The sequence below is a fragment of the Clinocottus analis genome, unplaced genomic scaffold (genome assembly GCF_023055335.1).
Source record: "Clinocottus analis isolate CAN_PGR_092001 unplaced genomic scaffold, fCliAna1.0.p SCAF_11, whole genome shotgun sequence".
Taxonomy (NCBI): Eukaryota; Metazoa; Chordata; class Actinopteri; order Perciformes; family Cottidae; genus Clinocottus; species Clinocottus analis.
The window spans coordinates 3117981-3258694 of record NW_027175832.1 but is presented as its reverse complement, the minus strand read 5'-3'; the positions used below and the strand labels follow the sequence as shown (position 1 = coordinate 3258694).

The 140714-nt window shown below is 41.9% G+C and overlaps 10 protein-coding genes across 15 annotated transcripts in view; 4 read left to right on the top strand and 6 right to left on the bottom strand.

Moving 5' to 3' along the window:
• angptl4 (angiopoietin-like 4) overlaps positions 1–6599 on the top strand; it is a 6830-nt gene extending 231 nt beyond the window's left edge. The window contains exons 1-7 of the mRNA XM_068569273.1: positions 1–424; positions 1202–1312; positions 1437–1524; positions 3768–3881; positions 4015–4110; positions 4839–5123; positions 5237–6599. The exon at positions 1–424 is cut by the window's left edge and continues 231 nt beyond it. Of these exons, the coding sequence (XP_068425374.1) occupies positions 1–424; positions 1202–1312; positions 1437–1524; positions 3768–3881; positions 4015–4110; positions 4839–5123; positions 5237–5421 (1303 nt within the window). The 3' untranslated portion in view covers positions 5422–6599. The remainder of the gene's footprint in view (positions 425–1201; positions 1313–1436; positions 1525–3767; positions 3882–4014; positions 4111–4838; positions 5124–5236) is intronic.
• Positions 6600–8193: 1594 nt separating this feature from the next.
• On the bottom strand, positions 8194–18903 carry LOC137782120 (dipeptidyl peptidase 9-like). 2 transcript variants are annotated; one of them, XM_068571237.1, is made up of 21 exons: positions 18771–18903; positions 17453–17543; positions 17090–17328; positions 16752–16864; positions 16291–16464; positions 15781–15952; positions 15394–15504; positions 15139–15267; positions 14986–15047; positions 14793–14893; positions 14122–14299; positions 13831–13990; positions 13638–13717; positions 13163–13315; positions 12443–12578; positions 11324–11469; positions 11083–11229; positions 10819–10971; positions 10215–10357; positions 9444–9555; positions 8194–9326 (listed from the first exon to the last, which is right to left on the bottom strand). In XM_068571237.1, exons 2-21 carry the CDS (start codon positions 17506–17508, stop codon positions 9234–9236), a joined length of 2658 nt encoding a protein of 885 aa, XP_068427338.1. In that variant the 5' UTR covers positions 17509–17543; positions 18771–18903; the 3' UTR covers positions 8194–9233. The 2 variants fall into 2 exon arrangements, with proteins under 2 accessions (XP_068427338.1, XP_068427339.1); XM_068571238.1 differs by having other exon boundaries at positions 15781–15949.
• Positions 18904–19460: 557 nt separating this feature from the next.
• rps15 (ribosomal protein S15) lies at positions 19461–21466 on the bottom strand. The gene is made up of 4 exons (XM_068570988.1): positions 21412–21466; positions 20953–21038; positions 20410–20644; positions 19461–19620 (listed from the first exon to the last, which is right to left on the bottom strand). Exons 1-4 carry the CDS (start codon positions 21412–21414, stop codon positions 19507–19509), a joined length of 438 nt encoding a protein of 145 aa, XP_068427089.1. The 5' UTR covers positions 21415–21466; the 3' UTR covers positions 19461–19506.
• A 1360-nt stretch (positions 21467–22826) lies between these two features.
• Positions 22827–28788, bottom strand: cnn2 (calponin 2). Its single transcript, XM_068571627.1, has 7 exons — positions 28608–28788; positions 26173–26294; positions 25981–26047; positions 25498–25635; positions 25269–25385; positions 24286–24432; positions 22827–24111 (listed from the first exon to the last, which is right to left on the bottom strand). The coding sequence occupies exons 1-7, from the start codon at positions 28659–28661 to the stop codon at positions 23806–23808; spliced, it is 951 nt and encodes a 316-aa protein (XP_068427728.1). The 5' UTR covers positions 28662–28788; the 3' UTR covers positions 22827–23805.
• Positions 28789–33380: 4592 nt separating this feature from the next.
• crsp7 (cofactor required for Sp1 transcriptional activation, subunit 7) lies at positions 33381–36635 on the bottom strand. The gene is made up of 3 exons (XM_068571205.1): positions 36333–36635; positions 35304–35378; positions 33381–35214 (listed from the first exon to the last, which is right to left on the bottom strand). The coding sequence occupies exons 1-3, from the start codon at positions 36402–36404 to the stop codon at positions 33514–33516; spliced, it is 1848 nt and encodes a 615-aa protein (XP_068427306.1). The 5' UTR covers positions 36405–36635; the 3' UTR covers positions 33381–33513.
• Positions 36636–42690: 6055 nt separating this feature from the next.
• Positions 42691–58823, bottom strand: crtc1a (CREB regulated transcription coactivator 1a). Of its 2 annotated transcripts, XM_068570954.1 has the most exons (15): positions 58679–58823; positions 56459–56575; positions 54211–54336; positions 53035–53096; positions 51931–52025; positions 51103–51188; positions 50975–51015; positions 50354–50541; positions 50017–50162; positions 49659–49751; positions 48422–48520; positions 46912–47016; positions 44345–44428; positions 44033–44213; positions 42691–42939 (listed from the first exon to the last, which is right to left on the bottom strand). In XM_068570954.1, the coding sequence occupies exons 1-15, from the start codon at positions 58802–58804 to the stop codon at positions 42734–42736; spliced, it is 1755 nt and encodes a 584-aa protein (XP_068427055.1). In that variant the 5' UTR covers positions 58805–58823; the 3' UTR covers positions 42691–42733. The 2 variants fall into 2 exon arrangements, with proteins under 2 accessions (XP_068427055.1, XP_068427056.1); XM_068570955.1 differs by lacking the exon at positions 46912–47016.
• Positions 58824–66853: 8030 nt separating this feature from the next.
• gdf15 (Growth differentiation factor-15) lies at positions 66854–68553 on the bottom strand. The gene is made up of 2 exons (XM_068571591.1): positions 68202–68553; positions 66854–67656 (listed from the first exon to the last, which is right to left on the bottom strand). Exons 1-2 carry the CDS (start codon positions 68551–68553, stop codon positions 66854–66856), a joined length of 1155 nt encoding a protein of 384 aa, XP_068427692.1.
• A 3578-nt stretch (positions 68554–72131) lies between these two features.
• mast3a (microtubule associated serine/threonine kinase 3a) lies at positions 72132–98772 on the top strand. 3 transcript variants are annotated; one of them, XM_068566604.1, is made up of 28 exons: positions 72132–72241; positions 73640–73671; positions 79222–79310; positions 79704–79776; positions 81896–81916; positions 82143–82221; positions 84259–84416; positions 85970–86045; positions 86308–86517; positions 87384–87485; positions 87932–88064; positions 88641–88726; positions 88967–89052; positions 89408–89616; positions 89792–89930; positions 90142–90274; positions 90369–90534; positions 90700–90801; positions 91499–91621; positions 91848–91960; positions 92084–92280; positions 92915–93036; positions 93162–93350; positions 93654–93877; positions 94221–94343; positions 94524–94660; positions 95125–95309; positions 95411–98772. In XM_068566604.1, the coding sequence occupies exons 1-28, from the start codon at positions 72200–72202 to the stop codon at positions 96271–96273; spliced, it is 4212 nt and encodes a 1403-aa protein (XP_068422705.1). In that variant the 5' UTR covers positions 72132–72199; the 3' UTR covers positions 96274–98772. The 3 variants fall into 3 exon arrangements, with proteins under 3 accessions (XP_068422705.1, XP_068422697.1, XP_068422713.1); XM_068566596.1 differs by lacking the exons at positions 72132–72241; positions 73640–73671 and adding an exon at positions 76049–76523; XM_068566612.1 differs by lacking the exons at positions 72132–72241; positions 73640–73671 and adding an exon at positions 76050–76523 and having other exon boundaries at positions 92084–92265.
• Positions 98773–99656: 884 nt separating this feature from the next.
• pik3r2 (phosphoinositide-3-kinase, regulatory subunit 2 (beta)) lies at positions 99657–131326 on the top strand. Of its 2 annotated transcripts, none has more exons than XM_068566633.1 (16): positions 99657–99878; positions 106271–107169; positions 116558–116650; positions 117817–117891; positions 118531–118683; positions 119867–120077; positions 120261–120346; positions 120563–120665; positions 120854–120952; positions 121099–121279; positions 121457–121576; positions 122161–122303; positions 122425–122601; positions 122777–122848; positions 122989–123159; positions 124127–131326. In XM_068566633.1, exons 2-16 carry the CDS (start codon positions 106851–106853, stop codon positions 124332–124334), a joined length of 2211 nt encoding a protein of 736 aa, XP_068422734.1. In that variant the 5' UTR covers positions 99657–99878; positions 106271–106850; the 3' UTR covers positions 124335–131326. The 2 variants fall into 2 exon arrangements, with proteins under 2 accessions (XP_068422734.1, XP_068422726.1); XM_068566625.1 differs by lacking the exon at positions 99657–99878 and adding an exon at positions 104514–104622.
• A 1433-nt stretch (positions 131327–132759) lies between these two features.
• Positions 132760–135922, top strand: ifi30a (IFI30 lysosomal thiol reductase a). The gene is made up of 7 exons (XM_068570958.1): positions 132760–132992; positions 134095–134283; positions 134465–134539; positions 134730–134816; positions 134952–135104; positions 135508–135576; positions 135711–135922. The coding sequence occupies exons 1-7, from the start codon at positions 132864–132866 to the stop codon at positions 135777–135779; spliced, it is 771 nt and encodes a 256-aa protein (XP_068427059.1). The 5' UTR covers positions 132760–132863; the 3' UTR covers positions 135780–135922.
• Positions 135923–140714: the final 4792 nt, after the last annotated feature.

Below are 140714 nucleotides of genomic sequence, written 5' to 3'. Positions count from 1 at the left end.
GGAGAAGCGGGTACAGTACGCGGCGTGGGATGACGTGAATGTCATCGCGCACGGCCTGCTGCAGCTGGGCCAGGGGCTGAAGGAGCACGTGGACAAAACCAAAGTCCAGATGAGGGACATTTCCACCAAGCTGAAAGTCTTCAACCGCACGGTGACCGAGCTGGGGAAGGAAAGCCAGAAGCTGCGCGTGGAGGGGGAGGCCCTGAAGGCTCGAGCGCACGGCCTGGAGGACCGAGAGGGCCAACTGCTCAATGTCACAGCCGAGCTGCGGGAGAAGGCGGAGGAGATGCAGCACGAGAGGAGGACGGCGAGCGAGAGGATGAGCCGGCTGGAGGAGAGGGTGGACAGCATGCTGCAGGGAGGCGCGCCGCTGCCTGACACCGACGCGGGGGCCAAGAACAACAGTGACGCGCGCAACATTCAGGTGAGGACGCGAGTTTCTGGTTGATGGTTTTTTGATTGTTTAAATAAAGGGAGTTAAATGAGTGAGTTTGGGAAGAACATATATGTCTAAATGAAGCTCACCACTGTATGCAAGACGTCATGATCATACTCATACGTTCAATAGAAGCCTCACAAAGTACAAACTGTAGTTTTACTGCAGCAGATGGTTAACGGGACTCAAGTTATTGGATGTACAGTGCACATGGACCGTTGGACCTTTGTGGGAGCTCAAAGGCACTGAATCAAAATGCACAAAGGGCACGCAGCAGGTTAAGGGAGAGCGTGCAGTACGTGCAGGGACACGCAAAGGCGACCAGACAAAGAGATCTGCACGCATCAGCTGTAAGAATGTGTGGATAATTCTTCCCAGCTGGAACATTTTTACAACCTGTAGATCATTTGGGCCATATGGCACAGTGGAGAGGCGGTTAGTTGCGCATTCTTTTCATGTCCTGTTTTACAATACAGTGTGTGAGCTTGGGAGGCGTTACGAGCGTTACGTAACACATATCACGCCACAGACGCGTGAAAAGAACAAGTGTTTGTCTTCGAGGAGTGGAAATGTGCCGATAGGGTTTATGCCTCGGAGGGGTTTTCAATGGATCCCTGCAAGTGGCCGGTTTGTTCTGTTAATTGTGGTGATGCCATCCAAAGTTCCGCGGCCATACTTTACGCACAGGCACCGTGTTGAATCAAGTTGTTAAAATGCTTTAAAAAAAAGTGGTTCCTTTACATTTATTTCATTTTTTTCTGTCAGCTGATGCTGGAGGCTCAGAACAAACGCATTGACGACCTGATGGAGCGGATCAGACTCCAGCAGGATAAGCTCGACAAGCAGAACGTGCGCATCCGGACCCTGCAGAGTCAGGTGAGGAGGAGGCCCTGCTGCGAAACGACGACGTGCAAACTCACGCATCTACATTGCGCATGAGCTTTTTCACATGTTTGTCAAATTTTCTGCAATCTCATATCTTTTTTTTTCCCATCTTCAGGTGCAGCAGTCACGACAGAGGACGTCCGCGCGGAGCAGCAACACTGACGCGCAACGGGGTGCAGCCGAGCAACAAGACTCGCCAGTCGGTAAGTAAAGCCAGAAAGTGGCACAAATCCCCTCCTGACACTGTCCTAAGTCGACTGTACACAATCTGACGCCAAATGTGGCTGGCCATCTGTTTAGTAAGGCTATACAAAGAAGCTCAAATCACTAGCAATTAAAATCAAGGAATCTAATCATTTTGGGACAAGCTTCCCTGCTCAGCGTGACGCCAAAATATGGTGAACCTTTTTGTAGAAGCTGTTCCTATAGCCTGTGAAATGTTACCATTAGCACAATTACATTTGTAAAAAAAAAGTAGACATCTTACTTTTCACAACTATAAACTATAATATCCATCTTTATTGCTGTTTTTTTCCAATCACAGGGACATAAATAATGAAAGAAAAACACATAAGAAAGGGACATAGTCAGAATGAGACCCAGTTTGGTCAATGCCCCTCACACTGTGGCTCACAGTGATTGTTACAGGCAGTAAATGATGCCCTGTGCAGCTGCTGCTTCCATCTGAACGTGTCTGCAGACATAATGGATGCTTTCATCCAGACTTCACTGGACTGGACACACACCAACAGGAAAGAATTTAAACACACGTTCAGCTTTCTCACCCGCCTCACATCAGTCTCACTGAAAGTCAGTTTAAATAAAACAGGAATGTATCCAAATGGAAATGGCACATAAAAAATGAATACAGATAAATTATGGAATAAATTACAGAACACAGTCAACCGCTCCGTTTCTGATGGCCAGAGATGAAAAGTAGGTGAAAGGTGAACGTGGCGGAGGTGGGATTTAAGAGCAATCACAATAACACCTCAGAGAACTGACATCAGCAGGATTTGAGGATTGAGGAAAAGACACAAGTTTCTCTGGCAATGTTTCAACTGGGGGAAAGTTTACTTGTCACTGAGTGTTCAGTCAGGTCTCACAGTTTAACAGGATTACTCACAGCGTTGGTTTCTGTGGTGTGGAGCGCCGCATGGAGGGGGGAGGAGGGGGGGACCTGGACACGATGAGGGGCGGCTTTGTACAAATCCAGCATGCAATGTTCCTCAGATTACTGTCCATGTGCATGAGCCAAGAGAAAAAGGAGGGAAAACAAGGGGAAATGGGAAACGGCGGTCTATATTTATCTGTGAACTTTCTACAGATATCCTGTACTGACTTGAAGGCTCTCGGCTCCGCCCCCTTTTAAGACGATTTTTGAGTCAAACAAACATTTGTATAACCCTCAAGAATGAGCAACCTTTCCCCTAGATCTGTCAGGGAGTCAGACATCCCTCCTCCTCCTCTTCACTCATCATCTGCTTTCCTCCCCCACCACGACACAGTCCCCCACCTCCATCTCCACCTTCTCTTACATTGTAATGACTAAGAAGTGTGCCATAGTTTGGAAAGGCCCCTGACCCTGAGGCAGACCACAACCAGCCCCCAAGAACCCCCATACCTCTCAGGAAAAGGACTCTATTAATGTTTAAATCTTTTAAATCGCATCAGAAGATGATGCCATCCATCTTACTGGCGAGATGCTCTCGGTCCTGTGCTCTGGAGTCCCCCTGCTTTGTGTTACGGCCTTCTCCGATGTCCCTAAACCCCCCTCACCAGCCCTCTGATCACTCCCCGTGCATGCAGCGGCCACGCGGCGCCCATGCACTCCTGCGTCACCGACTGGCTGCTGTGCATGCGAGAGAGGTGTGACGAGCCGGGGAGGAGGGGGCTCGGCGACGGGGAGGAGGGGGGTTGAGGAATGTGGATGGGAGTCGTGTGTGCCGCTCAATAGCCCGTGGAAGGCAAGGCAGGCCGTAAAGAGGGAAGTCTGCTTGGGAACTGGGAGAAAGGTCATATTTAGATCCAAGACACTCAGTTCTCACCCTGTCCCGCTTGTTAAGGCGGAGTCAAGGGCTCTATAAAGTACACATTTATATCTCCAGACATCCAGATAAACTCGGTTGTTCAGTATTTGTAAGCACTCTGCTCTCGGAATGTGGAAAAACGTGTCGCTGAGATGTTCCTGAAGTGTTCATGACCTACTTATGAATGCAGGAAAGAGTAAACAAGTTCACTTGGGATTTGGCAGCGGCCCAGCAAACTTTCAAGGATCATTTTACACGCAACAGAGTTCAGGGGAGGAAAGATGGAGTGAAACACGTGTTAAGTGTGTCGTGTAAATAGCATCGCCAGCCGTGTGGTGACACGGCGGTCACGGCGACACTTTACGGAGCTGGTTGTCTAAACATGGTTTTTCCCTTTCTTCTTCTTCTTCTTCTAGAGATGGCATCCGACTGTCATGAGCTGTTCCTGAGAGGAGAGAGCAGCAGTGGGGTCTACACCATCCAGCCGATCAATGCAGAGCCCTTTAAAGTGTTCTGTGAAATGACAGCTGGTAAGTGGAGTGAAAACCTTTCCACATTTTGCCCTTTGTGTCTTTCTCAGTGCAGATTAGCCAACCGCTGCTGAGCACTTAGACAATCAGTGAGCACTTTTTCTAATCATTCTGTTTCTGTCTTTCCTTCCAGATGGCGGATGGACAGTGATCCAAAGTCGCCAAGATGGCTCAGTGGACTTTGACCAGTTATGGCATGCCTACGAAAACGGCTTTGGCAGCTTGAATGGTAAATGCTCTTTTGACTTTGATCTCACTCTCACTAACTAAACAGGTGCTAACTGGCCGAGCCAGAGGTCAGATTAGTTCACACGGCATTACTGTCTTTTACAACCACTGCATCAGAGGGCAGGATCCGTCGCCCTGAAAGCAACTTATCGCTGATGAGCTTAACCCGAGAAAAACTGTGGAACCAATGTTGGCTCCAACCTCCTTTTCCCTGTTTTTGAGTCGTTTGAGGAAACCCAAATTAATTCCTATACTTGTTTATTGTATGTATTTGTTCAGCAAAGTCTTGGGACAAAAATGTACATCTGCAAACAAAAAACCCTTTTACAAAGTTCTATGAAATATTTTGATCGTAACTATGAACATTCAGCATGATATGAGCCAGATTCCCCAAAAATGCGTCCTGGAGCGGTCAATGAGACACCTTTTTGGAAAGATTACGACCTAAAGAATCAGAATCTCTCACAAAAATCACAATAAAACAAAGTATTGGTCTGTTAGGAAGGAGTTGCAGTCAAAAAAACTGTGAAAACTACGTATTTTATGCCAAAAGATTGTCTTAATGGGGCATGCTGGGCCTTACAATTGGCGCGTGAGAATTTCCACGCACAGTTTCCAAATGGTTGAACTGGATCAAAAGCCAAACAGAAGTCAACACAGTATCTATGAGTCACGGCCTCCACTCTGGGTACATTTCTCACCATTTCCCTTCGTTGCTTTCTCCTCCAGGAGAGTTCTGGTTGGGATTAGAGAAGATCCACTCCATTGCTAAAGACGGCGGCTACATCCTCAACATCCAGCTGTCTGACTGGAGCGGTGATCTCGCGTCTGTCCGCCTCCCCTTCCAGCTGGGCGGAGAAGAAACCAAGTACTCTCTAAAAATTCAGAAGACAGACACTTCCAGCCCTCTGGAGAGCTCCCTGGTGACCGACGCCGCCGCGGGCCTGCCCTTCTCCACCCATGACCAAGACAACGACCAGAAAAATGACACCAACTGCGCCAAGCACCTCTCTGGTAAGTAGCAAATGATAAATCACAAGCAGAAATGCATTTGTTAGTCTACTTTCCAGTTTCTATTTTTGGACCGGGCACCCAACATAACGTCGTCCTTTTGTCTTGTCGTCCAGGCGGCTGGTGGTTCAGTAACTGCGGTCGCTCCAACCTAAACGGGCGATACTTCCAGAGCCCTCCTCCAAAGCAGCGGGACCAAAGGAAGCAGAGCATCTTCTGGAAGACCTGGAGGGGCCGCTACTACCCTCTGAAGTCCAGCCGGATGATGATCGCCCCCGCTGTGATCGCAAACAAGTCATAAACAGATAGAGACAGGAAGAAAAAGTCGAGACAAAGACGAGGGAGGGAAAGACGTACATTTTTTGGACTATTCTTTCTTTTCTCGGTGCTTGGTTGATGAGTTAAAGGTTTCCATTTTGTCTCCCCGCGAGGAAGACCTCACACCAGAGCCACGGCCCCTCAGAATAGAAGCTAAAAGGACTCACATTTAACGAGTTCCAGGTTTCCGCTGCTCTATTCTTCCCCCTCTGTTCCTCCCCCTCCTCCTCCTCCTCTCTGCACCTACAGCCACCGATGAAAAAAAAAAGAAGGAACAAATGAAAACCTTCAGTGGAAAGTTTTTCATATGTTGTACCATTGCAGTTGATCCCATCTGTCGGCACGCAGCAGAAGGGGGCCCCTCAGTCAGGAGAGAATCGCAGGGCGAGTCCCGGCCCATCCGCCGCGCTCCAAGCCACAAAAGATCTCCAACAAGTAGAGACGCATCACCTGACACGTGGAGTCAACTGTGTATGTGGGCTGCTCGAGGGTTTGGTTGTGGTTTTGGAGCAAGTGAACCGCACTGACGGCTCCGAACTGATTAAGAACGGCTGGTTAAAGTATGCGTGGAGGAGTGAAATGAAAAACCCAATGGTGCGGACCAAGTTATGACTTTTCCACATGGAACGATGAGATTCATGTTCAAAAGCATGACGTAAAGTTATGAATCACTGTAAACTAGGATCGCAAAGCAGAAACTGTGTTTGAATTGGTGTTGGTGAGGCGATGAAAAGCATTCCAACCTTTCCTACGATGTATTTTCTGTCTGCAATTTTAAATCAAGTTAAGCATATTCTTCACCAGCTTCAATTTTTTGGTGGAGATTTTGATGTTGAGTCACATTGACTTCAATAGGAGAGGCACGGTTTGTACAGAGTGTATGAAGGATTGTTATCTGTCTTTTCAGAAATATAACTGTTACTGATTTATTGTAGCATTATCTGTTGTGTTTGTGACTTGAAGGATCGTTATTGTAGATGTTCCCTTTTCTTATTTAAATGCTAAAGAATCAATATGTATATACACAAAAATATATATATATATATTTCTGGTGCTACCTGTTTGTAATTTATATTGTCTTTGTTGTGTTTGCCAGATGTAAAATTGTTTTTTAAGAGACTTTAACCATGGTTGGGGCCATAGTGAGCCAATAAAATTGATTTAAACGATTATTGCTTTGTGTCCGTCTCTTCTGTTTGACTTTCACAGCTTCGACAAGTTTGCAACAAATACAACTTGTGGTGGTTAAATCAGCATCAAACAGTCCGATGACAACATAACTAACACAGAAATTCACAAAAGTATCACAGAAGCAAATACTGGTTTAACCTTTTGGAAACTATGCGTGAAAATCCTCCTGCTCCCATTTTAAGTCCCAGCATGCCCCATTCAGACATGAAATAAGTATTTTTTTCTATTTTTGAACCGAACGACACCGTTTTTGGACTAATCTCCTTCCTAACAGGCCAAGTCTTTGTTGTATTGTGATTTATGTTGCAGATTCTGATTTTTTTAGGCCCTAATCTTTCCAAAAAAGTGTCTTATTGATGCTCCAGGAGACATTTTTAGGGAATCTAGCTCATATCGTGCTGGATGTTCATAGTTATGATCAAAATATCTTTTAAAAGTGTTTTTTTTTGCAGATATACATTTTTTTCCCAAGACTTTGCTAAACAAATACATACAATAAACACAAGTATTGGAATTAATTTGGGGTACAATGACTCAAACACAGAGAAAAAGAGGTCTGGAGACAAAATTGGTTCCACAGTTTGGTACACTTAAGTGTCACCATACGATTTTTTTGATACTGCATGAATCCTGAAAAAAACAATATTTCATTTGTTATTAATAGTTTACGTGCAGAAATCTGGATTGTGAGACTTTCTTTGGACACACAAGCCTTTCATGGAGCCACACGTGGCAGATCGCTAGTATCTCTTTAGCAGATTAGTTACATAACGTGGAGACAAACTTCAGGAGCTTCAAGGTGTCAGCTTCGATTTTTTTCAGTGTCCCACTTTCTGACTCCTTGTTGGGCTTACTGCTAAAGTGCTTCATCCCTCCTGATCCGCCTCGCTCAGGATCAACCTCTGTAACACCTGATCTGACGGAGCGTGCTCTGACCCGACCTCTCCCTGCGGCACATCGGTGAAAGTCAATGCCTGGCTGCCACAGTATGTGGGAATTTAAAACGTTGGGACGGCACGTGTTACTTGCAGAGAAGTATATCTATATCTATATATATATCTATATATCTATATACACACACACTACAGCATAGCAGTTTAGTATCCCATATTCTCCCCATCTGAAAGCAATACTCTCACATTGTGGACAACACGCTCATTCAATTTCTCAACGGTTCATACGAAGGCTGAGCATCAGGCCCTTTGTGTGAGGTGATTCATCTGAACTCAGATCAACATTAGGCATTCCTCACGATGAGAAGCACCCTATTTATAAAAAAGGTAACCATGGCAACAAAGCAAGGCGACAGGAGCGCCTCGAGCATCTGCAGCTTCACTTGGTGCGGCGCGCTTAGGGAGCCCTTGTTGTTGCAGCACCGGTGCATCTCCAGGCGCTGCTGATGTGAATAAGAAGACAAAAAGGTGAGCGACATCATTGTGGTTTGAGAGGACGATCAGTAGGAGAAAACACAAGCATGCACAACATGAAACTAAGTTAAAACAATCACGTGACATGGATCATTCGGAGTTACACTCGAATAGGAACACAGTCGTGAAGGAGAACGTGTGATTGATTGATACATTTATTCATCATGTACAAATTTTATTCCGGTGGTACAAAGCTGTTGTAAGACTCCAGCGCTCACCCTCCTGTTGTCTTTATTGCAGTAAAAAAAGGAAATACCAGCATGATCAAGGGTCATGAGGTACTTTGGCAAATATAAATTATGTGTTAAGAAGGCAAGCAGACATCTCAAGAAATGTAATGTGAGGGGAAAGAACGGAGCAAAAATATCAATGAGCGGCCAGCTCATGTGAGCACTTATTAAAAAAAAAAATAAAAAAAAAAAAAGAATAAAAATCCATAAAATATTTTATTTTAAACACACTTAAAACAAGTGGACAGCAGAATAATCTCAGTGTTCTTTCTTTCTTCATTGTTACACAAACTGCGAGACCCCCCAGATCAGTATGGATATTGCAATTCTTTGTGTGCTTGAGTGTGTATGTATTTTACATATGTATAGTGTGTGAGCTCATGTCTGCGAATATGCGCGTCAATTCCATTTCGTTTCTGTGAACTGTAATCCCATCTCTTCCACTAACTCAAGTGAATAAAACAATTAGAGCAGGGGGGAGAGGAGGGGGGGCACGATAACATTTGGCAAAAACCCATCACGGGTCACAGAGGTGAGGATGCGGGTGAGCGATGAGTCAATGTGACACAGCCTGCTAATGTTTCTCCTTGTCTTTGTTCAGCTTTCAGGGTGAGACACCAAATATCTGTGCTCGTAACCCATACCCCGGACTGTACAGAGGGAGGGGGGGGGGGCATGGAGAAGACAGAGCAAACAAGCAAGTAACAACATGAGACAGAACGAGCAAAAGAAGGAAGTGTAATGGAAAGGTCGTGCGACTCCTTTATAGGAGAGAGTGGGTTGTGGCTGCAAGAGCGTCTGACGCTCGCTCGATGATGGCGTGAACGGTCGGAGACTCGGGTTTTGGGTGGAGAGGTGAGGGAGAGTAAAGATGGCCGGTGAGCTGGAGGCGTAAAAGGAGGACACAGAGGGGAAACTAGACTTCACTGCTCCCCTGTCGTCTCATTTCAGAGGTATTGTTGTAGAAAGTGCAGCAGCATTATCTCGTAGTGCTCTCCAGACTCAGGGCAGCGAATACTGTGTCGCTCGTTGGGGTAAACCTGAAACATTTAAATAAGGCAACTAAATTACAGACTGATACGTGATACATGTATGTATCCTGGCATTTATAGTATTAACAGTTGTTATGTGGGTGGAATAAGGCTTGTGGTGCTAACCTGAAGCTGATAGGGCTTCCCAGCACGGATTATCTGCGACACTAGGAAATTGGTGTGGAAAAAGTGCACGTTCTCATCTAGAAATCCATGAAGAATCAGCAAACGGTTGGGTCTGGAATGACAAAGAATACACGGTTACATTACGATGGGCTTCCATCCAATGGTAAGACAACCATTAAACACATGTTGTGCAGTAGAGAAAGACTCCTCCTCCCTTTGGGATTTAAAAAAAAAAGAAGGAAAAGCCTTCACAGATTTATTGAAGTTAATATAGTAAAGGTGAAAGACTGCAGCTGCAAGCCACTCCAGCATCACGGAGCAGAGCTCCAACATGCGGTATGTCGGGCCCTCGGGGGACATTAGTTCCTAAAACTGAGGCCTTCTACATTTGTATAACTGCGGTCATGAAGAGAGTGAAGATGTCCTTTTTAATTAGCAAGGCAAAAAAAACAAATCACCAACATGTTTATACCTGAACAAATACTAGCGTCACAGCATGGACATGATTGCATTAAAGCACTGCTACTGCTTCCAGTTCAAATCGTCAAGGTTCATAAATCATATTTTAGGTCAAGGACCAAAATGACTCCAACGCAAATATTTGGTGAAAGAATGGCTTCTCCACATGTGAGACAGAATGCTCCAATCATTAATTATGTGTCAGGGTCTTTCAAAGGATTTGAAGCTCGACTTGACAGGGAATCATGCACAAATATCTATGCAGTTACACGCAGCATGGTTAAATTGCAAGTTTCAAGTACGAGTACTGACTCGCTGGGCAGCTTGTCCACATGCAGCGCCACGGAGCCTTCCTCGTAGCCCTGCTGGTTGTTCTCAGGCACATCCATGTAGCGCTCTGTGTAGCCGGTGTCGTACGCCATCCACACCGTCACCGGCGCACCTGCAATAGCCAACTGGCAGGGAAACACGATGCAGTCAGATGGAAAAGCAGAAAGACTCTAGAGGGCCACTCACAAGAGGAAGGTGGTTGATTAGATTCACTGAATCATTCTATAGTACGTGCTGTGGGCCTTTTTTTTGTTTTTGGCACAGTTGGATATACATTCAGCCAAAAGAAACATTGGTATATTAAACGTTCAATCCCTGTAGCTCATGTAATTATATATGAATCTACTTAGTGAATAAAGGCTATTTGCAAGAGATTGTGCAACACAGACACCATGTGGATGTAAGCTGCAACTACATCACAAGTTCAACTGAAGCATTCTACTTCAGGAATTTGGCAATGAAGTCCATTTAAAGTGCATGCCATAGTGATAAAAGCTATCCCTATCAGCGAATGCTCACTGAGAGAAAATGTGCGAGTGTTTGGTTTAAGGATAAAAGGGCTGAAGGACAAAAAAAGTGTCCTCACCTTGAAGATATTGGGTCGCTGAATGAGGCCCATGAGAGAGAGGAAACCACCGTAGGACCAGCCGTGAATGGCGACGCGGCTCAGGTCCACAAATTTAAACTTCTCCGCTACGTACTGCAGCCCCTCCACCTGGTCTTCGATCTCCACCTGACCCTGAAGAGACAAGTGTTGAATTGAGTTACTTAGCAATTGTGCATGTTTTATGTCATTGCATCATGTTAAATTAAAGTTGTTTTCTTTGACTGAATAGATTTAATACTTTACCATTTTGTTTTTCAGTGCTCCTTCAAATTCAAGGCCCCTCTGACAGGAACCCCTCCCATCAATGACGACCACAGCGTAGCCCAGTGACGCAAGCGTGTTCAGACGGAGGTACTTCATCCCCTTGAAGGAGTTGTTCACCAGCTGCACCTGAAAACATACACACACAATTGTTTTAAATGTTTTTCTTTAATGTTTTTATCTCCATTGTAACACAACTAATAAACTGAATACATCCACGGACCTGTGGGCCTCCATACACAAAGAGAACCGTCGGGTGTTTCCTGCCAGGAAGCAGGTTATGAGGCTTGTACACCATCCCGTGAAGCTGGAAGCCCGACTTCCCTGGAAAGTCAAAAATCTCAGGTGGATTGTAATCGCCCGGGCAACCTGGAAGACATATTAACACACGTGTTCATTAGGTTAGCGTGTTCCCAAACTATCGGGGATCAACGCCTCGTGGAACTTTAAAGGAGGGAGATAAAAAAAGTCTGGCTGGACTATGGGAGACCTATGAAAGCCCATTTCTGCCACAACAAAATAAATAAATGTCAGAATTATGAAAAAAGCCATTTCCACCAAAAATTTGTTGTCATAATTATTCCTTTTTTTGGTCATAATTACTACTTATTTTTTGTTGTCATAATTATGACATTTTTTTGTGGCGGAAATGGGCTTCTATAGAGAGCAAAACAGTATCAGAATTTGAATGTCAGGTGTAAAGGTAAAACATCCTCCACCAACCTCAGATACATCACCCCCCCCCCCACCTCTCACCCCTCTCCAACGCGAATGACTCAAATTAACCACATAAAGTGACTAAACTTACTCGAGTAAAGCGGTGTGAATGTAGCAGCAGATGTAAACAGGATGAAACAAAAACATATCAATTGTTGCTCGTCGTGTGACAGAACACAGAATAAAGGTTGGCAGTTACTCTTTGACCCCTACACTTCCACCAAAGCAGAAAAACTTGGAAAAAACAATGACAAAGCACAACCTTCTCCCTCCTGGTACTTTTAATGAATCCTAAACGACAATCAACTCTGACTCAAATCGCTCTTAATGACTAAAGTGTTTGAGCACCACATTATTGAATTTCTGTCAGGGTTGTCTGGAGGACGCGGCTGTGGATCGAACCGACTGTCCTTGATTTAATGAAAGCCAGACCTCACCGTCCCCCTACAGTCTCAGCTCCATTGATTGTTTCAAAAATAAAAGCACAGATAGTTGGAACCTTCAAACTTGGCCAGACTGCTGTCAAATAAGACTTTAGCAAGCCTGACAATGTAAATACAAACTCTGCAGGTTGAAAACATCAGGGAACTACTGCATGGCGGTTGTTACATCACATCCTGTTTACCTGGCGATTCCATCATGCTGGCCCAGAAATCAGGTACCATGTGTAGTGGGTCACCTTCTGAGCTGGTCAGTTTGTAGACGTGGACACATGGAGGCGTACTCACATTACTGTAGTGGCTGACAAAAAAGTCAAAGTTCTGCAGAATAAAAGAAGAGAGGAAAAAAAAGCCCAAATTAAAAAAAAATAAAGAATTGTGTTAAAAAAGCAACGGAGGGACGAGGAAGAGTTAAAAGCCCAACATGAGCTACCGGCATTGTACAATACTGCTGACAGCCAGACAACATTTAGGCCATGTAGTGCAGCTTATCCAAACAATCCCTGGCTTTGACAGCTTTCCTCAGGTTTCAAAAGGTGCTTTAACTTCTTAAATCTCCTATTTGTAGCATTCACACTGAATCACAATTTGCCCAAGTTTTGTTACCCCTTTAGTCACATTGTGATTTAGTTTTATTCTAGGTCATGATGTATAACTTACAATACATTGAACTACATCTTTTACAATGACAATCTGCTTTATGTTTTAAACCACACTGTGGGAATAACATTTCCTTTACTAAAGCATTTACGTTATAAAATACATACCCCAGACTGTACTGAGAGCAATATCTCAACAACGTTGTGAGCTCTTATGAATATGGATAAATAAACAACTGGATGAATGGACTAATGAAATGTGCATGTATGTATTTGGATGAGCAGGGAAACTAATCCATGGTTTACCTGACTAACAGAGCAGCTGTGAGAGAAGCCAGGCTTGGTTAGTCTGACCACATCGCCAGGTGAGTCATAGCTGACCACGTACAGGTGGTGCTCCAGAGGAGTGTCTCTGGTGCCCTGGAAGTACACCAACTTTGATGCCTCATTCACCCAAATCTAAAAGGAGAAACATTAAGAGACACTGAAAAGACAATAGCAAAGAGGCAGAAGCACAATACTGAAAGGTACTATAAAGAGATGAAGGAGCAACTGACACTTATATTAACGGAATTCTGTGTTACTCGTGTTCACAAGATCACAAGAGTTTGAACGGATTTAACAGTGTTTGAGGGTGTTCCTATTCACACTTAATGACTAATGTAGTATTTTTGGAACCGATTTAGAACAATGCAGCCGCACAATGATCCTCCATCTGCAGCAGATGTAAACAACCTCTAATTACATCTTATCATTATTTTTCAGACAGACTTTGTCTAACCTTGGAACCATGTCTTGCCAACACTTCCCATTCTCCACTGGTCAACGTGACCTCCTCCTTGATTGCACATTTGAAGTCTCCTGGAGAGAACAGATAACAGAATCAACATCCTCTCTGACACACCGAACACTGACATAAACAACTAATATTTCAAAGGAAAGATGAGATGAAAGAGCATTTGCTATTCTTTTACCGTCCATCTGTTGGTAGTCCTCCGTCCAACAATGGCCGCCTGGTTGTAACAGGGATGTGATTTTATACAGATGGCTGAAACCTGTTTTTGACTCGTTCACCCAAATGAAAGTAAACTCATCTTCTGCCGTTTGAATAAAAGGATAGAATATATCATGAACCTGCACAAAAGAGAAGACTAGTCAGTTACTGAATCCTTAAAGCATTCACAACCACAACAATTAGCTCATTAGAAACATGACAGACATTAGATCTCGGGTAACAAAAGAGTGTACCATGTGGAAAGACCTACATTAATCCATACGTCTGTAGTCTCTTCATGGATTATGTATGGCTGTGTATTACTGGGCACTGCCCCCAGATTCTCCTGCCGCTCAGCTGGGTCATCTGTGACTGGGATGAAGAGGGCCGGAGGCAGCAGGACCAGCTGTAGTTTTCTCTGACTGCGGTCCAGTAGCACTGCCCAGCCACTAGGGGGACACAGAGCAAGCAAAAGATTATGTGACACAAAATCATAAACATAAGCACTTTGTCCAGTTAAGATTCGGTTCATACAGAAAGCAGAAAATGTTTTAAAAAAACACAATGAAATCTTGAAGTCAGACAAAATTGGACTGATTTTTTTGCATTTTGCCTCAACTTTGAGCAACCATGTTTATTATGAAAATCAGAAACATTTCGGACACTTATGTATTACGAATATTGAACAATTTCTTCCGCAGAGGGAAACGGTTCACTCTAGGTTATGAACTGAAGAGTAGCTCTATGAGATTGAAAATACACAAAATAAATGTTTGTGAGTGTTTCAATTAGCTATTCTTAAACATTCAGGGCACCCAAACATATATCATCGTGTTCACATGTCCCAATTAATGTTGCAATATTAATCCCAATAGCAGTATATATGTTGGTGGCTTATTTTGAGAATCACAGCATCATCGAGTCTTTATTAGCAACACTCACTATTTTCCGTCACTCGTCCATCCGACTCTAGCGATGTATTCTGTCCCAGGAAACAAAGAGGTGAAGGGGACGACCAGCTCTTTATCTTGTGTGCTCACAATCTGTAGGTGCAACCATAAACACACGTTAGGAACGCCTAACTATCATTTTTAGAGAAGCAAAAAGAGACAAAGACAGGTAGTGGAAGACTCACTCTTCCTTGCTGGTCTGTCTTGATCTCTGCCAGTTTGAGGGTAGCCTGGGGATTTTTGCTACCTGTAAGTAAGGAAGTCAAAATCAATGTTCACATATAACTGCTCCAAGTCTTTGCATGTGCACAGTGTAGGCAGCACTGGGCTACACTGACCTGTACGGGGATATCTGTATGCGTCTGCTTTTCGTTCCTCCAGTGCTGGAGATGGAACATGAATGATCTCTACTTCCGTCTCATCCACCTCTTCATACAGCAGGTACACTGTTTTACCACCGTTAGGATCTGACAGGGCGGGAAAAATCCTTAATTTGAAGTGTATACAGAAAATAGTGTGTGCAAACTCAAAATTAACACATTTTTACAGATGGAGGTAAAACTACACGGTTAAAATAAATCTGCCTTATATACCTTCCACTGCCGAGGGACTCCACCAGTAACCAGTGAAACGGTCAAACTCTTCTTGGATGACAAATGTTGCTACACCTGCAGACTTGGGGTCCTCCTTTACATTATCCACACCTGGAACAAAAAGGAAATGAATTAGGGGGAAAAAGCTTACATCCATGTAGTGCTATTGATATAGAGAGATAGAGACAGAGATGTATAGATAGAATAAGTAATAACTCAATGTAATTTTCTTTACATGTAGTATGAGATAATATCTAAAATACAGGAAAATCAAAATTGTCTTGTATCAAAACAATCGTTACTTTAATTCACAGCGCTATTGTAATTTAAAGAGTTTTTTTAAGCATTTACAGCTACTTATTGCATGACATTTTATTGCAGTCAGACCTTTGTGGCAGTAAGTGAGTCTCCTCTCTTCGCCAGTCTTAATGTGGGCTATCCACAGGTCGTTATTGTTGATGAAGGCTATGAAATCAGGGTCTCCAGGGCAGATCTTGGGGTCCATGCGGGTCCCTGAGCACTGGGTCTTGAGCTCCACAGGCTTTACAGAAGCAGACTGCTAAAAGCAACATACACAATCTTAGTCCAAGGCAAACAGAAGATGTGAGACCTGTGTGATGCAAGGATAGTCTACATGAAAAGGTACACTAAACAAGTGTAAGTAGTAACTCATTTAAAGTAGCCTGTCAAACAGGAAGGAACAAACACAATGCAAAAGGGGGTCAAATTTAATGATGCACTTAAAACAATCATTAAACATGCAGCTTAAAGTGGACGACAGCTTCACTACGGAATATTGTACTCGTGGATTTTTATTTTGCTCTGAATTAAACTCTGTCCTGAGTATCTAATAATTCCAAATTAAATTAAAAAGACAAAAAACAGCAGTGTACTCACTATGAAGCCATTGCTGCCTCCGTCCTGACAGTAGAAGAGGCTATTGCTGGCCTGAAAGAGGAACAGCCCAGTCTGGGCATGATAGTCATAGGAGGTGATACCAAAGGCTCCGAGACGTTTACGCTCTCTCAGCAACTCCTCCTCTCGAGAGTAAGCCCCCTGGTGCGGTGTGGCCTGAAAGAGCAGAAGATCAAATGTAAGCAGATACAAGTTAAACAGGTCTATACATGTATGTGTGTTTAAACAGCAGCATGCACACTGTGTATCACTGACCCATCAACACAGCACAGAGCCAGCATTCCTAACATAGTTTATACCATGGGTGCTTAATCTTCTGAGTTTTAGAACTTATCTCAGGTTTCTAAAAACAGTGATTTTACCACACCTTCACAGACTGCTTATCTCAAAGTTGTGCCATTTGCTACTGGCACTGCACCAACGAGAAGAGAAGGGGAATTCACCTGAAAATGATCCAGCATCTGTTTCCATGACAACACCAAGAGGGCCTCTTTTCGGATCTTCTTGGGGATTTCTGAATAGAGTAATGAGTTCTCTCTGCTTCCATAAGGCATTCCTATTAAGTACAGAGAAAAGAAAAAAAAGGCAATTTGAACAACTGGTGTGAACTTAAAAAAGGAAAAACTTGACACTGATTGTTTTAATATCGAGGAGGCCATCATATTCCACTATGTAGAGCAGAAAGACATGAATGGGGTCTGGTGAAAATAGCACAAAGGAGTGACATACAGGCTTATAAATTGATGCAGAGTGCCCCATCATCCAGCATCAACCAGCTTACCGAGGTAGTACAAGCGGTGGGAGTGGGGTCCATTCTCATCCTTCTTCTGCACAAACTGGAAATCATGGGGAGCCTTGTTGGCGATCATGCCAGAGTACTTCCTGCTACAGTGGATAATGTCACGGAGGCCCTCCCAAGAGTGTTTCTCCACAAAGAACTGAGATGGGACATCCTCCATCTCCACCACCTCTGTACTGTCCGAAAGGCCGTCCACAGCCGTCATGCTCACTGTCACACAGCTGGATGTTGACATTAGAAAACAATAGTGAGAGGTGCAAGAATTCAGACACACCTGAATTCCTTCAATGGAATTGGTTAAACATCAAAGCAGTTAAAGGAGATAACATGAACCTTATACTGTACCTTTTCCAGATACCCTCTTTATTGTCACAAAGTTTTACCTTCTTGACTCTAGGCATTCACCAGTCAACACACCTCACTCCAATATCGTAACCTATGAACAAAGTACAGTATTAGGATAATTCAAAATAGGAAACGAACCGAGTAAACAGGGGTACAGACTTATTATAACAGCAGGAAGATTAATTTCTTTCTCATTTCTTGACTGATAAGACATTCCTGGCTGAGGGGCAGTTTTGCTGTTTCTTTCTGGCACAGTGTCCCTGAAGGACAAGAGGAAAAACATCAATTGCTCATGTAGACTTTTAAGAATATTGACTCAGAAGCAATTCCTGTTAAATCTCTCATGTGTTGTGTGGATACATCTTTGACTCCACTGCGGATGAAGTACAGGGAATACCCCACATTCCTTCTTTTATCCTTCCATGTTGGGTAAAGGATGAGTATGAGGAAAACAGCAGTTTGGAAAACCAGAGAACAAAGAGAACATACTTTCTTATATTAGTGTTAGGAGTGTTAGTTGTGGGAGATTAAGATGCTGTGCTGAGGAATCTTGAGTCTTGAGTCACTTCAGCGAAAACCAGCATCACAGGTTAAACTGTCACCTGCTACCTACTCGGGGTATCTGTATGAGGAGAGGGATGATGAGTGTATAATGGAGATTAACCAAAATGTTCAGTAGATCTAACTGTGTGTCTGTACAAGAAGAGTGCACTGACTTAGTCTGCTCAAATCATCCGCTGTGCAGTAAACGTAACCAATGTGTTTCTTTGTAAAATATGTTCAATGGAAAGAATTACGCTACAACTCGAAACATAACGATACATTGAAAGGGTCCATTTTGTCTCTGCGGGTTACTCAGTAGTCGATAGCGATTATATTTTATGAGTGAGTAAGAAGTCGGGTGGAATAGTTAAATACAGCATTGTTAATGTGAACAGTTAACGCTAGCTAACTGTCTTACAATAGAGCTTTGTTCTCTGGTTTCAACGAGCTACTCAGTCAGGACAACACCGGTATATTAATGTGTTCACATTTTGAACTGTACTAACAGCGCATATCGTTGGCAGTGGATGGCGAACCCCCAGCTTGTTGGGAAATGGCAGTTATCGAACTATGTCTGCTTAAAACGTTCACGTAAGCTACATTTTGACATGACAGAGCTCTTCTGTCAGTTTCGCTCTGGAAGCTAACCCCCGTTAGCTCGCTACCTAGCTGGAAGCTCGCGAGCCGCTAAACTAACGGCTGCTGGTTTCCTGTAAAAACAGACGTTTAGTCGCTCGTCCTAACAGAATAAGATGTAATTAGATAGACTACTTACCAATCTGGCCACTGTTTCTATAATCAGGTTCTGGATTTCATTAGCTTGGTGACAATAAACAGATTGAGCAAGAGGTTGAATCCATGGCCCAGAGCGGCCACACACAAAATGTAGCTGAGATACAGGCGGAACCTTCGCCCGATGGAGTTCACTCCGGTCCTCTTTCAGGGGCGCACCGGAGAGGCGTCAATAGTCAGAGCTGCAGCACTGTTAAGACATTTATTTTTACTTTCCTACCTACTATTTTTGATGGTGCATAAACTGTCACCGTTGGTGTATATATACATACAGACATGACATTAATACACCACTCAGATTCAACGTTGAGCTCACCTAGAACAAAAAGGTTAAAACACAAGGTACCAAACCAGTCATTAGACTTATCAGTATTTTCAAAGCAACCCAATGTGAATAGCTACTGGTGTGGCTCTGTACCACTTGAGTTTTAACCCAGTTCATTTTGAAAGTTGATTTTCTGTAATCACTCCGCGTTAAAAGTCACATTTACTGAAATATTCTCGTCATCTATTATCAATCAGTAGATTTACATTACAGGCCCAGTCTGTGTTTTCATCGGTTATCTTGAAGCCTCCCATATTGTTCATTAAGACAAACTTCAAGATTATACCCCATAATCAAGCAATTTCTTTATTTTTTAAATCATATGCAAAAGAAAGAAAAGCAGACAAGTTCTGTGGAGCAACCCGTTTTTTATTTATACAAATAATACAGCCATCTACTTCAGAGGAATGAACCGAGAAGAGTGTGTAGCTCCAATACCAGGGCGACCGTGCTTGACTGGCTTGTAAGTGATGGAGAACTCGCCCAAGTAGTGGCCGCACATCTCAGGCTATGGAGAAGAGAAATAGATTAGAAACAAGATATCTTTTGGTGCACTTAAAGCATATACAGTGCTATAGTAGTTGCCATAATCATAATCTCAGGTCAGACAAGATTTCAAGAAAAATATACTTAAAAAATAATAATAAAACAATTCTTTAAACTACAAGCTTTTATTGGTGCATTTGACAGGAGGAGCTATGGGTCAGAGTAGAAGCGCTAGAAGAAATGTCAGTTGTCACTACCAATGCTTTATGAACACTAGGACTCTTCTTGTACTAATGTGGTTGGTCATAAAATGTTGAACAGTCACACACAAAAAAGGTATTGCCAAAGATTATCTTCGAGTTAAATCAACTTTAGTTGTGCATTAATGATGCCAAAAAAACCAATGCCTGTATAAGATGCCTAAAATGCCCAATGTGTCCAATTTCATCTTTACAATCGGTTATTCATCAATTAAGATGGTTCTGTATGTATAATGGAACCGTTGGATTCCATTATACATGGCCTGTATACATGCTCGGCCGGTCAACCTTAAGCATTCTTATTCTGACATTAACTAATGGTGGAAATGAACAAAACAACAATAACAAACTGCTTTAAAATGAGACCAACTGCAAGCATTGGTGTTTTGAGTTGTGTCCACACAAATAACACAACTCATTAGAATTCATGCTGATTATGGTCTAAAAATCGCCACCAATGTCAACTTTTGTTGGAACCACAAGTGCTATTTCATCAGACGAAGGTGCCCGAAGGTGGTAAGCTACCAACTACTTGACCAATAGCATCTCACCTTGATTTCAACCTGGTTGAAAGTCTTGCCGTTGTACACTCCAACCATGGACCCGACCATCTCAGGCAGGATGACCATGTCCCTCAGATGAGTCTTCACAACCTCTGGTTTCTCCATGGGGGGAGCCTCTTTCTTGGCCTTGCGCAGGCGCTTCAGGAGGGATTGCTGCTTGCGGCGCAGGCCACGGTTCAGCCTCCTCCTCTGGCGAGCACAGTACAGCTGCATCAGCTGCTCACTACACAGGGGAACAGGACAGTGATGTAGATCAGGCCTTTGGTCATCTCGGGGAAGCGTTGTAGGAATGTGTTTCCTGTTTTACGTGTAATGTCTAGTTAGCTCCGGCAAGCAGTTAGCTTTATGCACATCATCTGAATGTGATGGAGTGAACATTTCTCAATACCATTTTAGGGGCAGTGTGGGACGTTATCACTGGGTGGCAACGTCACACTGAAGTCATTTTACATGCACATTTAACTTGTGAGAAGTTCTTTGGCAGACTACCACGGAGCTGTAACTGCTCCAGATCAGCAGGGTTTCACTTACTAGGACATGTCCAGAAGCTGGTCCAGGTCCACACCTCTGAAGGTGAACTTCCTGAAGGTACGCTTCTTCTTGATCTCGGTATCTGCCTAAAAGAGACAACATCCCACTAAGTATACAGCTCGCAGTCACACCAACAGACCCAGAATTCAATGTGACCTATTAACATAGATGAAAGCGCGTATTAAGCCTCGCTCGGACCGACAGTGATATGATAATTATAAGATATTTTGTGACTGCAATGGACGAAGAACCACCAGGTTAGCTTAGCCACAGCTCAGGCTAATACAGTGCCTCTAAGCACACATTTATCCGTCACTCTGAGCAACCATTTTGACATAATTGGCCATCAAACGCGTGTAACTTTCGGATGAAATAGCCAGCCATCCCCATTAGTTATTTTAGAGTTCAGATGCACTTAGATTGTATTTGGGAAAGCTTCACAATCGGGTATACACCTACCATCTTGCCTGAAGTTCCGGGAGAAAAGAACGTTCAGAACTCTCGTTGAGCCTGATATCGCGCGATTTCAGGCAAACATCCGGCGGTGTTCTCCGGCGGTAGTCCGCACTGTGAACTGCAGGTGGTGCTGTTTCACAATAACTCCCGTTTTTGTACAGTGTCAAGTTTCGTACCGACGTGTCCCTTTTGTGTCATCTTCTCGAGTAATGTAGCTGCCTAGCGTTGCCTCTACAAATCAAGAGGAAGCAGGAAAACAAATGCAGACATCAGAATCGAAAGTGTTTATTGTCGAGTACGTTTCACATACAAGGAATTTGTCTGGGTGAATGGTGCATAACAATGAACACATTGCAATACTGTAAGACATTTAAAAATACAAATAAAATATTGTAAACAACAAAAACTGTATGTTAAAATAAGTATATTATTAAAGTGGTGTGATGTGCAAGAGTGTGTAACTGTAAGACATTGTCTCAGGGATGTAAATGTCATGGGGTTTATTTCTTTATTGATGAATGCAACTGCAGACAGGAAGAAACTGTTCTTTTGGCGTGAGTCGTGAACCTCAACCTCCTGCCAGAGGGAAGCGTCTTGAAGAGTTTGTGTCCAGAGTGAGAGAGGTCGGCTGCAAATTTGACACAGTTTATTTGAAATGATGAAATACATTTAACTCAGTATTTGTTTTCAATTGTTGGATCCTAAAGAATGTAAATACTCCTTTCAGCACTAACTAATTAGTATACATTAATTCACATAATATGACCTTACTTACATATTTCCATATTGAGACACCACATTTCAGATATACTTTGTAATTACACATTTCTCCAATGTCTTTATCAGTACTTACACTGCAGATTCCTTTTTGACTTTTTGAAAAATTAATGGGGCCTTAACACTGATTTTGTATCTTCACTTGCACTGTTATGAGTATTTTTTAAATAGTTGCAGCTATTATAGGAGTAAATCTTTCAATATTTTACCCTTAGCGGATTCATCCCTGCAACTTCTACTTGAGCGAGATTCAACCAGTGGAGCTAAAAGGTGGAATATTGTTCCAGTAATTGTTCCAATATCAAGATACATATCTCAAAACCTGCACACTTAAAACTAAAACAATGTGTGGGGTTGGATACCAGGGAGTTTTTTTCTCTACTTTAAAGAAACGCTTCAGTAACATACCTCGTCAGTTTTGATAATATTAGTGCACAGTAATGTATTGCAGCAATCTTGAGACTGCACTAAGAGGTAGAGTTTCATAACCCTTCCAGTTTGTACTACATGAAGTTTGTGTACCTTTTTCAGCTAAACTACGACTGACTGCAGCGAGCGAGTGAATGAAGCTCATCCTTTGTGCTTAAACATGACATCAGTTTGTTTACAAATCAAATCAACACATGATATGAATACACATCTTTATTACACCGTATTCACAACAACTCTCAATTCAAACATTTTTTTTCCACTGGCTGGAAAATTCCAGAGGAAAAAAAAAATAGTCCAATAGCAAATGTTATTCAGAGTCAAGGTACAAAACAAATCCCATTCAAATCCCCCAAAAAGCATAAATAATCATCTAAAATGATCACAATTGGTTTGCATGTCAACCAATATGGAAGACTTATTCACTGACAAAAGAGAATCCAGTATTCTTGCTTGGAATGTTCTAAACTTCCTTTGTGTTATTTTAACCCCTCCCCCACCATCTTTATTCCAAAGGAAACAAGCTTTACTCCAGTTGGACTGGTTATACAAACAGAGGAAATATTTCCTGTTACAAAAAAAAAGAAGAAATGAGTGAAATGAATGAAAAGACTATATATAAAAAAAATGATTTGTTCCCTCATCTGTCTGAACAACCGAAAGTGCTCACTATACTGTATGTAAATGACAAATACTGAGGGGATGAAGAAGATACTGAAGTAACAAAACATGTTTACATTATCATTCACAGGAATTATGTTGTGTATACAAATACAACACAAGCATGGGTGTTTTGATCAAAACAGGGTGTACGTTAACACTTTTGTTTCTGTTGCTCTTCCTAAATCCTCGGCATCTCCCTTTCTGCAACTAATAAGTCAGCAAAATAAAATAAAAAAACACAGACAAATGAAGGATAGTAGGGCTTTGGCACATTTATAAGAATCCTGGAATATAAAAACTAGCCAAGCCAAAAAAATATTGGCTTTTGTGGTCACTTTAAATACAAAAACCTCACAGAAATACAGTTTTATCATGATATGTGTAGCATGGTTCTGCACAATTTCAAACTAAAAAAAAAAAGGATATGACAAACAAAAAAAAAAGTGCAACATCCTGTGAGCCTTGAGAGTTTCCTTCTGCAGAACATGTCTCCTTTAGACAGACGGCTCTTTCCCTTCCTCCTTACGTCTAGTAATCTGTCCCATCTTCTTGGCACACCTGCTCTTCTTCATGGTAACCTTGGTAGCCCTCATCTTGGAAATCTGGGATATAATCACAGGCGACGGCTGCCCCGTTTTGATCCTCTGCATTCTCTCCAGCTTGAGGACAGTACTTGGCGTCGTAGATCTGCCGACCCAGGCCAAAGTTCTGGCCGCTCTGGTTGGCTCCCTGGCTGTAGCCCATCTGTAGAGACATGGTGCTGTTGTCACACTTGTCTGTGCCCAGCTTCTGGTCGTAAATGGCACGTCTTGTCCCTGGAGCGGTCATCCCAGCCTATGGTAGAGACGGGGGGGAGGGGGTGGGACACAGAAAATAAGGACCACAACTACATTTATATACATTCCCCCCCCATAAAAGTCCTTAAACAACTCCAACAAGAGCCGATTTCAGAGCTTTCACAGTCATAGAATTGTGACTTCATGAGGAGTTGGCAATAGGTTGCCGCACCTGGCTCGCCCCCTTGTTGGTTCCCATCTGCAGGCTGATGGTGGTGTTGTCCATGGGGGGCTGGATTTGAACTTTGGGGTCATACAAGTGCCTCCTGGTGCCGTATGCATTCATACCTGCCTGACTGGCGCACTTGTTGGTCCCCATCTTAAAAAAAGAGACAGAAAACGCCACAATATATAGTTGTAAAGATTTGATAGCAAAAGTTCTCCTCAATCCACTTGTACAATAACAGCGGTAAAATCTTCCATAACAGGAACTCACGAAAGAGAGTTCAACTTGGTAAACGTAACATTTTAGGTTTCAGGCAGCCGTCGGGTATGACGACGCCAGACTCAAATGTGGTATTGCGAGTTTTCCCTCACCGACTAGGTCGCCCTCGTGGCGACACAATAACAAAAACAGAGTTGGAACAATGAGCGGCATTTATTCTGAAGTACGCCACACGTGACGGGAGCTCATGACAGGTTTCAAATGGTTTCGACACATGCGGCAGTCGGGGCGGGGAAAGAAAATACATTCTTTGAAGCATCGCTATTCTCTCTTGAACGATCGTGACTCAACGTTATGATGTCTGCGACAATTGTGTGACGCCAGGCTGTCCCGTTCCTTACCGCTGCCCCTGAACGCAACAAACATGAGTAGTCGCTGGGCTACATAGTAGCAGAGTTCTGGTACGGCTGAGCATTAGCAGCTGAATGTGGTTTCAATATGATCGGCACCACCCGGATTAAAGGCGTTTTTGTCTCCCGCCAAATTTGGCAAAGGGCGAAGCAAACCATGAAGGGCATTGCATAACAGTCACTGCCACGGACTGGAAATGAAAGCCAATTGTCTGTTTGGCATTGCAAATAAATGAGAAGTGGTTTAAATAAAGAGGAATGCGATAGGTTGGTTTCAGATCTAAAGCGGAACGGCTGCCAACTCTTACATTTTAAACGCTGCTGCTCAGACAGGAATCTTTAAAAAACAAAACACCATACCTGTAGGCCGATTACGCACTGCCCAGCCTTCATCATCTTCTCGTCAAACAGCCTCTCCTGCTTGTCAGAGTACTTCACTCCGATGTCCACCTGTGACTGGCAGCCCCGGGTCTTGGCCTGAGAGAAAAAAAAAAAAGGTGTAAATGGTTGAGAAACGGTGGATAAAACAAATCGGTCACCATAATAATTCAGTGACAGTCACTCCCGTCACTATAGTCAGAGGACTCACCATGCTGGCGAGTGCGAGCAGCGCCGTCTGGACCTGCGTCATGTTGCCGTTCTCAAAGAGGTCGTTGGCTTCGAAGAGGTCGTGGGGCTTCAGGCCGAACTCCGTGGTGGCCCTGCAGAAGTTCGTCAGGTTCTCCAGCTAGAAACAGCGATCAATAACGATGCGTGTGCAGGGTTTAGAATAACGGAGGTGTGATTAGATGCGCGTGCACGTTTCCTCATTCAACAAAAAGCAGTCCGGTGGCTGTAAAAGGACAAGTCTCAAATGACGGCAGTGTGTTTACTGTGACCGGCTGCACCTCAGTAAAGAAAGACGAGTTTCGCAAGCGGCTCTAAGTGGCGGCTGTAAAAGGCAAACGAAGCTGCTGCTGTCAACAAACAAAGTATCACCATGACCGAGCACGGTTCAGTGTCCGGACGGCCTAAACACTCGGAGCGCAGGGACAAAACAAAAATAAGTTTGCTGTGTCATCTAATAACTCACCTGATGCCAGTTCAGCGTCGACTGGTTGATCTTTTTCACAGAGCCGGGGGCCAGATGGTTGATGAGACTGCGAGGAGAAAAAAAAAAAATACATTTAAAAAAAAGAAAAACGCTCTCATTTACCATCCAAACCACTGGACATAATAATTATAATAAAACAACTGCGTTAACAGACATCGGAACTCTGCTTACTTGCACAGAATGACTCCACTCTTCAGGCCTTTCTGGAAGTCCGGGCCGATGGAAGCGCCCGTGAGTTCTTCGATCCAGACCCTCAGCTCCTCCTCTTTCTGAAGGTCATACTTCTGTGCGATCTTGTTGGACAGAGAAGGTCAAAGGTCACATGTGGTCCATGAGCAGCAATATTAGCCAGCAGGAAAGAGAGCGAGAATAAATCTTTAGGATTCAAAAGTCATTGAGATAGATATTGTACATCTTTAGGATGTATAAGTTATTGATAAGCACAACATGTTAATATTGTATCCTCTAAAGTTCATTTTGACTGCGTGTGTTCAGGTTCATCCATGAATTTTACTTGGCTTCAGTGCAGAATGCGACACGGGGGTTTTGTCTTTTGTAGCTCTCATGAATAAAAAGGTGACGACCCAAAAACACGGATATCCTGTTTGGTAAGCTGCTGAAGTCACCACTGATAACACAGGAAGGCAGGAGGGAGGGGAGCGTTTCAAGGGGCTTAACGTGGCACCAGTGATTGATTTTCTTGTGAAGGGCATCACTGTTGAGGTGTTAAGATTTATTTGAGCAACAAGCCACACTAGCGCTGAAAGAAGCCAGTCAGGAAGCCCTGCATGTTCACATGAAACAGTTAAGTGCGTTGTGTGAAACTGGAAAAAATAATAATATGAGTGACTGAACTCTGTAGAAATTTCATTCTCCTCCAGTAAAGGAGAAAAGGTGTTGACTGAGCTCTGTGCAAACCCACAATCAGCAAACACTCCGTCTTTGTCCCTGAGGCCAAGAGAAGCAGAGCCAGAGTTTAACCCACAATATAGGAGCTGGCTGCACTCTCGGCACACAGCTGGTTGTACTCTTGAGGAATGTCTGCCTTCTAATTACATTTTCCGTCAGCCAATTAGTATCACAGAGAGATATATATAGTCATATATAGTCACAGCAAACTGTAGTCCAGCTATTTTAATTAGCCGCAAAGAGTCATGCTGAACACAATCAATTTACCCTACAGTTGTTGGACAAGAGCTGAATGAAGCAACAAGGGGAGAGAAAAGTGTTGGTCCAGTGAATGAATGGACAAAGATTATTGCAAATGGTGAACTTTTAGTTTTCTGCCTCACATTTCACAGAGCATAAATAAAAATATAAATAAGAGTCATGACCCCTCGAAGAAGAAGAATCAGAAGAAGATTTCCTGTGTCTGTTATCAGAAGGGAGATGGTGAGATGATAACTTGATTGCCGTTTCCTGTCATCGGTGATGTAACCGCTCCGTGAAATGAGGCAAACAACCTCCTGAGCCTCACTTAACTTTTGCTCGAAACTACTGCAGAAAACTAGTTAGTTGACCATTTGCAATAATCAAAGTATTCATTCATTGGACCGACACGTCTCTCCTCTCATTGCTCCACTCAGCTCTCTTGTCCAACAACTGTGGAAAAAAAAATTAATCTATCAAAGATCAGCTTGATTTTTATGAATGGGCAAGACCATGATGCTTCAGACAGCAGTCAGTCCCCATGTCCATTACTTGTAGGCCTAAATACAAAGAACAATGCGCGCATTAAGGAGTAACGGCACAGTATTAGAGGGAAAGGCCCCATGGTTATACAGCAGCTCGGTGCGAGACACAACAACGTGGTGAGGAAAGTAATCTGCAGCATCAGCTCTGGTATGTTAAGTGGATCCGGGTGCACAAGCTGGACCAAATAAACGAGGTGCTTCCTCATCAAGGCCGCACTCAAATTGGGACACATTACGCGAGTGGGGTCATGCTGGAGTCAACACAAGGACTTATTCTCCACAAAAGAAAAGCCTCCCTGCACTGGCGTGATCCAGCGAAGTAGCACGACACTTACCACACACACACGCACGCACGCACAAAAAAGCGGGGTCTCTGTTCCTGCAGTTATAAATCAGCAATGCAAAATGACACAGGAAAGCGTGAATCATCAGGATGGATGACAGCCAGAGCTAATAGATCACTGCGGGTCACAGCGACGGGCAACGAGGTGCACGACAATGAGAAAACGCTGGAAACGAAACGGGGATAACATTTTTGCCACAACGACGCTTCTTCGCCAAGTGAGACAACGCCCATAGTGCGTTTTTAACTTTTTCTGCTGCAAAAGAAGAAAAAAACGGAAATATTCTACTTCAAGACGTGAAACTCGGGAGGAATATACACTTTGTAAAGTGTCCACGCTGGTTTCAAACAAGTTTTGTTAATTTATTTTTTTTAAAACAGTTTATCACGTAAAACACTTTTAAATCTCGTCAGATTCATTTTTTTACCCAAATACTTATAAATACTTGACATTGGCACGCATATCAAAATGGAGGCCAGGTGACTCCGACGCACTATGAATGGATGATGGGAAGAGAAGTTCAGTGCAACTTTTTAGAAAATGATAAAAGAAGAATATTTACGCCTACCTTGTTTTTGATTTCCGCTGATAATCCGAAGGAAGGACCTTTGTTAAAAGACATTGTTAACGAGTTGAGAGTTTTCTATGCAAGTAAAACAAATAGACAGCTATACTTGAAGATAAACACGGTACTGAATAATCTCCGTGTTTCTCTGCCAATGAAACCTTGAAGCGGACTAAATACTAACTTTCTCTTTACAGCCGCCAATTACAGCGGTCCCACGGTTTTTATCAAAGAGCGTCGACTCAAGAGTCAAGATAGTTCCCTGCTGCTGGTTTACAAGAGGAACGCCTACAGGAGTATGAGTGAAGGACCTCGGTATATATTGATTAAACTGTCTTAAACTGGCATGAAACAGCAACATAAGGCTTCGTGCAATTTGGATAGTATTACATTACTCAACTGGCTGTTGGAAAAATATACAAACTTAAATCACGTATTATATATTTTAGTATATTTGATTGAATCTCTTAATGTGTGTCTTGTGTCAATTTTATTGTTTGTTTTTTTTGTTTTTTTTTTTAGCAACTAATCATTTTCACTTTAAAAGTATATCGTAGCAAATGCTTTAAAACAGATTGACCTTCGTGTTGGTAAATAAAATTAAGTTGTAGGAGTAGAACATTACAAATATAAACATGAATTAAAAAGTAATGTTTGTTTTTTAATCTCTGTCTTACACTAATGCATGCCCATGCCATGCAAACAAAGGATGTGCAATGAAGATGAAGCAGGATGTGCCACAACCACAACTTCACTACACATTAATTCACAGTATAAACGTGTACATTATATTTTTATCAATCCCGGAAGTACACACACAAGAGTCCTCTCGCTTCTCCTGTAAACTCTTTGATTGTACGCTTGGTTAATCGATCCTAGACTCCACCTTTCCCCTTCTCTTCCTTAGATCGCGATTGACATCAAAAACTCCTTATATGGAAGGAAACTTCCCAAATTCCTGAATGGTGGGAGTGATCCACTGGTCCCTCCCCGCATACCAGACGTGGAGCGGACTAGACACATTGTCGCACATTTTTGAGTCACTGTTGAAAAGGGAAAAAAGTTTATTAGCTACTGGGGTGACGTAATGTCGGTGCTATGGGGGTTTTTAGATAACAGACAGCTTCTCTTCTCACGCTAGGATTTTATAAATCTGCTTTAGAGTAATGTCTGCTCACAGCTCACTCGGCAGTATTTGCTTCTTTCTTTACATATTAATGGCGCAGTGACTTAACTAGTCTGAGAGTTGAGTTGTTTTTTTCAAATCACACGGTCTTTTTCTTTCTCTTCTTTCAGTTCCACAAAGAAGCGGCCAGTCTGCACAAGTCTACTTTTTCCTGTAATTAAAAAAGAAAATGGAACAGCAATTTAAAATGAATTTCCTGGTACAATAATTTACTGTTAAACTTGCTCCAGGTGGAAACACGTTTTTCTTTGGGAATAAAGTGTTAAAAAAAAGATGTAATTATCACTACAGCCTGAATGCAACCAAGACGTCTATTACAGTGGATTACTAAATTATAGATTGTAGCTGGAGAAAACATAATACACATCACGTATTAAAAAAAGAAAGAGTTCCACCAACATGGTTTTTCTTTTAAAAAGGAGGCCGACTCACTGACACATACCAAGATGTTTTTTTCAGAGCAGCCATAATCTAGTTATGGACAACAGGCCCATTGAGAGAGACAGTGACTACTGGTTAGTGAGGAACATTAAATTGGCAAATGATGCAGCTGGTTACCTTAAAATTGACATTGGCTCCAACTCTGGTTCCATAGTGCCTTCAGTTACATTCCTGACTTAATTAATTGTTTATTGTTGTATTAATGTTAGGTTTGTAGAGCTTCTGATCGAGAGGTTTCATGCTGAAAATGAACCTGAAAGTGTGTCCTCCATACCAAAGCAAAACATATGTTGATTAATAATTTGACAGAAAATTAATGAGCACATTCTTTGATAATACATATTTTCATGCATTTTTCAAGCAAAACAAAATAATTAGAACAGAGTTCTTCAAACTTGAGATTCTGATACTTTCCTTTGTCATGGATAACAGTTAAATTATTATCTCTGGGTTTTGTATTGTTCAGATCCCCCCAAAAAGGCAAGTTGAAAAGATCCTAGAGCTCTTCTTTAAAATCTTATCAGCACATTAATACATCATGAAAATAAGCCCCAACTAATCATGACCTAATTTAGATTTCTTGGAATTGCACAACCTGACGTAATGTTGCCTACCTTTCATTAGCTTCAAGACGGGATGCATCATTTTGGAAACTAATAATGACGAGTGGCCAGGTGTCTGCCCTCAGTCTTATTACAGCTGTGATTCTACCTGTGGCAGGTGATTACATCATATAGGTGAGCATGCAACTGATTCAGACTATGAGAGTGATCACACCAAGAGGGGGGCAGCCAGTTACTCATCCTGATATATGTGATAAGATTACATCAGCGTTCTGAGTCACAGTGGTGACATAGTACCCCTGTCAGACGTATAAAGACCATTTTCAATCTCTGGCTAATGGCAGGAGGCACCTTTTTTAAACACAGGAAAGCATTCCTTTACTGCTGGTGTTGACAATCCCTGGCTACCACCGATAGAGGACAAAATAAATATTTTGGCTTATTCTTTTATTTAAAAATAGAGGGACATATTTGTGGGCCTTGAAAAAAACGAGAAGTGATCAATAAATTCCCACTGAATTGAAGTTACTCAAACCATCCCACAGTGATGCAGACACAAGTGACAAATGGACCATGTGCACCCCCACATGGATGAACCGTGCAATTACAGCATAATGCAATTTTAACAGTGAAGTTCAAAACAAAAGGCAGACGTATACAGAGCTCAGACTGACCATTCGGTTTTAATGGGGCAACATGTTCCAAGGTTGTTGAACACAATGGCACCGCAAAAGACCCACGAGTCAGTCGACCGAGCTGAAGATTTAGATCATTTTATTTTCAAACAATGGAGAGATGTTAAACACTGAACAAATAAAGATGCCCCAGTCAAAACTCCAGAAAACAGATTCTTAATCAACCAGTTGTAGCACTTTTCCTTTATTGCCAGCTGCGTTGTTGTGCAGTTTCTCATTATCTGCAGCTTCACCCTCTCTGGATCAGTGTGTACAAAAAGTAACAGAAACGGTGCATATACCAGCGTCATATTGATCCTGCGACCAGCAATTCTCGCAACTCCACGGACAGGCGTGATTTATGCGGAATCAAATCCAGAATTACCATTTAGCAAGGCACATTGGTAGGGATGAATGACTGAAAGAATGAAAAGACAGAGGCTGCGCAGAAGCCAATCTTAATTTACGTCATGTGAGAAAAATTGGTAGTGACCGATGATTATAAAGGGAAATCAAAAGTAAGTATTAGTTTGTACATGGAAAATGCCAAAAATATCTAATGCACACAGCTTTCTCTCGCTCCCCATTTTATGTTTGCTGTATTGGAAACGGGATGCAAAAAGAAATACTCCTCAAAACAGCATTCTAAATGTTTTCTAAACTCTAGAACAGCTGCAAAAACATTAAATGTGTCTTAAACTCTGAATAAACTGTGGGCACATGGATTGTGGGAGCATCAGTCACAACTCACATTTGAAATTCAGTCAGTGATAAAATGACCAACAAGTTGTCAACTTATGAACAGAGGAAGAACAACAACTTATTGACATAAGGTGTCAATCCCGTACATTCACAAAGGCCGTTTAACTCACAAAAATATTGTGATAAAAATCCAAAAAGGCAAACGATATCTAAAAAGGAAACAACGCAAGTGCCAAAATTCAAATATCTCCTTGATTTAGTCTCTGAATGCAATTAGCGATCAGCGGCATCTGATTTGACATGACCGAATATCTTAAGCTTGGGGAAAAATTTGTGTTGCAATTTTGGATTAATTAATTTTTAAAGAAACACCGCCCTATGATTAAACCACTTTGAACCAAATCATTTTTCTGAATACATTTATTTTAGAGAGCTGAGATGGGCATACAGGAGCTGTGTGTTGAGACGGAGAGAAAGAGCGTTGAGTATGGAATGTTAATGACCAAATGCATTGGCCAGTCTTAGAGAAAGACCATGCAAAAACATTTGTATGCCCTTTAACATTGAAGATTAGACCGACAGGAAAAAATAAAACAAATCTACTGGTTTCTGAACGTCTGTTTGGATGAATGTTCCATAAATGAACTGCTCAAAATAAATAGATGTATACATAAGAAATTTATAATTTACTCTTTATATCTGACATAAAGCTTCATGTACGTGCCCAATATGATCCAGTATGTCATACGCTGGACATGTTCGGCTCTACCTGTGCTAGATGAACTCTATCAACACCTTACTGGGCACCAACATGGCGGTATGGACAGGACAGCTAAACCCCAGCCTTTCCTCAAATGCAACCCTAGAATGCAATTCTTTATAAGAAACTAGACAAGTTTTTTTTTAAAAAGGAAACAAAAGAAAAGAAAACTGTATCATCCCAGTGAGACTGAAATAGAGGTACGATTCAGAACATCTGAAGTTCAAATCATAACACCATTTCCGGTTGTTTGAGATAATTCTGTCCTCTCTTGCTTGCCTTCAGTGTTCGGATCAGCACACCGCTACTAGGGCCTCATCATTCCTGTGGCTTTCAGTTTGAAAAATAAAACAGAAACAGCCCTTGGTATTACTAACTTAACTACTCTTTAAATCTTGACTTTTTTTATATTCCAAAATGTAATTAGATTATCACAGAAAGAGGCGGAGGCATGGGGGAAAGAGTTTAGTAGACCTGGCTTTTGCCAAACTCACAGTGGGCAAACAAAATCACAAAGTATCTTGTGTCTCTTTCGGGAGACAAAGAAAAGGAGTGGAGAAAGACAGCAACCTTCCCATGCCCCTCAGTCTAGGCAAACATATGGCAGGATGTTTAATTTGCTTTCATCCCCATGCGGGTCCAATGATATGCACTCTGTCCAATCATACCAGGTGCCCTCGGTGTCAAGACAACCATTTACCCCCGGCCAGTGATGTGTGTGAATCCTGTCTAGGTCCCCGTCAGTCACCTCCCGACTCAAACCCGGTAATTCCTCTACTGAATTGTCCGTCTGCAGAACATGTCTCTTCCGTGAGTCCTTGATGTCCTGTTCTTCCCTTTTCAGATACTCCGACATGAAAAAGTGTGCACTCGGTGCCCGGACCCCAGAAGAGGTGAGCACATTACTCTGAAGGTTCAAGTAGGACTGGATGATTTCATTTCTGGACAGTTCCTTCCAGTTTGTTTGATGGAAAGGGTTAGGTCCGGAACCTGGGGCTTGGGTCGGGGCTAGAACTGGGGTTGGGGTCGGAGCAGCGGGCTGTTGTACAGTGCTTTCAGTTCTCTGCCTCGACTCAACAAGGACAGGAGTAGAGACTTCCTCTGTTTGAGAAGACTCTCGATGTATCAGAGGTTTGATCTGACCTGTCACAGGATCAAATGTTAATCTGCGTTCTTTTAACCGTACAGGTTTGGTCGTGTCCTCTATTTTCTGGCCATCTAGGTTGACAGAGTAGTCTCTTGACCTGTACTTCCTCCTTTTATGCTCCGAGTTGGGAACCGTTGACCCGTCCGTGTCATCAGACACAGGCATGGCCCCGTCAGGTGTTGGTCTATGTAGTTCTGAGTTGTGTTGTGGATAAGATGGGGAAAGGGAAACTGATGGGGATTCCAGTGAGGAAGATATGTCTTGCGGTGAACAATGAGAGGGGACTTCTGACGAACTGGTCCAGTGCATTGAAGACCTATGAGACGCATTTGGCAATTTGTCTGCAGATGATGCTTGGGCTGGGGAGGATACCGGCTGGGACAAAGACAAGGGAGAGTCCATAGAAGAAGGGCTTGGGATAGGTGTTCCTTTTGGTGCATATGCTGAAGAGCGCTTGTTCACTATTTCCTGCTTCATGCTCCTTGGACTGGAAGTGAGTCCACGGGGACTTTTGGCTTGATAATACCCCCCTCCACCTCCTTCATCCAATCTGGTCTGTTGCTGCATCACAGCAACTTTAATCATAGAGGAAGTGCTAGGTAGTTTGGCCACTCCAGGCGAGCTAGGACGAGGCTTGACAGCATTAACCGGAATTCTGTTGATTTTATCGTTGTCAAGGTGCTCAATCCGAGTCCTGTCAGGAGACGAGACGACTTGCTGGTCTGGCGGGGCATCAGGACTGCCTGCAATCCCATTGGTGGGTGGTGGGGAAACAGAGACATCAAACGAAGACATCTTGGAGATTTTTTCTGGTAAGTGCACTCCACTGTCCCTGTGCTCCGCTCGTCGTTTGCGGCTGCTGGATTTTTCAGCTTTTGGAGAGTATTTGTTGTGAACATCGTTTCTGTTCTTGACTTCAGGGACACCCTTCCCAGACACAGAAATGTCAGGAGGAGAGGCATCTGTTCTGCAGGGATGTGAACTGCCATTGGTAGAGCCAGGAGCACTGGCAGCCACAGCTGGCCCAGGTTCAATCAGGTTTTGCCATGTCCTTAAGAGTTTCTTTGCACGCTTCGCAAGAACTTCATTCTTGGTCTTCTTCCTTATATCATTGATCAATTTTCCCAGTCGAGTTTCCTACATGAATAAATGCTTGAGAATTAAAAACAGATGAAGCAATAAAATTCAACATGAAGTACAAGTTAACATATAATCAACTGTCTTACCTCAAGTGCTTCTTTGGTGATAGGACACTTTTCAAGACCAGAAATTACCTCCATTACAGCCACCATATTGCATATCTGCAGAGAGGACCAACACATATTTTGTATCACTTCATCTGCACAGTTAGTGGTAGCCTAATATCACCATTAACAGTTACTGATAAATATATTAAAATGTTATTCACAGTCCTGATGAAGTCAACGCAAATGAGAGATACTCACATGATGAACCAAGTCTCATGTATTAATGTCATGGCTAGAAACGCAATTGATCCGAGCCTGCAACGCGTGTGAGTTTGGGTGCAAGTTAGCTTAGGAGACATTAGCTTGTCTGAATGCCTCAAATCGACGTTGAAAAGTAACGATGACAAAGTGTCAACTCCAAAAAACTCTATCATTGCAAACATTTAAACAAAAGTGAGCAAAAACTTGAAGCAAAAAGCGATAAACTTTAATTAGTGCTAGTTTCTTATTCTGTCAAAAAGTCAACCAGCGGTTCAGTGTCGGCAGATTTGTGTTAGCTAATGTGTCCACCGCTAGCATCAGGGCTAACGGAAGGAAGGGTCTGACTCGTTCCTAAAGCCTAACATGGCTATTTGAGCTAAGAGCTGCTCAGCTACCTCCCATAGCTCAGGGAAAATAAAGTAATGGCGTGAGATGGTCTACAACCAAACCACGACCCAAGAGAAGGACAGAAGAATTCTGACTCAACGGTGAGACACACGTTTAGATTGTATTCTTTCAAACCTCTCAAGTAGCTTTAGCCCCACGACTAGCAGCTAACGTGCTACATGCGCCAACTTTGTGTCTGACCGAGCTTCTGCTAAGTTAGCCTGCAAGCTGTCAAACCGTGAGCTCAGCAGCTCTCCACCTTCCGCAGTCACTTCGACGGGTCAGTGCCAACCCGAACGTGTAAATAACGCGTTTCCTAAAACAGTGAAACAGTTAAATGACAGCTAACTCTTGACATGTCTTGTGTGGTTCAGGTAAACAAGCTAACGTTAGCGTTCCTAGCCGGCTAGCTTCACTTACATTGCTGTGGCTGTCGACGGCCCGCAGCAGCCGGTCCCTCATCTGCTGCGGGGTAGCCGAGCCCGTTGTCATTGCCCGTTCGGTGCGATCCGGAGGATGGAGGGAGGAATCCTCCGAAATGAAAACCCGGTGACAATGTCGACTCAGAAGCCGCTGCGGTTACACGCCAGGCGGCCGAGCGGCATACTCTTCTGTCGCCTGTGAGGTGGACGGCTCGGGGTTGCTCACATGGAAACGTGCGCTCAGTGTTGCCCGTTGGCTGCTGCCTGCTGGGCGCTCTAGCAACTCACTACCAAGTGCTGGATCTCTCAACGGCCTCCTGCTGCATGCCGGGATACGGTGTGTGCGCTTTGACGTCTGCACGTAACCAAGTAAACATAACTGCCGTTCACCTCCACTTCGGGGTGATGCCCACTGATGTGTTAAGGGCGTACTCCACGGCTAAAGACCAGCTGATCCGCTATTATATACATTACTATTTCATATGTCGTTGGTATGAAGCAGGCTATGGAAAAAAAGGAAAATGCAATGGAAAAGTCCATCAGACATTTTCAAATGAGTCATTTAGTCAGACAAAGAGTCCATAAACCAAGGTGTTCATTGTACGATGGTACAAAAAGCATGGAAAAACAGGAAATCCTCATATTTTAAAAGCTGGGTCCACATACTGTTTGACATGTTAATACATTACTTACACACAATCCTAAATCATGAAGTTGGTGTTGGTTGAAGTTGGTTGAAGTAATTAACTTAATGAAATGTAATGTCATTGAATGGATGAGAAGACTAAGCCTTTCAGGTCTGAGCTGAACAACAGACACAAAGAATAATAAACTGGTAAGCCATATGTCAAACTCAAGAGAAATAGCAATGCTCAGATCACACTTTTGTCAATCATCAATCACTTCGAGGCCCACATGTTTCCCTCTACTGCAGAGGACTGAACCATGTCCCAATCTATCGATCAGGTTTAACCAAAGTGTTCCAAACACACAGCGTGTAAAATGTCTTTGCTATTATACATACATATTATATGATTTTGGAAATTTACTGAAGGTCACTTTTGTGGCAGATTTTCAAATTATTGTGTGATCTGGATGTTGTTGTTTTTTTCCCCCACAACGTGCAAGTTTTGTATGCTTTATTAATATTGATGACTTCATATTGCAGCATTCCACCAGCAGAGGGAGTCATCCAGTTTCCAAAAGAGGGTAAAACAACTGATAGAGAAGACGCTGCATCACTTGAGCCATTTCAGGGCATCAACAATAGTGAAGCCCGACAACTTGGTCTTTAAATTTGAGTCACTGAACTGCTGATTCTTAGTGGGGCATCAGTCAGTTTTAGTTGCTGTGCTTTCAGATATTTCTTGCAAGGTTTTCAAGTGTCCTAGGAAGAATACATTTGTCATATTATTGGCTGAGGTAAAAGTCATTGGCTGTGTGAGTATTGCCAATAAAGCAAAAAGGGGAAAGTCATAATAGGATTTGTCTGTTCTAATAGATATGGCATTAAAAACCTCATGAATCTTTGTGTAGAAAAGACAGAATTCTTATTTCCAGTCATTTTGGTTATTATTCTTTTATCATACCCATCCCACATACAAAATGTTCAATGTCAACTCAGTAAAATTGTTAGAGTGGACAGAGTGGGAGAGGCAGAGCAAAAGCTGGGCGGGAAGCTGTGGAGTGGGTGTGAAAGTCTGAGTTATGCCAATTATGGGGGCTGTAATCTTCATCATCTTCATCATGTAAATACTGTTTTAGTTTGTTGTTGTCTATTGTGTTTTTGTACTCCACCTAATGACAAAATTACCATTAAAGAAACATCTTTGCTTAGTCAGATATATTTATTTAATTTAATTTACAAATAATAATGCAAAGATACAAAGACAGAAGCCTTCACACAAGAAAAATACATCAGGTACAGTTCAAACAGAAGCTTAATTCATCTTTTATATAGCACACATTTACAGCCAACTTGGATTCTTGTGGTCCGATTTGACAGTTTAAATAGAAAACATACAATTTGAAGAACAAGGTTTGAACCACGTAATTTTTAAAGGGTTAGGTCAAAAAAGTACCAACTTGCCAAGCTGTGCTGCAGAATGCTAGATTTTGCATATTCTATGAGCATAATAATGTTTCCTGTTGCTGCGAGCGTATAGGAGCGTAGTGCACCCCTTCACGGCAGTAAAATGCATGTGCAGTGTTTGGAATAGTATCACTGTTCTCAGAAACAAAAAACATTGTATAACAATTTAGCTGCCATTGTATGAGGCTTGAACCAGCAGCGGGCCGTCCTCAAAACGCACACAAAGGATTCATAGTGGGGAACCCAGTGAGTGACTGTGCACTACTATTACTTTGTTTCATCTTCCTGATTTAGTTTGTGTTCATATTGTGTCACAAAGTCAATCTATATACATCTATATATGCATATAGATGTATATAGATACAGCCTGACTGTACAGTATTTTTATCTGATATTTTATTTCTTACTCTGTCGTTTATCCAACAATATGTATATAGTAATATTCACTACAAAATAGTGTTTGACAGCAGGTTAATAAAACAAAGCAAAACTAAATACTTAATTTAAAGCAAAATACACTATGTCAGGGTATTTTCTGAGATATTTTGGAATTCAGGATATGTCAGTCGCATCGCTTTAAGTTATGCTGAAAGAATTTCTGTAATAATGTTCAATGTAAACAATGCATTGATACGTTCATTGTTTATATATGAAATAACTCGTACCCAACTACAATATTTTGAAAAACAATAGTAGTATTCTCTCATTTATGGCTGTTTCGTACTTTGGCTTTCTGGGTCAACTGTTGATTAATACTAAAAGAGAGAAGAGTTGCAGTGCTAATGACAGATTTACTGTAAAACTAAATTGAACAAAATCCAAATAAAACCTACTCTGTTTAAAAAAAAAACTTTTGATGGCATGTAACTGCTCATAGTAAGTAGAAGTGGAATTTCTGAGAAATAAAAGTCTGTAAAATGCTTTCAGGGCCTTGAAATGCTTGAACAAAGAAAATAATATTAATTCACATGACTTCAAAACTTAAAATATAACTTATTATTTTGGGCATAGTATTGAAATTACATTGCCGATTCAGTTTAAAAAGCAAAATAAGTTTGCTATTCTACACTGCAAGTTGTTTATATGTAGTCTGTTATTCCATGTACAGTCTTCAATGAACATTTCTTTATGGAGAGTAAAACAAACATTGCTCTCTTGTAAACTCTTGTCTCTGTAAACACTGGTGTATTACCAATGGATGCCTGAACGTTGATGCAAAAAATAAAGGTGGCAGTACCAGGCGACACATCAGAGCTATCTACATGAGCACAAAAAAAAGCAAACAGAAAATGGACCTATAGATTTCAGTCTATAAAGTCTGAGGTCCAGCATAGGATATCGAGCCACGATGACATATTGCAGCGCAGTATTTCTCAGTGCATTTTCTCACTTTGACATCATATCACATAAAGCACAAAAAACATTAGTCCTACCATACAGCAATATACAAAGCTAGTCTAGATTTACCATGACATAATACAACTCTGTTGGTGTTGCACAGAAAAAAAGCACATACAGTATATTGCAGTGTAAAACATAGTACCAAACAAAAGCTCCTACATGTGCATAAAAGGCTGATTACCATATTTCTGATGCTTTTAGGCTTCACTTAGCAGATACATTAGCCTCCACATGACGCTGAATTAAGATAGAACAAAGGACAACATTACCAAACAAGAAAAAACAAAACACCATAACAAACAAAGTCGATTCCACCCTTGAAATAAAATGCAACCCAAGCTGTAAACGGGAAAAGGTGTAGTTATTCATGCTGTCATAACATTATTAAAAAGGGGGAGGAGGAAAGAAAAGATCAGAAATGTGATTCTTCTTTAAAAAATAAAAAAAAAAAGGGGGGGGGGGGTATTTAAGATTTGTTAACTGCTGTTCTTTAATGTACATTTACATTATGTGCGGATAATGGTGGGTTATGCTGGCACTAGAGGACCTTGACACAAATAACATAAATAGTGTTGCAGCTGCAGAATGAATTACCTTTTTTCATAGTGTGGAATATTCATGAAAATCAACATAGATTGGGCTTTTTTAGAAATAATTACCTGGAACAATATTGTGATAAAATGCAAATTTCAAATATACTCTTCTGAGAAATAACACTATACTGCACTTTCATAAATATTTTAATAATACACTTTTCATTTGCAAATCAGTAATTAATTACATGTGTTTTAGATCTATTTTCTCAAACCTGCCATCAATAATAGCAGAAGCAGCAACGTGATTGACACATGTCTTCCAAAATACAAATGTTTTTGTCCAAAATCCAGGAAAACTGCAACAGTAGACCGCTAACAAAATACTTACTGATTAAGTGAAAACTCCAATTTTAAATCTGTATGTTCAAAAATAACTATTAATAATTAATAACCTTTTTTTTATTTTTACAAGAAGGCAAGTTTAATCAAAGACAGGGCAAACAGGTCCAGTGCACATAACAGTCACAAAGGGGCGGGGGGGATATAAACTCTCATAAATCAGTGTTTTAAATGAATACATAAAGTGCAATATGAGAAATGAGACATTTATGATCAATTCACAAACACAGAGGTTTTTTTTTTTTAAAGCGCAAATGCTTAAAACCATTTAAATGCAGAGCCAACGGCCGGAGAGACATGGAACAGATGGTTAAAGGGCAACACAAGCATGACGAGGAAACAGATATTCAGTGTCAGTGTAGTTCCTAGAAAACAAACAAAAAAAAGGTCATATAAAAAATAGTATGCCACATCAAAAAAAAAAAAACAAGTGAAAAATATTTGGTCCTACAGTACATAAAGGCTAGATATAAGAGGCAATGAGGATGACACGATGGCAACAACACGGCTGTATAGATGTGACCTAAATACATTCTCATTGCATCAACAATGCTGTTCTAGTACAGAGGCAGTTCAATTGTCTGGAAAAATATATATATCTCAACTACACTGAGGTCACATCTTTGGGAGTAATCTAGGAGAGCTTCTACTGTATGACACATGCACTGAGCATTTTTCTCTACACCGTACGAGTCTGAAAGAAAAATGTAAAGAGTTTCAAAAAGTATCAAAAGAAATAAAACATGGCACCTTCACTGTGCATTCTGTAATAAATCGTGCACATTGGCTTCCTTTTGAAATAGTTCCTTTTATCTTTTTTTCATTTTACAGTCCTAAACCAATCGCTGTAGTTTTGCATAGATACCATGACGCAAAATCTAATCACATTCTGTACATGTAAAATATCAAACAAAACAAGCATGTAAACGTCTATTTCATAACCAAGAACTCATTAATCATTTGAGATTTTGACTGATGCATGGAAGATGAGACGGTCGTGACGATGGATGGAGTAATGGATAAAGATCAGTGCACCTCAAAAATACAATGCAACTGTGAATTATGTAGGCCAAACCACTTATAAAACAGTAACAATGACTTGACAATTTTTTTTCTTCTTCTCATTTACATATTAGTCATCTTTGCATGAAAACCAAAATGTCAAGCTATTAAGGCAAAACAAGTATGCACAGTGATTTGTGATTTCATGCATAACCGATGGCTGCTATTTACTATGATCAAAATCAAAACTCTCCTGAAAAAGAACTCGGTGGCAAAATAGTGACTTCATCGTCGCTCAAAACTTTAGAGGAAATTTGGGTAAAATCCAACCGGGCCTGAAATTGACGTCTATGACAAACTACACGGGGATTAGCACTGAACTGATACCCAAACTGAAAGTACTGCTGAGAGCTATCAGCTCGGCACAAAGGGAGGTTACACTTGTGTTTCTTCTGAGTCGTGGAGCTACTCAGCGTTAACAGGTGGAGGATACTGTAGATCTTTAAGGGGTTTGCTCTGCAGACGTGGTTTAGTCAGTCATTGATGGAGAGAACATTGGACCGGCTTCCCTCTGCCCTTCATGATATTTCCATCAAGCTCCCTCCAATGAAAACTAAACATCGAAATAAATCAAAAAAAATTCAAAGTGTCATTCGTAGTGACACGACCATGAAGATCATTCATTCCATATCTTGTCATCAGTCGTAAAACCACCTTTCCGGTTTTTCAAGGTCTCATTTGAATGCACGATGTTTCTTTCGGGGTTTGATTGAGTTTAGTCGGCGTGAAATCGATGCTCTGCCCAGACGAGGTCTCGACCAGCGCACTCCGGAAAAAGCTGCTCCTCTTGGTTCTTATCCTCTCAGATGCAAAGTCCCTCTCCTCCCTCTCTCCCCCCCCCCCCCCGCCCCCTCCCCTCTCCCTCAGTGCAGCAACATTCACACACCTGGGCATGAGGTGGTCCGGTGGTTAGAGCCGGTCGAGGCGGAACGCGTCCTCTGTGGCGGGGTCAGCAAGGACCATGTCCGGATCATTTAGCATGTGAAGGCCGTCCAGCGTCAGCGGGTCTATTTTAAGATCGTCCAGCGGGAACTGGGAGTCCACGTCGAAGCTGATATCTGTGGACAACGAGCCGGTCAGGTCCTTGGGCAGGCCGGGGGGAGACTCCCCACTCACTGAGCAGAGGAAAGACAATTAAAAGAATTATCATTATTGTCATAGTCATCTCTTTTAGGGATTGTCAGGGGTAGAGGGAAGATATGATTGGCAGCAAGAAGAGACTGAATGTTTTGTATTGTCTGTGAGAGCCATGACATCTTAATTATACATTTTCATTAACAACAGGCTGCGGATTTTCACAAACAACTGAAAGGAAACATCCGGTTACATAAGGTTTGTATAGGTTCATTATTAATAGCTTTATAATGTGTTGTATACTAGTATTTGTGTGTTGACTGAAAGCTCTGTCAGGACGGTGCATGCACATTCCTATAAACTGGAAACTTAGCAGTTAGAAGCAAGCTGGTGAAGTGTGGGGTTTGTCGGTATCACTGCTATTTAGAGATAACCTGCAAATATATTACTCCCCATTGCAGAAAAGGCAGATTAACAACAATGGCAGACAATTTAAAGCCAGTTTATCGGGTATAACGGTACAATCACATGTATTTGTAAGTCCTGAAATAAATCAGTGTGAGATAAACTGTCCACTATAATAACCTTTTGGATACCGTGCGTGAAAATCCTCCCGTGCCAATTTTAAGTCTCAGCATGCCCCACTCAGACAATCTTTTGGCATAAAATACGTAATATTTCCATTTCTGAACCGAACGACACAGGTTTTTGACTGAAACTCCTTCCTAACAGGCCAAGGCTTTGTTTTATTGTGATTTTTGTTGCAGATTTTGATTCTTTAGGTCCTAATCTGTCCAAAAAGGTGTCTTATTGACCGCTCAAAGAGGCATTTTTGGGGAATCTGGCTCATATCAAGCTGGATGTTTATAGTTACGACCAAAGTATTTTTTAAAAGTGATTTCTTTTTCCCCCCCAAGACTTTGCTGAACAAATACATGCAATTAACACAAGTATTGTAATCAATTTGGGGTTCCTACGACGACTCAAACACAGGTTTTGTTTTCCACAGTTTTCTACGGGTTAAAATATAAAAGCGAATATGAAAAACAAGCGCTATTCTAGTTTGTTTTTTTAACACAACTAAACCACTTGCTGTAAGACTTAAGTGAGCGACATCGAACGTGGAGGCGGCACCTGTGAGAATGATGTTGGGGATGTTGCCATGGCTACTGTAGCTCAGCTGCTGCTGGTCCTGAAGGTTGCAATGGCCACCGGTCAAACCCATCATGAGCGCCTGGGAGTAGTTGAGGGTGGAGGTCTGATTGTACAGGCTGTCGGAGCTGATGGGGGTTTCCATCATGTTGAACTGCTCCAACTGGCAAATCACAACATGAAGAAATATCATCGCCGTCGCCGCTGCACATGTAAAACGCTCCAGAGCAAGAGCAGGCCGAGAGAAGAACTAAACAATTTAGGCGTTTCCTGACGCATACGGAGAGTCTGTACCTGTTGTGAGAGAGCACTGGCCTGAATGGACGGGAGCTGCTGGTCGTAGAAGTCTGCAAACACGCTGCCCAGTATGGAGTTGTGCTGCAACAACAAACACAGCAAATCCGTTTATTTAAATACAAAAAAAATAATAATAATCTCCCAGCAGTGTGGAGCATCAACTATGAACATACGTCATCCAGGCTGCAGGAGTTATACACTTAACATGAAATGTGGAATATGAAGAAGACACAGTCAAAGCAGCAACATTGCTGGAACAACAAAGATCACCTCACAGCATCTGGAAATTGAATTCTTTAAGTTGAGCAACTTGAGTTTACCGATTCACAGCCTTCCGCTCGTGTACGATGTCATATTTGTGTGTATTTTGTAGAGAGGAAAAAGCTGTTTGAAAACGGCTTGAACGTAAAATGATGGCGCAGAAGAAGCAGTTCACAGTCATGTAGTGAACACATAATTCAACTGCTTGCTTTTAAATGAGGGGTTAAGTAAGAGACAGACACCAAACAGGTGAAAACCCCACTGAGGAGTTTGAAGCCAGCTGTTTCAATAATAAATGCAAACTAAATCGGTCCCTGCAATATTTGCAAACCATGCAATATTTACAGAGTTTGCTGTGATATCTGCAGGCATCCGCTATCACAAGACGTAAGGCATGAATATTTCATAAAGAGAGCTACTTACAAGACAAGTGTCACGTTGACAGTATTTTCTCTCAACATTTAAATATCATATGAATATTATTGAAAACCTGCAAAAGAACCATTTTTTTTGCCGGGTACTAACTGACTAAATTAACAAATAAGAAAACAAATAAATAAGGAAGGGACTTGTGTGAATAATAACCATTCTATACCACCATCCCAAAGGTCAGTGAACACTAACAACGGACCACAAATGTCAAAAAAAATCTGTCTGACTTTGAAAAGGCAACTCTTTCTTTCCTTTGCTGCCTGCTAGCCTTGGTGTTTGAATTAATAAAATCCAAACGGAGAGAAAAGATAATCCCCTTTGTGACTTTATTCTGCATTCACTGACTCATCCAGCGCAAGCTAATTCTCTCCAAGTTCCTCATTTGAATGTCCTCATTGAACCGGCGACAGAAATTCTCCTATTTCATCGTGGCCTCCTAATGTATAAGTAATTGGATCATATTCTCAGCCCGTGCTCCTCCTAGTTCAAAACCAAATTATCTGTGTGTTGCTGCAGATGTCCCCACAGGGCAGAGCGGGATAATAGAGCATGCAGCCTGTCAGCTGTGGTTTAGCCCGTGGATAACCTCCGCACTGTGAGCCAGCTACTTTAGCTTCGGTCAGAACTGAACCGGGTAAGCAAACAACACGACAAAAACATGGAAAAACAAATGCACACTCAAACAAACTCACTTTTCTTTTCTTTTTTCCCGGCATCTCAAACACACACAAAGTCACACAAATGCTAATTTAAAATGCTAGCTGACTCTTTGGTTGAGCACTGAATCTAAATCCCTCCATGATAGATGTGTTAACGTGTAAGTCAAGGTTTTTTTTAAAGGAATATTTTCCAAACACTTCAGCAGTCAATGAGTTACAATGCCTTAAATTCTTATACTGAGCCTGACACAGATTAACAACCCTGATACATGTTTACCTTGGGTGTTGTTTAGTTTATCTTAAAGCACCGCCCTGCAAGCAAGGTTCAGTTTGTAGAGATTCAACCACAACAATGAGTAGCTTCTCCTAAAAAAAACGCTTCAAAAAGGGGTCGGATTACCATCTCCCCTCTCGTACTACCTTAAATCCCCATGCTGATACAAAAAAAAACACCAAAATAAACACAAAGATCTGATGAACATAAAAAACAACAACTCCGGTATGAGTCTTATATAGCGAGACTGGGGAGGAAACAGTGGAGATGCGACGCAAATACCACAAAAGCAGCAGAGAAGGAAGGTCGGGGACACAACTACAGAACAACACATCAATGACACCGAGTGCTTAAAGAGACTGGGGGGTCAGATCTGGGCAAAACAGGGACTACCTGATGTCATGAGAACATTTGTGTAATCATAGTCATGACATTCGAAAAAAAAAAATTAGAAAATGATGATGTATTATGTTTCTATTCTTTTTCTCATCTCCAAGAATGTTTCCTGGCATACTCAGCAAATGTAAAGCTTCACGTCCTTTCCCTCGTAGTGTAACTAATAACAATAATTATGTTGTCGTGTATGCTGTGAGACCTCCACTTTAAAAAACAACAACCTGTGTGTGAAAAGGTTGCTGGACCCTCTCGTTCGCTAGATTCTTTCATCTTCTTTTGCCTTCCATATTTATAGAAGAAAAGTAACATGCGAATCAATAAATTGCCTGTTTTGATTTGCTCGAGTACTTAAAATGAACTTTTTCTTTGCCCAGATCTGCTAATGTCAACACAATACAAGCAGCTGTAGGAGAGGTGTGGGGGGGGGATGAGGGGCAGCCACAGAGTCCTGTTTGGCAACGATAACCACAGGACTACGATGCAGGGGGACGGTGACGTTTATACAGAGCGAGCCAGCAGCTCACGGGTTCGCGCGCCCTTACTTGAGGCGAACCTCCAGGTGAGAAGCCTTGATTGGAGACGGGGGAGGTTGGAGACTGATTGGCAGAGGATCCGACCCTACTGCGGTACTGCTGAAGGGACGACGCCTGATACAAGAGGATACGGTGGGAGTTATTCACAGTGGCGTCTCTGTGTGTGTGTGTGTGTGTGTGTGTGTCAATGTCCTCATGCTGGATGTGGAGCTTTTGCTTGTACTCCTGTAGGTTATCCAGTTTTCCTTTTACCAGCCTGACCTGAGGACTCACTGATATACTGATTCGCTATTTTTAATGGTTTTAAGCCCAGCATACTGGAACCCAATGCTGACAGTAATGACCACTATGTACCACATGTCACGTCAATGCATTAATAATACTGAAAAAAAAATCTGGGAGGCACACAAAAAGCTATAGGGGATTAATTAGGAGAGGAAAAATGTTGCCAGCAATCCGAGTTTACAAGTGAAGATTGTCTCACTGGAGGATCAGAGAGAACCGACTCTGTTTTGTTCTGTTTGTCTGCTCTGTTTAATCTATTTATCCAACAAAAATCAAAAGAAGAATATTTGCACATACTGGAAAAGGAAAACGATTTATATTCTGATCACAATATCAACGTGACTTAAGACACACACAACCATAACTGTGAAAAGAAAAAAGAGAAAGTTACAATCACAGCAAATAACAGATAAACTATCGACGAGAGGTGCACCAAACAAGATTAATAATCTCTAATCACTCAAAAGCCAATAGGAGTTCAGATCTCCACACATTCCTAATAAAATAATAGTTAGATAAGATATACAAATATTGGCAGTGTGAGATAGAGAAGTGATAAAGCCATTCAAGGCCCATCGATGCGGATATAAACTAATGCAATTATCGTTTATGGAGCAGACCGGTTTGAACTCTCATGAAACCGAAAGAAACATCCGATATCTTGCTGTGACGGGTTTTGCTTCGGACCTCAAATCTACAGCTTAGAAATGGTGTCGAACATCTAAAGCCGCCTCTAAAAAAAACACCAAGTGGTGCATAATTCAGGCTGAAGAGTTTAGTATTTGTGGTAAAAAAAAAAAAGAAAAAAGAACAGAAACTTCGATCTAAGCTGGTGTCTCGCTGCGTGTCCTCACAATGTTTCACTTGAACCCCGCGCGGCAATAAGTGAGACCAAGAGAGCGTCGGCCACTTCATTATTTCTGCAGTAATCCAAACACATTCCCACTGCGGCAGCAGAAGAAGAGCAACAAGAGCCAAGATCTGAAGGACGCGCAGTGCCTTGCAAAAGCATTTTTGATTCCTTGATGTTTTGCCCATTTTGTTGTGCTTTTACTGAATCAATTTGTACTTTTGACTTGTGCAAACAAATGCAACATGAAGGAAATATATACTTTCCATGATAAATGCATATCTCACAACAAAATGTGCACACTGTCAAGGAGCCTGGATACATTGACGGGTCAGCGTGTCGATGCCAGCCGAAGACACGGTGTCGGGAAAGGAAGCCGCTCACCGTGTTCATGTCCATGGTCATGTTGGCTTGTGAGGACGTCTGGTTGTCTGACGTGGAGCAGGAGTTCATGGAGGACTGCAGCTGGACCAGACCGGTCTGCTGCGAAATAAAGAGCCAGGTTACAGAGACGGACATCGTGGGGGGTCGTCAAGTATGACTTTAGAGCTTTAATATTGGCTCATCAAAAATTAAGTACGTCCCTGTCTGCTTTGAGAGTGTGTTGGCACACATTTAACACAAATTATCAACATATAAATGTCTACAGGCTGCATTCTTATGTATACTATGACCTTACAGGGGTGTTCTACTTTCAAATCTTTCACTAATCATATGTGTATTCTTACTGATGTAATCAGTAAACCGTCAACATCCTGATATCCTGTTTGACTCCATTACATTCACAAATAGATCCTCTTGTTTACATTACATTTTTTTGAAAGCTCAAATATTGATAACTATCAAGAGAACACAACATTGCTCAGAATAAAACATGATAGAAGCTTCTTGCTTTAACTCCTGACCAAATCCTGTTTTGAATCATTATTTTATTATTCATGAACTGCTGCTACTGTACTTCAGAGCAAATCTTCATCAAAGGTTTTTGTTCAGGAAGAGTTGATCCGAGGACAGTTAAGAGTTTCCTCGGTGCAAATTGATGGATTTTAAAAGCTACATCTTTAAAATGAGGGGATTTATTTTTTGCTTCTACTTTTTACATCAATGTTTTTTGGAGCTCTGCATGTAGTGCAGTCAGCGAGAGAGAGACTGCAACACTGCAGTGTGCCATCGGCCCTCAGTCTGCATACGCAGATATCAGTTTATAGAGTTTATTATGTCTGCTAAGATCCAACCACGCCTCAACAATAACCTCTCAACTAGACACAAGACACAAGCCTTTGCCCTGCTTGCAATAAAATAGTTATTTTTTTTACTATTCCGACAAAATAACTCATTAGCAGTGAGACTGTTTTTTTCTCCACATCTGGATGCTATGGATGCAACTATTGAAAGCTATTATTGAAAGAGGGGATGATTTTTTTTGCACTTAAAACATTGCTTTTGTATCGTATATGTAAACTGTGTGTTGCATTAAACCGCAGGGATTCAAATTCCACAATGCATACATGCGTGCAATTAGATGCAACGACTGCATGTCATCGACAGTGAAGTTTAACTGAATAGTTGAGAGTCTAAGAATGAAGAAACTGGCTGACTCGAGCGCTGCAGAGAAACTCACTTGCTGGCTCTGGTGGTTCTGGGACGACGGCTGCTGGTTGAAGAAGGCGTACTGGGACAGCTGCTGCTCAAGGTCCATGGCGTTAATGGCCGCCTGGGGGAGCACAGCAACATACAAGACATTTCCCTACTTCTTAAGCTCAAATCCTCTCTTTAAAATCAATGATTTGATCTATACTTTAGCATTTTTTTTTTACACCACAAACTGAACCTCATAACCCTGACACACAAAAAACAATCAATGTGACTGTGAATTGCCGGGAGCTGTCTGAACTAAAACGGTGTCAACAATCCATTAAACGCGCATGATTGTTTTTCTTAGGAGAGCCGAGGTCGCGGCGCAGAGCGCTCGGCCGTACCTGAGAGAGCGTGAGAGGCGGAGATGTTGGGGAGAGCTGCAGGTTCTGATGCTGGTGGGAGTCTCCCGCATTCAGGATGAGAGGAACCATGTCGTCCTGCCCGGGCTGCATTTCCATGGTTACTGTGGGCTGAGAGGTGTTCACTCCTACCCAGTACACAGAAGAAGAAAAGACATTTTTTCAAAAGCACACACAGAGTCGTAAAGAAATTGGCACCGGAGTGTGGTTAACGTTCAAACAAAAAGACATCGACGTCTTGCAGATATCTTTGGAGAAAGGAAAAAAAAGTTGCGTCTAAACGTGAGCAGACCGCCGGCGGCGGCGGCGGCGGCGTTACCTTGCGTGTTCGCCAGACTCTGTGTGCTGTTGGAGGAACTGAACGAGGCGCCCACTGCATCATCTGCGTCGAGCGGAGTGGGCAGCGGAGGAGGAAACTGGATGTTGGTGAGGTCGGGGAGAGAACCGCCGGTGTTGTGAACCGCCGGCTTTAGCGAAGCGTTCAGCTGGTCCGGAGACGGGAATATGCTGCGGGAAAACAAAGAACTGGTTGGTGAAGACGAGCCTGATGCACCCGGCTGGCACAAAGGAACGTAAACACTAAGCATCGTATTACTAAGCAACACTTGGAAATGTTTTCCAATACTAACAACTCCAGAGATATTTGGATATCTCTGTGCCAGCGGTGCTTTTTGCAAATGCTTTGTCCCCAAGCTCTTATTGCCTGGGCCGAGTGAATTTAAAATGATGTTTAATTACAGTCACATGGCTTCTATTAAAAGCTATTTTCTATTCATCGCTTTGCGTTTATCGGATGTGAGTAAATGTGCACTCAAGTTAAAGCGGCCTTTATGTACTTGAATACCATTTTACGCTTCATCATCCAAGATTAGGATTTAATCATCAGGATTTAACATTTCCTCACACCACTTCCATACCGGGAAAACAGTAAAATACTCACTGGATCCCAGGAACTTCGCAGGGATCGGACCTTGAAATATTCTACAGACAAAAAAGAAATGTCGCATTGGGATGAACACAAACGAACGCCAATAGAGGGAAAACATGACGTGCACGTAGAAGCGTCACCTTTTTGCACTCCCAGTTCTGGTTTTGTCCATCTTCATCGGTCTCTTGTTTGATCGCTTCAGCCCCTGGTACGGTGAGCAGGAGAACTGTCGGGATGGAAAAAACAACCACGGAAAATCGCTTTAGTCTCCTGGGTTTACAGATGTCGAGACGGTTCGAGCTTATAATAATCGCAGCCCACATGTCCTTGGTTAATATGATCCAAGATAAAAGCACAAAGAAGAATCGAAGGGAGAAAAAAAATGAAGAGACAAGAACGTTACATTTGGAGAGCGAAAAGATAATATTAATTAAAATAAATAAATACTGAATGGTAGTAATGGGCTCAACCAAAACATGTCTCCGAGGAGATTTATACAAAGTCAATCAAATTGTTTCTGAAATTGAAATAATCATTCATTCCCAGATAAATTATTCAGACGCTGCCACCTCCTTTGCCTCCTCTGCTTTCAAAGCCACATTCAGACCCTGTCATCACAAACAGTCGTACACTCAACTGAACCGCCGAGAGAAAGCAGAAAAATACCACAATAAATAAACAGGCTGAGGACCAAACAGCCCCACCCACCAGCAGATCCTGCAGCGCATGAGAGGAAAAGACCTGAGCGGCCTGGTGGAGAGCTTTTTAGAAGCAGACCTGATTACAGCCTCGCTTCTGACAATCAATACGTTTTAACTGCATTGAGCTTAGTAATACAGTGTTAAATGTATCCCAGCCGACTGGTCAACATTTCAGCGACGTCACGTCGCTGAGCATCTACGTCCACATCCAGACGTCCTGGAAGGATTCATTGACAACTTGAACATGTAAACGGAGACAAAGCGTACCTCGTTTGGGCTGGACCTCCTGTGATCCTCCAGTGAAAGAGGCCTGCTGGGCAGGAGTTAAAGTGCTCTGGTGCAGAGCTGAGTCAGAGTTTGTCCTGCAGCACAAGAATACAAAAAAAATCAAAAGGGAAAAGAAAAAAAAATCACAAAGCATTGTATAGTCGACTCTAAGAACAAAATAGTGTCTGTCGCGCAGCAGAGAAACTATTCATGACTCTGATAGAGACATGAATAGCACATAGAAACGATCTTTTGAGTTCAAGCTTTAAAGAAGGTAGAACATAGAGCTGCAAAATATAGTCCACTAATCAATTTAATATTAGTAAACCATCACCAACTGCTTCTTTGATGTTTTAAGCCCCTCAAATATGCAGATTTTTCACAAATTTTTAAAACGACAATTAAAGCGACCGAACATGATGCAGATTGAGGTTAAAGATGATCAGTAGATTACTTGATAGATTTTAGATTTGTGTAGGAAAGAAATTAAAAAAAACTCGCCTCAATAATCAACACAAAGTAAACAAACAAGCAAATATAAAAGCAAATATGCGGTAAACATCAATCAAGCAGAAACATAATAAATGATGAAAATAATTGTAAACCGCAGCTCTCACATGAACCCACAATTATCGACACGTGTCATGCCGGCCGATTTTGAAGCTCATGTGGTGTGTGATGTGCAGCGGTCACAAGAAAATCACTTATATTTGAATGTGATCCTGTATGTTATCTTATAATGGTTTATGACAGCTGTTTGTCCATGATAACAATCTATCATGTTATGCAACATGATAGGGTTATATCATTATGTTTCCAGTTTGTCTTGTAATGATCTGACCTTGCATCTTCTACCATCCAGGAAATAATACAATGCAAAATAGTGCAAAGTAGTGTGGTTCAATTCAGAATCATTACATTTACATAAGATCAGAATTAGTGGTAAACACTGAGATTTAAGTTTTTCCTTATCCAATGCGAGGGTTAAAGACAGAAGATGTTGTTCACATTGTAAAAACACACAAGACACTATTGTGATATTTGGCTATATGAATAAAATTGAATTGAAAAGGGCTGGTGCTTCATCCCTGGAGGCGGTCCTACCTCCTCCAGCTGGTCTCAGGTGGTGGTGACAGATATACTGAACCGTATGGACAGCTGTCAATGTGGGAGCGCAGGTTAAGAAAATACAGCCGGACACTGGAGGTCTTGGCACGTTCAACGCATTCACACAAGCAGATGAATTCAAGAAGCGCATCGCTGGTGATGTGTCCAATAAACCAGCAGTACGCGATGCGAGTGAGGCGTAATGAGCAGTGAGCTTAACGTCACGCTCTGATATTTGTCGAGGCTTAATCTATAATTCTGACCGGCTCATGCTGCTCATTACGACCGCTGTCATCATTTGGCTTTAATTCATTTGAAGCTGAAGTTGTTTACAGGCGTGCCAAAAAAAAAAAAATAATTCAATAATTCTGCAGCCATATAAAGATCTGTATCATCCATGAGCAACTTTTAGGTTTTATACGTTTTCATAATCTCTAATGAAACATTTCATATCAGCCCAGTGAGCCGATACAGAAACAAGGAGCACCTGCTCAGTGACGTCATTTTACATAATTAATCCACAGACAAAATGAAAATATTTAGATTATTTTTCCGATATCAAGATTTGATTTGTCAATATGTGAATTATCAATATTTGACAAATTTAATTACATTGAATTTAATTTCCTTAATAGACACTGCACAGTTCTTTGCATTCTATTGTGTGTGTGTGTGTGTATATATATATATATATATATATGTATGTATATATATATTTTTTATTTTTATTTTTGTATATATCTTTCATCCCTGTTCTTATATTTTATTTTATGTGTTTAGTTTATTTGGTGTCTGTAAAGTGTTGGACGCTACTCTGACAACAAATTTCCCCTTGGGGATTAATAAAGTATCTATCTATCTATCTATCTATCCATCTATCCGGATATTTATATGATTTTGTTACCTCGTTCTGCAGCTATGAGACTGAAGCCTGCACATTTCCACACAGCTGTTTTCACTTGTGTTGCCTGATTGGACCTCTTCTACCGACTGAGTGTGTTTACGGCTCCTTGATTTCAGGTCAGGACGACTTACAACTCTGTTATTTTTTTTACTGAGAGAAAGAGTGACATCCAAAGTGTGTTCAACCAGAATAAAGAGAACAGTCTAATCTCTGTCGACCCCTCAGAGGCTCCATGAACGGCACAATAAACGGACGGCGTTAAAGGATATCTGGCGGCCGTGCTTGTCCACAGAGAGGGGTTTCTGGTGGGGCGATGTGATGCGGCTCCGGTCCCGGTACACTCTGTCCACCAGCCCGTGGTGTCGCGTCGGCCTGTTTGTGTCCAGCCCTGAATTCTGACAAACAAAGAAAGAAGAAAAAATGACCGAACGGCGTTACATTCCTGTGCCAAGTCACTTTTTTATATAGTGTGTGAGCAGGAGTGGACTAACCAGAGGGGAAACCGGGGAAATCCCCAGTCTATCTTTCTACAATATAGTTCAAACTAATTCTACCCTCTGACTCCAGTGTCTTTATTGTGTGGTCTTTCTCTGCTGACATTCCTTACGGCTCTGTAGTTATAATACAACCATCTGATACCAACCCAGAGTCACGCAGATTCATCTACAAACGATACCTACCTGGGAGTGTTGCAATAGCAGGATCATGTGTCCATCCAGGCAGATTGATGGCGCCAAATGTTATTAAAAAAACATTGATGATGTGATTTCTTTGTAATTGTCCAAGATAATGTTAAGTGTATGGGTCCAAGTAAGCCACTGACTCCCGGGCCACTTTTTTCTCCCAGTCCGCTCGTGTGTGTGTGTGTGCGCGTGTAGACGATCTCCGTAAAATAAACCTGTGATTCTGAGCGGCCGAAAGTCAGTGGAGACAGAAAATTTGGAAAATGCAGATACAACCCCCAAATGTCATTCTATTCACATGAGGAATAATTGCATAGGACATCATTCACCAGCTGATTCATGGAGGAAATGAGCCTTGATGGGGACACAATAGTGCCAACTCCCACCATCTTTGTCTGTACTCAAGTATTTCCTCCACTTGAGTTGCTGGTTGTCAATGTGAGGGTCAGATTTACTTTTATGTCTATAAGTCCCCATAGAATAGTACCGAGCTCATATATGTTATGCCATCAACTTCTACGTAGTCGTTTGCATCTTTCTACACATTTTTCTAAGGATGGCACTGGAAACATGAAGATATAGGACAAAGGTTTTCTGGGGCGCTGCAGTACTACATCAGCTTTTCTGTCGAAGTTCAGAAATTCCATATCTGGGCGTTAAGCTTCAATATCTTCGGATGCCTCGAGCAAGAGATTGTTGTTCCAGTGCATTTTGCGAGGAAAAAAAAGAAGAGAAATGGAGCAGCTCTTCTCTTACAGACTTTACAGGGTGTCCAAAATCACACAGAACAATACAAATTCAAGTTATGTTTGGTTATCAGCCTGGAAATAATGTGTGGGACGCGAGTTTATTGATTCAAACTGGCTCAACCACGGTTTCCACAATTAGGGTTGGACATATGTGGAAATTATGCAGCGACACTGTACCAAGGATTTAATGAGGAAAAGCAGTTTGCAGATTTTTTTTTTTTCCCAGATGAAATAAGATCATTCTTGTCATTTATTACATGCAACCTTGAAATTCTTATTTCTTTCATTTTTAGAATATTCATGATTACGCAATTTCGGAAATTTCCCACACAGATTTTTGAAAATGTGAATTTGCCATTTTAACTTTATAACCTTATTATTTCACTTTACAAACTTAACACAAATATATTTTGGAAACAGTTCCTTTTGTCTTCGAAACTGCTACAACAACTAAAATTTGTATTAACTTCACAGCTATGTTTGTTTATATTAGAGACAATGAAGACAAGCAAAAACCTCTGGCTCCTTCCACAGAAAATATTTACTTTTGGTGTTAAAAAACACAATTTATATCATAAATATTAAGACCAGCATTATGCATGATGATAACTTGTGGAAGCAAGATATTTATGGTTGAATTATCTTTCTCAAGACTTCATTTAGAGACCATATTTATTCAAAATAAATGCACTATTATTTTGGCCTAGAGCTCTATTGTAGAACAAACACATAGTGTATATTTACTCTGTCTTCTGCTATATATTCTTAACAATGTGCTCTTGTTGCATACATATGTCAACATGTGGAGTATTTAACCCCGGAAACAAGGAGCTCATCAACCAGCTGTTTAAAAAAGCAAATGTAAACATTTTTATAGAGCCGCCTCGGGTTCAATAGATAGAGCAGGATATTACTTAGCTGCTGACGCGGGCAAAATGGATATTTATTTATATGAAACAGCTGTGGATGATTACTGTAAAACAAATCCTGGTTCAAATGAAATATTCATTTGACAACATTCAATGCAAATACTCTGCATCTACAAAATTGAGGGGAAAAACAAGCAAACGCAGATAATCCCTCACCTGAAAAGACATGTCCATAGTGCTGCTTCCAATCTGATTGACATTTGGCAAAGATCCTCCATAGTACTGACCGCGGTTCGGTCCCAGCTGCAAGTACTGAGTTTTCTGAAACTGCAGCTGGAAGAAGAGCAACAACAACGGGTAAGACGAGAGAGAGAGAGAGAGAGAGAGAGAGAGAGAGAGAGAGAGAGAGAGAGAGAGAGAGAGAGAGAGAGAGAGAGAGAGAGAGAGAGAGAGGCCACCGGGTGAACTTTACAAAAGGAATAGATGGCTGTTTCTCAATCAGAAAAACAACAGGTTATTAATAATGACATTTATACACCTGTATGGTAATCCATCCTCAATCGCATGTCTTATAATTATGTGATATTGTTTGACAGACGGAAGAACTGAACCCCCCCCCCCTCCCCTCCATGCCTATTGATGTTGTCTGTTTTCCTAAACATCTCCTGGCAAAGTTTGATGCAGGCTGCTACATTCACAGCAGTGCAATGCAAATCTAATACATTTTACATGTGAGAATCTTGAGGCGGAAGCAAAGCTCGTCAGAGGTAATTCAACGTGGACTGAACTCGCACATGGCAGAATTTCCAAAGGAAATTCAACATTGACAACATTGTTCTTATCCTGAAGCGACCTCCAGTCCTATTTCCCATTTGAGGACCCATAACCGGTCGATTATGTTTTTCTCATGCTCACTGTTGTCAGGGCCAGAAATCAAATAATAATGCAATGACTATACGCCTGCATCACCGGCGTCGTTGATAAGCTTTGGCCACATGCGAGCCGACTCTGAGGACAAATGATTACTTCTTGTAACATTTCACGATCAGGAAGAGGACAATCCAAAAACCTTTTACCCACAGCGGGACAGGAGCACAGAGAAGAGAGACAGGGAGGAGATGAAAGGGAGAAGCAGGGCACAGTGTGAACAGGATGAAACTCTAAACCACAGGCCCACTTCCCACGGGTCTAACTTTGGTTCAAACAAGAGCTTTTATTTATTTTTGTAATGAAAATAAAAATCTACATGAGCTAAATATGACTAACTAATAACTTGCAATTTCGCTAATGTATAAGCCTTTGTAGTCGGATATCTGTGCATGTGTGTATGTGTGTGTGTGTGTGTGTGTGTGTGGGGAGGGGGGGGGGGTAAAGCTTCATTTTGACTTGCACTAGTAGGAAAAGCACAGGTGTTACTGATAACATGAACATGCTGGCAGGCACAACACCAGGACCCCGAACACTGGAGAAGCTAAATGGAACTCAGCCATCAATAATTTCATTATTTGCACCTGTGCTTTTCCAAATATGACATGCCAAATGGCTTCTGTGAGGAAAGACCCAGTGGAAAAGGTTTATTAGTACATTTGCAGTTTTTACTAATAATAAATAATCCCTGTAGCAGCAATATGTCACAGGATGACAACAATATTGTGCTGCACGGTCTTCTTCTAGGTCCAACAAGCAAACTGCAGTAGCTTCATGTTTGCTGTGTCGTTATAATCTGTCCACCCATCATGCTTTCCACCCAGCAGCCTGAATCCCTTCCTCCCGAAGGATTTATTTTGGAGGCCTGTACTGTATGTGGCTTAAAATTCGACATAATCTGCTAGCTTCACGTTTGGTGTAAATGTCTATCGTCACGTTGCAGTGCACACAGGCCTGAAGACCTGTCAGACAAGTTTACAAACCCACGGTGCGGACACACTTCGGCGTGCATGCTACCACCCCTCGCGCGAGTATTCCACGTTACAAAATAGATGTATGACAGGGAGGGACATTTTTTTTAATATAAATATAGTAATCCCCTTTTCCCTGAAAGCACGAAACGAGGAGAAAATCGTCGCTGCAGTTGGACGCGCGCTGTCAAATACGCATGCACGCCCCTCTTGCTTTCCACTTGCGTGGGACAACAACAAAAAAAAAAATCGAATAACTTTTTCGGAAGAGGGACCCTGCCATTCATATGTGCATCGCAGGAACCGTCGCCTCCTGCCAGCTCGGTTGGTGGGCAGTTTGTGGGAGGAAAAAAGGGGGCTACAGCTGGCAGGAAGCGTCGTTTGTTATTGTTTACCTCCGCTGCCCGGGCTGCGTGCGGCTCCGCGCTACAAATGCACATTTGACAGCTCGATGAAAACAAACGAAGAAGAAGAAGGAGAAGAAGAAGAAGAAGGTGGGGAGACAGAATAAAAAAAAAACAAGACGCGGCGTCGTTACCCTCGCTGCCCGAGTAATGCTGAGGTCTTTCATCACTTCCTCAAACGCCGCCGTCTCCTCCGCCTGCTTCTGGTTATGCAAAGCGATTTTCTCGCTGAATTTCCGCGGATTGTTCGAAGTCGCCATGTTTCGCTCTTCTGCTCCGTTTTCCTTCAATGGTCAGCGTCAAGAGGCACGCAGTGACGACGCGCCACTTCCGGGTAGAGAGGTTTCGATAAGGAAAACAAAACAGCGCGGGGTGGAAACGCGATTTATAGTTGTGTTTATGTTTTTACGACCCGACAGAGAGGGAGAAACAGTCACTGTCAGACTATTAGAGTGTGTTAGGGCTAAAATACTGCTGCTTTGTCTTGGTTTTGTTTTGGTCTTCCCCAACCCTCAACTCAAATCACCCCAAATTGATATCGCAACTTTGACATAAACACTGTGCTTCACAGATTAAAACAACATACACAAAAAAGACAATAGATACAATGTTGAAAACTACAACATTACAAGTAAGAAAAATTAAATGACAAAACTAAGGCGATACAATATTGCTCGGAATTAAAAGCCATATATTTATATTTTTTAAATTGACTTCCTTGTAAGAGACAGCTTGTCATAGAGACAGTGTTTTCCTAGTTTAGTTGCATAAAATCAGAAGGTACTCTCCCCAGTAGGCCTGTCCTTCTTTTAGGGGTTAAATATACGTGTTGCTTGCTCATGAGCAACCTTCACAACACTTAACAGAAAAACAGTAGATGCAGATATTGATAAAATATTAAACTATCGAGGCCATTCAACGCTCCACCACATCAGTTGTCTGTTGGCTGTGTTATTATTTAGTCAACTAATAGCTGATAGCATTTATTTTTTTTGCCAGACTAAAACTGAACAATTACATCTTTTTTTTATTTTTTTTGGCGACATGGCATTCTTTTATTTTGAAGGCCAAATCGTCTACTTCCTTGTATCTGCTCGGTTGTCTCTGGCCGACTTGACGCAGCCGCCTCGGCTTTGCGTGGTCACGTCTCTGCGCGGGGGTGGAGTGGAGGCGCTCTGCACATCTGGACTGCGGAACAACCGCAAATTTCACTTTTTAACACACATTTGTTATCATAATAACAATAACAATCACTATTATTATTATCATTCGTTTTATATTTAAAGCATTATTGGTGTAGTTTTTCAGTAGAATGTATTTTTAGGCACTGAGGTGTGTTGGTGTCACCAGGTGGAACATGCTGACCAACTTTTTCCCACCTAAAGGAGGTTGTGAGGAACTTGGGGAAGTGTTTAACCTAAATTCAGCTTTTCTGGCCTTTATATTTTTAGAAAATAATTTACCTTCCCTTGTCATTGTTGGCCTGAATGTTTGTGACATTATGTCTCAGGCCAGAAAGTGGCACTGTCTGCCTTGTATGTGCACCACTGAACATCAAACATGTCACAACATTGTGTCCCATGCTTTCCAGGTGAATATCCAAAGGTGAATGGACAAATGAACTCTTAGATGACTGAGAAAGAAGTATTTCAGTCACATATTTGTTTCCCCCAAATCAATTACACGATAAATCAATTGGGAGAAAAATACCTTTGTGTTTTCGCTCTTGTTTCCTCACTGCAGCGTGTCAGCCATGAAATCAGCTGTGTTCACGACAGAAAGAGGCTGAAGGCCTTTATGTAAAATACATGTGGTATATGATAATATAAAAAGTTCAGTAAAAACAAACACACACACAATCAACATGCCGAGAGTCCAAACGGCACACCTACAGGGATTGTTTCTTTTTTTGTTGTTGTCCTTACAGGCCCTGGAGGCACAGTGGAGCTGTTTCACCTGCCGTCCAGGAGATGTGGGATGTGGTTGTAAGGTAACCATGGCACCATGGGAAAAGGAAGCGACTACATGGCAGGTGGAGGGAAGGAGTCTGAGCACAACCTACTATTGCTGGAAAAGCCTTCGGGGGAGCCGGAGCCTTGAAGTGGAGCCGGTGCGTGAGGCCCTGTCCAAATGAGGAAACCCACTTCATGCAGGTGTCCTCCACCAGATAGTGTTAATGTTTATCTGATATGCAAACATCCTGCGCTAACATTAGCGGCAACGCCGAGGCTTGAGCGAGTGAGCAGCAGAGAGGGAAACTTTCACTTCGCTTTTATCAGATAAACCTGTTGCCCTGAAAGTTTTCCCTCTTGGTTCTTTATTTTTCTTTTTGCACCGCCTAACCTTTTGGAAACCGTGCGCGAAAATTGAACCGAACGACGCAATTGTTTTGACTGAAAGTCCTTCCTAACAGGCCAATGCTTTGTTTTATTGTGATGTTTGTTCGTCATCACAGGAACCCCAAATTAATTCCAATACTTGTGTTTATTGTATGTATTTGTTCAGCAAAGTCTTGGGAAAAAAATGTATATCTGCAAAAAAAGAAATTTTGATTGTAACTATGAACATCCAGCAAGATATGAGCCAGATTTCCTCAAAATAGCTCCTAGAGTGATCAATAAGACATGTTTTTGGAAAGAGTAGGACCTAAAGAATCTGAATCTGCAACAATAATCATAATAAAACAAAGTCTTGTCCTGTAACGACGGAGTTTCAGTCAAAAAACTGTGTCGTTCGGTCCAGAAATGGAAATATTACGTATTTTATGCCAAAAGATTGTCTGAATGGGGCATGCTGGGACTTAAAATTGGCGCGGGAGGATTTTCTCGCAAGGTTTCCAAAAGGTTAAGTAGTGAGAGATGCTGCTTCAACAAGATTGACACTCACATCACCTAACCTAACGTGTGACTTTTGCTAGCCAACAGTGAGAAAACAGCGTTTCAAATTCAACCATTAGCTCATCAACGTGGAACATATGTGATGTGAATAATATTCCAAAAGTGTTGTGCATGTAGCCGGTGAGAGAAACAGCAGGGGGAAGTAATGTACCAGTTGTGTTCAATGTCTGTGTGCCAGCAGCTTGATAGCACATTGCAGTTTCACTTCTTAAAGCTACATAATGGTTTTTCATATCGTTTATTAATGGAGCTGGATTACCAGATGAGACGCTACTTTCAACTTTGGAAGCACTAAAGCTTGTTTTGATCACTGTGTGTTTATTGTTTATCGGGATAATTTACATTTAACATTGTGTGAAATGAAAAATGAACTAATCTAAACATCTATATATTGCAAAAGAGAGAATCAAAGGCATCCCATATCACTGATACATTTGTTGGTGCTGTCTTCAAGAACCTCTTCACTTCTTAAAATCTTTTGTTTGGTCGTTTCAGAACGTTGACATTTATTAATATCTACATTTTAACGTATCTCCACTCTTCTTATTGATTTATCAAATTTAGTTTATTCTTCAGTATAATATTTAACAATATAGTTGACGATATATATATACACAGTCCTAATGTTAGCAAACATCGTCTTTATCTAAAACAAGTAAAAGGAGAAAAATCTCCTTTGTGTGTGTGTGTGTCTGTGTGTGTGATACACTATGACACACACGAGGATGAATATCATTCTTTGAAAAAGCAACTCTATTTTTTGGGAAACTGTGAGACTTTTCAACCAGAGAAAGAGAAATAAATACAGTTTTAGTTCATCGTCAATTATGTGATAATCATCATTGTTGTCATGCAGGAAACTTATCTCTTGAGTCATACGGTTTAATATAATCAAAATCCAGCTCCTGTCAGCAGCTGTCTATTTTCAGGAAGCGCTTTTACAGGAAATCTTCTGGTTTTGGCACTTTCGTTGTTCATTTCCACGATTTAAAAATAGGGAACTTCACTGTCGCAAGTGTGAAGTGTTAAAGACACACCACACGACTTCACTGTTAACGCAGCGCTCGACGCACAACGTTGAAGCCTTAAATGGTAGGTTCACTGTTTTTATTGACCTCCACTTGAACAGAAAAATGTTTGATTTGGCTGAAAGTGCATGTTGTTTTACAGCATTTCCTGGAGTGTATTGTGAAATTAATCCTCTTTTTATTTAATTATTTTTTGAAAAAAACCCAAAAACATTGAAATAATTCATCAAGAAATGTATAGTTTCAAATTACTACGAATAATAGTTTGAGCAATGCCACTCAGTTTATTCTCAGTTTAATCGTTAACTTTCATACTTCATACTAATATATATATATATATTCTATTTTCTTTTTTATTTTGGGTATATCTTCCATCCCTGCTCTTCTTTTATTTTCTTTCATTACTCATCTTGTGTGTTTAGTTTATTCCATTGACGTTGATGTCTGTAAATGTGGGACGCTACTTTGACAAAAGAACTTCCCCTTGGGGATTAATAAAGTACATATCTGTCTATGTATCTTGCAGATAATGGTCGTCAATAACTCCTGCATCCCTGGCAATGACACCTCCACATGTCCGGACCCCAGCAGCTCCCCTACAGGTCTGGCTGTCGGACTGACATTTTTCTTTTTACTGCTGCTGATCGCAGCCGGCGTGACCGTGTACAAATGCCACGGTAAAATGAGGAGCATGTTGCGGTTTGGAAATAAAAGGAGCAGCCACAAAAAGCAGGACGATGCAGAGACGCCGCCACAAGATTCCCATCACTACATCACGATGATCCGAGAACAGTCGACAGGCCCGAACCCGATTTATGAAAACCTGACAACTCGAACGACCAGGCCTGCAGTGAAGAAGTAAGCTGCGCTTGAAGTATTTTCATATTTAAAGTCCAAAAAATGTTTAACAGGTTTGATCTTTGGGTCTTTGGGTACTTAGAAAAGCGCTGTATACGATTTAAATATCATTATCAGTATTGTGAGGATCAGGTTACAACTTTTTTTAGAAGAAATGTTGAGGCGGAAATTACATTAATGAAACCGCTGTTTGTCCAACAAGAGAGACAGATGAAGAAATGTCGCACTTGTGGTTTACATTTCCCCATTTTGCACAATCACGCTGTCACATATGTACACAGTCGTTTTCCCTGTTGTTTCATATGATTTAGAGTCAATTAATCAAACGTGCCAGCTGATGACTCAGAGTGGGAGTTTTTTTTTCTTTCTCTGAGCAAGAATGGAAACTGGGGAAAGTAATCCACACAGTTTACATAATATTTGCCTTGTGTCACAATGTTTTTTTTTTACATCAGGAAAAAGTCCTGCGTGATCCGCTACACCTAATTGTTTCTCTCCAGGTTGCCTAGTGAAACTGAAGAGGATGTGTACTTGCAGTGTGATTCACCAGATGATGCAATATACAGCAACGATCCAGAATGCAACCTCTCCATCCTCTCACACTACCAAGAAGAAGACCTGTATATTGTGCCGGATTCATAGGACACGACTCTGATCATTGATAATGCAACAAATTTACATTTTTTACAAGGAAAAAAGGGGCTGCTGCCTTTTAATAGAGCTGAAACAAACAAAAAATACTGTAGAAAATGTCAGTAGCATATGGAAATAATACAGATTATTGTTGTATCTTATTGTTTAAGTGTAACGTTATAGGAATAATTTGTATAAACTGTTTTGTATGTTCTGCTTACGGTGATCTTTTATTGCTCCTGTTTTTTTGTTGTTGTTATATTGGACACACAGCAAAGCAAATCACCACATTTTGACTAGTAAGTATTTAAGTAAATATTTTTTTTTAAATATGGGTTGATTGTTTGATGGCTTTTCTCTTGATATGTCTGTAATTATAGGTTTACACTTGTGTGGTGAATCATGCATGTATCCTGCTCTCCTTTTTTCTATCAGCTATATTACATTTGCCCTGATGAATACTTTAGCTGCATAGACAATTCATATTTAAATAAATTATCAGGTAAATATATAAATACATCTGTAAAAACTAATTAGGGGTGTATGTGAATATGAAATGCTGCGCATGAATGCATGTCAAAGTGTTTTTTTGTACATTTATGATATATGTAGCGTTCGTTATGTTTCATAGAAAAGCAACATATGTTCTTCATGTGGCCAACATATTTCCCTAAGAACATTTTATTCATCAGCTTCAAAAGTTGTAGGAATCCAGCTGCATCACTGCTATAGGTTTACATTATTTAATTAAATTAATGTTGTTGATCACACAAATTATATAAATGTATTAGAATTACAGAATAGTTATGGACTATTTGCGAGGATGGTATTAAAAACACAAGATTATAAAACACAAATAACACAATATTTAGAACATTTTAAGTTCAGCATGTTCATTGAAGAGGCTTTAACTAATAGCGTATGTTTGGTGTGTCTATAGGTTTTAGAGTTTTGTGAGATTAGAGAAAAATCACTTAAAATCCCTTCCAGTAATATAATATAAATGCAAACAACATGTACATTGAACAAATCCACATTGATATATAAATATATACATACTATGTGCCAAAAAACAAATTTTCCATATGTGGTGCTTGCATACAAACATATTTAAAAAGGTCACCATCATGACTCGTCTGCACCACTTTATGTTTTTGAGAGCAGACGCGACGAGAGGATGTGAAAACTGTTACTGTCTCTTTCCTTAAAGCGATCTTGAGGAGGAAGAGAGATAAAGATTTGAGAGGTTGTGCCTCTCTAAACAGGTAAAGACCAGAGACTGACGGGGACGTCTAGAGGCCAGGACATTTCTTTCGTTCATATTTTCTATTTTTGTTACCCCCCCCCCCTATCATTTCGGAATTAATCCAAGCAATAGTTTTCCGGTAAGGCTACGTGTGGATTAAAACCAAAGAGAAAGCCAAATGAGGTGGCTAATGAGTTCATGCTGTCACACACAGAAGGTCCTTGATAAATACTGCCCCTAATTCTTTTATACTTGTATACTTTGGGTGGCACTGAAACTCGGGACCTTTCAGAATCGAAGATTGAGGACTTTTATATCCACCCACAGTTGTGTAATAACTAAGGATGTCATCCCCTGAAACAAATAGCGACAGGATTAAAACAAAGAGGTGAGTGAGCCGTTTCTCGGCACAGGTCTAAATTTACCATCAGAAAAGTGTAACTGCAGCTCGTATTTGTGTCTGCGGCTCTGATTAATCACCTATTCATCTGTCTGCCTATTTATTCAGTCGACCAGGGTCACTCAATACGCCCCACTCTTTCATGCGTCTGCTTTATTAATTGTAAAACAACTCGCTCATATTTAAGTGACCTTTACCCAACTTATAATTAAACTATAAGCATCCTGAGGAGCTCGCCGCTAATTTCTGTTCACTTGAGTTCACTGGCTCACGAACACGCTTCTCATCACGGCGCTGTTTACTAACAACACTTTGAGCTGCACTTAAGAGCTGCTTTCTCTAATGGGAATTTGTTTTTCTTGTTTCTTATCGTAGGATATCGCACATAATCATTTGTTCTTTTGCGAATAACTTATCTCAACAGCACTTGAAAGTAAATATTACAACAAAAAGCTTTGATAATCTGTCATGAAAATTGCATTTACAGTATCGTCATTGATATGTAATCTGAGCAGTCTGGAGTTTACACAACATGCAGCTTTTTTCCTGTTTTCCCTTTTCAAATTAAAGCAATGATTTGTTCCTCGACTGGTCAAGGCCACGGCGAACAAAACTTCAAGGCCCTTAATGGGAGATAGAAGTCAGCGTATCTTTACAGGCGGATTTCTGTTCACACCGGGACCTTTGTAACCTGCAGTGGTTGATAGCGTGTCTTTGAATAGATGACAAGTATGAGAAGGTATCATGCTCATGTGTTTATTATGAAAAGTACAAGTTCATATATTCAAGTGCATCAGTTTAGTGTGAATAAATCAACAGTATTTATGTTTTCATATCATCATTGAAATGTACAAGACAGCAAATTAAATATTAAAACCACATGCCTCATAAAACACTACAGTGCTTGAAATAATGGCAATGACAATACAAATTAAATAGGACTAAAATATGCTGTAACATCAAACAACGATAAAACACAAATATAAATTTAGGTCCATAAATAAAACTTGAAATAAATAAAAACTATGTGCGAACAGATCTACCGCTTGATCCACAATGCACAAAATAAAACAGTGGCTTTGTGGCGCAGTAACACCTTTTTCTTCCAAATAAAGTGGATTTTGATTGAGTTAACCAGTGAAAAACAACAACTATGCAGCTGTGAAACAATCAGCATGTAACATGCGTGTTTAGTGGCTACGCTCCTACAACGGTTTAACTTTAAAAAAAAAAAAAGGCACAGTTCCTCAGGCACAGTGACATTTACTGACAATCAAGTCATCGAAAGGAGTCAGCGTCAACTTTCCCCGACTGTCGTAGTGCATCAGGACCATGGGCTCGTAGGCCGCCGGCACACAGCAGGGCCGAGGCGACTCTCCTTTGGTGATCTGATGCAGCCGAGACTTCACCTGCGTGTGCATGCTGGCCGGCTTGTAGTTGTGGGGGCAGGTGCCGTCGCAGAAGTGCATCGTGTACTCGGTCGGCGCCACCACCCAATCCGCCCAGCCGATGTCCTTGAAGGACACGGTGACCGACTTGCGGCAGCACCACCCTTGTTCGCTGCAGACGTCCTCCTTGTTAGAGCGAGGCAGCCTCGTCTTCCCCGCCGGTTTGGCCGCCGCGAGGCCTAATTCCAGGGAAATGGTCGGGCTCGCCTTGAGGGTGTCTTTCACACCCACAACGATCCCCACATCCACCACCAGCGCCTCTCCGACGTCAGTCCTCAACCACATCGCCACCTCGGGGCTGATGTCCAGCATCAAATCTTGAGTGCTCGACACATTGGTACGAATCGGAGAGTTTGTGTGTGTTGTCCACGCAGCAGAGTTCCTCGGTGTCACCCTGTTGACTTTAACTTGTCTCTTCTCAGGCGGAACTGAAGTGGGTTTATCTAAAATCTGCCTGGAAATCTTCAGCTCAGCCCGAGTTAGCGTCAGTTCAGCTTGGATGTTGGGGTTTTTGTGGAAAACCGCTCTGTACCACTGCATGCGTTGGCCTGGACGTTGGTGTGGGCACGCTCCTCCTCTCCGCACCGCTTTTATTGACTTCACTAAGAAACAAATAAACACAAATAAAGAAAAAGCTTCATTAGAACCAAAGTTGGCAACATCCTGTGATGATTTGACATTTGGGGAAAATCACAATGCGGAACAACTGAGAGTGCGAAAACACTTTTATTTTGACCTCCAACGCTCTCTTGAAAAACACGTGCTCAACGTGTAACATCACGTATACGATGTGTGCCGATCACGCTCATGGTTTCTAAAAGCAGGAATGTGTTTGCTTTCTTTACAGGACTCTTTGGATCTATTTCCAGCCATGGCACATATGTTTAAACTGAGCACAGACAGCTTCCAGGAAGTCAGAGATCTTCACCTGGAGCATGAACTTTCGGGATTATTCACAACCACACTGGCACAACTCCTTTTGTCTGCATCTGGAGAGGAAGATTTCTTGAACCAGTCATGTACTGTTCTTTCCTACTCCCACTCTAACTTTCCAAATGTTCACATCAATCGTGGCAATGACTAGATTAGGCCTAAGTGTCTTCCTGATGTCTGATATCTAACAAATATATATATGTATATATATCACCTGTAGCTGGAAAGAGCACAGTAGACATGATGGATGGCCGGGTTTCCTTCATCAGCTGGCTGGAATTTCCTCTCATCTCTCTCACTTTTTCCCCGTAGAGCTGATACATTCTCCTTCGCTCTTCCTCCGAGGCCTTTCGGGTTGGCCGGGTCGGCTCCCTGTCCAGACCCAACGAGCCGAGGATCCCGGTCTTCACCGCCTCCAGAAGCAGCTCCGTTTGGCTGTTCGCTGTGTCCACATCCGGTGCGCCTCCGTGGGCCACGTGAGGCCGGCTCTCCCCTGAGCTGGAGAGGGAGGCGAGGAGCGGCAGCACGCAGGAGATGAGTTGCAGGAGTGTGCGTGATCTGTGCATGGTGAGTCCAACAGGTAGGTTTGGTTTGACACTGCTGCAGCTGGGGCTTGTCCAACTTATGAATGAAATTCTTGACATGCTTTTATTTATAGAGCTCGTGTTGCCACACCCCTGGCTAGTCAGGTGAGCCTGTGATGGGCTCAGCGAGGGCCAAATGTCATTATGAGGCAACATTTTGTCAGCAGTGTGTTCTGCGTTAACATCATGCGATTTATGGAATTGGAAATCTGAGAAATTAATTTCAACTTTAGCACCTTTTTTATTTTGTTTTTGTTTGAGTACATCCGTTAGATATTATCCAGATAGGAGAGGCGTGAAATAAAGGGAGTTCTGGATGAGATTTGGTTACGTCACTGGTACATAGTGTGCACCTCAGCATGCAACGTCGCCATGTCTAGTTATGCGTCACTTAATCAAATAAATGACCATATGTCTTGCAGTAGGAGGAGGACAATGGGCAATTACATTAGCTGATCCAGGTTTGATAATGTTAATGTGATAGTTTACTGATCGCTATAAGTCTGCGTCTCTCTGTTCCCTTACAACTCGGCCAGATAAGGTCAGCAACAGGTTCAAATCAGAGAGGCGTTTAGAGTCTCGCTCACACGCCGAGCAGACACTGAAACCTGACGGCTAGATCTCCAAACGCTATCTTCTTCCACCAGCCAAAGATTGCAAGTCACTCTCAGAACAGTCCGGCCTCATTTTCTTTCCCCCCTATCAGCTTTGTGTGACAACATACAATCACCAAACAGAAGAAGGTGGAGAGAGCTGATTGTTTGTATTAAATCCTTCCTGAATGAAGCCCACAGAGGAAATGCCTCAAGGTTAAAGAAAGAGATAAATAAATAAGTTGTCTGTTGAAAGAGGGAAGTGTCCTGAGTCCACTATCTCAATCTACTATTGCTGGAATCACATCATGTTTGTGATTCAAGAGCTGGTCACCGACGTGAATGTGCACTCTTTTTCTGAATTAGACGAACAACATATCTAATGTCAGATGCTGCTGTCCTGCAAAGTTGGATAAAAGAGCAACATTGCCGTTCTTTCAGTTGCCGTCGTTGGGACAGACTGGTGTCTGCTCCGTGGAGCGTTGCCAAGCAGTTATCAGTGTGTGAAAACCCCCTCACTTCTATCAGTAAATAGGGTCAGTGCCCTGCTTCATTACGTCTGTGTCATTGACGCTATTCTTTGAGGGCATTCCCGGTACTGCGATTGCTGACTGATAAAGATCTACTTTTATGAAAAATATCCATAAACGTGCATGTATGGACATTTTTTTGCCAAACTGTGACTTTGGAAGAATAAGCAGATAGTAAAACTGTCAAGTCATTAAAGGTTTAATACAAATCTTGTTAAAGTATATTATAGTAAGTACATTATGATAAAACAATATGTCGTTAAATGCCATAATTCAAAGCTCATACAATGTGTAGGGAGTTTCAAAATAAATGTGAGGGTTTGTGAGAAGACTAACAAAAAAAAAGGAACGAATGAAAAACAAAACATGTCTGCGACACAAAATATGGTTATTTTTACTGACTTGTCTCTTTACATGTAACATGCTGCAGACTTCCTCTTTTGGTCTAAATGGAACAAAAGTCTTTGGTTGAAGCTCTCAAAGACATACATGTAACATGTATGGCTATAAAGGTTGGCAACCAGAGCCACAGAGTGCTTTGCACTGTCACAATAGAGAGAAACTGTGGATTTCTGAGCCGTGAGTCACCGAGGTGATGACACAATCATGTGAGGAGGTGAACTTACCTTGCAAGTTGAAAGTGTGTGAAAGGTGTAAAGTGACTCGTGAAAACTGTCACTGTTGTTTAATCTGTCGCTGAAGACTCTCACTCTCTTCTTCTTGTGGCTATATCACCTTTTCTTTTCACATTTTTCTCACTTTAGGAGGGATAAAGAAGAAAAATACTTGTTCTGACGCCATGGGAAAGTTCCTGAGCAGTGAAAGGGAATTTCATCACACTGGAAATAGGCAGAGACACTATACATGAAGCCAAACGACAGCTCTATTCTCACGGCATTATGCTGGCGCTTAGATATGAGGTGAATGAGCGGTAAAGATGATAGGATGGAACAATGAAAGAAAACGCTACGTCAAAATGATGTTGTCGATTTTTGACTTTTTATCAAGGGGCCGCAAGCAATAAAAGGTTTGTATCACTTGTACAACAGTTGACTCATATCTTTGCCAGCGTAGCTGAATGTGTTTGTGGTGAATAATGGAGAAAGTGAGCATGACTAGCATTAAACTATAACCTTTATTTATTCTTTCTGGTATGAATTTGTTCTTTTTTTGTTGCCATTTTCTCTTAGTTTCACTTTTAATTATAGTGCCTTCAGACTGCTGAGGGGCTGAACCCTTCCCAGGGTGCATAAAGCAGAAGAGAGGATAACTTGTCCTCCACAGTTAACATAAATAGACCAATAACTCCATTGCGTCCTCTAGTGGCCCTAAGGCTGAAGTACAGACTTCAATAAGCTAGAGAGAGCGTTATTCAGAGTCAGAAGGAGCATGAAAAACATATTATTAGCATGAATTTGAAACATTATGTTGAGATGAAGAAGTCTTTAACCGGGCAGTAAAAAAAGGGCCGACTTTCTTGCCTGACTGGTTTCACAAATGAGCATGCATGGACGATTTGAAGATGATCTATGCTGGAGGACGCTGGAGCACAACAAACGTACACATAGAAACTCTTTATGTCCTATTGTAGCTGCAAAAACTCCACCATCAGTCTTGGGAAGAGCATAATCTATATATGTGTACTACATGGACATTATATTTTGAGAAATACTCACATTGTGATCATAAAATACTTAATCTAGATGCTAAATTTTCAAAATTTGAAACAGTTTCACATAAATATTGAACTACAAGAGAACAATGAGGGATTCACTTGCCCACATACCATGTGACATACCAGGATGAAAGACTCACCATTGTTCTATATGGAAAGAAAATACATCACAGTACCACAGAGTGACAGATCAATCACTGCTATTCATCTCCACTTCAAAGAACAATTGTTCTGCATCCTCTCTGTTTTTCCACCAGGCAGACGCTGTGTTAGTTTATAATGAGTGAATATAGATTAACTGCATGTACCATATGGTAACTAGTGGATTGCATTAGTTCCTGGAGGGTTTAGCAGCTTTACAGTTGCAAGTGATTGCTGCCCGTTGTGATGGTGCAGCAACACAGCTTCGTTTTTAAGAAGATCCATGAGACCGAGGCTTTGCCAAAGTGGGAACCAGGGACCTTAAAAGATGAAGAGATGAGGAAGTGACGGGCTGTTTTGAGAATTTATGTAGCTGATGATCTGAAAATGACAATTACACCACAGGAGAACCTGTGGCCTCTTTTGCATTTATTTGACAACTGTTCGAAAAAAAAAAAAGTCAATAAAAGGGTGGGGTCAACACGCCTTCTCGCTTCATTAATAGGTCGTGGAGTGGCCACGTTTTCGGGGACGCTCGTGCAGCTCGCCCCGGGGAGGAGGAGGAGGAGGAGGAGGAGGAGGAGAGTGGTGTTGGTGGAGCAGCAGCAGCAGCGAGGAGGACTCTACCCGAGCGCAGCATGGGCTAACTGATCGGAGATCCGTGGTGTTGTTTTCTTTAATCGTCTTCAATGATGGATGAGCCGAATATCCTGAGACGTCGTGGTCTACAGGTAGGCTAAATGGAGTGGCATGCCATGTCAGGAGCCTATGGCCGTGTATGATGGTGGTGATGATGATGATGATGATGAGCCATTGGCGACGATGTGGGAGATTCCTCCAAGAATTGCTTTGGGTGTCGCGGTTGATTCTCCATTTAAATCAGTGACATTTATTCTTTGTTCTTCCCACTTGGGAATGTTTATCATACTGATCATTCCCCTTCTCGTGTCTCGTGTCCAATATTTACATATAAACAGTGGCCCCATCATAAATCGTGGCACATACTCGGTGCACATAATGCAATTAGTTAATGTGAGTTTGATGTGTTTATGTTGGAGCTGCCCATTGGTTCCTCCATGAAGCTGGTTGCCTTGGTGATAGCTTAAAACCCAGCCTGTATGGTTGGCTAAAAATATACAATATGTTTATTAATTAGCTCCAGAATGGTAATAATTACATATATTTTTTCTCCTGCTAGGTAATTCATGTGTATATTTGTTTTGTTATGAAAGTAATGAAAGCTGTATTGTTTCTCAGCTATTATTATTATTATTATTATTGTTATTATGGAGATGCAGGGTTTGTGGGTGTTTCCATTGAGTTGTAATTAGTTTCTTTTCCTCCATAATTCATGTGCAATTAAAATGTAAGTTCAGCCCAGTCATTACACTAACAATGATAATGATGGTTACAGCTCAATGATTTTCCTTTAAATCCAGTCCGTTGACACATCACAGTGTTCATGTTCATTGAGCTTTATGTTCTGAGTAGTGCTGAAACTTATACACTAATTAAAACCCCTTTTCTCTGTCTTGGTTTATATATGTTTTCTCCCACTTTGAATGTGTCAGTGACATTAATCAGGAGTCTCTCACAGAGTCTCACAGAGAGGCACGCTTCCGGAAATTTTCTAATCCTTATTGGCAAAGGTAGTTTTGCAGTTGGCTGAGCGCAAGTGCAATAGCCATGGGTTAGAAAGGATTTGTATCCTTGCCATCAAGTGACTTGAAGGCTCTAGTCATGCAATAAACTAGGCCAAACGGCATCTAATGAGATTCACACGGCATTAAAAAGAAGATTTAGGGAAATGTATCCGAATAACTGCTGCCTTATTTACAAAATACATGCAATTAATGTAAAATGCAGTTTTGATGCAGCTAAACATCTTCACATTCCTGCTTTTTTATTCTGAGCGGTGTGTTTTTGTAACAGCTGACACATACACACATATTCAAAATTAAAACTGTACCCTGATAAGAGAGTAATATTGATTTGCGAAGAAGTCTTTTAGCCAAACAATGTGCTCGAGCAGCAATATAGCAGCTTATCTCTGCGTTTTAAAGCATTGTTAACACAAGAAGAAGGAAAAGATATTCGCATTTAAATATTTTCTATCTTTTCTTTTCTAGAAAGAACTGAGTCTACCTCGCAGGGGAAATGTGTAAGTATTATTTCATATTATATCTCCCTTTCTCCTCCTCAAATCTGCAGACTAGCCAGGTGCCTGTAGCTTATCGGCTTTATTGTGCAGGCACGCCACATGTCACACATTGTATACATTTACCTGCACGTTCCTGAGAGGCAGGAACTTCTGCATTGTCCATGAGGATTATTGAGAAGCCGGAGCCGTCGCACCGCTCAGACAGGTTCCCCATTAACCGAGAGAGAGAGAGAGAGAGAGAGAGAGAGAGAGAGAGAGAGAGAGAGAGAGAGAGAGAGAGAGAGAGAGAGCGAGAGAGAGAGAGAGAGAGAGAGAGAGAGAGAGAGAGAGAGAGATAAGCTGCACACAATTCTCTGATGTAATAGTGGAAGAGTTGTATGCATGAATGTTACAGCTAAAAAAAAAGAAGAATTGTGCTTATTGTGAAATGAATATACATTAAATATTTGAAATAGTCACAGCAGAGTTATTAATGGTGATCCTGAATTTCCCTTAGTGGATCAATAAAGTATCTATCTATCTATCTATCTATCTATCTATCTATCTATCTATCTATCTATCTATCTATCTATCTATCTATCTATCTATCTATCTATCTATCTATCTATTTATCTATCTGAGCAGACAAGCTGAGACAACTCTTAACTGCTCAGTGGTTTGTTTGTTTCGTTGTGTTAAAAAAAAAATCCTGTTTGGAATTCAGAAGAAATAGTTTGATGATTAATGGGACTTTTACAAAGAGTGACAGGTCACCTGTAAACAGAGGAGTGACACACATGGACCGCACGAAGGAGTTTGCTCGTTAGTTTCCTCCTCGAATGGCTTTCCGTTTCAAAGATTCATCTCTTCATTGTCTTAACCGGTTCAGGGACGTCCCTGCGTCTTTTGATAACAGACTACAAAATTCTACTATAGTTTCCTGATCTGTGAGCCAGATCACAGGTTATGGATTTAAAAGAAGGAAATATGGTAAATATGTTTATGCCGCTCACAAACTGCTTTTCCTCTGCCAGTCAAAGTAATGGTCACTTTAGTTTTATCAAGGGCAGCATTGCTGTGCTGCACCCAATAAGTCTGAGTGATCACAAATCAAATAGATTTTAAATAGCTTACTGAATGTAGTACTAATATGAAATTAATAAAGGTGAACTGTTTCTCGAAAGAACGATTCACTCGAATAGTTCTAAAGGGACTTGTAGTGTGTCTGCGGAAAAGTCGAGTGATCTAAGGGATTAGGATGGTGTATTAAACTGCTATATATTGTGGTTATAATAGCCATAAGGACTGCATTACCTCAGTAAGGGGCTAAATGAGTGGTGGGCCCACTGTTGGTATTCATTTAATTTTTAAAAAGGAATATGCATCGTATAGATTTTGACTCAAGCACACAAACAAATGTACAAGTAATACAATTACCCCTGCTTGTGAAACTGTCAATTTAAATGTCTTCCTATGCTTGGGTGCTGGAAAGAAGACTTTGAGGGATTATCGAACCTCAGATCGAAGAGGAGCGATGCAAATTCTGTCCTGGTCATGAAAAAGTGGTCAAGCTCTTTACCCGTGAAGGTTATTGGAGGGGGTCATGGCAGTTTGCTCATCAAGTCTACATATATGTTGTAGTTTGGAGAAGGCTTACAACCGTGTTCCCCAAGGGATTCCTGCAGGGCCGAGGTATGCAAGTATGGGGTACCGAAGCCGTCACAATGAGCCGTTTGTTCTTGTACAACCGAAGGAAGAGTTGTGTCTGTATTCTCAGCAGGAAGTAAAAAAAGAAGGTCTCTGGTTTTGGGCCTCAGAATGGCACCTCTTCAATTTGTAGATGATGTGGTTCTGTTGGCATAACCCTGAGAGGAGCCATGGTCCCCTCACATCAAAAGCAGCTAGTGATTTGAGCATCTGATAAGAATGCCAACTGGATGCATGTCTTTGGAGGGTTTTCCCAGGCCAGTCCAACTGGTAGGAGAACCAGAACAACCTGGAGAGATTGCATATCTTATCTGATTTGGGAACACCCCTTAGCCCCCAGGAGGAGGTGCAAAACGTTGCTGCAGAGAGAATGACGTCTGGATTACCTTAACAGTGTCTGCGTTTTAAAATGCAATAATCTCATAAGGATCTCAATATTACCTGATTACAAAGGTGCATCCTTCATACTGCTTTAAATTGTATCCTTACTGCAGCTAGCTATACACATTTTACATTCATAGCTTTTAAATATATTAAGCTGCATGCCTGTTATCGAGGTTTGAATGCAAATATCGCTGGACATACACAATTCCTCCGTCTTTTTTTCTCCGGGTCCTAGTTTGTGTTCTAGTTGTTAACTCTTATATTTCCGATAGTGCTTGAAGGCATCACTAGTCCCGCCTCCCTTGGGCGCGTGCTGACGCGCCTGCGCGGTACAGCGTTGCTGGTGCGACTGGAAAGTTTGTATCACTCTCTATTTTGGCGAAGATATCGCTCGATAATGTCATATCCCGCGGTAGACGAGCTGTTTCGGAAATTTAGCTGGTAACGGAGAGGAAGGGGCAGGGCGGACATGGGCAACGCAGCCGCTCACCATCACCGAGCTGCCGAGCCGCGGGTCTGGGGTCAGTTTGTACCGAAGCTAGATGGGGTTTCCGCCGTTGGACACTGCGTACTGGCCTAACCACCGCCAATGATAACAACTCCCCAAAGAGAAAGACAATTTAACATGATGCTCCCTCTCTAACAAGAGGACCATTCTCATATCTGGATTTATTTTATCGCTCAACCACCATCAACATGTCGGACCAGAACTACTATTGGACCGTGTTGCCGAGCTACAAAACTAGTTTCGTGACCGGGGCCATGATGAAAAGGTCGAAAAGGTAAATAAATCATTACAGCCGCTCTGGATCGATGTGTGTCTGTGTGAAACAGCGACACAGTCTCGTCTGCCGCAAAGCTAAAACGTCTGCTGTCTGCCTGTAATTAACGTGAGTTGACATCAGCTCCCCGCTGAGCTGAGCCGTTCCCTGTCTGACAAAAAAAAAACAAAAAAAACAGCAATTTGTTGAACGTGTACGTTGAGCTATTTGCTTCAAACCGTGTCCCCGGTAACGGTACCGGCGCACAGACCGACCGTGCCATTGTGGTGTCTGTGATACTGTACGTGTCGGCTGCTACATCCGCCCTAGTTTTTGTTTCCGACAGAGAAACGTGGCCATTGTAGAGTGTTGTGTATGGGGGCCAGACTGCATTGTCTGCTACCAGCTGTCGCATAAAGCCACGCAAAGTGCCAGTGCGGATCGATACACTGATGTGGTCATTGGGATTGTGGCGTTTGTAGATGCGCTTTTATATCTGCGAGATAAATGCAATCAGCCCTCTCAAAGTCCAGCTGTAAGATTCGCCTTTTCATGCCCTGTAGGGACTTAGTGTGTATTTGACAATCAATACGTCCATAGTGACCTAATGGGGGGATTTATGGATTTTAAATGGCATTTTGTCATCATCTCACATTTCTACTGCATATGTCGTTTTGTTGTGATTCTAGTACACTGTGCATCTGTTGTAGCTGCTGTCAATGGCATGCACTGCAACACCAGTGGTTAAATTGTAAGAAAAGCTCTCTCTTTTTTTTTTTTTTAAATTAATGCAATATATGTGTACTAACCATTAACAAACAGCCTGCTAACGTCATTCTGTGCAGTATCAAAATATCCACTTTCTCCATGTAGCTTTGTTTCAGTGATGTAACTCGGTCAACACAGCATGACTTTGAATGGAGCTCAGTGAATAAATGCAGTCCTTCACCATCCGCAGCCATGTGAAGCATGCCGGCCTGCATCTCAGTGGCCTACATTCATCATGCCATGGCTGCCTGCACGGTCCATACAAACTGCTATTGTTGGTTCCAAATACAAGTGGCTTTATTACTGCCAAGTGTTAATCGTGGTCACGGTGTAATAATGAATTGATGCTTAAGTTTGCATGCCATTTTTTTTACCCAGGCTCTGTTGTTTAAAAGGGGTGTCTGTTTATATGTTTTCCGATAAGAAGAAGATGGTTCACATGCACAGCATCTTTCTGTGGTTGGTCTGTCGTTGCAGCCAGAGTCGAGCATTTATTGGCTCTCCCTTCTCTCTGTTGCTGTGCCCTCGCTGCCACTTTGAGTCTTTTTGGGTTGGGGGCCATATACTGTTTTGAATCTGCCTCGGCGTCGACCCAGAAACGTCAGGCTTTGTTGTTCTCTCAGATCCGCGATTATTTTTACGTCATTGCCAGAGAGTGAGACGGCATCAAAATCATCTGGATGAAACGAAGAGCATGAGCAGATTATATCCGGCTTAGTGGGGAATGTAAAAGTAAATGAAAAACAGAGCCCAATTTTTATTCCGTATGTAGACTTTGGCACATATTGAGTGAGCGCCTGGCATACAGAGGCATCCAGGCACCATATATGCACACACATGCACAGGAAATGGACAAAGTATCATTTGAAAATAAAAGTAAGAGCATCCTAATTACACCTGGCATCTGTGTGGGTGACTCATGCTCAGAGAAATGCCACCTAGTAGTTTCTGCCAGCTTTTAAACAGGTCTGCTAGTCATCACTTGAATCGAGGAAATTTTTTTTGAAGAAAAAGGTTTCCTTACAGGAGCTCCAAAGAGTGATTTGCTGATTTTTTTGCATCCATTAAAACAGCTGAGCAGTAGCAATGTAATTAATTCTGACAAAATATACAACATTTCAACAAAACTGGTCCAACAAAGTGTTTGCACTGGTTGCAGAAGGAATCAAAAAGTTTGCATCCAAAGGTTCATCACCTGCTGAACTAAAAATAATCTGGTCATTGATTTTCCCGCCTAATGATCAGCTTGTGTTGTCTACATGTGGATGCAGATTGTGTTCATCTGTGGCAATAGATCTCTAATGGAGCGGACAGTGTATTATGTCATTGGAGTCATTGGGTCCACATATTTCTTTGCATTTCATTGTGTAACAACCAGCCAAGGCTGTTTTATAGCATCAGCTGCTCCCACTGGTACAATCACAACTCTTTCCAGATGTTTCCCATATTCTCACATGAAAATACTTCCAGACACCCGAGACATCCTCTGATCACCAGTGACACTTGAATGTAATAGCTTCCAACATAGTCCATACAACTCATTATTACCAGGATGTTGATTTATGTTGGAACATCATCATTATTTTTGGTAACTCCTGTAGTCCGAAATGTTTTTATTCTCTTATAAATATAAAAATCTTTCATAAATAACATCAAAATGTCACCTGTTTAATTAGATTTAGAATAAGAATCAGAATCAACTTTAATGGTCATACATGCTTGTAGCATTGTGTGTATTTATATGTTTTAACACCACTATTAGTATCATTACAGTTGTCAGTGTTTTCCTTATCACGATCAAAATCTCAGGTTCATAGGTGGACTGTTTTATTTTACCTGACTTTTTACTGCACTGAGCAACAGTCTTTTATGACTGTTGCTCAGTGATTGTGTTTAAAATCGCGAGCATACGCAAATGCTTTCTCTCTGCTGTTTGTTTTGCTCCTCACAGTTCCCGTAACAACAAACGAAGGAGTTTGGCGGTCGGGACCCCTTCGCCCACGCTCTCACGGCCTCTTTCACCTCTCCCACTCGCCACAGGTACTTGTGTGTTGTTTATGGTTGAGCGTCTACTCGGCTCAGTGTGTGGTAGTGTTTGGCATTTAAACTAGAGGCTCATACTCATGCTTTACATAGACATGATCACGTAGAAAACAGACAAGCTGATGCAGGCCACCACATTAGCTTTTTTTGTTTGGTACGTGTGCCTTCAGCCTAATTTTAGTCACACAACTTGCACTGGTTTCCCTCTCGTGTGCACACCAAGTTTCCATTGCTGTTGGTGATAATGTGCACGAGATACAATAGTTTTCCTCATGATGATATCTTCCAATCAGCTTTCTCAATGCTACTAAGTGGAATGACTAAACACACACATAGGATACACATAGTTGTTGCTCATTGTCGAGGTTTATTACTGTTTTGTTTCCGCAGCCGGCAGCAGCCCTTCAGAAAGCCCCAGAAATGTCTCTGCCAGCACCTCTGGTAACTTCCAGTTCGCCCGTAGGTAAGAATGAATTTAAATGCTTTTTAGCACAAAGTTGTTCTAAGGCAGTCGAGCTTAGCCACATTACTGCTGGACTATTTTGCCTAGTACAACAACTGGAAAAGTGGTAAGGCTCGCTAGCTTGTCAATAAAAAAGCGTTGGCTGGGTTCCTGTGTTGGGAGGATTTTTCAAATCTATCTTATTCTTGCTTGTTCTCAAGATTACCAACCCGAGCTTTAACATTAGAGCAGGTTCATTTGTAAAGATGACACAAAAATCTGCTAAAGTTCAAAACACATGGAATAAGGGCCGATATTTCCGAGCAAGATCAATGCCTTACTTCTCCAAAAACTAAAAATGAAAGCATAATGGTTTTTCGATTATTTGAAGCTATCGAATAAAACATATGCGAAGAAAAAGCAAAGGAGGAAACTGAGTTGCATGAGTAATGACTATGCCCTGGCTGGTTTCTTTTGCCCCTGTAGTTGAATTAAGGCAATGGAGAAACAAGTCCACCCATCAAAAAAGGCCCCAGGGCCATTTGCTGGACATGGACCTCGGCATTTGTTAAGCCAATTAAGGCGGCAAGTCGATGCACACACTCATTACTCGGGGCGTCTGTGATTATGGGGAAAAATTGCAACGCTTGCCCTCTCATCAAGCTTCTTCAAACTGTGTACAGACTCACTGGGATTTAGAGGAAAAGTAGCTGTAACTAGTACCCTCGTCCAGTCGCAGGAAATACCGTGCTGCTTCTCTCTCACTGAATGTACTTTAAATACAGAGGCTGCTTATCTGACGTATCATGTGTTACGACTTATCAGTTAATGCAGCAGTGCAGTATGGCATATTGCACTGAAGCTGGAAGATGGGAGAGGGGAGATCTCCTGATAGAATTGCCACGCACAAGCCTGCATGACTCATCTATATTTATTGAGACTTTTTAAGCCGCCAGTGTGGAGACCGATGCTGTGGCTGCACTTTTGAGAGCGCCACTGCGTTTATTTGTTATTCTCACGAGCTGTATAGCCCTGCTGTTTGAGCAATTATTTTGTCATATAAACACGGCAGAGTCAGACATGCAGAAGTTGGCACATGCGTAAAGATGAAATAAGTATTCTTTAATGCAAATGAAGGGATAAGAATGAACCAATTTAAAAGTTGAGCTGCAGCTCCCTGTTCAACATTAAAGATGCTCTTTCTTAACCTGGAGGTTTTTCGATTCCAAACCATGTTTTTTAACTTTTAGTTTCTTTCCTCTTCAGACTTGCAGGACCTCAATAAAACAGGCTAGCATCAATAGTAAGGCGTTAAATAACATATAGCAGATGACATGCATATCGGCTCTGAACCAGATGAGGAAACGCAGACGTCTTATTCACCCGACTGATCCTTCAGATGTCAGTCACACTCGGACCAGAACCATCCAATTTTATCGTGTCACCCCAGATTTTGCTGCATGTCCCCAAGAGCAGGTTCGTGAGAGAAAACATTTGACCATCCTTGAATCAGCGAGGGACTCTAGGCCCCGTCCTCCATGTGCTATATTAAGTGGAAGGGCAGTGGATATAGAGGTGGTGCACATCTATTGCATCTGGCCATCCAGGGATGAAAGTTTCTTCCCTTTTTTCCCTCTAAAAGGGTTTTTACGATCTTCATATGGGGAGTTTTTCCTGGACATGGATGTCATTGTGTACAGATTGTAAAGCCCTCCGAGGGAAATCTTGTATTTGTGATTTTGAGCTATACAAAATAAACTGAATTGAGTTATCTAAATTTCACACCAAAAGTTTACCTTTTCTGTAGACATAATTCTCTCATTTGAGAGTTTCATGATATATGCACTCGGTACTGTTTGTGTGTGTATTTTAGTTGGTTTATGCGTGTGCATAATGAGTCACGAGGCAACTCCCAGTGGGTCTCAGTGCTGCAGTTTGAGGGCAGCTTGGCAGGTGTTCAGCAACAGACTACCGGCTGCGAGCTGTGACAGACAAACAGTGCTATGACTGACAGCCAGACTTACTCTGTCACTATCATTAAACAGTGTTTATATTCTCTCTCTCTTTGTGTCTCCGCCCGCCTCTCGTCCTCTCGTCCTCCCTCTTCATTTGTGCCATCCTCATTACTGCATCCGTGTAGCCAGCTGGCACGCACCGAAAGGTAAGAAAACGACAATCTTCTGTTTCTTCTTTTCATTGACACAGATTAAAGCGTCAGACGTTATCGAGTTAAACTTTGCTTGTAGATTTGCATGAAATGACATTTTCAGGTTTAAAAAAAAAAGAAAAAAGAAAGAGCTTTGAAGATTGGAGCGAGTCAACCGGACCTGTCGGTTTCATATGTGCCGGAAAGCTATCACTGAGCCGTCTGTTTTTTTCTTCTGCAGAGCGGATGGGCGAAGGTGGTCTGTGGCATCGGTTCCCTCGTCTGGATACTGCACCAACGCACCCAGTACATCAGTCTCAGTAGGTTGAGTCTCTTCCTGTTCTCTCGATGTCTGTCTTCACTTCCCTGCAACCGTCAGCGGTGGCAGTGAGGTCCGTCTCTTACCCCTCATCAGATATTCGACCCCTTTCCAAATCACTGTCGTGGGACCGTTTAGCTTCCCGTGTTACTTACACTGTATCAATCAGTTTACAAGACCAGGGTGTCTTGTGAGCTTAAGGTGTTGACTGACTGAAGTGCAAATCCCATCAGATCGCACACTGTGAAGGAAATAAGTCCACCGATAAATGCTTGTTGATTTACAGTAAACCCCAGTTTACAGGGTGAGTTATATATTATCAAAGGGACCTAAACCATACTGTAGATGAGCTGTGAAAGTGGTGTTTTATACCTTGAGACAAAACACAGCGAAAGGCTGCATGCATATTTATTGTCTTGAGTAAAGTGATGCAGAAACAATCTACAGACTTTTTAAATCCAGTATATCCAGTATCATCACTCAAGGCAGGTGGAAAACCTCCCGTCATCACAACACTGTTTCTTGACAGTCTGCTTGACCACCCTCTTGATTGACAAAAAACAGCTGAATGGAAATGTGTGCTATACTTTAATGACTCAGTCATAACAGGATATGTTTAACGATGATGCATTGCTCTATCATCAGCCTTTTATTGCACTTTCCACTACAGACAGGAAGAAGAAATGAGGTTTTTCTGCAATGATTTATATTATAGATGGACAGTTTTATACATGCGTGACAATTAAAACACCCAGAATTTTACTCCATGAGGCTTGCTTTTTTGCCTGAAGTAATTTTTATTGGAAACAAAGAGGGATTAAGTTCATATTTTAGCATGTGACCATGCTTATAAAATACACGACTCCATACAAAAGAATGTGAGCTGCCCCTTTTTGACGGAGGGAAAGTACAGCAATTATGAGTCTTATCACAAAAATAACACGGACCTTGTTGAAATGCAAAGTTTCTTTTCCCTGGGTAACTACACACAGGAGTAGGGACTGTACCGCGCTTCATATTGCCTCACTCGGCTTATCCGTTTGGGAATAAGTCCAAACGCAGAGTGCAGTGTTCAGTGTGCTGCCCGGCTACACCCATCAGCTGTTTGTTGACGGTTTCTGTGCCGATTTACCTCGAGGTGTTGTCTCAAAAGTCACCGCTGAAACTGCAGTTGGCTGTAAAAACAATCTCCGTTCTCCAATAACCACGGCTGTAATTTTGTACGGCCGACCACATGGCTTGGAGACGGTGAGGTCAGCGCTCCACACACAATGTCCCATTCAGGCCTCGCTGTCAGTGAGGTCTTTATGCTGCTCTCGCTCGCTTCTGAACCGTCTCTGGTTTCCTCCTCAGAGTATCTTTCTCCGCCTCCCCCTCCTATGTTCTCTGTGTGCTTTTCTCTCTGTTTTCCTTTTCCTTTTTCCCCCTCTCTCTCTCGCTCTCTCTCTCTCTCTCTCTCTCTCTCTCTGTGTTCGGCTCGTCTCTTTCCTACAAAGTCAGATGAGCCACTCTTCTCTTTGCTCTTCCTCCAGTGAAACACAAGGCCCCAGCCAAGATGGGAGTTCTCATAAATTCCAGGCTGCGTGTCACACATTTTGTCTCGGAAAGAGAAAAAACTAACGCATGCATGGCCAACACGACAGCCGTTTCTGTGGGCCGCAGGGCATGCTGCAGCAGGGGAAAGAAATCCTGCTTCAGGGGAGCAGAACACTAAAGCTCACAGAGTCATTTTCTTTTAAACTAAAGGGATTCATTATCTTTTACTTTACTGCGGCCTTGTAACAGCATGTCCTTGTTTTGATCTGTGGAGGAGCAGGAAAGCCTTTAGACTCTGAGCATTAACAGAACGAGTAAATCTGAGCGAGCAGTGGAGAGACACAGGATGTGATGTCATCAAAGCAGCACAAGCGCAACCTGATATGGATACAAATGTTCAAATGAAAAAATGATTTAGTATAAATTCCAGTGTGCACATTTCTCCCCAACTTTTTTTTTTTTCTCTTCCTCATTTCTCCCCCCCGCCCCCTCCCTCCTCCAGTCTTCTTCTTCCCAGGAGTTATTGCACCAGTTGCCACATCAGCCGACGCAAGATGATCTCCACTTCCTGTTCAAACATTTCCGGAGCACAGAGAGCGTGGCGGACGAAGAGGGAGCGCACGCCTCCCCTCCGGCCAGGCTGCGCTCTCGCAGTCTCAGGTTAGCTTCTTGATTTGAACTGAACCAGAACAATAGTTCAAACAAAAGATGGAAAAACAAAAGTCAAGACATTGCCATTTGTATTCTTCATTATTGACCCAAAGTTTCTCGTCTGCCGTCATCATTTTCCTGTTTTTTTGGCCCGAGACACGAGACTCGTCTAACCACAGCTGCAATGTGATTCTGCTTTTGCTCCACTGTGCTTGGAAACTTCTGCTTTACTAATTGAGGATGCTCGCTGTGGAAACACATATACAGACTTCCACCTCCCAGATTCTTCAGGAATATAATGAGCAGTAGAGACAGACCTCTGTACATTTCATCATTATTACACGGCGCGTACCCAATGTAAATAATTGTATGACTGTTAAACGGTACCTGTGAGCGTAAGTGTGGTCCTTTTGTAGCAGAACTGTAAACAAGAAAGCTACTCAGCCTCAAACTAACTAAAGCCTAATTCTCTGTGAAGTCTGATTTAGATATAATGAAATACGAGCTGGAAGGATTTGAATGTTATAATTATTTTATGTGGTTCTGAAAAAAAAAGCCTCTGTGATGGTTAACCTGGATAAGCATATCTTGCGGATCATGTTGCCTCACGGTTTAACATGGCTGCTCTCATTAAACACTTACACAAGCCCTCTAAGTAGCTGTTGTGGTGACAAGTGCTAGATAAGGATGTGAGGGTGTGTTTATATACTTTTAAATTTCTAGTTTAAACGTTTATAACCAGAAAATGTACTTGTACATCCAGCAAAGCAGCATTTTCTGTTAATTTGACCCCTAATCAGCAGATTCCACAAACTCCAGCAGGCTTTTGACTTTTGTAATCCTATCAAAAGAAAAACCATATAAGTTACTGCACATAGTGACTGTGCCAAAGGAGTATTGACGAGGGTCTATGTTGCTCTAAAATATCTCCAGAGGGTGTGCGAGGCGTTTCTTATTGCCCTCAAATAGTTCCCAAGGGGTTAACGGTTGCTATTGCCCTCAAATAAAATGACTGCTGAGCAACTGCAACTGTTGTGTCGCCCAGAAATAGCAAAGAGCATGTCACAAGTTAATATTGTTATTTGTAGTATGCCATGTATAGAGGCTATTTTCAACATTTGTGATGACAGTCCATTGATTTGTAATGTCTACGAACAGTTTTAAAGCTGCCCTCTCGTAACTGAAGCTCTGTGCACACAACAGATGTGGTCATGGATACTGCAGATGAGAACCTGATCTGAATCGAATCATATTCAAACATATGGTGTTTATGACCTGGGATGGCAGTAAAGGCTTTCAGTCAAACATTTGCAATTTACCCGCAAGACATTTGTAGATTTGATTTAGTTTGAACAAGACAGTTGTTAAGCTTGACATTTTTTTTTCTAGTAACTTTCAACGTACTTCTGTCACGTAAGCCTCTCTTCTCCATCCCCGAATCTGTTTGCAAATATTTTGTTTTGTTTGATTTAAATTTAGCATCCATAAATGAACAATATCTTTTGCAAAAATATGATCTTTAATGTTATTTTTTTTTCTTCTTTTACCTGATTGCCATCCAGCCCTGGACGGACCTGTGGAACATTTGACAATGAAATTGTCATGATGAATCATGTCTACAAAGAACGCTTTCCGAAGGTATAGTTAGTGCTTTTCCCCCCACTTTTTTTTTCATGTCATCATTCTCTCATTGCCTTGTATCGTACTTCTATGTTCAGCTTGCAAAAACAGCTCCATGTTACAAGATTATCCGCTAGTGTTCACATGAGCTGTTTTACTCATACACACCAAGACAGGAGATTTTAATCTTGACTCACTCACCTGTGGGGACCAGGTTAAACGGGATTGTTCACATAACACTACTGTCACTGCTTTGAAATGAAGTCTTCCGTCTTGCCAGGCGACGGCTCAGATGGAGGGTCGGCTGCTCGACATCATTGCAGAGTGTTCCTCGGGCACGGTCCTGCCCCTGGCTGATGGCGTTCTCGGATTCATCCAGCACCAGCTGGTGGAGCTCGCCAGAGACTGTCTGGACAAGTCCCAGAAAGGCCTGGTCACCTCCAGGTACTTTGTGGAGCTGCAGGAGAAACTGGAGAAGCTGCTGCACGAGGTGAGTGTTCCTTATCTCTAAAAAGATGGGTTTCCATCTGATTCCTGTACATCCTCCTACATACCTCTCCAGTACCAATTACACTGCAGCACATGCTGCCTTCTGCAAAACAGATGACAGTGTCTGTTGCACATTTACAGTTGCTATAGTCAAAGCAGTGCTTTATTGTGTTCACCCAGTCTCTTAGCTTAGTTTATCCTACAGTACAACAGGGAAAGACATTATTTTGTCTAAACTTTCCACTCGGGCCACGATTCCGTAATTATTCCTCCATCTTGCCCATTAAAGTGGTTTTCTAGCTTTGAGAGGGAGTTTATTTTTAAGCGACTGGTCCTTGTTGCCACATGTTAAAATGTCAGATTTTGTCCCCGTGCCCGCTAGTTCGTCTCTGGAATTGTAATTGCAGTTTCGTAATAATGTTTTTCTTGGCATTTTTTGAAAGGTTTTGCCATCTAGAAACGCATCGTGCCCCAGATCTTACAGACTAAAACACAGAGCCTGTTTTTAAAAGGGTCAGTTGTCTGACCTGCTCTCTGACTGGAATCGCTCTTACACCACCTCTAACTGTTTGTGCAAGGCAAGGCAATGTTAGACTAAGATATGGAGACAATGAGCGTTAGTAAAAGTGTTTTCTAATATTTATAAATCTGACAAGGCAGCAAATAGATGCTGATGTGAGACGTTAAAAGACCAGCCCCTGATCTATTGAATTGCCAGCAGATAATGTAAAAAGATTAAATGGACGCGAAAGATATCTGAGCCAAAGTGCAGGAACACAGCCTCTGTGGATTGGATGTGCTGCCTCATGACTCTTGCCAATTGGATTTAGTCAAAAAAATAATAATCCATCATCCTTTATCCTTCAGGCGTATGAGCGGTCAGAGAGCGAGGAAGTAGCCATCATCACCAAATTGGTCAAGAAGATTCTCATCGTCATCTCTCGGCCCGCCCGGCTCCTGGAGTGTCTGGTAAGACTCACTGGCAGACACAGCTGGGATCACGGGGACGGCAGTGACACAACGTGTCTCTCATCTGTGACTCCAATACACGGAGGAGATGGTGAAGTAATGATAGTTTTAGCAGGTTTATCTTGTCAGACAGGATGATGTCGGGAGTTTTTGTCCTTTTTTTTAAAAGCAATATCAATATTTGATTATTCAAATTCACAAGTTCTGAAGAGAAACACACTGGATTCCCTTTTCAGCTTTCTTTCTTACCAATTCTCTCATCACATCGAAATTGTGTTTCCTGTGTTTTCATAGTGTCTAGTTTGCAGCTTTTTTTTCTCGAACTATGTGTATTTATTTTTGGAGAGCTATTGTAGAATTTTTGTGGCATGTACTTTTTTTGTTGCTGCACAAAAGCAAAGGACAACTAAATGATATTTTAAAAAAACGATAAAATCACAACACAGGAGTTTGATCCAGAGGAGTTTTACCAACGTTTGGAGGTAGCAGAGGGTCAAGCCAAGGTGGGCCCCGGCATCAAGACGGATATTCCCCGATACATCATCAGCCAGCTCGGCCTCACAAGGGATCCCTTGGAAGGTACAGCGTTTATTCTTGTATTTTACATACTAAACTGTCTATTTAGACATTTTAGTATACTTTGTTTTGGATGAATTGTACTGCTTTCTTATTTTACCAAAATAACATCCTGATTTTCTTTGTTCAACAAATACATTTCACCAGGAAACAGTGACGCTAGTGTTCCTCCTGCCATTTTTTATTGTTGCAGTAATTATTCTTAATTTTATGTAGAATTGAGTGCATGATAAGATTTTATTGTTTTAAATAAACATGAAGCACATTCTGAAATGTTTGATGGAGGCACTTTATGATTTTATTGCATCTGTTCTCATCGTGCACTTTGTATGATATGAAGTCGAGTAGAGCATAATTCAGCTGAATTGGAAACGTTAAATAAATGAAGAGAACGGAAACATTATACACTAACGATGTAACAAATATATAATATAAAAAAAAACATGCTTTGAGTGCAGTGAAAGTTGTAATTTAGTTTTGCATCCTTAGACAGTTTGTTATCATTTGAAAACAGTTTAATAAGCACTTACTATCCTCACTGATGTCTATTTACACTTGGTGTGTCTGCTGCTGTTTCAGACATGGTTCACCTGGAGCAGACGAGTCCGATTCACAGAGCGGCCAGCAGAGAGTCTGACGACACGGGAGATGGAACATCTGGCCAGGTACAAGCTTATATGAAACAGTGGTGGGGGATGTAATGTCAACGACAATGGCAGTTGCACTGAGGAAGTATAAAGCATGGCTAGAGGGTTGCATGGATAGATACAAGTTAAGTAGGGAATAGAGCATTTGTTAATGCTGGCACATTATCACAATAACACCATAAAGTGCAGGAATTCAGGCTTTTCAGAAGTGATACAGCAACTAAGTTCCTGTTTTTCTTGCATGTGTGTGTCATTCAGAGCCGAGCAGCCTGCACCCCTCCTCGTAGGAAACCACTGGAGAGCGACTTTGAGACCATCAAGCTCATTAGCAATGGCGCCTATGGGTGAGTAAAACTGACTTCTTTGTTTGCGTCTGACTCAGTCTCGTTGTGGGCACCACAGAGAGACCAATAAAACCAGAAAAGAAACTAAAATGAGGATGTGTCGTTGTAGTATTTTGTATGTTTACACTTAGAATTTGTCTGGGCAATTTCATTTCAAGTCTGAACTGATGTTCCCGAGTAAGTGATTTGTATGTTTCCTCATCTTTTTTTCCCCGCCTTACTTTCCCTGTTCATCCGCTCAATGTATCCATCTCCTGTCCGCATTCCCGTATAAACTCCTATCCCTGCTTGTCCTGTAATGTTCCTTCTTTCTCCTCCTTTTGTCCATCTCCCTCCTTTTTTTCCTGCCACGCAGGACTGTGTTTCTGGTGCGCCACAAGGAAACCCGTCAACGCTTTGCCATGAAGAAGATCAATCGGCAGAACCTGATGCTCAGAAACCAAATCCAGCAGGTGTTTGTGGAGCGAGACATCCTCACCTTTGCCGAAAACCCATTTGTGGTTTCCATGTTCTGCTCTTTTGAGACACGGAGGCACCTCTGCATGGTCATGGAGTATGTAGAAGGTGAGGTTTAAATTGTCCATATGTATATATTTCCATTTATTTGCCAGGAATATGTCACAAAAAACTAATATATATTAGAATATGTAAATATTTGTCCCACTGTACATGCTAAAAAAAAGTCACACACATTCAGAGAGCCTAAACACAAATCTTTTGACTGTCTTTGCCCTTCAAGGTGGGGATTGTGCCAACCTATTGAAGAACATTGGTCCTCTGCCTGTGGACATGGCTCGGATGTATTTCGCTGAGACCGTCTTGGCTTTGGAGTATCTTCACAACTACGGCATCGTACACAGAGACCTGAAACCTGACAAGTGAGTCCTCATTTCGCATATTTAATTGTTCCTTTCTCTGCTTTGCATCGGCACCAAAGTGCTTTCAAGCTTTAGTCATTTTCAAACATTTTGAAATTGCTGCAAAATATTCCAAATCAAACATTTTGTTATTTTTCACCAAGTCTGAAATCTATGTTTTGAAGTTGGCATTTGCTCTCCTATGAAACGTTTCTGTTTCCATCTTTTGTAGTTTGTTAATCACCTCCATGGGACACATTAAACTGACGGACTTTGGGCTGTCGAAGATTGGTCTCATGAACATGACCACCAACTTGTATGAAGGGCATATAGAAAAGGATACCAGAGAGTTCATCGATAAACAGGTTTGTCTCTTCTCATCTTTTCATCTTCTCTTTTATCTTACCTTAACCGACATCAATCTTTACTTTTTTTTTGTCCGTTTTTTTCCTTCAACAGGTGTGTGGCACTCCAGAGTACATTGCTCCAGAGGTGATCCTGAGGCAGGGCTATGGGAAGCCAGTAGACTGGTGGGCTATGGGCATCATCCTCTATGAGTTCTTAGTGGGCTGTGTGCCTTTCTTTGGAGACACACCAGAACAGCTCTTCGGTCAGGTGGTCAACGGTAAGTGCGTCGCGACACATCTTTCCACACACAAATCTCGCATAAAGTTTAATTATGTGTAGTTTATTTTAGTCTTGGGTTATTAGCCATCACCCCAGGTTTCTGCAATGTTTCTGTGTAGTTAAATCCCTTCACTGCATCACTTGTATGGACTGCTTTGTCCAGATGACATCATCTGGCCTGAGGGGGAAGACGCTCTGCCAGCTGATACCCAGGACCTGATCACCAGACTGCTGAGACAAAGCCCCCTGGAGCGCCTGGGAACAGGTTGGTAGCAGAGTGACCTTTGGCGAATATGTGGATGAGGCCCTATAGAGTACAGCCTGCTGTGTCCGTGATGCACGGCACGGGTTACCTTCTGCTGGCAGGATTTATTGTCACCATGGCAAGCATGCAATTGGGGGATTCACTGGAGAGGGATAGTCGGCGCAAGTCGTATGTGGAGAAATGTCAAGTGTTGTAAGTTGCCCTTTCGCCTTTAAAGATAGAAATATAATTCACCTTTTCATGCTTCCGTCAAAGCTGTGCTAATGAGAGTTGATATCTGGAGTAAGGCAGAGCTGTGATGACGGGGTTAAAGCTCCAGAAACTATTAACTTGAATACTTCAGAAGAAGGGCGACGAGCTCATATCGGCGGTCTGATCCCCGGCTCCTCTAGTCCATGTCGATGTGTCCTTGGGTGAGACACTTAATCCCAAAAATTGCTCCCATAGCTGTGCGTACGGTGTATAACCTGATGGACAGGTGACACTTTAGCCCCTGTCATCAGGGGGTTGATTGATGACAAGCAGTGTTAAAGTGCTTTGCGTGGTTGGGAGACTAGAAAAGCGTGGTACAAGTACATGTACTAGGGAGATACATGCAGAAATTAGCTGAGGAGTGGGTGTACACCAGGCCCAAGGTGGGCAGATATGAAAGCCAAACCTATTTGTTTGATTTATTTATTGTTTTTGTTTTTTCCAGGTGGGACCACTGAGGTGAAGATGCACATGTTCTTCTTGGGTTTGGATTGGAACGGCCTCCTGAGACAGAAAGCTGAATTCATACCTCAACTGGAGACTGAGGAGGACACCAGCTACTTCGACAGTAAGATTTATGGACAAGTGCACACCTTTCACGATATACTTTGGGCTCCTCTAACGACAATACAAATGTGAGTCTCTGTCTGCATGTACACAGACAAACCTAGTTGCACATTTGTTCGAAAAAATACAGAAGGACACAGGACTAAGAGAGGGCTGCAGAGACTTCATTGTACACTAATGTCATCAGTTTTCCATTATTTAATGCACTATCATTGTGTTTCTTACAGCACGATCAGAGCGGTACTGTCACCTGGACTCAGATGACGACGACGAAACCAACGATGATGAATCGTCTCTGGAGCTTCGACAGTTCTCGTCTGTGGCCCACCGCTTCAGCAAGGTACTTATTCGTCTTCACGTGTAGAATATTTTAGGCATTATATTTAGATATATTGTTAGAATACTGAGAAGACAGCGCTCTAATTTCTTGATTAAACATCTACATTTGCTTCATAACTTCTAGGTGTACAGCAGCACGGAGCACCTGTCCACCTCCACGCCGTCCAACCAGAGCCTGTCGTCGTCGGAGCGAAGTCACAGTGAGGAGAAGGAGGAGCGATGGGAGGCAAGGGGAGTCCTCTCCCCCGGCGATGGACACAAACACTTGGCCGGCGGAGACAGGAGGGCGGATGGACACAGAGGGAGGTGGGAGCATGAAACGTGAGAGAGTGATATCTTTATTATGAGAAGAAAATAATTACTGCCAGCTCTCATTCTCGCCTCAGTTTCTGAAGTATGTGAGATTGAAGTGTCAAATCCTAGTTTGTAAAATATGAAGCACTTTATATTCAGAATGAGCATTTTCCTTTTTTTAGAATAACACTATACTGTATATAATTATTCATGGTGAACACTGTAATCCTTTCTATATGGAGTTACATTGTGTGTTGATCTGGTTTTTCCTCTATAAACTCTGAATTATTCCGCCTGACATGCTATCCATTCACTCTGGGAAGGTCGCCCTATGACGCTAAATAGTAGGAATTTCACATCTAATAGTTTTTAATGTCTAAATAGACTGTTAGACATAAAAGACTGACATAACACCTACTGAGAAAATTGTGATGTTGTAGGTTTGGTGACTACTAGTTAATGCTTTTTCCTCAATGTATGTAATCAAATGACTTCTTGTTGAGAAAAATACCATTCACCTGCTGTTCAGGTAATACAATACAGACTAAAACACGTTGTTTATTCCATAGATGTTCATTAGATTTTTTACAGGGAAAACACGGTTATATAAATATGTATATTGACAGAAATCCTGCATGTTTACTGTGTGTTTTCCTGGCAGTCTGCGTCCTCGTGCTTCGTCCAGCTCCTCCCAGTCCGAGCGCAGTGCCAGCCCCCTAGTGATGAACAGCACTCAGAGCCTCGACATCATGCCTCGCTTCGCCATCTCTGCCGAGGAGGAAGGTAAGACCGACACACACACACACACACACACACACACACACACACACACACACAGCTCTCTCTGTACATTATCTTCCATTATGAAACACACACCGGTGCTCACGCTCTGTACCTCCTGATTCTAGACGGGATGGTTTCCAACTTGCGGCGCATTCGGCTCCGGAGCAACAGCACCGGCACCAGGCCGTCCTTCCGAAGAGGGGCGTCCCGGCGCATCGCCCACCAGCTGGAGACGCCGGAGAAACCTCGGCCCTCGGCTGGAAAGGTCCCCAAGTCGGCCTCTGTCTCTGGCCTGTCCCTCATCATCACCCCAGGTACACGGACTGATAATGACGATGTGTTTACAGTGCCCTCTACAGCGTGATGCTGGTTAACTTACCCACTAAACATACAAACCATAGACACTAAATACTGTGGCTAAAATAAAATAATGTCGCTTGATGATGTTATCCCATTTCAATGGTATTTCTAAGGATGACACATAGAATGACCATAATTCTTTTGTATTAGTATCATGATAGTTTGGTGGAAAAATACGATACATAGAAAATATCAGACATACAATCCATAACCTTTCATCCGTTGACCTTTTTTATAATAATCCTCTCCTAATCCAGATGACTCAGCAGGTCCTCCTACAAGCCCCAAATCGTCCTTGTCCCTGTCGTCCAATCCCTCGTCCAGAGATTCGTCCCCCAGCAGGGACCTCTCCGTCAGCGTCAGCTGCCTCAGGCCTCCTGTGGTCATCCACAGCTCTGGGAAGAGGTTTGGCTTTGCGTTACGAGCGATCAGAGTCTACATGGGAGATACTGACGTCTACACGGTTCACCACATGGTCTGGGTACGTGTCCTCATCTCTGGTGGAGCTGGTTGGGGTTCACAAATGTCGTGTAATTAATGAAATTAGAGTGTAATTATGAAACATTTAGTTCTAAAAATAACACATTAAAACAACTTTTATGGTGTTCAGATTTTCTTGTAAAATGGCCTTAAAAGACAAGACTATAAAGACTCAGTAATTGTGCCAAAGCCACTCTGTACTTTATAGTTTTATGTTTTTAATTTGATAAATGTGTTGGTTGTAATAATTGCATGGGTCAGTATGGTAACAGCCAGTTGCTTGGCCAATCATTTTAATCCAACGTTTTTTTTGTGTGTGTGTGTGTCTGCGTTTGTGTACACAGTGTGTTGAAGAAGGCAGTCCAGCACACGAGGCAGGATTAAGGGCTGGGGACCTCATCACTCACGTCAACGGGGAGTCGGTCCAGGGACTCGTCCACACCGAGGTGGTGGAGCTCCTGCTCAAGGTACAACAACATCTTGACGATTTTTAATGATGTGTTTTCAGGGGTCAAAGTTGAATTGTAATTCTGCGTCTTTCTCACATATACTTATGTGTAAGAGACTACACATCATTTTGTGGCTCTACTCTTTAGAGATGATGCCTAACGGGTAGGTGTTTATGTTAACGTGTGTGTTTCCAACAGAGTGGAAACAGGGTGACCCTGCAGACAACTGCTCTGGAGAACACCTCCATCAAGGTGGGCCCTGCCAGAAAAGGGAGCTACAAGGCCAAGATGGCCCGACGCAGCAAGAAGAGCAAAAGGAAGGACGGACAGGACAGGTACATGAGGGGAGAATGAGTATAGGCATTAGGAACACCTGTCGAAAGTTCAGTATTCATTTCAGACGTCAATCACCAACGACTGCAGTTAAAGCCAGTCTCTTACATATTGGACTGTAAGAGACTGCAGCGGATTAACCTTTTGTCGCTTGACTTCAAATGATTCTGCAGCCCAGGTTCATGGCCTGCCTCATCTGTTCCCCCCTCTCTCTACCCCTTCCTATGTCTATCCTTAAAAATAAAGCCCCCCCTCCCCCCACCCAAAAAAACCTGGATGATTTAAAAAGAGCAATTCACTGATGAAGCCTTGATAATTCCTTTAATATGAAGTACAGTTCAATTGTGTCTTTTCCTTTGGGCTGTTGTTTTTCCTCATTAAAAGAAACTCTTTGTACTCAAGCAAGCTTACAAAGAACACTATTATACACAAAACACACACCTGACCCCTCTTTCCTCTTGCGCAGCCGACGTCGTAGCATCTTAAAGAAGCTGTCCAAGCACACGCCTCCTCCGCCCATGCAGAGTAGCCGTAGCTTCTCTTCGGGTTTCCACCAGTCGTCGAGCGACAGCCTCTCCGGCTCCCCAACGCAGTCTCTCTCTCCCGGGCCTTCTACGCCGTGTCGCTCTCCAGCTCCTGATTACTCTGGAGGTGAGTTGGATCCCAAAAAAGGGAGCTGTCAATCTCTTTTGGGTCTTGTGAAAAATATCTACTAATGCTAAACTGTTTTTTCCTCTTTTTGTTGTTGTCAGATTCAAGTTCCTCTCCTTGCTCCAGCTCCCCTAACTCGCCGGTCCCACAGGCCCGTCCCAGTTCCCTCCATGTCCTGGGTCGCTACACCAAAGCCGGCCGCTGCAAGTCCACCAGCAGCATCCCTCCTTCGCCGCTGGCCTGCATCCCCCCTCCTCAGCCCCTCTCTCCCCAGTGCTCTCCATCCTGCCTCCCCAGTCACCCAAAGTCTCTGCAGGGTTTCCATGGCAAGACATTGTCCCCTCCCACCATCACCCGCCACTCGGTGCGTCCCCGCAGTGCAGAACCGCCGCGGTCGCCGCTCCTCAAGAGGGTCCAGTCGGCGGAGAAGCTGACGGGAGACAAGATGACGGGGGGATACCACGGAGACAGGAAGGCCTACAGCACCCGCCGCCACACCATGGAGGTGCCTCTGTCCGAAGGGGAGGGGCTGGAGGACATGGAGGGCGACGCCTCCACCGGGTTCGTCTGCGTCGGTGAGCACGGCCGTCAAGGTCTGTACAGAGGCGGGCAGAGAGGCCACCAGGACACAGCCGGTGGCGAGCATTACCGCGCCACCGCCTCGCCGCAACACCGCGGCGGCAACCACCACGGCAAAGAGGTGGTGGTGATGAGGAAGCTGGCGCTGTCGGAGCGAAGGGACTCCTTCAAGAAACAGGAGGCCGTTCAGGAGGTGAGTTTCGACGATTTGGAGGAGAGGGACGCGACGCCGAGCCCGACGCTTCCCGTCACGCAGCAGAAAGCGTTCAAAGCGTCCTGGTTAAACTCGGCCCAGTCGGAATCCGCTGTGAAGCCGGAAGGAAGTGGATCACAGGGTACAAAAACACCTCAGAAAGCCAAGTCAAAAGACAAAGAAGGGTTTTAGTTTCGTCATTTTGCCAGGGGAGCGTCACTGCGGAGGAGACTGAAAAGTGAAGATAAGTCTTTGACCTGCTACTGTACTTACATTTGAAGGCCTTGCATGTGTGTCCAGAAAACTGTGACCAAGTCCCAAATCATCACAAGCAACTGCTTGAAGACAGAAGAACAAAATTAACATCGATGTATCTCAGTAATATATGCATCCTGCAACACTGTTAACAGAATAATGACTGCCAAACTTTGTTTACTTCCTCGTTGCTTGTTTTCTCTCTTGGTTCTCAAATCACTGTGGCACCTGTAACTGATGTATTTTGTAAATATTTTTGTTTTAAATGAAGAAAAAAAATTATTTATGACTTTTTACGTTCATCTTGTTTTTTTCGGTTGCTGAAAACGCCTTGGATGCTTCAGCTGCTCTTTGTTCAGGAAATGCACAAAAGAAAAGCCACGCAAAAACCTCCGGTGTGGCTTTACAGCAGGTGCAGAAAAGGGCAGGTAACATCAGTCAATATCGCACCATACGTTGTTTTTTTTATACCTCAATGCCTGCCTATAACTGGGTGTTGTTCATGTTCAGATTGGGTCTTTGAAGCAAACTTGTCCTGCAACATGTAATGTATATTATAGCATTTCAGACGATACTCTGTGTGCTGCCTTTCTATCACACAGATTGTGGAGGCAACCATTTGAACTAATCCATCCACATTTTTGAAAGACAAAAATATCAACGCTCTTCACACTCGGAAGTCTATCTGTGGTGCCAAAGCATGGTTTCGCCCTAGAAGCCATTTGAAAAAAAAGGTACTGTAGTTGTATATAAGAAGCTACATGCATGCATGTGCTCTACTTTCACTTCCTGTCCGTCCTGTAAAACGGTGTCACTCCTCGAGCAGCGGTTTAAAATCATAACCTGATCAACATGCAGGTCTGTAGATAAAAGCTTGAAACATGAAACCAGGCTGCTGTCGCGGTCCTCCAACTGGTTGAATCGAGCCTCCGTCCAGCTCTCTAAACTAGTTTAGCTAAAGTGTTTGCACAAGTTAAAGTAGCCGTGTAACAGTTAGAGCACACTCATATTTCCGAATGACTTCCTTCTGGGTAGGAATCAAAAAATTGTACAGTGGATGCAACAAACTTGTTCCCTTGGCAGTTTTCTTTTGATGCGTGATTTTGAATGAATGTTTACATTTTAGTGCAAATCTGTGCGTGGACTTGTCATTGTTTTTGTTAAATTATTATCAAAAAAATGAATGAAATTCAACCTGAGGCCCTGAGTGGATGAAGGAATGAGAAGAGGTGATCTCCTTTTGTATATTTTGATATGGAAACAGTCGTGTTGCAGTACTAATAACCTATGCTGTTGATGTATGTTGTATAAACAATGGTGGACCTTATAACAGCTGTTGGTGTTGTTTGAAAGTGACCTTGTGAGGGTAGATGGACTCAGATACAATGTGTGTTGTGACAGGGTCTTAATCTCATGTCGCGATCAGCCTCAAAGGATTGTGCATGCTTCACATCCCAGTATAATATTCCCATAATTTTATAACACATTTCCCAAAAATAGGTAATGCTCTTGGAAGTTATGAATCCAAACAGCCTAGAATTCTTAAATGTGATGCTTAGTAACTGATTTGAGTGTTAAAATTAGAGTTTTGTTAATACATGTGGACATATTGGATTTATTTTTCAGCTATATTTTCTTTGTTTTATAATTTTGTGGCCATTTTGAATCTATTTCTTATTGTTTTCATTTGGGAACTGTTTGCATCAGGATCCAAAAATGCTTCCAGTCTCATTTTAGATTCTGTTTTTTTTTTTTTTTTACAAAGAATATACTTTTATCTTATGTGCTTAAATTTTCTGATTGCACACATTTGTATTCTTCCTATTTGAGGAAACTTTTAACGTGGGAATTCATAATTGGATGTTTAGCACATACTAAGCCTTGAAAGGTGGTTCTAGATTATTGGGGTTCAAGTTAGGAGTTTAAAGTTTGTTCGTCTGCTTCGGGGAAACAAAACGGTGTCTGTGTAGGATTTATCCCTAAATTTCTGATGCAATATACATCTTGATATGTTCTTGTGATTTTATTTTATATCGTACCCCAACCAAACAGTCATAGTATCTCTTGACCTTAAGTTGTATCATCAGTTCATACTTTTTTAAGTTAAGACTTCCATACCAGTGGTCAGATCGACTCTCCTCATCTCTATTTTTGCCAGCACGTGTGTGTGTGTGTGTGTGTGTGTGTGAGATAAACTCCAAGTCTTCATAACTGTCATTCTCAATCGTGTTCGTCATGTCTTTCACACTTGTTTTAGTGTATTAAAAGTTGTTCCTCTCCATTCGAACCCCTCGTCCACAAATGTCAAACTGGCCTTTACGAAATGTCGACCATATGGGTATCTGATGCAGACTGGTGTGACATTGTTTTTTGTATTGTCTTAACAGTGCTTGAAATAAATGCATCACAAAGGGACTACGAAGTCCAGGACCACAACGTGTCGTGTCATTTGTCCCTCATTCAACAGTAAATGCATTCAAGTGTGTGGCAATATACTCAATAATACTTTCTTTGGTGTCGTGGTGATCAAATATTGCACTCTACACTGATAAACACATATACATACTACAATAATGTTCCCTATGTGAAGCAATACTGCATCAGGTAATTCACTCGCTAGTACACAGATAGTATCCACGTTTTGACCTTTGCAGCTGTTCCTCATACAGTTTTTTTCCATATTAAATCTAAAACAGTATCTGAGCCTAAAATGTAAGAGGAAGTAGAGGAGCTGAAATGATATGTGCGCCTTGAGGAACTAAGATATTATTGATAAAAACAAAAGGGACTGGAACTGAATATGTAATACTTTATAATAAATCACATCTGGCCAGATCCCCTTCAAATGAATCAATAACAACCCTAGCACTGCTTTTGTTGTTCAGTTAGTTAATTTAATATTTATTATATTTCACGGTATATACTTTATATATAATTTGCATCTTTGGCATTGTACTTATTGAGTATTTTTCATACTTAATATGTGTATGTTTATGTGTATGTAACTTTGCTTGCTGCTGCTACAAACAAATCCCCCATGTCGATGAATAAAGTGCATATCTATCAATCATGTACATGAGAAAATGTTCCCAATGCAACACAAAATGGGATCAGACACGGATTACACGAGAGGTCTTTGAAGTACAAGCGAGCAGCCTCCCAGTTTAAAGATTGTTAGGTTCAAATTTCCATTATGGGACGAGGCCATCCGGTGACCCCCTCACTAATCGTTCGGACTTTTCCGCTCGGCTTCGTCTCTTTCCGCGCTCTTCACATTAGTTCCCACGCACTCGCCTTCCCTGCGCCGTGCTGAGCTGGAAAATGGCTGTGTAGGGGAGCAGGGAGTCATGAACGGGAGAAGAAAGAAAGAGCGAGAGAAAGAAGGCGAAGCGATACGCGAACAGGAGGATCGCTAGAAGACCATTTGCACACCGAGAAAAGTTGTCGTCCGCGGACGAGGCGCCGCGCGGACTCTCGTCTGCTACTTTGAAGTGTTTGAAGCGCCGCAGCCAGAAGTGAGAAGAGTCAAGAAATATCCGCGGGTGAGTTTTTCTAAGTTATTGCACATTTCCAGTACAGACACTGTACTGGAAAATGGTGGAAGCGCTGCAAGTGTGCTCTGCGCACGCAGCTTCATGCTGTCGACTCGTGCCCTAGTTTAAAAGTTTCAACTCAATATGTTTTCCCCCTGTGTGTGTATGTATATATAATTGTATATATGTATATTACTTTTTTGCGCAGACAACACCACGTTAATATGTCCTCGTGCAGCACGTTGCTCGGTGCTCGCGCGAGGACAGTCGGACGTGTATTCAAGCTGAGTCCGTTAAGTTCACGTTACAAAACATGAACATTTGTTTTCTAAAAATTTGCTTCATAGTTTACGTTCATTATTATCATCCTTGATACGTTGGTTGATACACGAAAGAAAACAACACTTTTAATCTCCATTAGCTCTCATGCAGAAATTAAACCTCTACGTTCAGACTTAATGTCTTTTTTTTCCTTTTTATTTTTATTTCATTTAGCTTTTTACCTTAATTCGGAAACTCAAACGTTACTAAGATTTCACAAGTTGTCGTCTCCAACACAGCAAATACTAATAAGCCTAACTTTGCAGTGTACTCCGTGTGTACAACATTGATAATATGTGACACGAGAGCCTTTGCATTGACTGCAGCGTGCGTGCGTGCGTGCGTGTGTGTGTGTGTGTGTGTGTGTGTGTGTGTGTGTGTGTGTGTGTGTGTGTGTGTGTGTGTGTGTGCGTGTGTGCGTGCTATAACTCCGGTTTGAGGATTTGGCACGCATCAAGGATTTAATAGACATTGTGCTACTTGCATAATAAGACAAGCCACTCAACTGTGTGGAGCCCCCTCCCCCCCCCCACCTCCTCCTCCCTCCTCTTTCTCTCATGTAATTACTGGACACAGCATTATGCAATCAAATGTCAATCCTCCATTATACTGCTTTATCAATGTGAAGCATGACTTGTGGCAAAGCCTTCATTCTTCCTCGAAATGTCTTCAAGTGCTCAGAATGACTCCCAGGCCTTGTTGCGTTAAAACTTGCCAAAGAAGTGGCGCATTCGCAAAATGCCAAGTGTCACATCTCAACTTGGAGTTCCACCAGACGCAGTACAGTCGTGGTTATTTTTGTTAGATGTCCTACAGCTGGGGTACCCAGTTAATGATGTTGTTTAATTGAAATAGCAGAAGAATAGTCCTTGAAGTACAGTTTGGACGTGGCTCTGCAAGAAGGCCTGCAGACGCGGGGCTGGGATTTATACACATGAAAAACCAAACATCTCATAGTAAACAAAAATATGAATTTATTAAAGTTTTTGGGAGATAAATGCACCAAAATACACGACCCACTGGGTCCAAATCTAGTTAGTTCCTTGTAATACACCTTTTGAAAACCTATATCCTCCACGTGACCGTGTCACTGACTTACTGACTGTTTTTCCTCATAAGAATCAGAATAAGCGAAGTATGTGTGCAGGAAATCAGACTCAGTTCTTTTGCATTTATCTTGTTTTTTCACAGAAATAGAAATAACAGCAAGAGGTTGCCATGATATTGACAGATTGAGGGCCAGACAAATGCATCCATTGCTATTACTTCATCTCCAACCAAGTAAAAGTGGTTCCTTAATAATCTCTGTGTTGTGATGATTAGTATTTGACGAGGCTTGTCATTGCCGTGTGTTACGCTGTATGTTACCTGCATGTATTCATGCATCCTCTGATAAATACAGTGAGTCCTCTTTGGCTGTAGAGCCTTTTGGTGTAGCCGACTTTCCAGAACAGTGCCGTCTCAGTGCTACATAATCTTTGGAGCAGATGTTTCTACTTAGCGAAGTGAGCTTTTTTTTAACTTCATTAAGCACAGATAGAATTCAGGTGATCATAACTCAAGTCATATATGACGTAACAGCCACCCATTTTAGGTCGAAAACCGAGTCCCCGCAAGCTCTTGTATGGCCGGTTGGCCTGTCCTCGCTGCCTGTGGCGCAGTCGTTTTTTCAGTTCCATGTGGACAGATGGCCCGAGGCCAGGCTGCATGCGTGGTGGCTCTGTAGTCAGCTCCTCAGCAGCAGGGCCACGAAGGGCCGACGCATACATCACGTTAATAACCGTGTGTCCACGTAAACGTCTGAATCTTGTTCAATGCATGCTTTTGTTTCGATGAAAGTAAGTTAAAGACAACAGAGAACATCGGCCTTTCTTCTCCCGATGCATGAAACCCATCAACTGTCTCTCTGAGACATAGAGCAATTTGTTATTTTTATCTTTTTTTATTCCAAAAAAAAGTGTGGATGCAAAGACAACATTCCTGAACTCATTATTAAACCATCAACTCTTATTGAAAAATAATCACAGCCATGGGCTGAACTGCTGCTGATATTTGGCCTGGATTTGCCAGGGCATGTTTCCCATCAAACCTCCAACGAAATTGTTAAAACGGCCGGTTCACTGAATCTCACACCGACACACACAGATGTGACGTCACAACTAATGATTGATGGGAGGGTGAAAGGTGAAAATGAACAACAGGTCTTCAGAGAAACGTCTGCATTAGTGTCTGATAGCTGGGTGATAGATTGACATAAAACATACCTCTATCACGTATGCAATGTATTTCTCCTGTCGGTAATTAATATAAAACTAGACATATAAATTGTACCAGCTGATATATTCGCTTGTTTTAGATATATTTTAATTGGTTTACTGTAAGTTGGTACAGGAATTACAAACAAAGGGGGTACGTGAGATTTGTAAAAACAATAGCATTCATTAAAAAATCCTTTAAAAATAGTTATTTAATAAACATTCAATTAAATATAAGTGTAAGCTCATATACTGAATTGTATATATTCTATATTAAATCAGACACTGATGACACAGTGCTGGATATTGCATCTCACTCACTCATGACACATATAGATAATATAAATAGTTTAGGACTGCAGCAAACTTTTACTTTTAAAATCAATGCATCTGCCAGTTAAAAATGTCCAATTCATGTTTTTATTTATTCTGCGACCAACAGTTAGTGTGTCTTTTTATGTCCAAATTGATATTTAACTACCTCATAATTTGCATATACATATTAAGAGACTAATGGTAAAAAAATAAAAACATCTATTGAAAACCAGTATAACCAGAAAACAATGAACAAATGAAACAAATAAACATACATGTTGGTCTTTAAGCAATGTCAGTAGCTGCTGTCTCACTCGACTGCGTTAGTAATGCTCTGAATAGCTTATTTTTTTACATTTTACATTATGCATGCTGCTGTATAACGAACAGGTCAGAGCTCCTCTGGCTGACTCAACACAGCGAGAGGCCTTTGATGTCTGCAGTCAGCAGCGAGGATCTCGATGCCATTTTTAGTTCTGAATATAACATTAGAAGAGGAATTGACAGTGAAAGTATTTCTCTGTGTGTATTATAAAACACACAGCTATGTTTATAATCCACAGTTGTTCTGTTGTTACCACAAAGTGTATTATTTACCTGTACTTTAGTGGTACACCAGCACTGCTATTCTCTTTCTATATCCCAGAATGTATTTCTCTTTCTTTTTCGGTGTGGTATGATCATCCCATTTATCATCCTGTTCACTCAGAAAAACAAAAAACCATCTCTTTCATCTCATTGCACCATTTCAACATGACTCATGGAATTCCCTCCAATCACATGCAGCCTTCAGTCTTTCCATGCTATGTTTTTCATCATTATTCTTGGTCAGCTTCATTTGCTTTAAATCACCATTTCATCCACAATGATGAGCAACCATCTGGGTTGCAAAAGATGAGAGAAGTCAAGTGTGTGGTGAGAGGTGTCGTTGTTTTGGGTCCGATGTTTGATCACTGCCTAGATACATTTTCTAATATTAGAACGTTTCCTTGATTTGCCCGGCTTCTCTGGTGACTGGGGAGCACATGGCCAGAGCAGCAGCCAATCAGAGCGCAGGATTAGCTTTCCCTCTCTCTAGCAACAGTGAGTTACTTGCCGCCTATTCATTAATTATTTTCCTGTGGTCTCCCTCAGCCGTTTGGACTCTGCTGATAACAAAGTGCTCCGTCTCGCAGTCCGACTCTATTTTTTCTCCACTACTTTCTGTCGCTCTCTGCTCTGATTGAATAAAGTCTTTATTTTTTTTTTAAAAAAAGGATGGATCCAGTGACACTGAGCTTGCCAGCTGCTGCTGCTGCTTCTTCTTCTTCTGCTCTCAACTGTGAGCGACTACAACACTTAACAGACCAGGACTGTGACGGCGATGACACTTCTCTCACCTCGCACGACTTTTTCTGCTCCGGAACTAAATAATAAAGAAGGATTATGGAACGAGAGAGAGAGGGAGAGCTCCCTGCTCCCTTCTTTTACTTCGTCTTCACCTTGTTTTTGCCTCTTTTTTCTGCAGCAGCGCTCTCTCTCTCTGCCTGTAAACAAATAAAAAACATGGCAACTGGAAAAACGACTGGACTTTTTCGCTGGCTGAGGATGGGGGGGGGGAGTTGGAGGCAGGACTGTGTGTGTGTTCGGGGGCTGGGTGAGTTGGGAGGGGGGTTCGGAGAGCAGGTGGAGAGAAGAGGGAGGAGGGAGTTTAGGGTTGGGGGGGGGGGGGGGGGGGGTTATGGTGGTGTGAGGATTGCGGGCTGTGGTTGGGTATGCCAGTGCCACGTGTCTCGCCTGGCACCTCTTGCTTGTCGGCTCGAAGGATGTTGGACCGAGAATCTGGCTGAGCCTGTCCGGCTTCTCTCTGAACCAAAAGTGGGGTGAGTGTTGCACTCTGCGGCTTCCCGTCGCCACGATAACTCTTAAAGCTTTCGTAAAAAAAAGATGATATTGTTACTCACAAAGGTTTGTAGTGTATGTACGCTTTCCGAATGTCGTGGTGTGGGGGATTGGGGAGGGATGGAGGGGGGAAGAGAGGATAATCTAGAATAAGGTCCGAATGCACACACTTTTGGCATTCGAGATGCAAATCGGAGGTTTAGTTTTATTTTTTTAATGTCGTAATCTAATTTTATCCAAGCGTCTGCAATGCATCACTCCAAACATTGTGCGTACAGAAACGTAAAAGATATGATTGCACAACATCGGGCCTCGCGAACCAGGCCTTTGGTTATTTAGATTTGGATGTTTGGAGAAATTGCCCCAAATAGCTCCTCGCTCCCGGCAGAACTTCCATCCACCGTCTCGTCTCTGTCACTCTCTACCTGCTCCGTCTCCTCACCGACATCCTTTCATCCCGTCCAGAGAGGTTAACTCGACCATTGTCCCACGTTGGTCCACAGATTCACTTAATCTGGTGGAAACCCTAATCTCTCTCTCTTCCTCACTCCCTATTTCACCTCTCAGTGTAGTTTCCGATTTCTATTTTAACTTTGAGACATTATTTTATTTTATTGTCCCGCTCAAATAAAAAAATGGCCCAAAAGAAAAGATTATTTTCTCCATATAATGATAATCACGCACTTGTGCGTGGCTTTTTTTTTTTTTGTTGTCCTTGCAATCATCTTTATAGGTCCATGAATGACCCCTTTGCTGTATGACAAAATAATATTAAATGACCACTTTCATATTATGAAACGATTGATTGTTCTGCAGGCAAACGTTTGCTTTTAAGTGGCATTTTCTGATCTTGTGCCAGTCTCGACTGTCCATTCGATATTCTCATCTTGAATAGACTCGGTCCAGTATGATTTAGCTATTTTGACAGAATGAAGCCAAAAATATTTCTGAGGCAACACAGAGCTGCCTTTTTTTTCTTCTTCTTCTTGTTCTTCTTCTCTCCTACGAAGGGGAAACTGTTGCAAAGGGTTCTGCATGTTTATTTTTTAGAAAATCCTGGTCGCCCTACAGCCGCGATGCAGGTCCTAGTTTCCTTCGCATGCTCACTCTGCGAGAACGTTTTCCTCGCCATTTTGCATTGATTTCTGTGGTTACTGCAAACTCGCACATGTTGTTGTTGTTGTGTGGGAAGTTGGAAGGGACGTTTATTTCACAGTGAAACTTCTTGTTCCTGTGGAAACTGATGTGTCAGTTCAGGCTGTGTGTGTGTGTGTGTGTGTGTGTGTGGAGTGGAGGGATTGGAGGCTCCTGTCCAGGGACCTAGTCTGCTGTTGGTCATGACGCAGCAGCATCATCCGATCCCTCCGTCCTAACCGAAGACTGCACGAGTGCATGGCGCTGCCGCAGTTCGCCATTTTCATGCATCGCTTTCAGCTTCGTTTCACATCGATACGGGCCGCTTTGCTTATGGGTGTTTATCGAATAGAAACGACGTGTATTTGTGATTCATTTGTATTTTCACAATTGTAGTTTTTGTGATTTTTTTATTTTTTATTTTTTTTGGGGACACTATTATTCATTTTATTTTTTCACTTTTCTTAATTTTTAATTTTTTTTCACGTAATGCAGGTCGGTCACAATCCCTCTCCGGAACATGCGGGAGCCTGAGAGAACCGAAGAGGATTAAAGACCTTTCCCACTCGTAGTCCAATCGGGCGACTTCATTCGACCGCAGAGAGCCAACAGCGCCGGGCCCTCGACTGGCAAAACCTTTGAACCAGGCTGTCTCCGAAAGCCCCCAGCCAGCAGGTTTCTGCTGCTTGAAAGAGCATGTTGCCAATGCTCTCCCTGTGCTCCATCATCTGGCTCAACCGGGGTATCAAGCTGAGGAAAGTGCATAAGTCCACCAACACCGGTCAGGTCTGAAACCGCTGCCTCCGCAGACGTAGCAGCAGCAGAACGCTACCTTATCGACTTTTAACAATGCTTCTGAGCTTCGGGTGACACTTCCTCCTCCCCCTCATTCCCCCGACCCCGACCCCGACCCCCCTGAGCCACCGTACCAACATCAGAGTTTAGTGACTCAACAGCCTTTTTGGTTTCTGAGGAGGATTTCTGTCCAGGCGAACCCTGTTGTTGCAGTGGGACTCGGGGCTGCACCATCTAATCCTCTATTCGGTAGCCATTTTGATTTGTCCTCCCTCACAAAATGGCGACAGAAGGTTTTCAGTACCTTGCGCTCTACGCGTTTACGAAGGACCAGGAAGAGGACCTGGATCTGCAGCCTGGGGACCTTCTGACAGTCGGCAAGGCCTCCCTGCTGTCCATGGAGAACTACCAGGACGGCTGCGTGGAGCAGCCCGAGCGCCTCGGCTGGCTCCTCGGCTACAACGAGCGCACTAAACAGAGAGGCGACTTCCCGGGGACGTACGTCAAGTATGTGGGCCCCGTGAAGATGGCGCTCCCATCGAGTCAACCCAGGTCCCAACGACCCCTCCCCGTTGCTCCGAGACCAGAGTTGTGTCAAGGTAAGAGCATTTTTGTCCAAAAAAAAACAGTAACTGCAATGTTTTTATTGCATTGTAGAAAACAATGATGCACTCGTAGCACGAAACCATTTCACATTTTGGAAATACAGCGTTCCAATATCATAAATAAAGTTGGATTTTAATTTGTTAGAAACCAGCACACACGTTAGTTGTAAATTAAGAGCAGTGCCTTTTGTGCAGCGTCGGTAAATTTCCTTGCAAAGCTGGCATTTAACATAATATCAAGTTTTATTCTTCAAGAGAGTTTTATTGTGAGTTTTCCTTAAAGGAAAGCTGTTTTTGCAGGTTGTTTAAATTTCTTTTCAAATTATAATTGAAGACTTTTATTTGGTTAGTGAGCCCTTGGTTCCTTTATGGATCTGTACATCTGATTTTTATCCATTTTAATAGTGTATTTTCATAAGGACTTCTTCTTCTTTTGCAATCAAGACAGCAGGGAGTTTTTCTTTCATCGGCAAAGTTTTAAGCACAGAACCATCGACGCAGACTTTGGCTGCAGGTCGGTGCAGTTGCTGGTCAACCACCCCGGGAGTTTTGATTGGGCTGTCACTTTTGGCAGTGACCTCTAGCTGACCCTTTAATCTAGACTTAAAACACGTCATAAGCCTTACCTCTTTGGAAGCACAGCTAACCAAAAAGGCCTAATCCATCTACTTACTGGACTCTCCCGTACAGGTCTGGCATTGATTCTGCTGTCTGTGTGGCCGCCTTTACATTCAACATTAACGCGTGTCTTTGGCATCCAAAAATATATCGGCGCTTATCCGCTCGGCTCTCCTTCACTGTGACCTTTCATTGACCTTCTCCTCAACGAAAAGATCACGCTGGCGGCGGGGCTTCTGTTTTCAAATAAATGTTTTAATCGCCGCGTTTGTATTTTGTGCACACTCAGAGTGAATGAAAGGTGCTCATTGCAGGATTTTGAGCATTTCTGTTGCCTCTAAACATGGCGATGCGGCTCGCAGCTAACGGTGCAAACGAATGCAGACGTGCTGGCAGTATTTAGCTGAGGGGGAACTTGAGGGTCGGCGTTACGCTTTTGCAGCGGCGCTTTCTGTCGGGGGCGGCGTTATCAGCTCTAACTGCTGTACGAGAGCAGAGCAGCGGCCGCGAGCTAACCATGCATGGCTGGCTCGGCTATGTCAACAAAGCAAGGAGAAGCTTGGTTAACAACACACACACACACACACACACACACACACACACACACACACACACACACACACACAGGGAGAGCAACATTATTCTCAGCTCAGGTAGACGTTACTCCCTTATATCTTGACTTGGACAATAGTTGTTTGCTGCTATATTAATGCTCTGAATGTCATATTTTGCATTACAATTTCAGGTAATACAAATATACCATGTTTTACTAAATAAATGCTCCGTTCTTTCACACCTCTTTTCACTCCTGTAACTCTGTGGGGGGAAAAGGCACGACTGATATTTATTCATAATGGTAAGAGCGTCCAACTCAAACCTACACTTGGCTTGGATTTGTCGACCTCAGCGAGCTCAACTTCAAGTAAAAACTTTGATTTGTTACCAAAGTTCTTCCACCCTCTCAAGATTTCCATAACTTTCTCCTCATTAGCACTCCCTTGCTTTTGGCTTCAGCTGGTTAATTTATTGCTTCCTTGTATGGGACGCCAGAGGAAAGGGTGCAAAAATTAATACAAGTTTTTATATTATTCCGCGTATAAAACCATGCATTCCTCCTCAGTCCAAAGCTGTATTCTCTGTAATTCCCCTGTGCTTTTTTTTTTATGACAGATGGGCTAAGTACCACTCTGAGCATGTAGGCTGTGAACTCTGAATTACCTCTGGTTGAGCCAATTGGCTATTCATTGTGTACAACAGTACACTGGGCTTCATTCAAAATCATTAGTTTGAATTCGTTCCTCTGTATTTTTTTTTTCCATGAACATTTCTAAAAATACAGGGAACGTCGTCGCTTCAGCACAAACATCCTCAGTTTTCTTATCACATGAGAGTTCTCCGTGCCAAGAATATAACAAGAGCCGAGAGTGAAGGGGATCTATTGGAGCACAGGCTTAACTTTCCCCAGCAGCAGCAGCAGGTGAGGTGAACAACAGGATCCTCGTGGTTTGATGGACGGTGAAACAAACCAGTTGGGCTGCAGGCGTTTGTGTCTGTGATATGGAGAGACAGCGGCGGAAGAAGCAAGTGAAACCCTGAGATGGGATTCAGGGGGAGTTGGGTGACGGGGCGAGGGGGGCTGCAGGAAGGACACTTTGGCTTTGCACCCAAAAAAAGTGCATTGTAAATTAGAAATGGTGGAGCCCAAATTGAACAAAAACTCATCATCGTTTCCCTGAAGGAACCGAGGCCCCTGGACGTTGTGTGAATAGAGCTATTGTTAGTGTGGCCCATTTACTACACGCAGGGGTTGTAACAATCGGTGCTGAGAGGCAGCACCACAGCCCGGCGGTTGGGAAGTTGACCACGGTACAGGTTTCATTAAAATGTCCGTCCTGTAACATTTAGCTGAATGTTTGAGGGGAAATTGACCACCTGCAATTTAGCATGAATGAATCAATGTACTATAATGTACTATTGCTTCTTCTACTATTTTTCACTTCATTATTCACTTTATGTTGGACAGAAGAGGAACGTACTTTCAATCTTTTGTATTTTTGCACATATGTAAAAATTGCCTCTAAAGCTGACTTTGACTTTTAACTATAATATTTACATACAGCTGGTAAAGTTATCAGCTTTCTACCCAGACATTAATAGTGCTTTAAACATCATTTTAGTCTTTTGAAATATTTGAGTTTTTATTGTTTGTTCCTGGTCAGAGCATTTTGACTGACGAGGACACTGCGAGGAGTGTGAGATGTGTGTGTGACATTGACTGATTCAGACTGTATTTTAGTTCCACTTATAGTCAGACATTTGCATTTGAATATGTTGATATTGATGTTAATTCTCTTCTCTGCACATGGACTCGGCCTCAAGTCTTTTACGTGCAAAATGCATTCACGTAAACCTCTCCTCTGAAACACATTGCCAAAAGATTAGGTTTCTTTGGCAGAAATCTTACTGTTAACTGTTTTTTCCCCTTAATCCTTTACTCAGATTAAGGAAACCAGATTTCTCATTTGCATTTAAGAAATCAGGTTACTGCAGAAAGGCGTCAGCAACACGTCTTACTTTAGCGCATGTAAATGTCCCAATGTTACTCAGTAGCTGGCAAAATGCAGATTCTGTCTTCCTCAGTGGTCAAAAGGTGCGAATGGCTCAGCTTTCCTTCTTTCTAAAAGGACATCGTTAGAAGAAGATTGTGTGTTGGCCGACGTCATATTAGTGAATATTTGGACTACATTATAACGGCCCGTGTCCCATCGATGCGGCACTCGGCTACTCACGAGTGTTTTCTGGAGAGTTTGTTTATGTGCATGAAAAAATGACATTGCTCTGTATTAAAGCAGTTTATTTTTGTTTTCTTCTGGTTGTTCAGCCACAAAACAGGCCATGATTTATATATACAACAGTAGTGTTTACACATTGAAAAAGTGTTTGTTAGAATGGATTTTGGCTGGTAACCTGACACTCATCCAGCGTTGTGGAGCGCACATGGTGTCAGTGATAGATTCAAGTAGACATTTTGACTCAGATTGCGAGTAAAAAGTCTGCTTCGACAAAAAGCGTTTCTCAACTTGCAGCCGAAATAATTCGACAAAACCCAGAGAGATTTTTTTGTTCCCCCCTCTTTCCCTTTCCCTGGCCTCACTTTAACTGCCTGCTGAAGTGAACCATGGCTTGGCATGTTTGCAAACTCCGCCCTTCGTTCTCTCTCTTACTTGCTCTCTCTCTCTCTCTTTCTTTCTTTCTCCCCCTTCCCTCTGGTACTCCCTCCTTTTTTTTGCAGCCTCCCTCCCTGATTCACATACATGTCTGATACTGTCTCAGGGCAGCTATAAACCATGTTAGCGGGCCCAGTTCTCAGAAAGGAGAGGCATCCGTTCTCTCTCCGCTCCCTTTTCCTTACCAGGAAAACACTTTCAAAGAACCAATGGAGGGGAGAGAGGGGTTAAGAGAGGGAGAGACAGTAGAGAAAGTGAATGAGAGAGATATGGAGAGGCTGAACAGGGAGGGAGACGAGGGCTACAGTGTAAGCCAAGGCCACCCTATCCCACTGCAAACATAGGAACCAGCTGTATTTGGTTTCTCTCTCCTGCCTGTTGGATTATTCTCCTGGAGTTTTAGTAAATTTAGCATGTTACTCATTTTATTTTCTGGAGCATTTCTTAAGTGCCAAGCAGTAAATGAGAACTCATTTAGGTGTGAAGTTTTCTTACTAAAAGATTAACGGCTTGAGGGAAAAGTTATGAGAGAAATGTACAATTGGTACCGGAGTAAAATAGAAATGTTTAAACAGAATGATGGCATGAAAGTATTCAGACTTGAGTATTTTTGATAAGATGATACGTATGTGCCGTGATGATAACCATGCAAGATAAACTATGAACCATATTTTATTTGGCATGGTCTTTGGCACCTCGTCATATATATTTATGTATAGGCAGAGTATGTCCAAAGGGAAAAGTGTTTATAGATTCTCAAAATAGCTTCAGTAAAAGATGAAAGCGACGAGTGAGCATCTCCTCGAGGGAATTGTTGCTGTTGCACTTGTTTGAACATACGAAAAGTGACTAAGGACCAGCAGGCGGGGGGGGGGGGCTTGTGAAAGAGAAGTTCAACTCCTTCTTACTTCATAATATCTGCACAGCTGGCCAATAGCTGTGTGAAGTGGGTGTGAATGTTATGTGGAGGGTTTTGGAAAGTTACAAAAAAATTAGTGGGCGCAGCTGCCCAAACTTCAACATGGGGGATGGGGGACTTCAGAAAGTGTCAAGCGCTTTGTTTGAAGCGGCCCCCATTACTTTTAGACTGTTGAGTCATGTAACACTCCATTGGACACAATGCTGTGTCGCCTCACACACACACAAAAAGCACGCTAAATCCGATGGAAATACACATTATCAAACACTCAATACACAAAACAAGAAACTTACTCACACGTGGGCCCGGCAATCCCCTCAGGCCGCTGGCAGCAGACGATGGAGTGCAAGAAAATGTAGTTTCCCTTCAACCCCACAATGTCAGCTCGAACGTGACGAAAACGCAAACTTTTTCCTCTACAAAAACACGAGCGTGGCGTCACTTGAGAGTGTGTAAAACTCTATTTCAGTGAGTCCCACCACAAACATAAATGATGTTGAGTCACATTGCATGAAACGCGTTCTCAATCAGCCTGATATTGCAAGTTTTATGGCACATTTCTGCATTAATGTTCTCCCCAGTGATGCCTGTAAAACCAGCGTTGTGTGGAGAGACAGAGAGAAAGAGAGTCGGACATGGTTGCATGGACTCACTCGTCCACATGTAGCTTGGGAGCGTGCTGAGGCAGAGGAATGGACAGGGTGCCCGGTCATAATGCATCGCTTATCTACATAGCTGGGATGTAGTGAAGACATGTACTGAAACCTGACCAGCAGCGTACACACTGTTGCACACGATCCGTGAGCCAGACACCAACTGGCCTTGTCACCACTGAGCATCAGAAACGCATGCTCGGAGTAACCGACGTGGCTTGGAAATGTTTTGCCAAATTTGATTCTCATTTGTTTGATGGAGGTGTTTTTACTTCAGTTTAGCCTCAACTTGGCGCATTTGGAGGACATGGAAACTATGGGAAGTTAGTTTGAATTATCTGGTGAATTAATGCAGATGAAAAATTGACAAAAGTTTCAGTGCAAATTTTAGATTATATCGTTCATTTTTAAACCTCAACCGGAAGTGTTTGTTAGCAAACAATTGTTTTTGGTGAACTGAGCTTGTGCTTCAGCTTATAGAAGCCAACATTGGTTTCCCCACATGTTTTATACTGTTAAAGAAAAGAAGAAATGTAAATAAAAACATATATATTCTATTAGTTGTTAGTCATTCATCACCTTTGCAAATAGTTGACAACCTTGAACTTTATACAGGATGAAGCATAACTTAATTCATGCTAGCCGACTGTACACGGCCACCACAAAACCAGTGAATAACCGTTTTCATGATCACTTTGGTACAATAAATATACAATTCATTTTTTCTGAGGTTTTTCCCTAGCTGTCTGGGCGTAAATTTCTAATCCAAAGTTTTCGCCACATAAACGACGATCATTAGTTGTAGTATTTCATTTTCATAATAAAAAAAAGGTGTTGGATGTCAAATTAGAATATTCAAGCGGTTTGATTTCAAGCAGTTGAATCCTGTGAATGAATTCCTGCTGTAAATCTGCATTTGTAGAAGCTTCAGTCTCTATCACAGACCCCCGAGAGGCCGAATGCAGCAGAGCCAGCTTCGCATTACATAAGCAGACTGATGCAGAAGATACAGAGCAAATATGTCCTTCACAGAGCTTTGCTTCATCCAGTCTGCGTTTGCATGTCTGCTGCTCGTCTTGCATTGAACTGCAGGCACGCGCCATGAACTGCAACCTTTATCCGACCGCTTCCAGCTTCGTGTGCAGACGGCACACTTCACACATGACTTTATAGGTTTTTACTTTTCCAACACAGATGATGTCGAGGTTTGACTTCTTCAAATCATATCTGTCAAAATTCTGCAGACACAGTCATGAGATCTCACAGCGAATGCATGCATGAACTAGACTTAAAAGGTTCAAACACACCAGGACGTACTTGATGAAGTAGTGTGTCATGCTTTTGTTCTCTTTCTCTCTTTCTCTCTACCTCCCTCTTCTTCTCTTATCTGTGTCTCCCGTTGGCATCGTCTCAGGGCTTGTCAAGTCGTAAGCCTGCCTGTCAGTGTGCAGTCTGCCAAGGAAGTGGTTATAATTGACTAACAAGTTGCTGTTACCTCTCTCTCTGCTTTTCACTCTTTTTCTTTTCCTCCTTAACTTTCCAAAACCTCGAGCCGACTGCTGGGCTTCAGCTGCTTTTTGCACCAAAGTCAAAGTTGTTGTTTTTTCTTCTCTACAAGCGGAGAGACAAATAAAGTGTTTGTGTTTGTTTGCATCGAGTGACAAACTTCTTTTCTTTTCGGGAAAATGTTTTCTTACCCAAACTGTTGGGGGGAATTCATGTTGTGGTTTTAAAGCTTATATTTGAACTCATTTCTCTTCCTTATTTGATTTCCATGTTTTAGTATCTGGATCCTGCATTAACTTGTGAGAGGCCCATGAAGATTGGCTTGTGCTCTCTTGTACTAAATAATTCATACACTCTGCTTTGCATACGGCGACATCTGTTATGACAATCCAGTCTTACTTTGACAGTGTTTATTTATTGACAATACTATTTCAATGACTTGATTGCATTTAATGAAGCAATATGAAGACGTAATTGGTACAAAGTGTTTGTGATATTTTCCTATTCTTGTGCATCACAGCACAAGATGGGTAGATATTCATATGCCTTAAATTCCCCTTTTGTGTATGTTTAATTTTCTATAGGCTGCATAAATTAGGAGTCTGGCCTACCGGGAGCGAAGGCACTGTGACATTGTTCGACTGGAGAGCTGCAAAACTCCCAAAAATATATAAAACCATGCTCAACTTTTACGACACAATGCAATATTAAAAGTCATCCATAATGTGCAAGCTCACGTTCACGGCAGATTTGTTTGCGTGTCTATTATTTCGCTTAAAACTTATTTCTGCACAGTTGCAGATACAGATTGGGCTACACTACTATTATCAGTAGTGTCTGGATTATGTCCAACTCGTGTTACTTAAGCATTTCTAATAACTTCAGAGCATTTATTGAAACATATTGTTGTTTCTATCCAACACATATTCTGCTTTAGTCCATATTTATTGGTGCTTAGCTTTTCAAAAGCAACTTTTTCACTGCATCCCTCTCTCACTTACTCCTCCGTTGTTTAAATGCGGAAAGGAGAATAAACTGTGGAGAGCATCCTGTTTGTTTTAACCAGGAGCGCAAACCTACCCCAAGTATTTTTATACCTACAAATAATTTAATAAAAGTCGTACATTGGTTTTGTTATACACTACACTGTGTAAAAACTGTACTGCACACCAAAGAGAGACACTATGTGATGAGAGCACAGAGGGGGCCCTGCCATCCAAAATGGCCAACAGGGATAAAGAAGAGGCAGAGGTCGGTCTGTGTGCTTGCTAGAGAGCTCGAGACCCCGCCAGGCAAAGTTTCCTTGTTCAACCAGCAAAAAACGAAGACATGGAGCGAGACGGGGGAGAAAAGAAAAGAAGAGATTAGAACTTTCTGTAAAAGAGACCGACAGGGAGAAAAAGAAAGATAAGGAACGAGAGAGAGAGAGAGAGAGAGAGAGAGAGAGAGAGAAAGAGGGAGAGAGGAATGTGCTGACGCTGTGTTTCTTGTCTGAACTCCCCAAATTAATAATCAGCAGCGGTTTAGCCGAGCCGTGCCAGGAACAGGAGCCTAATGCCAAGCCCCGGCCAGGCCAGGCCCTCCCTGCTCCCAGCGTTACTCCCCCCCTCACCCCCTCACCCCCCCTCCACCTCCAACACCCCCCCCAGCTCATAGCCCTGCTTTGGGGCCGAATAGGAGGCGCTGCCTGTCTGGGCCGGGCCTGGCACACTGCCACGGGGCTTTTGCTTGTTCAGGAGTTTTGATTAAATCCTTTATTGTGCTCCACTCACGCAAAGAGCTAAGGCGAAACACCGAGCAGGACGGAGGGGAGGAGAGAAAGCGAGAGGGGAGAGAAGAAAAGGGAAAAAAAGAGAGGGAGGGAAATAGGATCTCTCTTTTTTTTGTCCCCCCCCTCCCTTTGCTTTCTCCTTTTCTCTTTCTCTCGGACTGAAAAGATGTTTGATTTGGTCTATGGGGACTTGTGAAGTAGATAAAGTTTTTGCTCGCCATCAGCAGTGTGTTTTTTTTTTTCCTCCTCTCTTTTTATTTTTTTATTTTCACTCCTCCGTATAAAGCCTCTTTTCATTCTTTTGTTCATTAAGCTTCATGCATTGTTCTGTTTTTTCTTATCTTATATCTAATCAGCTCGACTTCCACAGTAAAATGCATCACAAGCTTCAAGTGCACGCAGTTGTGTTTTTATTTCAACGCTCTCAGAACAAATGCAACGCAGAGGACTAACTGCTGCTTTTGCCAAACAGGTGTGCTTCTTGCGAAATGGATATTAAAATCCACCTCCTCGCATTTTATTGTCTTCCTCCCCAGATTTCATACACGCTCCACAACATTATACACGCTCTACATCTCCAACTGCTCCTAGTTAACTGAGCCCTCGTCGGCGCTGCAGCAACCCCCCCCCGTGGTCTTTCCAAGGCTTTGTGCCAGAAGTGTAACAGTGATTTGTGTTGTTGTTTCAGCTGTTTCTGTGCTGGACCTGAGCGAGCAGTTCACACCGCCGGAGACGGCTCCTCCAGCCCTCGCCAGCCTGATCCAAGCCATAGAGGAGAGAGGTACATCCACGTCAAAGTATTCACCCGTCGCTCCGTATATACGTGCGACCGTCTCCCTCTCGCCATGTGCCGCTTGCTCTCGTGCCAGCGTTACACACAAGGACGCGTGGATACAGTCAGGCAGTCACACAGATTTAGAAGTGCACACTCGCAGTGCCGCCTCTGTCGCTGAGGAACTTTTTATGGATTTCCTACATTGAAGTTTAACGTGATTTAAGTCATAACAAGTTCTCTCAGTGTCCTGCACAGTGGGTTTGATACGCACGACTGTTATTAACAAATAGCGCTCAGTGGGACTCCATTCACAGTTATTAGTCTTTTATTATTTCCTCTCTGTTTGTCTCTCTCACACAACGAATAGATTTGTGTGACGGCAAATTGTTTTCATCACTGATTAATCCACAGAATATATTCTTAATTCATCGGTTCATCATTTAATGTTAAAAATGTTGTTTTTTTTTTTAAATGTAGAAGCCTAATAAAACGTCTTAATATTCTTGTCTGCATTTGAGCTTAAATGAATTGATTATCAAAATAGTTGCTAAATCATTTTCTGTGGATTGACCAATTGAGTTTTTTTAACGTACATGTTTAATTTTATACAGTTATGCAGAAACTGCTAATTGTATGTCACGAAGAGAAAACAATACTTATTTCTTAAGTTATACTTCCTAAATTCCCCAGATATTTCTTTCGTTGTCTCACCACCATTTGCATTTATTAAAATTGTTTGTCCGTGTGAGTAGCTTCTGCAAATGTGCATTGCATTGTGGGACACAATGAATCCTCAGCAGTGTTAAATTACCTCCCAGTGTTGGATGTACATGCACTGTGACTGCACGGTGTGCTTTTCACAACTACCTGAGAGACAGGCGAGTCTCAAGGAACTGCCCCCTAGATGCAGCTGTCTAGACCCAGTGTTCCTATGTTTTTCAAAAACTCAAAAAAAGCCAAAAGAGAAAACAATTCAATGTTTTCTTCAGGGATATTTTCACGGGATGTGTGAAATATTTATTAACGTTCAGATTTGTATGTTAGAATGCCTGTTTCCCCATCATTTAATTAGAAAGATAGTTTATTTTAGTTCAATTTCATGATCCAGGATCTCTTTTGGAGTTTAACAAGTCTTTTGCAACTGCTCAACTGCTATTTTTTGTCTTTCTCAGGTCTGGACTGCAAGATATTGTACAGGACGGATGTTTCCTCGGGTTCAGACAGCCCAGTGTATAGCCTGAGCTCTGGTGAGTGAGTCACAGATTTATACCTTTTAATCATTCTTTCATTTAGTTCAATACCCTTTATGTGTCTTCACATTGCAGTGGATATATATTGGCTCATAGTATCTCATATATAATCACCTGAAAATAGATTTCTTTAGAATACAAATTGTATTTCTACACATGGAGTGTGTCCTCTTTATGGCCCCCATGTCTCTATAGGGCCATTTGCAGTTTTGGATCAGTCACCACAGTTCTCCTACACACAATAATAAGTCATCCAAAGTCTCTCAATTGCATCCCCGTTTCCCTCATTTGCATCATTTCCTTTGAAGGAAACCATGCAAGCAGAGAGGAAACGAGGAAATGTGGGAGATGCCCAGTGTGTTTCACTTGGTTGCAATCTGCGACCTCACCACTAGATGCAGTCAGATCCTTCACGTTAGACCTTTGAGCTATTCAGTGCATACTGAAGTGAATTACACAACGTTTCACTGATATTTTGAAAGTAGCCCTCTACTGTTGGTTCAGTACATCTCACCTGCTTCATACAGTATACATTGGGAGTCTTCAGATTCAGGTTTTTTCCTTGTGTTTAATTAAGTTTGGTGGAACTTTTTTGTGTCCCTAAATGTCTTTGTATGTGTCTTTATTGGGCTCCAGAGAGTGAGATGTGTCAGAAAGATGTGGGGTACCTGTCCGAGTGTGTGCTGAGCTACCTGAGAAACCTCCCGTCACCCGTCATCCCTGCCTGTTTCTATGCTCCCCTTCAAACGGCTGTCACACTGCAGCAGCAGGTCCTCCAGCAGTCAGCAGGTAGGACTCATCTCACGAACGCTTAACTTGATACTCATATCGACTTAACGCCCATTTTTTTAATTAGGAACGGGTGCCATCTTCTACGTAGCTCCTTGTGGCCATGGCTTGTCACAGGTTATTAGCATTTGAGAGCCGGAGAAGTTCTAAAACAGTCATATTGTCCGCTGCCAAGTATTAAACTGATGATCTGTGTTGTTGCAAAATCAAAACCCAGAAGGCAAACAGTAAGTAAACATGGAGTTGGACATTAGAACAAAGACACACCAGTGAGAAAGTTAAACCTTCTGCTCCTTTTGCTAAATAGTCACACTGACTCTGTGTTCTTGATGAAGGATTATCCATCTTAAGGGAGATTCAAGTCTCTGCAAGATGAACTCAACCCAGTGGCGCCTGTAAAATATGCATTTACCACCTAAAAAAGGGTGATAAACAATCTACAGTTATGCAACGCACATCCAATTTTAAAACAAGCAAAGTCACCAAAATGGTCTTCTAAATATTGTTCTAAATCTCGTTTTTTTTACTGCTTTATATCTAGTATCATGGGAATGACGTTTTTAAGTTCATCTGTGATTGAAACAGGTGAAATAATCTCATTCTGTTTGTATATTTGTGCTTGTTTTGAGAAAATATTTTTGGATCAATTTGTATTTGTCTTCCCAAAAAGCGACGTGCTGCTTTGTATGTTGTTTTAAATAGTTAGAAAGACACAATTCATTGCCTCAACAACTGTAATTTTAGTCAAATGAATTGCACAAGGCCCAAACTGACCATTGTATGCAGCTGATTGAGGTCAGCTGCTCGTCAGCGTTGAGAGAATCGAGTAGTGTTGGGAGCAGATGAGCTCACTGAGGCACACTAAACACTCTTCAGCGTATTCTTCTCTGCACACAAAGGACTCCACGATTTATTTCCATATCCTATTTATTTTAGACCTTTTTAAAGAAACATGCATTGACCCTTTTGACATTTTAGCTACTTATTAAGGACGAATGAAGGTAAAAGTAGGGGGCATAGTGTCTCATAGCGGGCTGAACAGTATGTACAAATACCTAATTTAGCGTCATTATCTTTGGTAAACATCTTGACTTTGCTTTTCTCGCCATGTGATGAAATCGTTGCAGCAGTTTTTTATCTCCGTGGTTTATTTTAATACCTTTTTTTTTTTTTTTTTTTACAGATGGTGCAGTTGCTGGGAGCCATGACAGGGAGGTAAGCCTGGTTCTCGAGAGCTCCACTTCCGTCCCCCTCCATCACCGTCTCACACTGCAGTACCTCCTCACACACCTGGCCAAGGTCACTCAGGCGCAGGCCAGCAATGGCCTGGACACACACACGCTGGGGAAGATCTTTGGACCGCTGCTGATACGAACAGGACCCTCCACCGCTTGGTATGTTTTGGTTGATTGATGCAAAAAAAAAAGACGCAATAGATTGTATGAAGATGAGGAATTGAGCACCTTTTTGATCTGTCGGTTCTGGATTAGGTCACTGAAGTAAATCTAGAGTTTCATTTCATCAAATTGGGAGTTTCCGCTCTGTATTTCTAAACCCGCTGTTGATTTGATTTGCAGGTTGTCGGTGGATGAGGAGTTCCCTGCCCTCGTGGTGGAAAGGCTCCTGATAGAGAGAACGACAGAGCAAGACCTCGCTCCTCCAGGTGTGTTTTATTTATTAAGGCTGCATAGAACAAATGGCATAGTGCTGCCCAAAGACGTTTTTTATTGATATGCAGTTGATTGTGTTAGCTTTTTATTCAATACACATTTATTCTGACGTACTTGTGTGTTTAGTGACTGCTGTTCGGATCCGTTCCATGAGCATAAAATGCTTTTAACGCTGATCTTTGTGTGTTTGTGTGTGTGTATGTTACCAGTTCTTCCAGCAAAGCCAGTCAAGTCACAAATCGCACCGTCAGCCATGACCGACACGAGCAGCCTGCTGAACGAGGCTGAGTGGTACTGGGGAGAAATCTCAAGGTAAATCAGTTTTTATTCATTAGTATTGGATTAAAAAAAAGTCATAGATACCAGACATCGTGGAGAGGGGATACCTATTCGCTATACATGGTTACATGCAACAGCTTCCATGTTTTTATTTTGCCCGTTAAATTGCAGCTGATAACGTTGAGCGCTCAGGTAAACACTGCATGTCATGGCATTTGCAGAGAGGAGGTGAACGAGAAGCTGCGAGACACTCCAGATGGCACCTTCCTGGTCCGAGACGCCTCTAGCAAACTGGAGGGCGAGTACACGCTCACCCTGAGGTAAAGCAACGCCGCCGTCGAACCACTGAAGAGTCGCTTGAGAAATAAAGAAACGGGACAGATCTTTTTGCTGAAAGTTAAAATGTGCCGCCACATGTCCTGTTGTTGTCTTCTTGTTCTCACGTGGCTCCTGTCTCCCCCTGCAGGAAAGGGGGCAACAACAAGCTTATAAAGATTTATCACCGAGATGGGAGGTATGGCTTCTCCGAGCCTCTCACCTTCCTGTCGGTGGTGGAGCTCATCAATCACTATCGCCACGAGTCCCTGGCCCAATACAACGGCAAACTGGACACCAAGCTGCTGTTCCCCGTCTCCAAATATCAACAGGTTGGTGACTTTTCTTCATCAAGCTTAATTACAAGCAAACTCCCTCGGCAAGCTTCCTTTTGAAATCCTCGATCTTGTTGTTTTTTTTAATATATTACAATAAGCTGGGCCTGCTTGAAATGTGTTTCATTCATCTAAGTGGTGGTTTTGCTCTCTTCTGCTTGTGGCACGGCTCAGTTGGTGAAGGAGAACAGCATAGAAGAGGTGGGAGAGCAGCTGAAGGTCTATCATGAGCAGTACCAGGAGAAGAGCCGCGAGTACGACTCCCTGTACGAGGAGTACACACGCACCTCACAGGTACGACTTCAACGGTGTTATAGATAATACTCTTTGTATCCTGTTTGTATCTTCTGATACTGAACAAACATCTTGAAAACAGACTTATTAATTATTGTCTTGTGTCCAAAAGATGAGAACATAATTATTCTACAAAGGAAATCTGGTTAAATCCATTTATAGCAAATGCAACAGTGATAGAAAACATGAAGAAACATGCACATGTGGCAGTTTTTATCCAAATGTAAAGAAAGAAAAAGATTACATGAGTAGGAAATATTAGAAAATACATTATGAATATGTGCAGAACTAACAAATGAAAGATGGAATCGGTGTGATATTATTTTTACAATATAAAAAAAATCTAAATAACTCATTTTAATACCTCAAGTGTGAATTTAAATAGTAAAATGAAATAATGGTATATGTTATGACCCTGATGAATACTTAAGTGTTGAATTTAAAGCATTTGTATGTGTATATTGATGCCTTTACAAGATGTATCTGTTGCCTTAGAAGACTGGATATGTGCTATGAGCAGCTGCTAACAAAGTGAAATACATTAAATCATCAAATGAAGGTTCCTCTGTCCCCGTTTCCTGCAGGAGCTGCAGATGAAGCGCACGGCCATCGAGGCCTTCAATGAGACCATCAAGATCTTCGAGGAGCAGTGTGAGACTCAGGAGCGCTACAGCAGAGAGTCTCTGGAGCGATTCCAGCGCGAGGGCAACGAAAAGGAGATTCAAAAGTAAAATGCTAATTTAGGATTCTTGACAATTCTGGTTTAATTAAACTGCAAAAGCAAGATAGCATGACTACTATTTGTTTTACATTTCAACCACACATTCCTAACCCTTCTCTCAAATCAGGATCCAGAGCAACTCTGAACGCTTGAAGTCTCGCGTGAAAGAGATCCACGACAGCAAGCGCAAGCTGGAGCAGGACCTGAGACAGCAGGTGTCCGACAACAGAGAGATCGACAAGAAGATGAACAGCCTCAAGCCGGACCTCATGCAGCTCCGCAAGATCAGAGACCAGTACTTGATGTAAGAATGCATTTGAAGATTTACTCCATCTCTGAAGTACATATGCTTTGATTTCACTTAATGGTTCATGCAATGTTTACTAACACACACCAACACATTTATATAATACATGTATACACACACACAATTGAGAATGATTGGTAAGGTGTCAACATTACTTTTGCGGTGTTTGCAGATGGCTGACTCAGAAGGGGACGAGGCAGAAGAAGATCAATGAATGGCTCGGCATAAAGAACGATGCAGATGAGTAAGTGTTTGAGACCGCTCACCAACCTGTGCTGCGATGACCGGATGCTGAACGAGCAGTGTCTCCGCCTGTAGTTTAGTACTTTGGTCGTTGCTTTGACATGCGATGGAGTCTCCACTGCTTATATTCTGTGTCTCCAGATCCTACTCACTGGAGGAGGACGAGGGTTCACCTCACCATGACGAGTGTACCTGGTACGTGGGCGACATCAAACGCACCCAGGCGGAGGAGCTGCTGAGAGGCAAATGTGACGGTACCTTCCTCATCCGTGAGAGCCAATCACAGAAGGGCTCCTACGCCTGTTCTGTAGTGTAAGTTGTATTATTAAAACGATGGATGGATGGATGGATGGATGGATGGATGGATGGATGGATGGATGGATGGATGGATGGATGGATGGATGGATGGATGGATGGATGGATGGATGGATGGATGGATGGATGGATGGATGGATGGATGGATGGATGGATGGATGGATGGATGGATGGATGGATGGATGGATGGATGGATGGATGGATGGATGGATGGATGGATGGATGGATGGATGGATGGATGGATGGATGGATGGATGGATGGATGGATGGATGGATGGATGGATGGATGGATGGATGGATGGATGGATGGATGGATGGATGGATGGATGGATGGATGGATGGATGGATGGATGGATGGATGGATGGATGGATGGATGGATGGATGGATGGATGGATGGATGGATGGATGGATGGATGGATGGATGGATGGATGGATGGATGGATGGATGGATGGATGGATGGATGGATGGATGGATGGATGGATGGATGGATGGATGGATGGATGGATGGATGGATGGATGGATGGATGGATGGATGGATGGATGGATGGATGGATGGATGGATGGATGGATGGATGGATGGATGGATGGATGGATGGATGGATGGATGGATGGATGGATGGATGGATGGATGGATGGATGGATGGATGGATGGATGGATGGATGGATGGATGGATGGATGCTTTATTAATCCCCAAGGGAAAATGTATTGCCATAGTAGCACCAAACATTTTACAGACTAAATAAAAACACAAAATGAAATATAAAACCAGGGATGAAAGATATATACAAAAATAAAAAAGGTGTGTGTATAAAATATAATTAACTGTGACAGCCACAGATACACTATTTTATCTGTCAGAACATTTGATTTATTAATAATTGTCATGACGTAAAGAGAATTTCAACAAAAACAACGCAAACGTTTCTAAAACAGTAAAAATGATCCCTTTCCTTCTTTCCAGTGTGGAAGGGGACACTAAGCACTGTGTCATCTACAAGACGGCCACAGGTTACGGATTCGCCGAGCCCTACAATCTGTACTCGTCTCTCAAAGACCTGGTGCTCCACTACAAAAACGTGTCCTTGGTCCAACACAACGACCACCTGAATGTAAACCTGGCCTACCCAGTCCTGGCCCGCTCTCAGAACCAGAACCAGCATCCCAGATGAATTATCCACCAGCAGTGTCGGACACCAACCAGGGTGGGGAAACTACTTTTTGTACTCGTTGCATTGGGAAAAAAGATTATCCTCAGAACAAAGCTCGTTCTTGATTAAGTGACGAAGAGAAATAGACTCAACAGCCACTGTTTTAAATTCATGCGTTTTTTTGGCTTGAGGCCGGTGCTCATTTCCCGCACCAACTCCAGTCCAGCAAAGAGCACTCCTTGCTAACAACATGGCTTCAAAATAAGCACACTACTACGCGTATAGAAGCGCTGTACAGCGAGCCTGGCTGACGCTCTGAGGTTTAACTTGAGGAGAGTTGCATTAGCCAGCCTCGACTGTACAGTGTGTTCTAACAAAGTGCGAGAAATACACATTAAAAAATACCTTTTAACTCAGAAAATATAAGCGGTATGTGTTCAAAGAAGTCAAAATAAGCACACAAAATGTTGTTTTCAAGATCGTGGAGAAGAGGAGAGAAACCAGATGGTGGGATGACTTTACAGGAGGCACTTTAGTTGTTGTTTTTTGCCTTGAACACGTGCTGACTGTCCACAGACAAAGGCCCAATCTGTCATCCCAGACTGCCTGCAAACTCTCCGTGAAACAAAAGCCTGAGCTGTCATCCACTGAAAGGACTGGCTCGGCTAAACCAGGCCGCCCGCTTCACACCTAAAGGCGGCTGAAAAAACCCTCGTGGACCAGGGGTGTAGTCACTGGAGCCGAGGGGAGGGTGTCGGGGAGAAATTTGCCGGGGTGGATATTTTTATGGGTTTTAAAAGGATTGATGATTAAATTTAAAGCTTGCTGAAGTGCCATAGTAATAGCTTTGAATGACCACGAGCCTGTGTCACTGGAACAAGGGGGGCACGATGAGGTTGAAAGAAGGAAGGAGGAAATAAACGGCTGTCGAAATAGACAAAGCTACAGCTTTAAAAAAAAACAAAAATACACACATATAGATATATTTTTTAATGAATTTATCTTTATTTCCAACTGCTTTGGCTTGTTGCTCTCTCTCCCTCTCTCTCTCTCTCTCTCTTTAAACCTCTTTTGTAATTGACGAGGTACAACGTACAATAAATGCTGTATGACGAGAGAAATGCATGGTACATATTTGGTATATTGTGACTATAGAATTTAACTCACAATACATTGGATGGAAAGGTACATTTTTCAATGCAGTTCCACATGATTCAGGTTTCCTCCTAAATGGAAATTGTGGAAAGACTCGAGCATCAAACGTCTCTTAGTTTCAAACATCTTCCTTCTTTTTTCATCCTCTCTGATACTGTAGCACCTGTAGCCATCGACTTAAGGCTTAACTGTTAGTGCTCCTCTTCTGTGTCTTGTTCCAATACGCTTAAGACACTCGTAGAGCATCAGTCTTTGTGATTATTGTATCTTCGGTACTGTATTTGCCTTCATTCACTCTTGTTAGATTAGTTTTTTAGCGGTACGACGTCCTTGCAGATGTTTATTGTTGTTTTGTTTAATGCAGATTTACTCACGGTACTTCCTTCCCCCCCTTCTGCGCGCTTTACTGTTCATTTCACCACAAGTTTGACTCACAGAGCTGTAGAACCTTTGTGTACAAAAAAAATAGCAGTAATATAACTCATGTACAGTATATTTCAGACACACATGCGGTCAGTGTGTATGACTTCACAGTTTCATCGCTGTGTTTCTTTATGTTTCCACAATATTTGCTCTGCTCGTAGATTCTGTTTTAGGATGCACAGTATCCAGCTAATGTGAGCCAAATGAAGGATATCTTTTCATGTAGCAAGAAAAAAAAAAAGCAGGCCTTTTGCCATTCAGCATGGCCTCTGTGGTCTGAGAGATTATCTAGTACAGTATGCATGGAGTCCTTCATTTGGGTGGTTGTGTTTCCTTTTTCACTCGGCACTAGTCGTTGGTAACGTTTTCGTAGTGCAAATACAGTATGATGTGTGGTAGTACTATGCACAACAGAGTCGTATGTGGAAAATGGGTTTTAGATTGACTGAGATCGGTTCCCTCTCTGTTCTGTCGCAGTTTAGTTTCAGTTTCCCACACGTTCAATTGGCTTGAGGTCAAGATTGTACCATCGTTGTCACTTTCAAAGCATAGTCCGTTTGTTTAGAGGCCGTCGTTGTCGTGTGGTTGATGAAAAATGATGGAAAGAGGCGTCACATGATGCCTCTTTTACATTTGATTTACACAGTGGATTTATTGGGAATGAATGAATATGAATACTCTCTCAAATTTTCTTACATGTATTAGACTCAGATTGCCAAAAAGACAAAAAAAGTATTTTTGTAGAAAGATATAAAAGAGGCAAACATTGTTGGCAATAGAAGGTTTTTAGAAAACAGTGCACTGTTTTAAAAGATGCACATCTTAGATTTGTGTTTTATTCTTCTTTTTTTTTAAGGAGGGATAGAAATTGTAGTAAGACATTCACCTAATCTTCTGGTCAAGAAAGTCAATATGTATATTTCTCCTGGAGACCGAAGCTTCCAACAAACACAACGCGTTTGGGCGTAGTATCATTTCTCTTTTTGAAATGTTCACAAATTTCAGGTAGCGACATTTTTTTTTTTTCCAAACAGACCAATCACCCTTTCAAATGACACCTAACTAGGCCTAAAAACCATTTGAATTGAAATGTCATTTTTGATTTCAGTCAGGACGAATCAATTGTACTGTACTTTGCACAGTTCTTGGAAAGCAGAGACTCCCAGGAATTAAACTGGAGGTGACGGCGGTGCTTCTGATTAGAGGGCTATAAACACACGTGAGTGAGGAAGATTAGAAGTGCCTTTTGTCTTTGTGATGAGCTCGTCTTCTCCTCGTTGATGATGGTGCCACCACCACCTTACGCTGTGCCCCGTGGTTCACACATTTGCCATTTATCAAAGACGTAAGGGTAACTGGCAAATGAGCGTATAGTTGTTTAGTGCGATTGTGTGCGTGTGTGTGTGTGTGTGTGTGTGTGTTAGAGCAAATCTGAGCATGTTCAAGATTTTAGTTGTGCCTCTTTGTTGTTACATCTATAGTTGTTACATATTCCTTCTGTCTACGGTGGGGCTGTACAGTAGCTTGGTGCTCTATCTCACTGCACCAAAGCTAGATTTCTTTGGTGTTTTTTTTTTTTTTTCTCTTTTTTTTTCATCTGGTATATATATTTTTTTTTGGAGAAATCTCAGATAAGATAGAAATGTGAACCATACACATCCGTGGCCCAGCCCAGAAGCTCACTTTGATAAGCTCTCTCGTTGATGCATGCAGCATTTTCTCAGTGTTTTTTTTATATTAAGTCAGTTCCTTTTGCGAACAGGCAATCTGGTTGAGTCACCCGCCACTGCTGACGCATCCGTTATCCAGTTTGTTGGACCAACACTTTTGTGACTGCACTTTTTTTTTCCTGTTCCACACACGCAGTAGTGTGTCTAACGCCCAACAACCATAAACTCACAGACAGTGGTGAAGCTCAGTTGTCTATCGGGTTTTGAGTTGATACTGTTAAGGTCTTTCCATATGGTATATCGGGAGCGATCAACAGTTTTCTTTATGATATTGGAGTATACAGTTGTACAGTATATGCTTTTGTTGTTTTCGCGGTCAACAGCTGTCATGTAATTCTGATGCTTTTTGACTGATTGCAATGTTTTTAATGATAGTTAGTTTCACTACATGGACTGTATACACTTATACTTATCAAACCCACTGTTAGGAGAGCTGCTGGTTTATTATGCAATTTGTGTCCACACAGAAAAAATGTTCTTAACAAGATGAATAACATTGATTTTCCGAAAGGGTCAGTTCCCCCAAATTACAACAAGACATGTTTTCACTCACTGCTATTGATATTAAACATGCAGATAGATGAGATTTGCAAAAATCTTCTATTAAAGAAATAGTCCCGGGAAAAACAAACTACTGACAGTGAGCTCTGTGTATTATCCAGAATAACCAAAACATTGTTTCTGAAAACACATTTTGCTGTTGAGTATTTTAATGAAAGTGAAACTAAATGCACGGCTAGATAACTGCTCGCTGAATGAAAACTTTGTTGTCATTTTGTACAAACAACCATTTACAAACGCGTCTTGGAAAGTCGTGCCAATGGGTTGCAGTTCATCCAAAAAACGTCGGCGTGTTTCACAGAAAGCTCCTGAACCAGCTGGTTCTGCTTCCGGTTGAGCAATTTGCTCGATGTCTTTAGTTGCTTCAAGAAGAAATAGAAACGTAGAGCTGGATCGCTTGCTGCATCACTTGTTAAGATTAACGTTTGTTTTTTTTTACAGTGCAGCTAAACACTTTAATCTGCCATATATGCCATGTTAATCACACATGTTTAATAGCTAGAAGCAATGCAACTTTTGTAGCAATGAAACCTGGTCAGGTGGTGAGACGGGCAGAAGATGAAGGCTTTATTGCTTGGAGTTTAGACTTTGAGCCTACTTTTTTGGTAATTATTCTAAAACTCAAAGCTTTCATCCTGCTCACCTAGTAGATATGCATTTGTGTCAGAGCTTCTTGAAAAACATTTTTTTATATGACAATTGATCATTCAAGGAATTAAATATTTTTTCATCGGCTTTGGTACACTGTAAATGATATTTCTTGAAATGGCCTCACACACAAAAAGCACATCTTTCACTGACTACAAAGAAACACATATATTTGGTGTCTATTAAAAGTTTGAAGAATGAGAGACATAATAGAGAATACATATTTTGAAATATATACTTAGATATCTATATTTTTGGATGACATAATTCTGATTTGGACTGTTCTCCAACAGAATCAGAAAGAGGCTTTGATGTGAAAGTGATCTTTGGCTGCGTTGTACTCCAGCGGTTACTGAAACGCAAGCATTTTTACTAATCGGCTGCAGTGAGCTTCATCGTGATCAGCAACACAACTTTGTGGTCTCAGTTGATCAACACACATGTAACCTTTTAAGCATGATTATCAGGTGCGCTCAGAGGAAGAAGCAAGCTCATGTACATGTGTTAATATGTACAGAGCTGAGTCTACGTATATGTTAAACGCAGTCTTGGCTGCTTTGCATTTTATTGAATATTAGAGAGTTTTGTTTTCTTGAACATGAGAATCTTTTTTTTTTTTTGTCATTTGGAAGATTCAGTTGTTGTGAATAGATTTGAGTGTTGAAGGTGCACCACAAAAGCAACACTTCCAGTCGGACGCTGCCACAGAGATCCCCACAGCGTGGACACTGAGGCTGTAAGTCAGTGAACCGTCTTACTCTGAGTCGTCCTCTGGAGGATCTCTGTGGCCGCGGAGAGTCAAGGAGCAGCCCGGTGAAAAGGTACAGGAATGGTTTGTGATCACTCCTTCACACAGATCTCTGTACATGGAACAATGACAGCATTAGAAAGTGTTCTTTTATGGTGCCTAAGTCTGTTTTTTTTTATTTGGCTTTTTCAAAAAGCTGATAGATGTCAGTCCAAGTGTTGGTTAGTTTTTCGTTTGTTTGTTTATATCTGTTAATGATAACCTTACAGAGCCTATAAAAAAAAAAATAAGCTAGCTTGAATTTTTTCCTCCGTACAGAAAAAAAAAAAAGAAAATACAAATGTTTACAATATGTAAATAACCAAATAGTAAATATGCGTTTGAGAATCAATCTGTCTGTCCCTCAAAGTGGCTGTAATAGATTGATTTATATTTCTTTATTTCCTCTGTCATTTTAAACTTGAAAATGTTATGACTGCTTGTTCTGTTTTTTTTCTTCTTTCTGTTTTGGTTTGTTCATCTTTTTTAATTTTATTTTGACTCATGAGAACAGTGCTCCCTCAATGTTCTAAATAACAAGATTATCTTTTTTCCTAATACATTCATACTTATTAATCAGTCTTTGTCACACTTCACCTGCTGAGTAGTTCACCTCACACTGAGCCTTGTTCAACTTGAGACGCTGTCACATCTTTTGCTTTTATGATGAGTACAAGATGGCGGATTGATAGAAGACAGCATGACTCTGCCGGGTGTTTTCTGGTGAGGACTCGGTTCAAAGAGGCGACACTCACATCTCGTGAATAACAGTAAAAACACACAACTTGTTGAACACGCTTCAGTACGTTTTATTACAAAAACAGAGTCAGACATTCTGGAATAACTATCAAGAGGCATCCTGATGTTGATTTGCACTCCACACTAAAATAATTGGTTAAACTCATTTTTTTTCAACCAAATCTCACCCATAATAATTTCAGCTTGTGTGACTTCCATTTAAAATGTTATGACATCAACAACTGCACTTTCCTTGTCTCTTTGTCTGCCTGTATCCAATCTTCTCACACCATCTTCTCAGTCTAGACTTTGACCTGAACGGTTGCCATTTGTTTGATTATTCTGATGTGGATGTTGTAGTACTTTTCACTGGTGTACAGTAGTTCATATTCAAGACCCGACTCTAAACGTTGGAGACGATGATTGGCAGCGATCCATTTCGCAACGGCCTGGGCGACATTTAAGATCAGCAAAAATTTAAAAAGCGCATCAACATTTTTACAATAAGAACAAGGCAACGACTTCCTGCTTAGCGCTCCCATGTTGCCCAATAAGTTGACTAATGTCTCCCTGCCTCAGCAGCAACAGATACACGGTTCTTAATGCGGAGTTAACAATAATAATATTCCCTTTCTTTCAAAAACGATGAATGGGGCAGTCAGATAAAGCTACTCTACACCAAAGTGCAATTGAACTCAGAGGGAGCACTGTTGATTCAGCCAGTAGAGGCCTATTGGTTGAGGTGTGCCCAACCCCTATGCACGAAAATATGGTTATTCTTCTTTTCTCATGTGTTATCCTCCCTCCTGTTGGTCTGCCTTTTATTCAGATGCAACATTTCTTTCTTTCTCTCTCGTGTACAGCTTGCTTCAGAGTCGTTTGTCCTCAGACAGGTACTCTTTCATCTGTACGGTTCTTTCTTTAGGCTGATGCAATGATTTTAAAAGACAATAAAAGATATATAAAATGACGATTGCTGCTCTCGGCTTTTATTTCCCTGGGTCATAATTTTGAGCCAATCATCAATTTGTCACATGCTCATATGTTTTTGTCCTACTTATATTCTTGCTAACTTTGCTGGGCTTCAACATTATGGCACCCCTCATTTGAATCACTCACTCAAATGTAGATTATTACTTTGGGTACACAAATATATTGTACAAACTTGAAATGTATCAATACATGAATGTCAGTCTGTTATGGTACCGCACACAAATGGCCAAACATACATAACAATCCACAAGTAAAGCCATCAAGACAACACAGATGGAGACAACATGGGATAGTAAGTACTTAAAGGATACTGAGAATGCATTTAAATGAGAAATCCCCACAAGAAAAATCCCTTTCTCGCTTCCTGTTAACAGTTTTATTGGAGCTTTTTCCCTCGAAAGCAGTTCTAATGAACAGTTCTGAGATCTGTGGTGTAACCACAATCTTTTGTTTTCTATGTGTTTGTGACTTTCTAATACATTATAACATAAATTTCCACACACTGTAACAAATAGCAGGGATGAAGGACTTTACTCCACTGGTTTAGTTTTATATGTATTACTTCAAGCCAAAACACAGCGAAGCAGACCAGAAGCAGTGTGAATCATGCAGTCTTTGTCCTGTCAGCTATTTTTGTCCCTTACCCTGATTTGAGAGGACGTGAGAGATCATGTGAGAGTCGCCAGGTAAAACCTTCCATAATGTTCAAGGGTGATGTTTTGCAGCAGTGTGTTCTCATGACTCTTGGACTGAACTGAACTGAGACATGCGATCGTTTTATAATTAGCCAGAAGATGTGTACAAGTCATACCAAGAATACAAATCGAATTACTCTTAGTAGTATTTTAAATGTTCTAGTTCTCTTGTATATGTGCCAGGATATTTATAATATGACAGTTGTGGTTTTGGTGTAACTCAACCAGACTTGTACAACTTGCATCACCGTGGTGTCACTTTTTAAGTTGGTATAACTTCTATAACTTCTGATATATTTACAGAATACACCTAATCTAGGTTATTAGGTGTTATAGGAATAATGTAAGTAATACAACTTGTAGCATACAGTAGTGTAAAACCAAAACGTGAAATTTTAAGTTTCAAAATGTTTTGTGAAAAAACATCTAAGTGTTTTTCCTGTTTTGCAATTTCCAGTGCATTCCAATATTGGTGAAACCTTTTTGTATTGTCTACCACCTTAGTTATCTCTGCGAGACATAAAATAAGGTTGTAAGCCAACAAAACTATTGTCAACAAAATGTTAACACACACGTCACATGACATTTTGACTCGGGAGTTAATTATTTCTCCAAACCAGCGGCTGGCTGCAAAATTCTCTCCTGGATACAAGTGACGCGGTCTCGGTCATGTGATCATCAGCCAATCAAAACACAAGTAGCCCCCACGAGGAAGCGTCGGTGGCGTATTTAAAGTGGCATTGTACCGGGTGCCGTACTTTACTTCACTGTAGGTGACTAACGGTTAATATCACACTAAAGCGTCGCGCGGCCGGTGAAGATGAAGGTCCCGATGCTGCTGCTTGTCACTGTTGTGTTGACGCTAAATGTCCAGTGCGCTTTCTCCTCTTCGTGTCTCCATCCTCCATCACAGTGGTGCTCGTCTCTGGACTCAGCGATCCAATGCGGGGTAAGATTAGTTAAAAGTGTGCGGAATACCGCTTGTCTGTTGCCGTATTTCCAGGATCTTTAAAATGCTCTTTCCGAGGACAGTGACGTCACCGGACACCCCAGATACAAGCTAGTTCCGGCTAAAAGTTAACAATGTGTCTAACTTCCGTTAAATCACTGCCCACAAACAAAACAAAAAAGACTATACATAGATATAACATGTACAGGACGACAACACAGTGGGACTGACGTCACTTTAAGTTGGCGTTAACTTTACCTAGCTAACTTTCACTGGTAAGAAAAAATGCAAATGTTAAAAAAAACACTTTAAAGTCTCCAGATACAGAAAGTGACTACCGAATGAAACGTTCACAAAATGTATCGTAGCATTCTCTGCGTCAAGTGAGACAATATCCGACGAGTGAGCCTCAATTGCAATTCTGTATGCACCTCTATTCAAGGTGTTACGGTACGGCGAGCTCAAAAGCTCAAATGAAATGATATTCATATTCAAACGGCAGATCTTTAAACTTGTGCATTCTAAAATTACAACGCAGTCTTGTTCAGACTGATCCCAGCTCTGTCCATGTGTAAGGCCTTGAGATTTTACTGTACAGTTTTGGAGAAAAGTGACTTCAAAGTCAGCTTCAGTGACATAATCATATTCATAATGTCACAATTTACAATATTCAAATTGCTATAAAAACAGATCCTTACATTTTGTAAAGTATAATTAGAACGCAGTCTTGTTCGAGCTGACATCTGCTATGTCCATGTGTAAGGTCAGGAGATTTTACTGTACAGTTTTGGAGAAAAGCGACTTCAAAGTCAGCTTCAATGACGTAACGATATAAATAATGTTACAATTTCCAATATTCAAACGGCTATAAAAACAGATCAAAAATTGATGCACTATACCAAACCACAAATAAGTAAAGCCACAAATGAGTAAAATATTGAGTCATAATGGACGTTATACTTTGTTTTGTATTTCTCATTTAAGGCTCCCTTTGTATGGGTATGCAGCTGATGGATTATGAGAGTTGTCAACATCTTTGGAATCATACTAAACATTGACTGAAATGCACATGCTCTTTCTCTTCTCTTTCTGTCTTGTGCAGGTTTTGAAGCAGTGCCTGGAGTCTAACTTCACCAGGTCGCGTCACACAGCAGATCCCGTGGAGGTGGGGCTTTACTATGAGAGTCTGTGTCCCGGCTGCAGGATGTTTTTCACTGAGATGCTCTTTCCCACCTGGCTCATGCTGAAAGACATCATGTCGGTCACTCTGGTGCCCTACGGCAATGCACAGGTGAGCAGTGACCCTAACCCTGGGATTGAAGTGCCTCTATACACTTTGCAGTGAATTGTCCTCAAATCCTGTGCAGCGACTATATTTCTTCCCTTGAATGTAATCATGTGATATGTGTCATAATCTTGGTTGTTTGTTTTCTTCTATAACTTGTGAATCTGTTGCATTTATTGCACCCCAGGAGAAACATGATGGACAGAAGTATACATATGAGTGCCAGCATGGAGAACAGGAATGTCTGGGCAACCTCATTGAGGTAAAGTTACACTACACATGAGAAACTGTAACTACACTTCAGAAACTATCTGTTATGAAAGTGCCATAATTGCCAGAAATAATCTTCAATCTTAATGCTTTGTTTTTTAAATGGAGGCAGCATTGTCTTGTAGTAGTGTCACAATGCGGAAACTCTACTATGATTTAATTGATTTCCTTGTTCCTCTCAGACTTGTCTCTTGAACATGACGGACGTCGCTTTCCAGATTATCTACTGCATGGAATCCTCCTCTGATGTCATCAAGGCAGCCAAGAGTGTAAGGATGTGTCCAGTGTTATGCTGGTGTTTCTTTGTTTCTTTACCTCCTCCTATGCACCATCTTTTCAGTCATTGCCACTTTCCCAGCATATTACTTTTTTGTATTTTTCTCTCTCTCCATTGATGTTTGCAGTGTGTGGAGCTCTACAGTCCCCAGCTGAGCTGGGATCGCGTCATGAGCTGTGTTAAAGGGGACGTAGGAAACCAGCTGATGCATCAGAATGCCTTGAAGACCGACGCTCTGAAACCTTCCCACCAATATGTTCCCTGGGTGACCATTAACGGGGTACGGCTCCAGTACAGTCGGCAGGAAAAACTTTGGCTTTTGTGGCATTAATACAGTACATACTTTCTGATTTTTGCAATGGAACTTCCACCTTTTCATCCTGACTGGCATTGACACAATGCCACTGAGCCTTTTCTCATAAACGCGTGATGATACGTTTACAGCCAAGATATTATTTTTACTCTTGATCCGCCCTCAAGCTTCTGTAAGTTGTAGAGCTGTGACTGATCTAAATAAAGCTACATCTTGATGTAACTCTACAGCACAACAGGTTCTACTTCCTCCATGCCGAGCCACCTGAAGCGACCTGAAGCTTTAATTTTTTGTCAAATATGGCTTAAGCGCAACTACTTTTATTTATGTTACATGGCTTATGGGATACTCATTTTTACTTCATCTGCAGGAGCACACAGAAGACCTGCAGGACAAGGCCATGAACTCTCTCTTCACTCTGGTCTGCAGCATGTACAAGGTACAGTTAATGTCAAACGAGTCATTCATTGACTCCTACTGATGCACTTTTTCCTCTTTTATTTTTTTTTAATGTTACAGTATGTTTATAAAAGCACAAGCAGGTCACCTCTAACAGGTGCTTTTATTTTTCAGGGTCCCAAGGTTCCAGCCTGCGGCGGGCAGAAGAAGAGGAACTACAGAAGCTACTGCCAACATGCGTGAAGGAGCAGCGCTGCACACGCTGGCTCTGGTCCAGGAGGATTGTCATCAAATATCTTTTTACTATCCATTTCTTTTAAAGGGAAAAATAAACTAATTTGAGTATAAATACTTTTTTTTTTTTAAATGTGTCATCATTGAAATGTTATTTACTGAAACCATGAATGCATTTTGTACTTTTTTGACTCATTAAAAGCGTTGTAGTATTTTCAACGTCCGTTGTGTGGTCCGGTCAAATAAAACTGCTCTCACAGCCCTTTAGGTGGCGCCATACCTCACATATCCTCTTTAGCTTCCTGTTACCAGAGGTACTGGAGAAACCAACAATAACAAACTGCTACATGTGTGTTAAACTACTGCTTTTAAGAGCATGATAATTTAGCACATCACTTCTGAACCTTTATTTTTGATTTAATGTTTTTCATGAAATACAGAAGCAATCCAAATCAAACCCTCAAAGTCGGTTTTATTGTCAATTTTACATATGTACAAACAAACAGAAGATTGAAAGTGAAAAATAAGGAAGTGCAAAATGGTTTAAAAGTTTAAGATAAAAGAGAGAAACATAAGCATTATAAACAGCGTACATTAGGAACTGTGAAAGACTTTTTTACCAGCAGTCAGACATGCAGTTTAGCAGCATTTAGATGCAAATTAGTGATATATTGAGTCATAATGGACGTTATACTTAGTTTTGTATTTCTTTTTTGAAGCTCCCTGTGTATGGGTGTGCAGCTGATGGATTATGAGAGTTCTCAACAGCTTTAGAATCATACTAAATATTAAACATTGACTGAAATGAACATTTAAAGGGCAAATCCATCCAGCGTTGTGTATGTGTGTTGTATAAAAGTTCCAGCTTGGTCACCTCCAGAGTCTTGTCTAACCAGAAGGTCTGGCGGTACGGGTTCCTCTCATTCTACAGTCGGACACACATGAGTAATGGCCTGTCATGCAGGCGGCTGAAACACCTCAATCTAACAACCTGCTAAAGTATTTGTTTCTTGTGGGTTTAATTCTGTCTTTAATCAGTCTGAGAGGTCACAAAAGAAGGTTAATGCAAACTCAAATGTGTGCTAGGAACTGGTTATTACTGATCTAATAACTGTCGAAGAGGCGTGGTAATAGTAGTTCTTTACTGTACGCATAAGGAAGTGCTGGTGCCACAGACTCCTTCATATCTGATCTTAAATGGGCCGTCTGTATCCTCCTCTTTGGTGTGTCCTTCCATTTGTCTCGTTCCCATGATGCAGTGGCTAAAAGTATGAGGAGAAATAACTCATCAAAGTTGTTCAACTTCACCGAGGTAAGGGTAATTAATTAACCTTTAAGAAATATAAAAAAGATGTGGAATTAGAAATAGCAATCATTTCTGTCGCCTATAGAAATCATAATTGAAATTGACCTAAAAAACATTATTGACTGTTTTAACATGAACATAAAATCAGACTGCAGGTTTCCCTTGGGCTTGATCTCCTGTTCATTTTGGATTGTACAATAACGCTAATGTGTTTTACCATTGCTAAACAGTTGTGGATAAGATAAATGGAGCCTTGTACTTCAGAAAAAGCCCAATCTAATTTAAAGCTCAGGTTAATAGCCATAATTTCCCAGGAATATAGTTGTTTTGCTGGTCACTGAGAAGAGAAATCACTTAATGACAAAGAGGGTCAATGTTTTATCACATTTAACACTGCTTAGTATCTTAGTCAACAATATTATCACAGAGAGTGTGTGAACAATTATTTATGCAAAGGTGGAACTCCCAAAGAGATGAAGGGATAAGATCACAAGGTGCAGCGAAAGGCAAGCGCTCCTACTGCTTCTTCTCAACCCTGATGCTGCAAGAGAGAAGCCGAGAGAGCTGAATCCTGAACACTATCTCGTTGTGAGAACCATCAATTGTGTCCAAAGTCATCCTGTGTGGGTCTCGGGACCTTAAATCAGATAATCCTTCCAAAATAATTCCCAACTGGGCTTTACGTGGCTCGTCAAATGTTTGGCAAGAGCACAAAAACAGCCCTGTTTGCAGCTACCGTCAGGTCTCAGTGAATCTTTTTGTTTTTGATACTGTCACATCAAGAAGTTAATTAACCTTTTCTAAGGTCAAGCTTTGGCTTTTCTAAGGTACTTGCTCGTATCTTTCTTCTTTTTTTTTTTTATTGTGTTTTCGTGATGAAGCGGTGAAAGTCTCCAAACTGAAAACACAACTCATCACATAGAAATGAATATAATGAACACCAGTGGAGGTTCAAGAGTACCTTTGAGTCATTCACATGTCAATGGAAATACATTGTGGTAACACTCGATGAAGCCAACACAAAGCATATTGAGGGAAAAGTAGGATGGAGGAGACAAATATTAATGGTTCCAAGCCCAACCACTGATGTGTAAATGTGAATTGCTGATCTTTGCTCACCCAACTTCTCCATGAAAGAAGTGGCCTGTTATTTCCTGTCTGTGGAGCGTCTAGATTTCACATATCTTCATATATTCAATTGGATGTGATCTAATAATGTGACCAACCTGACCTCATTGAAAGGACTGATCTCGTTTGCTTTGTTTTTCTTCTGCCGTCCCAGAGACAGTGGGACTCTTCGGAGCAGGCCTCGTGCAACGAGCAACCGCGCAACCACAACATCAGGTGCGCTGTGGACCGGCTCTTCTCAGGTACCCTGCAGCTGCCCAGACTCTGCTGCAGACCCTTCTCCACTCAAGATGGCCCCCAGTCCGGCCACGCAGCCCGTAGCATCAAGCCCTCCAGGAGCATGGGCTCTCTGACCAGCTATGTCTCCAAAGCCTTGTGAGTCGGTGATGCTGTGTGTTGTTGTTTCTGCAGGTCACTGACAATCATCACTCTTCCATCAGTCGCATCAACACTTTGGAGTCATGCAGACACTAATTTAACCTACTGAGGAGCTTTTCCTACTTTAAAGATGTGTTGATATACAAAACTAGATTAGATTTGGTATTTATTTCAAACTTTAAACTTACTTTTGGAAGCCCACACCATTCCTCTGTATTTTTTTTTCTAGCTTAAACTATCCAGGGAGAGTTGCTCACAGTTTGTAAACACAACATACAAAATGGCCGCTCCGTCTGCAGCATGGCATCCAAAGAGTGAAAGTGAAATTCATTTTTGCAGCTTCCTCTTGGGGGAGGGGGTAGGGGGAAACCACAACTGCCCAAATGCTGACGCCCAGAGAAGTCCAGGACAAGAAGATGCAGGCAGAAGGCAGATCACCTCCAGTGGGTCATATGTGATGACTGAGAGGGATTCCTCTTGTAGGAGTCCTGTATATCGTCCTGTATTTGTGGGCTCTGTGAAAAGGAGTGACTTATTTTCCTAGTTCTCAAACAGTTTATCACATTTTCAAGATGAATGATGAACAATATGTGGTCAATGAATAAGCAGCAGCTCTGACTCCAGCTTGTTGTGGTCCTGTAAGTCAACACGTGTTTCGGATGACTCAATAGGACCGTTCACTAACTTTGTGTCTTGTAAAGTTTTGAGTATTCAGGAGAACTCGATGAAATTGTTTTTATTAATTTAGGTAGAAAAGGTGGATTTGCTTCTTAAGCGTATGATTCAACAAAGAGACCTGCTTAAGGCCCTCTGTCCCACTGCTGAAGGATTATCACTACAAGAGATCAGGAAAACAAGGCTCTTGTGATTGTTTCCAAAAAAACATTCGAGTCGTTGCTGCAAATACATCCGGAGCATTTTTTGCCTATCCACTCGGTATGTGTGTGTACACTTTGTGTGTGTGTTTGTGTTTGTGTGTGTGTGTGTGTGTGTGTGTGTGTACACTTTTCTTTTCCTTCACATGCCGAAGGAACGCGGACAGACCGGTTATTTTCGTAGGGAGTTAAAGTGCAAATCAGAGGTGATCATCAGATTTGACTTTACTTTGGACAAAGACACCGTTGTGTCAGTGACGTTTTCTCTCTGCGAGCAAACAAACCTTCATTGTGATATGAATCATTTGGAATAGGAGCAGCACATGCATGCTGTGTTACATTTTGTGTATGGGAACATATCTTTTCTGAAGTGCAAATCCTCTGAAAATGTGAAAATCTCAAATCTAATTTAATTCAAAGAGATGAACACGATTTTATCTCCAGTGGCCAATTGAAAAACATCATTATTTTACTCAGATGAACCTCCACAGTTCTGAATTTACCAAGCAGGTACACATTTGATAGACATAAAAGGGCAGTTTAAGTTTATTTATCTTTATTTTGATTATTTAACCATTAGTTTTTTCATTGAGATTTTAAAACAGCTTCAATGTTGCACCCAAAACAAAGATACAAACAGCAAAACATTACAAAACGAAAGAGACGACATAATTAAAACAAACAAGCAAGTTGGATCAAAGACTTTCATTCAGTGCTCAAATGATCTTTTATCTTCTTTTTATTACCATTAATTATAAATACAGTAGGACCTCATATGAACCCTCGGGGGACACCAGACTATCCCTTTGCACTCTTTTATTTAGGCACATTCAGTGTTTCAAGACAAACACACAGGGATGTAGATGCATCACGTTTTAATGTGCTCTGGTGAAAACTCTGCAAATGAGGAACTGGAAAATAAAATCATACATCATGATAGTCAGGCTATATTCCTTCCATTGGTGTTTATAAATCTGCAGGTATAAAGCAATAGACATGACTCCAACAATGTTGATGGACTGAAAAGCCTTCCATTGTGTTCCTCCTCTGTGAAGAGGGCCATGTGCTGGCCGACAACGTGGTAGTGCAATTTTGTTGCAGCGCCAGATGAATTGTTTATGGAGCAGCATTTAAAGCTGCAGGTTGTTTAGAAATGAAAAGGCCTCATATGTTTGAGAAATCTAATCAGCTGTTACTAAAGTAGTTCATGATGATGTCACTCATTTGATATCATTATACATCTATAAAAGATGAGGT

What these genes read in the sequence shown, in the direction of transcription:
- pik3r2 (XM_068566633.1), top strand. Translation starts at nt 106,851, where the DNA reads ATGGCGACAGAAGGTTTTCAGTACCTTGCGCTCTACGCGTTTACGAAG. An exon ending in ACAGGACCCTCCACCGCTTG is followed by an intron (nt 120,078 to 120,260) that starts GTATGTTTTGGT and finishes TTTGATTTGCAG; the next exon opens with GTTGTCGGTGGATGAGGAGT. An exon ending in TCCTACGCCTGTTCTGTAGT is followed by an intron (nt 123,160 to 124,126) that starts GTAAGTTGTATT and finishes CCTTCTTTCCAG; the next exon opens with TGTGGAAGGGGACACTAAGC.
- cnn2 (XM_068571627.1), bottom strand. Translation starts at nt 28,661, where the DNA reads ATGTCTTTTAACAAAGGTCCTTCCTTCGGATTATCAGCGGAAATCAAA. An exon ending in CAGCGGAAATCAAAAACAAG is followed by an intron (nt 26,295 to 28,607) that starts GTAGGCGTAAAT and finishes CTGTCCAACAAG; the next exon opens with ATCGCACAGAAGTATGACCT. An exon ending in TGCTCGCACTCGCCAGCATG is followed by an intron (nt 25,386 to 25,497) that starts GTGAGTCCTCTG and finishes TTTTTCTCTCAG; the next exon opens with GCCAAGACCCGGGGCTGCCA.
- rps15 (XM_068570988.1), bottom strand. An exon ending in CAGCTTCTGGACATGTCCTA is followed by an intron (nt 20,645 to 20,952) that starts GTAAGTGAAACC and finishes TCCCCTGTGTAG; the next exon opens with TGAGCAGCTGATGCAGCTGT. An exon ending in TCAACCAGGTTGAAATCAAG is followed by an intron (nt 19,621 to 20,409) that starts GTGAGATGCTAT and finishes TCTTCTCCATAG; the next exon opens with CCTGAGATGTGCGGCCACTA.
- crtc1a (XM_068570954.1), bottom strand. Translation starts at nt 58,804, where the DNA reads ATGGCGACTTCGAACAATCCGCGGAAATTCAGCGAGAAAATCGCTTTG. An exon ending in AGAACCACCAGAGCCAGCAA is followed by an intron (nt 48,521 to 49,658) that starts GTGAGTTTCTCT and finishes TTTATTTCGCAG; the next exon opens with CAGACCGGTCTGGTCCAGCT. An exon ending in CACCTGGAGGTTCGCCTCAA is followed by an intron (nt 44,429 to 46,911) that starts GTAAGGGCGCGC and finishes TTGTTGTTGCAG; the next exon opens with CACAACTCCATACTGGGCAG.
- gdf15 (XM_068571591.1), bottom strand. Translation starts at nt 68,553, where the DNA reads ATGCACAGATCACGCACACTCCTGCAACTCATCTCCTGCGTGCTGCCG. An exon ending in TGTGCTCTTTCCAGCTACAG is followed by an intron (nt 67,657 to 68,201) that starts GTGATATATATA and finishes TTTGTTTCTTAG; the next exon opens with TGAAGTCAATAAAAGCGGTG.
- LOC137782120 (XM_068571237.1), bottom strand. Translation starts at nt 17,508, where the DNA reads ATGCCTAGAGTCAAGAAGGTAAAACTTTGTGACAATAAAGAGGGTATC. An exon ending in ATACAGATATCCCCGTACAG is followed by an intron (nt 15,048 to 15,138) that starts GTCAGTGTAGCC and finishes CCTTACTTACAG; the next exon opens with GTAGCAAAAATCCCCAGGCT. An exon ending in TGGACGAGTGACGGAAAATA is followed by an intron (nt 14,300 to 14,792) that starts GTGAGTGTTGCT and finishes GTGTCCCCCTAG; the next exon opens with TGGCTGGGCAGTGCTACTGG.
- mast3a (XM_068566596.1), top strand. Translation starts at nt 76,438, where the DNA reads ATGTCGGACCAGAACTACTATTGGACCGTGTTGCCGAGCTACAAAACT. An exon ending in GAGATGGAACATCTGGCCAG is followed by an intron (nt 88,727 to 88,966) that starts GTACAAGCTTAT and finishes TGTGTCATTCAG; the next exon opens with AGCCGAGCAGCCTGCACCCC. An exon ending in AGAGACCTGAAACCTGACAA is followed by an intron (nt 89,931 to 90,141) that starts GTGAGTCCTCAT and finishes CATCTTTTGTAG; the next exon opens with TTTGTTAATCACCTCCATGG.
- ifi30a (XM_068570958.1), top strand. Translation starts at nt 132,864, where the DNA reads ATGAAGGTCCCGATGCTGCTGCTTGTCACTGTTGTGTTGACGCTAAAT. An exon ending in TGCCCTACGGCAATGCACAG is followed by an intron (nt 134,284 to 134,464) that starts GTGAGCAGTGAC and finishes ATTGCACCCCAG; the next exon opens with GAGAAACATGATGGACAGAA. An exon ending in GTCTGGGCAACCTCATTGAG is followed by an intron (nt 134,540 to 134,729) that starts GTAAAGTTACAC and finishes TGTTCCTCTCAG; the next exon opens with ACTTGTCTCTTGAACATGAC.
- crsp7 (XM_068571205.1), bottom strand. Translation starts at nt 36,404, where the DNA reads ATGACAACGGGCTCGGCTACCCCGCAGCAGATGAGGGACCGGCTGCTG. An exon ending in CCGTCGACAGCCACAGCAAT is followed by an intron (nt 35,379 to 36,332) that starts GTAAGTGAAGCT and finishes TCCTCTCTGCAG; the next exon opens with ATATGCAATATGGTGGCTGT. An exon ending in TCACCAAAGAAGCACTTGAG is followed by an intron (nt 35,215 to 35,303) that starts GTAAGACAGTTG and finishes TTATTCATGTAG; the next exon opens with GAAACTCGACTGGGAAAATT.